We start from the raw sequence: 144,179 nt of genomic DNA on the forward strand, positions 1-144,179 counted from the left end.
TATTTTCATATTAATTTTTATTATACAATTTTCAAACATACAGAAAAGGAGAGGCTATTAATGAATAACTTTATGCTCGTCACCTAGATTTATCAGTTGTTAAAGTTTGCTATCCTTTAAAGTATCTAAAAATGACAAGGATAAGTATTGCAATATGCATCAATGATTATTTTTTAAGCACAGCCACACTGTTAACATTCTTAGTAAAATTAACAGCAATCCTAATATCATCTAATGACTGAGTACATGTTAAAATTTCAGTTGTCTCAAAATTGTGTGTTTTTTTATGGTGGCTTTCAACAAATTAGGATCCAGACAAGGTCCACACATTGCATTTGGTTATATGTCTCTTAAATCTCTGATTTTGTAGTAGTTCCTTCGCCCCTTTGTTAAATGCTGGTCACTTCTCTACACTGGACATTAAATCTAGTTTTATTAAATGTAGATTCAATTTTTAGACAAGAATCCTTTACAAGTGATGTTGTGTATTTTCTGTTGCATCGCATTAGGACTTAGATAATGTCTGGTTGTCCCAGATTTAATGGTAAGATTAATCAGTGGGTTCAGGTGGTGGCAGCCTAATTCATCTACTAAAAAGTTGCTCATCAACATTTCACCTTAATTTTGATGAGTGTTTTAATCTATTGATGAGTGTTGTCCTTTGTATTATTTCATTGGAGTAACAAACTGGTGTTTGTTCAATCATTCATTATTTATTAGATGTGATTTTCATTAGCATTTTGGTTACACTGAAATGCAATTCATACAAGAAAGGCAGGATAAATACTTTTTTCCTTTATCAAGTTTCAGGATAATGAGTTGGTGGCCTGGAAACTTTCAAATATGACTGAGTTTCAGTTTTAAGAAATCATTATGAAGCAAAAATTTTTATATATTTAATGTGTTTCAGTCAATAGCAGTTACTCATTTGAATGCTCAAAATTTCCCATTTTAGGTCCCTAAATTAACACCTGTGTCCGGTGGTCCCATTAGTGTGATAACTTCCTTCTTCTGGATGTTACCTACATTTTTTATTAACCTACCAACAAGAAGCTCTAGGAATATAGAAAAACTAGTTCTAAATAATGAGGATGTGAGACCCCCGAAGAGGGACCCTCAAGTCCCACAGATCGACGGCGACCCCAATCAACCGCAGGAGACGTCACTTGATGCAAACAGCAAGAGGCTTTATTCCAGCTCGCTGGGGCTCAACTCGTAACTCACGCAGGAGCAGAGGAGCTGGGCCCCGAGCAAAGAGTCTTTCAGATTTTTATAGGCAGAAATCACACATCAGGGAGGGGTTACATGCAGGAGGGTAAGAGGGGAACAAAGAAATTCCAAAGGGGTCTGGTTTGTGTCTTGATAGGGCGTGAGATTTACTCATCATTCCTGCCTGGTGTTTTCACAACCTGTTTATCTCAAGGTGAATGAAGCCCGGCTTCCTCAGCCTGCTCTTCGTGTTGGGGCTATTTCCTGGAACAGCCTTAGGGAGGGCGTCATTCCCTCTGTTCCTATCTCTAGTGGGGGAAGCCTGGGGAGTTGAGATAAAACAGGCAGCTAGGCCTGGCAGGTGGGCCTGTGCAGTCTGTAACATTCTTTTATTCTTTCAAGGACTTCTCCAGAATAAGCTTGTACATACACAAATTTCCTGGAAGGAAAAACAAACTGCTATAGGTCATAACCCTGAGAAATAGGAAAAAGATTTTTCATTTTTTATACTCTTCCAAAAGTCAGTTTAGAAGACAAATATATGAGGGGAGTATGTTCAGTTTTTACTATAAGCTGATAATTTTTGTAGAAATTACCATTTATTGCGTTATAGTTTCCAAAATTCACGTCAAAGTTGATTGACAGCTGGTCTTTTGGATTAATTACACTCTTCGAAGGTAGAGAGCCGGTTCCGGAACCGCGTGCGTGTCCATCCCAGACCGAACCGGGCCCACCAGCCGCGGGAGCGTGGGAGCGTGGGTGCCGCGCGTGCCCTTCAACCTCCTGAGCAACGAAAACGCAGCTGCGGGTTCCCACGCACACACCGCACCTGAGGGCACCAATCCGGTCAGGGCGTGATCCTGAAAAGTATTCGTCGTTACCTGGAACTCACATTGAACTGGCAGCCTGTGTTTTCATCTGCATCAGCGCGGCAGGTGCCTCTCCGATTCTCGGTCCGCTCCCTAAAGGCGCGGGCCGCCTCGGGCTCAGCCCTACCGGCTGCGGGGAGGGGGGGGGCGGGGGGGACGCAGTGGGGGGAGGCCCTGCAGGAGTCGCGGACGCGCCGAGGCGGGCGGGGAAGGCGGGAAGGCCTCCGACACCCACCAGCGCGCGCCCGCCGCCCCGCACTTGACGGCCCCTTTTGCAGCGGTTGCCGTGAGTGCCGTAAAGCAGTTACCGCCGCCGTCGGTGAGGTAAGAGACGGGAGGCTCTGCGGAGTCGCCGGGGATGGGCGGGTGTGTCAGGCAGGTGTCGCTTGGGGCTCGGGTGTCCTCGCAGGGCGTCCCCCGGCGGTCGGGGCGGGCCCCGGGGTGAGCGCGCTCCGGGAGGGAGCCCCTCGGGGTCGGTCCCAGAGCGCCCCGAGGCGGACGTCCCCTCGGGCGGTCCTTCCCACGCTCCGGGGCGTGTCAGCAAGTAAAATCCTCGGAGTGGGACGGGTTCCGTCGTGGGGGGCGACCCAGACCTTGGAGGACCCGGTGGGGGAGTGGTGTTGGAGCGGGTCGGGAAAGCCGCCTGGGGGTGAGCGGGAGACCTGGCGGCGGGCGGGGGAGCCGGCGGCCGTGGGCCGGCGTGTGCCCCGGCGCGGAGGTGCGGGGGCCCGGTGGGCGCCCTGCCTGCCAGGGCAGTGGCCCGGGCGTGGGCCTCAGCGGAGGGACCGCGATGCCCGGGGTGGGGGTGCCCCCGTGGGCCGCGCAGCTCCTACAGCTTTACCGGGAGGCGTCATTTGATCAACTGCCCCCTCTCTCTCCTGATGCTTCCCCCTGAGTTCAGCGTTTCGTTTCATTTGGAGGGTGTTTACGGAAGCACCCCCTTTCTGTGCTCCATACCGCGTGGACGCTGCTCGCCTTGCTACATGAAGTTTCCGGCTCGGACGTCTCGCTGTTGTGCGCGGCATCGGTCGGGGCGGAGGGAAGACCCGGCCCGTGTAGAGGTGACCGCGGGGAGCGTCGGCCGGGCGTCTGGAGAACTGGGCTCGGATGTCATCGCCATCGTCAGTTTCTCCGGGAACAGGAGAGCTCCTTGCTCGTTGAGCCTCCGTTTCCGCAGATGTAAAAAGAGAACCGAGATGACAGCAGGCTCTTCCTGCTTTCTGCAGCCTTTTTCGCGTCTTGACACAGAGTGAAATTGCCGAGGAGGGGTGTGTGTGTGTGTGTGCGTGCGTGTGTGTTCGGAGGTGGCCAGTGGGGCTGTGGCTACCGCAGGCCCGAAGGCGGAGGGGATGGGCGGCTCCGACACCCGTGGCCCATGACAGATCCCGCTGGGAAACGGACCCGCCCGTTCCTCCTCCACCGCCCAGTCCCGGTTCGTGCGCTCGGTACAGGCTGCGCCCACGTCCTCTGAGAATAGTTCTGTGCGGGCAGACACCATCTTTATCTGAGCCTCGTGTTGGCACTGGAACTCGTAGCTGCTTGGGCCACTTACGCTCATAGCCATGCTTCCTGTAGAAAACTCACGCTCACCTCTAAGCCCTTAGAAGACAGGAACTGTATGGTATTTATCATTTTACCTGCAGCGCTTAACAGTTCTTTGGCGTCTTGGCCTGTTACGATAGAGAGTAAATGTTTATTCCCTGCCAGGTGAGAGTAGGGCTTTAGAGCTAGAAGAGGTCACTCCTGATTGGGCAGAGCGTGGGAGATGTCACAAAAGAAGGGTCATTTGAAAGGAGCTCCGAGGAGAGGTGTAGAACCGGTTTTGTGGAAATGGACGGGAGCATTTCAGACAAGAGGCAATGAAAGGCAAGGAGGCTGGCAGGTGTGGGGTGTGCTCCAGGAATACATGAGCCCTACCGTGGAGAGTGTGAGGAGGGAGAAAGCCTAGAAAACTCGCCTGTGTTCAGTCAGGTTGCGAATACCCTTGGACGCCATTGTATGGAATTCGCACTTTCTTTGTAGGTAGTAGAGAACCAGCGAAAAGTTTTTGAGTATCTTATTTTTTTAAGTGTCACATTATTCATTTTAAAGGAGTAACGCCATTCCTAATGTAGAGATAGTGCTAGCAAAACGGAATGTTTTGACAGGCTAGTATGCCTTTTTTGCAATTGAATTGCCTTGGCATTTGTAGAAAATAATGAAGTGTAGTTAATTGGATATCATCTTGACAATAAAAATGCAGTTAAGTGATGATGTGTGTTGGAGGCTTATTTCATGTAAGAATTAATTTAGATTAGAGATGTGTCCAAAGAGAGAACAAGATATTAATTTGAACTTTATGTTTGTGTAGTGGTTTATATGGGCCTTTTATGCTTTCTTTCCCAGTTATTAATTCAGGTGTAGAAGAGGTTGAGCCCTGGCACAGTCTGAATGCCACTTTAGATTTCATTAGGAATTGGTATACATTGATGCACGATTTATACACGTACAAGAAGCTGAGCTGAAATCTTGAAAATGAAGGATATTATCTTGTGAGCTGCCTTTATCAGAGTTTATTGTTTTATTTTAGCAGATTTTCGCTGACAACAAAATTTAATATCATCACTTGAAAGGCGCGCCGCCCGCCTCTCCGGGCGGTGCGGGAGGAGGAGTCCGGCCGCTGGGCTCTGAAGTCCCTCCGCGCCGCCGTAGGGCCTGGCCTCCCAGGAGCGGGTCCGAGTGTCCGGACCGGCTGCGTGGTGGCCGGCTGGCCGAGGGGTGGGGCCGGGCGGCGACCAACCACCAGGGAGGTCATGGGAGCGGAGGGCCTCACCGCCTGGCTCTTTCCTCCCTTCCCCCCTGGTCGGCTCCCCGCTTGCCCGCGCTGGGGCCGGGGGTCCATGCGGCCCTTGGGGCCCGGTCGGGGGGGACGGGGCCTGCGTGGGCCGACCGCCGGGCCTCATGGGGGGGGCATTGGCTCCCCGGCCCACGGTGGGAGCCCGGCGCGGGCTGCCACCCGCCCGCTGCCCCCGGGCCGGGGCCCAGTGCAGCGGCGGCAGCGGAGTGGGGCGCGTGCCCTAGCTCGGGGAGGCCGCCATGCTGCAGTGCACCGGCCCCATGGCCGGGCCTGCTCCGGGCGGATGCCGCTCCTCCGGGGCTGGGCCACTCCACCGGCCGCACCCGTTTGCTGGGCCTCTGCCGCCCAGACGCGCTGGAGTCCCAGTCTGCCCGCGGGCCAGCTGCGGGTGCTGTGCGGGAGGGCCATCCTGCCTTGTGGCGAGTTCCAGCGGCGGTGGCAGGAGCCGGACAAGGACTGCGCCCTCCATCTTGCCTTGGGTCCTCCATCTTGGGACAGAGCCATGTGCGCCCTCCATCTTGCCTTGGGTCCTCCATCTTGGGACAGAGCCATGTGCGCCCTCCATCTTGCCTTGGGACTTCTATTTTGGGACGTGCCATGTGCTTCCTCACGGGAAGAAGCCGCTGCTAGCCACACCCAGGACTTCTCTGGACTAACCAATAATAATCAAGGGAAGTGCATGCCATCACTATGACCACATCCTGTACCGACTCGCGCCTGGCCAATCGGCGGGGCCCACAGTCCCCTCTCCTGCCCTCACTCCACCCCCCTTTAAAACCCCTTGTCCCATCAGGTCTCTCTCTCTCTCTCGGCCACTGGAGCTTACCGTTGCATCGGTGAGTGTGGCAGGGGAGCCAAACCTAGGTTTGAAATAAATGACTCTTTGCTTTTGCATCGGACTGACTGGCTCCTTGGAGTTCTTGGGAACTTTGAAATCTGGGCACAACACACTGTTATTTTATGTTGCTTGTTTTCCAAGTTTTAGGAGATAGAAAATGATCATGATATATTCAGTTATCTTTGCTTAATATACAGGGGGGAGGGCAAAAGTGAGTTTACAGTTGTTTGTGTAGAAAATAATACAGTAATTAAAACTAATAATACAAGAATAAACTCAAAGTTTTGTGTACTCACAGGAGTAAACCTACTTTTGCCCCACATGTGAATTATCTGTAGCTCTAGTGGATTATTCATGTCACTGTTGATGTAATTTCTCTCTAGTGGTTTATTGGCCTAATATAATTTCTTAGAGTATCTGCTTTATATAGGCTTCAGCTCTGGAAGCTCATTTGGCTTGTTTTAAGACCCCAAACCAATACTTCTGATTTAAGTTGGCAAAGTAAAGTCATTTGTGCCCTCTGCTATCTGAAATTACTTTGAAAAAGCAAGGCGAATAAAGATAAAGGTCACAGCTTGAATGAAACTAGGAGTCCTGTCTCCTCAAATCCAAATATTTGAGAAATGGTTGTCAGATGTAAGCAGGAAGAAATTAAAAGAGGATGTTGGTAGAAGAGTCTCAGGTAGAGCTGGCCGAACGAGGAGAGAGATCTGTTTGCAGTGGGGTCAGGATGCGTAGGAAGGCCGTGGGAGCTTCCTTGTATTGTTTGGCATCGTGAACCAGCAAGAAAGGAAGAGCCAAAGAGACAGCAAGCAGATACACTGTCTTTGAAGGTAGCGCTCTCTTGGTGAGGCAAGAAGTTATGGCTAAACACCTTTTTCATAGTTATTCTCACACATGTACTCTGTCTCTCCCACACATAAACATGCACAAAACGCTCTGTCATAAAGAGTTTTCTTGTGTTCCAGAGAGTATCCTCTGGATCAGAACACAGCTTGCTTCTTCCTTCCACTATCTTCCAAGTAACTGACCAGGAAGGAGCTCACATCACTCAAAGAGAAGTAATAATTAAAGAAATGGGCACAGTGTCTATACAAAAATATTATAAGAAGAAAGGAGAAAAGAAAAGAAAAGTGACAAAGGCCCCATGAAAAAACTGTATTGGCCTAACAAATTTAATGAAACAACTACTTTTTAAAAATAAGAAACAAAATTAATTGGCCCAAGAGCTAGGAAGAAGTAGTAAGAAAACAGTATATGGTAATTATGATCTGGTAGAGCTCACGAAAGGAAATGAAAGCCTGGCCAGTGTGGTTCAGTGGTTGTGCATTGACCCAGGCACCAGGATTCTCAGGGCACATGCCAGGGTTGCTGGCTCCATCCCTAGTAGGAGGCTTGCAGGAAGCAGCTGATCAATGTTGATGTTTCTCAACGATGTTTCTATCTTTCCCTTTTCTTTACTCTCTCTCTAAAAATCAATAAAAACATATAAAAAAGAAATGGAAATAGCAAAAGGGAAAGAAAAAGAAAATCAGAAGTAAAAGGGCACATTGGAAACAAAAAGAATTAGTAAAGGACATGATGACAGGCTTTTGAAAGTTGAACAAAGTGAAATGGGAATGAAAGATGAAACAAGTGCTTACTTGTAGTTCTGGAAATAGAGAATTAAACATTGGAACAGAAACATATTCAAACATAACTTAAAACTTTGCACAAACAAGAAATCGATTCTACAGACTATAGGGCACACAGTGAGGAAAAACTAATAGAACAGTCATCAACATCTTTACATATTAGTTTTTTAAAAATTGAATTTCAGCCCTAGCTGGTTTGGCTCACTGGATAGAGCGTCAGCCTGGGGACTGAAGGGTCCCAGGTTCGATTCCGGTCAAGGGCATGTACCTTGGTTGTAGGCACATCCCCAGTAGGAGGTGTGCAGGAGGTAGCTGATCGATGCTTCTCTCTCATCGATGTTTCTAACTCTATCCCTCTCCCTTCCTCTCTGTAAAAAATCAATAAAATATATTTTTTTAAAAAAATTGAATTTCAAAGATAAGGAATGCATTCTTTGCTCATCCTATTAAAATGATTAACTTACATATACGGGAGTGCTGGGGGAAGGCAGATATTGTCGGGAATATTTAGCATAACAGGAAAATGGTATAAAGCTTATAAGTCATCAGGGTAAAGATATTGTTACTTCAAAACAAACTGTCAATTGACAGTTGTTTTTGAACAATGCAAGAATTCAGGGTAAATAATACCCAGAAGTTCTTTTTGATGAACTGTGAGAAGATGAATATCAGCCATCCAGTAAATGAACAGAGATCGTACAGCAAAAGGGCAGGAGACATAGTAACTAACAATAAGGCCAAAATAATGGTGAAATTTGTAGTTATCCTATATAATAAAGCGGTAATATGCAAAATAACCCTCATGCCCTCACAAGATGGCTGCTACAACCAGGCTGGCGGGGTTAGTGAGGGATGACAAAATGACTGAACAAGTAGGCTGCATGGGGTGACCAGGCCGGCAGGGGGGTTAGTAAGGGACGACCAAACGACTGAACAGCAGGCTGCGTGGGGCAACCAGGCCAGAGGAGGGGCCGTGAGGGGGCGACCAGGCTGGCGGGTGGGGGGGGGCAGTTGGGGGCAACCAGACCGGCGGGGGGAGGGGGCCAGTTAGGGGCGACTAGGCAGGCAGGCAGGTGAGCGATTAGGAGCCAGAAGTCCAGGATTGTGAAAGGGATGTCCGACTGCCGGTTTAGGCCCGATCCCTGGCAGTCAGACATCTCCCAAGGGGTCCTGGATTGGAGAGGGTGCAGGCTGGGCTGAGGGGACACCCCCCACCCCCCTGCACGAATTTTGTGCACCGGGCCTCTAGTAGAATATAATAGAATTGTAACAAGGTAAAAATAACTAATAAAAGTTAGGATTGAAAGAGAAGGTAGGGGGTAGTTTAAATTTGCTGTTTCCTCTTATTTTTAGCTAGAGAACAAAAACCATAAAGTTTAGACATCAAGTAATAGAGGTGTTAGTATATTTAAAGGAATAAAGATAAACCTTTGAAGAACTAAATATATTTAACCAAAATCAAACAGTGGAGAAGTGGTAAGAAGTAGAATGATACTAAATTTCTTGTCCTAAAGAAATAATCAGATGGGTCTAAAGATGAAAGAACAAAAATTTTTCTCATGGCCTTTACACTTGCAAAAACTGAAAACATACATGGGATATTTGTAAAAACTGATCACATCCTACCTAGATGACAAAAAAACAACAAAGAACTATCCTACAGATGATGTTCCTTGACCAAAACTTCCTTGATTTCTTCTCCCTGTGGCAGTGGTTCTCAGCATGGTCAGCAGCAGCAGCAGCAGCGTCTAGAACTTGTCAGAAATGTAAATTGAGGTCCCACACCAGATCTACGGAGTCAGAAACTGTGGGGGAGAAGCTCCTAATCTCTGTTGGTCAGTTTTTATACATATCTTGTTTATGGTTTTTGTTATTTGCAGTTGTAAAGAATGTCATGATAAACATTTTTATTCTTTCATGTTTTGTTTTGTTTTTTAATAAAAAACTTTTTAAAAAAATATTTTATTGATTTTTTACAGAGAGGAAGGGAGAGAGATAGAGAGTTAGAAACACTGATGAGAGAGAAACATCGATCAGCTGCCTCCTGCACATCTCCTATTGGGGATGTGCCCGCAACCCAGGTACATGCCCATGACCGGAATTGAACCTGGGACCTTTCAGTCTGCAGGCCGACGCTCTGTCCACTGAGCCAAACTGGTTTCGGCTCTTTCATGTTTTATCTCAGAACTGATTATTTCTTCAGGATAGGAAATTACCAAATCAAAGACTGTTCTGTAGAGCTTTAGATAACTTTTTCTTAAGTTGTTGGTTATTAGAGGTGAAAAATTAAAAACAGATTTTTGTCTCCTCTTTAGAAATACCTTTTTGTTCATGAAAAACAAGATTATCTTCTCATCCAAAAAGATGAAACCAACTGGGTTACTTTCAAAAGACAACCAAGTGAGCACCACAGACTGATGAATAGAATCAATAAGAACGTGATTTTGGCGCTTTTAACTTTGACAAGTTCTGCGTTTCTGTTATTTCAGTTGTACTACTACAAGCACTATTTATCAGCAAAGGTAATTTTTTTCTCTCTTCTCATCATTAGGCGTCATTCTAGCTGTATGTTTTCCTAAATACTTCCCTTGTGCAGCACATAAATTAATCACAGTTTTTCAAATCTTTGCAGAAATATTTCTTACTGCAATTTCCATCTTTGTGGGTGTAGCAAGCAACTCAAAATTGCAATTAAATGTTATTCTAACAACACACTAAAAGTCAAAGGTGCCAGGCTTTAGTGATGTTTAATCTGTTGGAGTTTTCTGATGTAGTTATATAAAAATTCTTATTCTTTTAAACAGATTGCCTCTCATGGAAAAGAAATCAATGATAAATAAGTTTGATAGAACATCTCTGTTGAAAATAGATTGTAGAAACAGGACCCAAAACACAGAGCAGTTAGACTGCAGTGGTTCTCAACCTTCCTAATGCCGCGACCCTTTAATACAGTTCCTCATGTTGTGGTGACCCCCAATTTCATTGTTACAAATTGAACATAATTAAAGCATAGTGATTAATCACAAAAACAATATGTAATTATATATGTGTTTTCCGATGGTCTTAGGCGACCCCTATGAAAGGGTCGTTCGACCCCCCCCCCCAGGGGTCGCGACCCACAGGTTGAGAACCGCTGAGTTAGAGGGTGATTCTAGTAATTTACATGAGGTGCTGATCGCTTAGACTAGAGTGTTAGTGGTGGAGAAGTGGAAAGAAGAGCTATCAGGACTTGTTGGTGGACTAGGTGTAGGATATGAAAGGCAGAAAAGATTGGGGAACTATAGTATTTTTGGTCTAGATAATTGGAAAATAGAAGTTGTTTACTGAATGGGAAAGACTAGGAGAAACTGAGGGATAGTGATGATCAGGAGGGGTTTTTTTTTGCACATGTAAAGCTTGAGATGCCTAGTTGACATCCAAGTGAATAGACAATGGGTATATAAGTTTGGATTTCAAAGAACTAGTCTAGTTGGGAATATTAATTGGGAGATGGTATTTAAAGCCATGGGAGTAGACGGGTTACCAAGGAAGTGAACGTAGAGTGAACGAGAGAGGAAAGTTTCATGGTCTGAGCTTTGGTAGCCTCCAGCATGTCAGGAAGGTGGTAAGAACAGGAAATGAGGCTCAGAAGGAGTCGCCAGAGAGAAATAGCAGGGAGACCAAACGTATGGGGATCCTGAGGGCCACATTAATGCAATGTTTAAGAGAAGCAGAGCGAACAGCAATTCTTGATAGATCAAATCAGAAAAGTCCAGAGTGAATTTAAGCTCAAGTGAGTTCATGGAAGGAGAGCAATTAGAGGCAATGAAAACACACAGCCATTCAGAGTTTTGCTCTAATAAAGGACAGAAAATTGTTAGTTGGGAAAAGAGAAGTCAAGAGGGTTTTTAAAAAATTGTTTTAAGAAAGGGGGGATAATATCCTGTATTTACTTTTATTTATTTTTTAAAAAAATATATTTTATTGATTTTTTACAGAGAGGAAGGGAGAAGGATAGAGAGTTAGAAACATCGATGAGAGAGAAACATCGATCAGGTGCCTCCTGCACACTCCCTACTGGGTATGTGCCCGCAACCAAGGTACATGCCCTTGACTGGAATCAAACCTGAGACCCTTGAGCTCGCAGGCCGACGCTCTATCCACTGAGCCAAACCGGTTAGGGCAGTGATGGTGAACCTATGACACGCGTGTCAGAGGTGACACGCAAACTCATTTTTTTGGTTGATTTTTCTTTGTTAAATGGCATTATATATATAAAATAAATATCAAAAATGTAAGTCTTTGTTTTACTATAGTCACAAATATAAAAAAATTTCTATATGTGACATGGTACCAGAGTTAAGTTAGGGTTTTTCAAAATGCTGACACGCCGAGCTCAAAAGGTTCGCTGTCACTGGGTTAGGGAAATATTCTGTTTTTATACTGATGGGAATTACAGAGCTGCCTCTTTGTTGTTTTTTTCTCAAATATCCCTTGCTATTAAAATGTTACTGTCTGAATTGCTGAGCTTGTGAGGAGAGACCAGTTCTGACCCTGCTTTAATTACTCAGTATATCCCTCCTTCCTTTCTTCCCTCCTTCCCTCCATTTAACAAACTTTTATTGAGTGTTTACTAATTACCCCGCACCATGATAGACATGGCAATGCAAAGGTGAATTGGATTTCCTCCTTGCCCTTGAGTTAGTTTGTGGTTTAAGGTGAGATGAGCCTTTTTAGAAACTTGGAGCACATTTCATTTTTAGGGTGAGACTATTCTAATTGTTCTTCAGTATCCTCCCTTTTATACCTTGTAGAGAAAGAACCCATTCAAGACATAAGAAACCTCTTGGATCTTCTTTGAGCTTGAAACAGTTTCCCTCTTTTCTCTAGACATTAGACATTCTTTTTCCTGTTACTTTCAAAGTATTTTGGGGCTTATCTGATGAAAACTTGATTCTTTAGGCCTGAATATTTTAAAAAACATTTTTTTAAAAACCTCAACATTTGCCCAGCCAGCTTGGCTCAGTGGTTGAGCATTGACCTATGAACCAGGAGGTCATGGTTTGATTCCTGGTCAGGTCACATTCCTGGGTTGTTGACTCCATCCCCAGTAGGCGGCATGCAGGAGGCAGCCGATCAATGATTCTCTCTCATCATTGATGTTTCCCTCTCTCTCTCTCTTTCTCTCCCCCTCCCCCCCCCCTCTCTCTCTTCCTCTCTGAAATCAATAAAAAAATATTTTTAAAAAAATAAAGATGTATGTTAGGAAAAGTATGGGCATTGGAGCTGCAAAAAAGAAACAATGCCTGCTGTGCAGGGCTGTTATGTGGGATAGATGAGAGCACATTATTCATGTATGGAAGTGTCAAACACGTACACTTAGGAGCTGCTCATAAATATTATTATACTGTCTTACCATTTTGCCACGGTGCCCTAACACTAACTCATTGTGTGGAGATAAGCTGAATTTAGGGACATAGAGCTAAATGGAAAAACCCCAATCCCCCAAAAGAAATTTAGAATAGCAAAGAGTTTGCTGTTTATTGATGGAAATTAATTAGTTTGGAGATGTTGCCCATGTATATTTTATTGTTTAACAACTTAATTAGCTTATTGCAATCTGTCATTGTTTTCTATCTTAGATAGATGTATAATTGTAGAATTCTTAGCTCATAACTCTATGAAAATAGATATTTGCTGAATGCTTATTAATGACTAGAGGCCCGATGCATGAAATTCGTGCAAGAGTAGGCCTTCCTTCCCCTGACTGCCGACACCAGCTTCCCTCTGGCACCCGGGACCCAGGCTTCCCTCTGGCTGCTGGCAGGCACCCGGGACCCGAGCTTCCCTCGCAGCCCCGGCTTCGTCTGGAAGGTCCTCCGGTCTAATTAGCATATTACACTTTTATTATTATAGACTATGAACCAGTTACGCAGTTTGAATCTCATGCCTCCCCTAAATGTAATGTTTCTTGCTGGTTACTGAACTTACCAAAATGTTCTTTTGTTATCTTCCTAGAATGGAGCTGGTTTATCAAAATCCAAAGGAAGCCGAATTGGATTTGATAGCATACAGTGGGTATGTACAATAAGCAAGAAATTCCTTAACTACAATGTTCATTTTAGTTTATTCGTTTATATACTCAATAAGTATTTGCTGAATGATGACAGTGATAATAGCTACCTTGGTGAGGAGTGGGGGTAGGTGGTCAAGGGGAAGGGGCAAGGCCCTATGCCAAGTGCTTTATATGCAGTATCTCATTTAGTCCTCATGGAAACTCTAACAAGTCAGTACATTGTTATCCTTAGTTCACTGAGAGAGAGTCAGGTTAGGTTGTTAGTAAGTGACTGAGTCCAGATTTCTGTTTGCCTCCCAGACCCTCATTTACTGAGCTATAGAGCTTCCCCAAATGAATAAATATGTTATTAAGAATTGAACTATAAAAAGAAAAACATTTCCCCCACTAAATATTTGTAAATTTAAAAAAAAAAGAATTGAACTATAAAATAATGATTAGGAATAAAAACCTATTCAACATGTTTCCTTTATAAGATAAGGGAAACTAGCAATATTACAATATATCCCTGTTTTGGTTTATTAATTTCAGAGCCTACACATTTATAAAACATAGTAGCTTACCCTTTTTTTTTTTCTAAACTTAGAATGAAAAACAATGCTAGATTACTAATACAAAATTAAATTTATCCTGTGCTGGGGTCCAACCCCAGCGGGTCCAGGGGTCCCCAAAGGTGTGGACGGAGTCGGCGAAGAAGGAATGACACGGAGACAGTGTTCAGTTGATCAGCAGCCTAGCCAGGATCTCCAGCCAAGTTCTGGTCTGGATCTCCAGAGAGGTTCTGCTTAGGGTCTCCAGCCAGGTTCTGTGTCCATGGTCTCTTGCTAGGTTCTCCAGGTTCTCCAGCCAGGTTCTGTAGCCATGTTCCCTCGCTCGGTTCTCCAGCCAGGTTTTGTCCAGGTTCTCCAGCCAGGTTCAGTCACCAGGTTCTAGTCAGGTTCTCTTGCCAATTTCTGTAGTCAGGTTCAGTCCAGGATCTTTTGCTATGTTCTCTCGCTAGGTTCTGTCTCTAGGTTGTGAGGCCAGTTTCTGTCCAGGATCTTTTGCCATGTTCTCTCCAGCGAAGTTCTTCTGTCTCTAGAGAACGTTCTGTGTAGGTTCTGTGCCAATTTCTGTCTTCTTAGTTCTGTGTTCTAAGTTCTGTCTTCTAAATTCTGTGTTCTAAGTTCTGTCTGCTGTTGTCTTGTTACAACTGTATTTATACCAGTTGATTCCAATCCTATCAATCTCTATTCCAAAGGTTAGGGGTTTCTTATCTCTATTCCAGGGAGTGAAGATTATGTAGCTTAAGCATGATTGTTCATAGTTAAAGTGATTAATTACCCGCCTGGCACTTAGTTAAGAGGTTTTATTCCCTCCCTAACATCAGGGGAAAATCCCTACCTGGGGAAACAACCTTTCTCAGAGAGGAGACCTTGGTTAAAACACATAGTGCCAAGAAGGTGAGCATACATATTAAGAACAGTATGCCATATATGCCAGGTCCCTTGAAACAGCAAGCATGGACCGGCTCCCGGCAAATTTCCCCTTTTTTATTTTTTAAAAGCAGGCATTAAAAAGAAAAACCCCAAATGCTCTCTTGTATCCATTTTAAGAGTGGGATTGGCACTTTCCGCTATTACCTGAGTCCTATTACCCCAGGAAGAGCTTGCCAATCCTGCACTTTCCCGGGGTGAAAGGTTGCAGTGGAGTTAAGGATAAGGCTCCTTGGGCCTACCTCCTCCCATGCCTTTACATTTACCTTTCCTTCCTCAGAAAAGCATGGACATACTTCTTGTATAAAACGTTCTGTCTGACTAGGAGTAACCTTAATTCCTCTGCTAGCAAGCATATGTGTTAAAAGATCAATACAGAGTCTTTTTTCTTTAGACTCAGTATGGCACATCTTCTTAATCTAAAGATCAATACAGAGTCTTCTTTCTTTGGACTCAGTATGGCACATCTTCTCAATCTAAGTTCTGTACTATCCACCTTCTTACCCTACTTATCCTCTATAGGGGGGTCTGAAGTACCCTGGTGGAGTCCTATCCGTCCCGAATGTGGGGGTTCTCAATGGGGGGGGGGCTTACCTAGGGGAATCCTGTTCCAGGGGTTCCCAAAGGTGTGGACGGAGTCGGCGAAGACTATCCACCCTCTTCCTACGGTGGAGTCCTATCCATCCCGAGTGCGGGGCGCTTACCTAGGGGTCCCTGTTTGGGCGCCAGATGCTGGGGTCCAACCCCAACAGGTCCAGGGGTCCCCAAAGGTGTGGATGGAGTCGGCGAAGAAGGAATGACACGGAGACAGCGTTCAGTTGATCAGCAGCCTAGCCAGGATCTCCAGCCAAGTTCTGGTCTCGATCTCCAGAGAGGTTCTGCTTAGGATCTCCAGCCAGGTTCTGTGTCCATGGTCTCTTGCTAGGTTCTCCAGCCAGGTTCTGTCCAGGTTCTCCAGCCAGGTTCAGTAGCCATGTTCCCTCGCTAGGTTCTCCAGCCAGGTTCGGTTGCCAGGTTCTGTCCAGGTTCTTTCACCATGTTCTGTCTCTAGGTTCTTCTCTAGGTTCTGTCTTCTAAGTTCTGTCTTCTAAGTTCTGTGTGTAGGTTCTGGCTTCTCAGTTCTGTGTTGTTACATCTGTATTTATACCAGTTGATTCCAATCCTATCAATCTCTATTCCAAAGGTTAGGGCGTTTCTTATCTCCATTCCAGGGAGTAAAGATTATGTAGCTTAAGCATGATTGTTCGTAGTTAAAGTGATTAATTACCCGCCTGGCACTTAGTTAAGAGGTTTTATTCCCTCCCTAACTTCAGGGGAAAATCCCTACCTGGGGAAACAACCTTTCTCAGAGAGGAGACCTTGGTTAAAACACATAGTGCCAAGAAGGTGAGCAAACATATTAAGAACAGTATGCCATATATGCCAGGTCCCTTGAAACAGCAAGCATGGACCGGCTCCTGGCAATCCTGTTAGTATACATTTTGGATATGACCAGATATTTCTCAGTCTTTGGCTTCTGTTTAACCAGAAACATGAAAAGCTGTAGCTTAGAAGTAGGCTTTCAAGTCACCAGCAGCAGTAAAGTATTAGTGATAATTTTAGGTCATTGGTGGCACCAATTGGATTTGAACTGTTTCAAGGGTAAAGACTGAAATATTCTATTATTGGGTTCCTCAGCTATCAAGCCTAGAAGTATTAGTGTGAACTTTAAAACATTAAAAACAATATTTCAGTTACAGTTCACATTCAATATTATAGTAAACTTACAAAGTGACCCCCCTGATAAGTGTAGCACCCACCTGACACCATAGGTAGATATTTCAATGTGAACTTTTAGTTATTGAACATAGCAGATGTTTTGCTCTATGTACTTAGGCTAGTCTGAGGGAAAGGGAAGTATGGTACACTTGGAGTGCATGGTCCCCAGTCACAGTTGTAAAGACTCTAGCAGAGGAAATAAAAAGGGGCATTTTGTGCATTCCACCATTGAGAAAAACACATATATAATATACTTGGACCAGGTTTATTGTCCTGTGAGTGAAATAATGTGTTGAAATTTGGAATTCTGTATTTAGCAGCTGGGAAATATACCCATCTGAAGATAATGGGGATTCTCTATCATAAATTTTAACATTCTAAAGTATGATGATACTTTGGTTATATGTACTTTCCAGGTTTGCCATTTATTAAGAGTCCTCATATGTAAATTGAAAGAGCATGTTTAGAAAATGTTTTAAAGCTGAAATAGCATCAGTGAGATAGAAGCTTTTACTCTGTCCGGATTAACCAACATTTCCGAAACCTTTGGTATATAAAGCAGTCAGCAGAGGTGCAAATTCACTGATATATTTTTTAATGGGATTTGTGAATCATTTAAAGCTTAACATAACAGGAAAAAATAGGGCAGCCCCATCCTTTTCATTCAGGGAATTATTCTTGAGGTGGAAGAAAATAATGGATTTTTAAAAAAAGGGTTTACTTCAAGATACATGAGAGCAGCTCAGAGTACTAAAAATCACTCTTTATAATAGTTGCAAAATCACAGGGAAAGAAGTACTGAAATACTTTTATTCTAATATTTTAGAAGGAATAAAAGGTACTTATTGAAATCTGATCAATAAGTATAATACTGAGCCCTTATAAAATTCTAGAATGAATTATTAGAACCTAGCCTTTCACTAAGAACAAGTCCCACCAAACCACTCAGGTTCTGATAAAATTGTATATACTGGCAGATGAATAGGCAGGCTATCCTAGTGTCTTGTTTTCAACAAGACATTTTTCTTTCTTGTAAACAAACTGAATACTGAAGGCCAGATGATAATAGTCATGTTGATTTAGAATTAATTGGATTTAGAGTTCATTGGACATCTGTTTCCAAGGAGCATTGGTGATTTCATTGATAGCAACCTGGAAGTTGGATTTTGAAGGTGAATCTCTCTTTGAGCCTGCTCTAATCTACATTTATATTAATAATCATAATGAAGCCATATATGTGTTCATCATGTTTGTATTTAACACCAAGCTGAAAGAGATTCATTCAACAAACATTTATTAAGCACTTTATTTGTACTAGTGTCTGTCATCTCATCATCTTTCTTTCAAAACCATTTTTTTCTCTTTTATTCTCCTAGTGTAAAGCACAAAAAGCAAGAACCAAAAAGAAAAAGAAAAAATAAATCAGACTATCAACATTTAAAACTTCTTATCAAAAGACAGCATTAAGAAAATGAATAGATGTGCTAAAGGCTAGAAAATTTTTGCAAAACATATTGGACAAAAAACTAGTATCAATGATAAATAAAGAACTTCTACAACTCAATAATAGATTTTTGGTTCATACCTTTCATCAGATTAAGGAAGTGTTCTATTCCTGATTTGCTGGGAGTTCTTAATTGTTAATAGGTATTGAATTTTGTCAAATACTTTTTCTGTATTAAAATTCTTATAGATTTTTCTCCCTTTATTCTGTTGATATGATGAGTTTCATTAACTGATTTTCAAATGCTGTCTTTTTTTCCTGGTATAAATTCTACTTGGTCATGATATTTACTTTTTTTTTTTTTTTCGTCTTTTTAAAAAAAACGACTGGAATTGATTTTCAATGTCTTGTTAAGTATTTTTGTATCTATGTTCATGAAGGCTGGCGGTCTATAATTTTCTTTCTTTTTTGAAGGGCATACATTTCTTTGAGATCATAATTGCTTGCACTGAAGTAAGCTTTTAAGCTATAATGTACACACCCTTTATTCTATTTATTTTTGCTACTCTTAGGTATTATTTACTCTGAGTATTTACTGTTTGCTACTGTTTGCTCCTCTTAGGTACTCAGTGTGATTTAGTCTGTTTCTATTCTAATTTTAAAATTTATTTTTTTCAGCAGAGGACTCCTTACTACCCAGCACAAAAATGTCTAAAAATATTGCAGAATAATTAGAAAGTTGAATTGTATATGGGGATGGTCAAGTTGACAATATATTTTAATTGAGGTATTTGTTTAGAAAGATTATTAAGCAGTATGCACATACAATTGATTTTTTGTTTTTAAAAGGTTGACAGATATGGTATCTTATCTTCCACTTTTGCTTGAAAAGATTTAGCTAATAATACCAAGAGAAAAATGTGTAAGCTTGAAGTTTCATCTCTGATACCACTTTCTCTATAAAGATTTTCTTACCCTTTTGTTTACAATTAATTAGTAGCTTACTGTTCTGTACCTTATAAAATATTGCATGTATTTTATTTTGCTTTATAAATATCTGTTCATCTTCCTTAATAGACTATAGAAACTGTGTATTATTATTATTTTAATTAATAAGGATGGTGTCTACTGAGAAAACATTCTATATGTACTTTTAAAATCAATGAATACAATTTAATAAGAAATTAGATTATTTTATTGGTTTAGTAGAATTAAGGAGATTTTTTTCCTCTCAAACAGCGTGCAGTTAAAAAGTTTATTATGCTAACATCGAGCCAAAATGTACCCGTGTTCCTTATTGATCCTTTGATTCTGGAATTGATTAATAAAAACTTGGAACAAGTAAAAAATACTTCTCATGGCTCCACTTCAGAATGCAACTTTTTCTGTGTTCCAAGAGACTTTACTGCCTTTGCTCTACAGTATCACCTGTGGAAGAATGAGGTAAGATGATTTGCTTTCAGATAATGGAATGTCTTTACAAAATAATATGATAAATGTAAAACATTAAAAAAATGTTTAAAGCTTTTTATAAATTGTGTTAGGAATATTTCCAGCTGTAAGTAATAAGAGAATAACAGCTTAAGCATAGAAATATAGTCAATAATATTTTAATAACTGTGTGTGGTGTCAGGGGGGTATAGACTTATCAAGGGATCACTTCATAAGTTACATAAATGTCTAACCACTATGCTGGCCACCTGAAACTCATATAATACTGAATATCAATGGTAATTGAAATTAAAAAAATATAAAAAATAATAGCTTAAGTGAATAGGGAATTTATTTTTCTTGTATAAAGGTTGGTGGCTGTTGGTGGCCGCTGGCATCAGGCCTTGCATCACTGAAGTTCATTCTTCCTTTCTCTCACCTTCACGGGACAGCTGTCCTAGCTCTGAGGCACCAGGTTCAAGTTCAAGGCCGGAAGGTAACAGCAAGGGATGGTGATACTGTCCATCTTTAGAAGTAAAAATTTTCTCAGAAGCTTCTGGTGAACTATTTATGGCTCTCGGCCCAGAACTACTATATATTCATATGTCTCCTTGTTGTGAAGGAGGCTAAAAAGCCAGGTTTTCAGCCTTCCCATCAGTGTAAGCTGGCAAGTAGGAAGGGTTTTGGTGATGAATTGTTAGTATCTGCCACACGAGGTGTATGTGAAGGTGGTATCCCTAACCTATAGCACCATTCTTTCCACTTTGTAAATGCATAGTACTTGTTTGATACTCAAGTGGGGTGCTTCTTAGATGTGTCCAGAAATTCAAACTTACATGTAAAGTCACACAGTAAAAAGAAAAAAAATCTCAAACATGCCAAGACTTTGCTTCTTTATTTTGAATACTTCTAACTGTCTAACTTCCCAGCTTTAGTAATTTTTATTCTGAGGAGTTCTTCAAGTAAGAATGCAAAAATTAGCATCAGATTAAATGAACTCAACTAGTTAGTCAGCCACCCATGACGGCATGTGCACTAATTGTGCAGTGGAATCTGTTCCGTTGTGTGACCTGTAACAGGTGAGCTACCTCCAGGGTGGCGATGTGGTCCAGGAAAGCAGGAGAAGCCCACACTCTTACCCAGGGCCTCGAGAAAATGAACCTTGACTTATTTCCAGCTTACAGTTCTTGTTTTTCCTTTCCTCTCAACTCTATATTTTCTTTGTGTGTGTGTGCCTCACAGTGGTCTAAGAGTTTTATTTATTTTCAACTCTATATTTTGAAAATATTTAAACTTATAAAATTTAGGACATGGTATTTTAAATGTAATTTTTAGTTCTTAATCACAATTATGCTAGAGCTATGTTTAAAAAAACCAGATAGTAATGGGAAGCTCATGATAACCAAGAGTGATATCTGCCTCTTCTCTCCTCAGCCGTTATTCACACTCCTAGAACCAGGCGCTTTCACCTGTCTACTTTACCTTCTCATTTATAAATGAAATGTTTATGCTTCTGTTTTTTAATATTACATATTTAAGTTATGAGTTATTCTTGGTCAGGGAAATTCCTGGACACCTTTCCTCTGAGCAGTGACTTAGAGATCCATGCTGTTTCCTTTGTGTGGCTTTTCCACCTTGGAGTTCTCTGCTTTCCTACATGCTGTTGGAACAGGGAACACATGGAAGAACTTACGGGATATTGTAAAGCCAGGCCTGGAAGTGGTGTGTCCACATCCATCCACATTCCTTTGGCCAGAACACAAATTAGCTCTATATCTAGAAAGGAGAAGACAGTTGTTACGGTACTAGTTAGCATTCTACTAAAATTATCACTTTCATTTAATAACATAAACAACAACAAATATTTATTGAGCACCTGCTGGGTACTAGCCACTCTGTTGATTGCTATGGTTGGGGAACTTGGTCTGTTAATGGAGTTTAAACAAATAGTTTTAAAAACTATAGTTAGTACTATGATAGGGATTTGTGTGTTACAAGAGTATAGATGAGGCTACATATAATCCAAATGACAATGTGCAAAGGTGATAAGTGATGTGAATACAGTCCTCTTGAAACATGCAAACTTCCTGACACAGCTCCACCATTTAATAACTTTAATGTCTGGTATTATCACTTAGAACTCTTTTTCCTTAACTGTAGAGGAGGCAAAACATCTTCCTTGCTGACCTCACATCGTTTTGTGGGCCTCGGATGAGATAATTATTGTGAATGAGCTTTGTACACATTGTATAAATATAGACTAGCAAGGTAGTGCTACAGAGTAAATGAACCTTGGATTTGGTTGGATAATACATAAATGCTGGTATTATTAATTTTGGTGTGTTTTTTTTTTTCAGAGTTCTGTGAGTCTGCTTCTTTATAATACCTCTGCTACTTACTTTAGATGATTGATGTCATAAATAAATGCAATAATGTTTATAAAAGTTCCTTGAATATTATAAATTCTATTCAAATGTAAGGTGTTCTTCATCATTAACACTGTTTAATCATCTATAGCACTGGTATTGAGATTAGGACTAAGAATCTACCATCTCCATTAGCCTTGTCTTGTGAGATTTATGTTATCCTATATAATAAAAACCTAATATGCTAAGTGTCCAACCATTCGACCAGTCACTGTGACGCGCACTGACCATCAGGGGGAAGATGCTTAACACACAGGCATGGAAACATGGAACAGATTGATGAATCTCAGAGGGAAAGGGGGAGTGGGGAGGGCAGGAAGAGATTAACCAAAGATCTTATATGCATACTAGAGGCCTGGTGCACGGATTCATGCACCAGTGGGGTCCCTCGGCCTGGCCTGCAGGAATCGAGCCAAAACTGGCTCTCCAACATCCCCCGAGGGGTCCCAGATTGCAAGAGGGCACAGACCAGGCTAAGGGACCCCACCGGTGCACGAATTTGTGCACCGGGCCTTAGTAACTAATGACGTTGGAAAATGCACTTTGTTTTATAGTATGTCTTAGTCTATTTTCTATTAATTTGCATTATAATGGCCTTCTTTTATAGTAGCTGTGTAAGGTGTTAGGATATAAACTATGGGATGAAAGTACTACTTTTCTCAAGTATGTTTAAAGATAAAGGTTATTAGAAGTTAAATTGAGAATTACTAGTTTAAGTGCTATTCTAACATTTATTTTATAGATACTAATCAGAAACCAGTAAAATGAGCATTCTCATTTCAAGGAAAAATTTTATATTTTTTTTCATAAAGAGAGTCTTTTTTTTTAATATATTTTATTGATTTTTTTACAGAGAGGAAGGGAGAAGGATAGAGAGTTAGAAACATCGATGAGAGAGAAACATCGATCAGCTGCCTCCTGCACACCCCCAACTGGGGATGTGCCTGCAACCAAGGTACATGCCCTTGACCGGAATCGAACCGGGGACCCTTCAGTCCCCAGGCTGACACTGTATCCACTGAGCCAAACCGGTTAGGGCCATAAAGAGAGTCTTTGAACATGTCTGCCAAGCTACTTAGTTTCTCTCTTCTTACTTTTCTTTTTTCTCCCACTGTCTCCTTCCCCTCACCACCCTCATTTTCAAATCTTCTGGCAAAGAACAGATTAGCACAAAAATATGTATGGCTTAATTCAGTATAAATCATTTTAGTTTTGCTGCTAGTACTTGGTTTTAAATATTCATGCTTGATGTTTCTTTGGTTTTAGGAAGGTTGGTTTCGGATAGCTGAAAACATGGGATTTCAGTGCCTGAAGATCGAGAGCAAAGATCCCCGGCTGGATGGGATAGACTCACTTTCTGGAACTGAAATCCCCCTGCACTACATCTGTAAACTGGCCACGCACGCCATTCACGTGGTGGTCTTTCACGAGAGGAGTGGCAACTACCTCTGGCATGGCCATCTGCGCCTGAAAAGAAACATCGACAAGAAGTTTGTTCCTTTTCGGAAGTTACAGTTTGGTCGTTATCCAGGAGCTTTTGACAGGTAAATTCAGGGTCTGAAGGGGAAATGTGAAACCTATATCGTCCAGGAATGAATTATTACTTTACTTTTTTTTTTCTTTTATACATTTAGTAATTGCATCTAATAAGTGGTTCACATAAGTCAGTTTTGAAATGTTAATATTCAACAGGCAGGAAGAAGCTAACGCACAAATGCACCAGGAAATATATGTATAAATATGTTCATAGCAACATTCTTCTTAATGCCCCCAAACAAATCAATCTATATTCATACAACCAGTAGTATTATAGAGCAGAGAAACGAATGTACTAGTGCTCTGTGCAACAACATAGATGAATCCTGCATTGTTGAGTGGAAGAAGCAAGGCATAAAAGAATGCAAACCTTATGATTCTAGTTATCAAAACTTCAAACTTACATAGTAAAAGTAGTTAAAAGGAATAGACTTCCAGTTATGAGGGAAATAAGTTTTGGGAGATAATATACATACAGCAAGGTGACTATAGATAACACTGCTGCATTGAATATTTAAAAGTTGCTAAGAGAGTAGATCTTAAAAAGTGATATCTGAGGTAATTGAAGAAAATATGCTTGATTTTTAGCTATTTTGCTTACGTTGTACATTTTGAGGAGGCTACTGGTACTCACTCTGTGTTAAATCCTTATAATAAATCTTAACTTTTGTTTTTCAGGCCAGAATTACAACAGATTACTGTTGATGGACTAGAAGTTCTCATTCCAAAAGATCCAATGCACTTTCTAGAAGAAATACCACACTCTAGGTTTATTGAGTGTAGGTATAAAGAAGCCCGGGCATTCTTTCAGGTTAGAGATCACCAAGTAGTATACTTTTTAAATTAAAGGAAGTGTGCTTGTTTTTAAGAGTTCTGGGGGTGGGGATGGGAATAAAGGGACTTATGGAAAATGGGTAGAAAACATTTTTTTGATTCGTCTATTTTCTTCTAGATTATTTTCTGTTAATTTTTTTAAAAAGTAGGTTAAACATTAACCTTCAGAAAATATTTGATATGGTTTGATATGTATGGAGACCTCATTTACTTGGGTAGACGTTGGTAGGTTTAGCACTGGCCTCTGGTTTCAGTTAGGACAGCCCGTAAACTTTATGGCGTATTCTGTTCTTGAAGCACTCCAACGAGGAGGAAGCTACTGCAGAAGATGGACCATAGGGAAAAATCTTAGAGAATATTTCATGGAAAATACAGTTTTTCTCAGAGGGTTGACACTGAATATGAAACTTCTGTGTTTATGAGGGTTTTTTAAGATAAATGCTACACAAAGACCAAGTGCTTTTGAACTTTACTTTATTCTGCTGCCCTAGCTTTCAACTCAGTAAACATTTATTGAAAGACTATTTCCCAGGAACTCTGCTGACCCTGGGGATATAAAGATGATTTTGAAGGGCATGAAAGTTCAGCTCTAAGAGATGACATGAAACAGAAATAATGGGAAAACAGTGAAATTCACAGTGGGATTTTGGTACCCTACTTCTTCCACCTGCTTTTTATTTCTGGGGTTCCCTTGTGTGTACACAGACACAGGAGCAGCATGGGAAAATGTCCCAGCTACATCATCACTAGTCAAATGCCCAGCACCAGCAAATGTGAGGTTTTTCTGGTCAGCTATGCTGACCTCTAGGACCTAGGCTTAAGGGCCCAAGTGAGCCTTCCTAATCTTGTTCCTTAAAGTGCTGCCCATCATATCTGCCCAATGTAGTATCAAGAAGCAGAAGAGATGCGGTCTGATGCTTGAACTTGACCGTTCACCCTTTCTGCACTAAGGGAGTTTGTTCTGGTAGCTACCTCTGGCATACTAATTATGACAGTGAATTGTGAATGTCTGTCTTGTCCCCTACTAGATCATATGCGCTTCTCGATGGCAGACATCTTATTTTACTCACCTTCATAGCCCCAGTATCTAGTATGGTACCTGGCACACACACACAAAAAAATCGTACAATCATGGCAAAATGCCTGGAGAAGAATGTGCTCATTTGAATTAAATGATTTTTTTTTAGGGACACTTATTAGAGCTACTCCATTACCTAGCAAGCATTTGCCCAGACTCATTTGTAGATCTTTGTGGAAAGGCAGTGTAAAATGTTAAGTGTTTCAAACAATTGAGAAATCATAGGGATAGTGTCATATTTTTTAATTGCATATTTTCATTCTTTTGAGATTTTGAGGGGAAAAATCAGCATTTGAGCAAAAAGTATAGATGACCAATGTTCAGAGGGCTGATCCGTTTATCACAGCCTCATAGTTTTTATGTTTAAATACCATCACATAGCAAAACTGCAATGCTGTCTGGAGGTTGATATTTGTAACATGACCAGGTGGAACTCTGTACCCATTCTTCACCATGTTATGTGTCCTTCACTGCCTCAAAACAGACTTGTGATTCTGCTAGTCTATTGGTATTGCTAATATAGAGTGCCTGATGGGATGGATAACTTTCTAAATTTTTTACCCTCTCAGATGTTTCATTCTTCATCATTTCTTAAGTTAAAACCATAATTAAAAGACGAGGAGGGTCTGTTTTCAAATGGAAGCAAACATACATAACTTTGAGCACTTGATGGCGCCAAACAGTCTTAAATGCAATGTCTTGTGTAAAACAAGCAACTAATCTAAAAATCTCATAAAAGCAGCCTCCAAACTTTTTTTAAAAAATAATAATTCCCAAACTTTTAGGACAGTTGCAAATATAATACAGATAATTTTTTTCCTAAACCGTTTGGGAGTAAGTTGTAGACCATATCCCCCATAACTTCAAATAATTTAGTATTTCCTAAAACCAAGAATATTCTTTATAGGTATTAATATAAATGTTGGGAAATTAACATATAGATTATTATTTAATCCTCACTCAAGTTTTTCTCATTGTTCCAACCTAATAATAACCTTTATAACAAAAGGACTCAGTTTAGCATCACGTTGTGTTTAATTCCCTTGTCTCTTTAGTCTCCTCCGGTCTGGGACAGTTTCACAGTCCTTTTTTGACTTTCATGACCTTGTTACTTTTGGGTTTTAAAAATTGTCCCTTATTTGGGGTTTTGTCTGGTCCTTCCTCATGTTAGATTCAGGTTATAAGCTTTATTGGGATCACACAGATGTGATGCTATGCTCTTCTCATTATATTCTCTCACGTGCTGCACAACTTTGATATGTTCCATTGCTGTTGACATTCAAGTTGAGCACTTGGCTTCACCCCCATGAAATTTCTATTTTTTTAAAAATATATTTTATTGATTTTTTTACAGAGAGGAAGGGAGAGGGATAGAGAGTTAGAAACATCATCAGCTGCCTCCTGCACACCCCCAACTGGGGATGTGCCCACAACCAATGTACATGCCCTTGACCAGAATCGAACCTGGGACCTTTCAGTCCGCAGGCTGGCGCTCTATCCACTGAGCCAAACCTGTTAGGGCTACTTCTGTAGTGTTATTTTATAAAAGAAACGTGTGACTAACAGAGAACTCTGAAACTTCATTTTTATAATAGAAAAATATATGGGGCTAATTTTCAAATTTAACTTGGATGTCACAGAAATGTTTCTAGCAATTTAGAAATGGCAATAATAGCTGACCATTTATTATATCTGTAGCAGTACCTTGATGATAGCACTGTGGAAGCTGTGGCCTTTCGGAAGAGTGCAAAGGAATTGTTGCAACTTGCAGCCAAAACATTAAAGAAATTGGGAGTACGGTTCTGGCTGAGCAGTGGGACTTGTCTAGGTAAAATTCTTACTTTATGTTTGTCTTTGTGTCATTTTGTCCTCTTTCCCTTTAGGAATGACTGCTTGAGATGGCAAAATATCAGTGATAGTTTAAGTGTCATATTTATAGATAGAATAAAAATTTATTGATTTCTTTAAAGAAATTAATTTCAGAAGCATAAAAGTGAGTTAGGAAGGCCATATGTGTGTTTAACAAAAATTATAACTCATGTGTATAAAATTTATATCAGGACCTATAGACTATACTTGATTCTCAGGTAAGCCTTACATTAGCATTTTATTATTTCTATCCCAAAGATTATTGTTGCATTTAAACAAAAACTATTTATTTTCTTTACTTACACATCATATAAACAACTTACTTGCACCAAAAGTTGCTACTGAGAGAAAGGCTGGAGGGAGTGCCATAAGGTCTTCCACAAGCTTTTCCAGGTCATCGGTAGCATCACTGGTTGGACAGCACTGCCTTACCATGTTCTAATTATTCTGAGATGGGGAATGTGGATGCTTCTAGAGTCCTTAGGCAAGTTGCTGTTAGAATCTGAGAAAGATTCCTGGGTCTCTTTCCACTGTGCATTGGATTAAACTCCTTTGGAATTTCACATTATTAGAATTGTAAATTTTGTTGTTTTTATTCCCTCTTGTTTATAACTGTAGTTAGTTATAACTGTGTTCTTTCTTGATTATAACTATATGTGTACAAAAATTAATTTCGCTCCTGCTTCCATAGGATTTCCGTATCATTTCTTTCTAATTCAAGAGACCTTTGAGAGTGAAAGGGAGTCCCATTAATAATTATGTTGGACAACAGGCCTAGACTGGGATATTTGGTTAGCCTGTCTATTAGACTTTGTGGAAAATTCACATGGTTTTTCCCGACAAGGAGTTTACAGCTAGAGTAAGCCAAAAAGGAATACATCTCACACACTTATGTGATATATGCTTTAAAGTTTAACTTTTGAAGCAAAGTTGTTTTACTGATTGTCATAAAAAATACTCCTTAATTATTTGTCATGGTGTGTTTTGAGATTTTAGCCACATGGTGTTTTTTTATTTATGAAATGAGGGAGTTGGATTAGATTATATTTAAGAGCCTTCCATTTTTAATAGTTTATGATTCTTTTACAAATGTGGATTGTACATTTTTCTTAAACTACAGTGAGACCCCTCCCCTCATTTTAGGCTTCTGAAGATCCATCCTATATAATAAAACCCTAATATGCAAATTGACCAAACGGCGGAATGACCGGTCGCTATGACACGCACTGACCACGGTTGGGGGCAGCTCCTGCATTGATTGTCTGCCCCCTGAGAGGGAGGTGACCAGCGGCGTCGATCAGGGGGCAGGGCCAACCAGCCGGCGGTGCCAGGCTGCCAGCCAAGGCAGGTGCCAGCGGGGGCCCTCCGATTGCCCCACCTGGTGGTTGCCCCACAGATGGCCCTGATCACCGGCCAGGCCTAGGGACCCTACCTATATATTGGGAACAGTCTCTTAGATTTAAAAATTAAAACCTGGAAAGGCCACTCTAACATTGAAAAAACAGGATGATGCAGCGATGACATGCATGGACTCTGGCTTGCACATTTTTGGTCAGCCCTGATTCTGACACTTATAACTCTGTGACCAAGCCAATTACTTAACTTCTCTCTGCTTCAGTTTTTCCACCCGTAAGATGGGGGAAATGGTACTACTGCCTCAGAAGGATCATGTTATGTACTACTTTTTATAATCAGGGCAAAAATATGTAGCTGCCCATACAACAGCAAAATATGGTCACTGGTGTATGCAGTGTCCTGGATTGGGAGAGGGATGTCCAACTGCCAGTTTAGGCCCAACATCCCCCGAGGAGTCCTGGATTGCGAGAGGACGCAGGCCAGGCTGAGGGACACCGCCCGCCCGGTGCATGAATTTCATGCACTGGGCTCTAGTCTATATATCTAAAAGGCTAAATGTCCTTCTGACCAGCAGCTATGACACGCACTGACCACCAGGGGACAGACGCTCAATGTAGGAGCTGCCATGACACACACTGGCCATTTAAAAATAAATGGGCCCTAACCAGTTTGGCTCAGTGGATAGAGCGTTGACCTGAGGACTGAAAGGTCCCAGTTTCGATCCAGTCAAGGGAATATACCTTGGTTGCACGCACATCCCCTGTAGGAGGTGTGCAGGAGGCAGCTGATCGATGTTTCTCTCTCATCGATGTTTCTAACTGTCTATCCCTCTCCCTTCCTCTCTGTAAAAAATCAATAAAATATTTAAATAAATAAATAAATAATAAAAATAAACAGTACCACAGAACTGGCGCCGAGAAACCAACACTCAGCTTCCCCCAACTGGGACATAGGCCCTGCCACCACCCTGGAGCAACACCCCCCCAAATCACAGCCAATGCTGCTAAGACCCCATGGCACAAAATGCAGCCCACAGCACAGCACAGCCCAGAAACAGTTTCTGTGGGTGCCAGGTAATGACGTCACATAGCAATGCCCAGCTTCCTCTCCCTAGCAACTAGCCTCCTTGAAGTTTCTTCAGCCCAGGAACATGACTTGCTTTATAGCCAGGTGCAAACATTTTACACTTTAACCAAATGTTTGTGAAGCGTTTTCTCGTGCCTCATCTCATTTGATCCTCACAGAAGTCCTAGAGTAGATAGATAGGAGACTTGGTAGAATCCTATTTTCTTTTCATTAGCCAGAAAACAGAGATTTAGAAAGTTTAGAAACTTGGCCCGACTGAAAAGAAATAAATGGTGGACCTTGAAAATGACTTCAGGTTTTCTCATTGCACAGAGTATAGTCAAACACTGCTGCAGTTAAATATTTTACCTTTTGTTCTCCCTGCGTGATCTACAATAATAATCTGCTTCATGTTGATATATACTGCTGTGTTGCTGATAATTACCTGAAAGAGAAGTTGGGGTGCTTCACTGGGCTGGAAAAAATTTAGCTAAATCAGAAAGCAGGTCTACTTAAGGAAGTTTATTCTATATCTATAAAAGGCTAAGTTGACTCCCACATGTGCGATACATATAAAGCTCTCACTGCGCCAATCACACGTGAGTGTTTCTATCTGTCATTGTTGATTGTGAATTTGGTTGACACTTTTATTATAGAGAAAGGGCAAATAGCGATATTAAAATATTTTTTCTAATTAATTTCCTTTCAATGTGCATGAATCTGTGCATTGGAACACTGGTGTTAAAATAAAATGAAAGTTTAGAATTCCAAACAGTATTGCCCAGTGGCAATACCTACAAAGATAATCGTAGGCCTTTATATACTTTTTAAATAATTTGGATGGAAGGCTTCGAAGGATAATAGGGGAGACTGAGAAACCCTTAGCAATATAAGGTATAAATTTTGGGGTTTTTTAGAATAGTACTGTAGCATCTGATTGAGAAATAGATACATAATAAATACCTTTGGACATGCTGAAAATTGAGGTTGATACTGCTCTTCTTTTTTTATGATCCATTGGACATGAGCTGTTCAGAACTCTTAAGTTCTACGAACTGTTCAGTAAAGAGATATTTAAGCAAAAGAATTAAATTTTATGTATATATGTACATATATACATATATTTTTTTCTTTAAAATATATTTTTATTGATTTCAGAGTGGAAGGGAGAGGGAGACAGAAACATCAGTGACGAGAGAATCATTGATCAGCTGCCTCCTGCATACCCCACACTGGGGATCAACCCCAAAACCCAGGCATGTGTCTTGACTGGGAATCAAACTCTGAACTCCTAGTTTATAGGTCAACACTCAACCACTTAGCCACACCAGCTGGGCTAAATTATATTTTTTTAGCATATCTTAAAGGCAGCCTTCATCATTAGAGGTTTATGATTAAACATTATCAAAAGTAATTTAATTTTTTAAAATGGATAGCCCAGTTAAAATTATTAAAGCTAATAGTTTATTCAGAAATTAAAGTACATGTGGAATCTAATGAACAAAATAAACTGATGAATAAAATTGAACCAGAGACATAGAAGCATGGAACAGACTAATGAATTTCAGAGGGAAGGCGGTGATAGGGGTGTGGGAGGGGAGCAATTAACCGGGGAATTTATATACATACTAGAGGCCCAGTGCACAGATTTGTGCACTGGTGGGGTCCCTCAGCCTGGCCTGAGCCCTCTTGCAATCCAGGACCCCTCAGGGAATGTCGGACTGCTGGTTTTGGCCTGATCCAGGCCCTGGCCTGTGGGGATTGGGCCAAAACCAGCAGTCTGACATCCCCCAAAGGATGTAGTAGTGCGCGAAGCTGCAGGCAGCTGGGGAGGAGCCTGAGCTTGAGCCTGGCCTGGGTGCCGCGCCGCTCCCGTTCATCCCAGCCCCGCTGCTCCTGCTGCTGCTGTCACTTGGTAGTGCTGCTGCAGAGGTGGGAGAGGCTCACGTCGCCGCAGCTGTGCTTGCCAGCCATGAGCCTGGCATCTGGCACCCATTGGTCAGCTGAGCGGCACTTCTGTTGTGGGAGCACACTGACCACCAGGGGGTGCTCCTGCATTGAGCATCTGCCCCTGGTGGTCAGTGCGTGTCATAGTGATCAGTCGTTCAGTCACTTAGGCTTTTATATCTATAGGTATGCATAACCCATGGACACAGACAATAGAATGGTGAAGGCCTGGGAGGTGCGGGTACAGAGTGGAGGGGGTCAATGGGAAAAAAACACACAAAGGGGACATCTGTAATACTTTCAACAATAAAGATAATTTTAAATACATTATGAAAGTTTTTGAGGATGCTTAGTGCTCAGACTAGTAAAAGGAAAGAAGGGAGGGAGGTAGGGAGAGAAGGTAGATTCTTCAGCAGGTGGGTCCTATAACCACATACTTTATCTTAGGATTTAATTTTTAAAAATAATTTTAGTAAGCCCTGGCCAATGTGACTTAGCTGGTGGAGTGTTGTCCCATGCACCAAGAGGTCACCTGGTTCAATGACCAGTCAGGGCACATGCCTGGGTTGCAGTCTCAATACCCAATAGGGAGTGTGCAGGAGGTAGCCAATCAGTGTTTCTCTCTTATCAATGTTTCTCTTTCTCTCTCTCCCTTCATCTATATCTCTCTCTCTCTCTCCCCCTCTAAAATCAACCAAAACATATTTTTTAAAAATAATAATTTTAGTGAAGCACCGTAAGTCTACTCCTATGAAATAAAATTCCCTGTTACAAAGATCATTCATTATAATAATGACTGATTTTTTTCTAAACTCAGTTGTTTTTTTAAGTTTTCTTATTTTTCTTTTTTTATTTACTTTTAGGATGGTATCGGCAGTGCAGTATTATTCCTTATAGTAAAGATGTTGACCTAGGAATTTTTATACAAGATTACCAATCTAATATTATTTCAGCATTTCAGGATGCAGGACTTCCACTCAAACACAAATTCGGGAAGGTCAGTAATAAAAGTCTGCTTTACTTCATAAGTAACATGTCTCAAAAGTAAAACTTGAATTACCTCGGAAATGATTAAGAACGTTGCATGTGTCATTTTGTCACTCAGTATTCGCCAGGATGAGTGCAGCAGAAGCTTGTGACCACTTGTGACCTCTGCACTATCTAAGGAAAACGAGGAAATCTGGCTTTCTGTTAACAATGATGAGAGAAAGACCTTGTACAGTGGGGCCTTGAATTACAAGTGTCCCGACTAACGAGTTTTTCGAGATACGAGCCGTCTCTCGGCCAATTTTTTGCTTTGAGTTGCGAGCTAAAATTCAGGTTACGAGCCAGCTTCAGATACCCCACCGCTAGTTGGCGCAGCAAACGTCACAGTGAACGCCACAACATCAGCCCAGCATCACGTGTCTCACTCGTTCACTTTTTGATTTGACATACGAGTAATTTGAGTTACGAGCTCCGTCATGGAATGAATTAAACTCCTAAGTCAAGGCACCACTGTACTCTTGCAGATGCATGTATTCCCATTATATTAGGCAACAATATAATATATAGTTAATACAACATGTAATAAACAATTAATATAAGAAGCCCAGCCGAGGCCGGTTTGGCTCAGTGGATGGAGCGTCGGCCTGCGGACTGAGGGGTCCCAGGTTCGATTCCAGTCAGGGGCATGTGCCTGGGTTGTGGGCGCATCCCCAGTGGGGGATGTGCAGGAGGCGGCTGATCGATGTTTCTCTCTCATCGATGTTTCTGACTATCTCTCTACCTTCCTCTCTGTAAAAAATTCAATAAAATATATTTTAAAAAAAATAAAAATAAAAAAATAAGAAGCCCATCTACCCTATTAAAGTTATATTGTCTCTCATGAGTAATTTAATTTTATGTTCACTTTGGCATCATATCATTATCAACACGAAACATTTCATTGATTGCTAAGGGTTAGAAATACAGACTCATTTCAAACAGTACTTGAACTTCTTGTTTATTTCATCTGCTCTAGGTCACAGCAATTTTCTCAGGTCAGTTAGGAATAGGTCATTGCAGCTTAGATGAAATCTTCTGGACAATTTGATTTTTCTGCCCTAAGCCTATGATCCCTTGCAATCACCTTCCTATTTAGTTTTTTGTTCCCAGAATGGTGTTGTCCAGGAAATAAAGAGGACGTATTTTAGTCACTAGAAAATTACTTTCCTTATCATAAACATTCTAGTTTATTAAGAAAATTTAATACAATGTTTCCTGTGATTAAAGTCGAAGCAATAGAACTCTTGTCATTCAGCAGACATTACTCAACCCTCACTCTGTGCTTGACACTGTGGTCAGCACCTGGGACATAAGATGAGTAAGTTATAGTCCTTACCTTTGAGAAGTTCACTAATTGGAAGAAAAATTGCATAAATAATTATGTGATTGATTCTGTAACAGACAGAGGCACCAAGACCAATAGGAACATAATTATTTGTAGGATACATTTCTTAGGAAAATACTCTCAAAATTCTTTGTACCTTTAACTTTTATCTATGTTTTTCATGTACATATGGTATGTATGTGGATTTCTGTAATAGAACAAGTACTTATTTATTGATTGTAATGAAAAACTTCTTTCCTTATAGTTGATTATTAAAGGGAGTGATTTGTCTTCAGTTCTTTCTTTAGTCAGAAAGGGGCTCAGGAACAGGAAATTCTGCACAGAGATAATTTAGCTACTGTTAAGTCGTTACCCTGAGTTGTCATCAGTTGTAAGAAGCACCATTATTTTATATGCATTTAAGAAAGAAATGAAATGATGCTGTGCTACTGATGCATCCCAATTTCAGTGGTGCTCCAACTTGAAAACACATGTATCTTAAAATCAATACTCTATATAAAACATCTTTTTAATTAAAAAGATATCTATTTCCTTTGTTTCAGTCTGTGAAGGTTTTCATCTTCCCTCTAGGTAGAAGACAGCTTGGAACTATCTTTCCAGGGAAAAGATGATGTAAAACTTGACATTTTTTTCTTCTATGAAGAGACTGACCATATGTGGAATGGAGGCACTCAGGCCAAAACAGGAAAAAAATTTAAGTATGATTCAGATAAGTACTTATAAAATGGGCTATAGAAATATTCAGAGGTTGGGGGTGGGGGAGACTCTGTCAAGGGTCCGGTATTAACTAATACTTTCTCAGCTTACCCTTAGAACCCAGTTATGTTTGTGATGTGAGAACCACCTATCAGGACATCTGTGGGAGGAAGTATCCCTGGGTTTGTCAGTTCAAAGAGTCATTATGATTAGAAGCCCTTGAGTTATCAGATAAAACCAAAACAAGGAACACGGATTGACAGTTAGAGCTGTAGGAGTTTGATAATTGGTTGGGGATGGGTAAAGGTCAGTGAGGAGATCATAATGAAGTGAAGGAGAAGTGAGGAAATTGGGATTGAATGAGGCCATGAGTGCTGGGGAAGCTCTGATCTGTGCCCTTAACAGAGGCTGCGAGCTAATCCTTGAAAGATGCCCATTGGGCATAACAGCTACCATATTTTGTCAAATGTAAGATGATATACATTGTAAGATGCACTATTATTTTATGTGCTACTAAGAAAGGAAAAACTAACTATAATCGTAAGACACATGAGTCACAGATGGAAAAATTTGTGGGGGAGAGATCTCAGAACTGAAGGAATGTAGTATATTAGTTTGGCATTTTAAACATTTTTAATGCTGCCATGAAAAAAGTCCTTGATGATAAAAGACAGAAATAACTTTAGAGTAACTGTGCTCTCCTTAGTAATGCAGTTGGACGGTCATGATATTAATTAGTGGCATAAACTTACCTCACCAACTAGCTGAGATTGCGGCTTGGATCACTGAGTACATGGAACCATTGGGCACAGTGGGGAATGTTCTGTAACACAGAAGGGGAATCCACACTCAGCCTCATTTCTCCTGTGCACGGTGGCATACCCTCCTGGAATTGCTGGGTCCTTTTTGAAGGCAAGGAGTCTTCATGTAAAGTTAATCTTGGTCTGGAGGTTTGAGATAATCCAAACCTTTTTTTTCCCTCAAAGTTATAAAGCATTCTCAAGTTGACACTGACCTCAGAGCATATTCTTGAAACTTTTTCTGTATTACTAGAGGTCCAGTGCACAAAATTCGTGCACAGGTGGGGTCCCTAGGTCTGTCTGGCAATCAGGGCTGATCAGGTTCCCCACCTCCTCCTTCCCTCGCTGCCTGTGTCCACCGCCACCCACCCTGGTTCCCCGTCCCAGTCCAGGGCCTGGCCTCGATCGGGCAATTGGGGCCTGCTGGCCAGGGAGAGGGGCCAGCCACCACTGAGGTGGGTGGGCAGTGGGCCAATTGGGGCCTACCGGGCAGGGGGAAGAAATGAGGGAAGGACCCAGGAAGTTGGCCACCGGCCCCAAGGAGAGATCCAGCCCTCGGACCCCCTGGGAAAGGGGCCATGTCCACCACCACCCACCTCCAGTACTCCATCCCAGCCTGGGGGCCCAGTCCCAATCAGGCGATCAGGGCCTGCCGGGAAAGGACCAAAAGGTTGGCAGCAGGCCCCGTTGGCAATTGGGGCCTGCGGGCTGGGAGCAGCTCCTGCATTGAGCATTTGCCCCCTAGTGGTCAATGCGCGTCATAGTAATGAGTCGTTTTGTCGTAACAGTTACTTAGGCTTTTATGTCTTCTATAATAATAAAAGCGTAATATGCTAATTAGACTGCACAGCCAAACAACCTTCCAGACATCCTTCCGGACAAAGCTGCTGCGGCAGGGGCCAAGGCACAGGCAGTTAGGGGTAATGAGGCAGGTATGCAGAGGTGGTTAGGGGCAATCAGGCAGGCAGGCGAGTGGTTAGGGGCGGTCAGGCAGGCAGGCAGAGTGGTTAGGGGCGATCAGGCAGATAAGCAAGTGGTTAGGGGCGAACAGGCAGGCAGAGGCGGTTAAGGGCAATCAGGCAGGCAGATGAGCAGTTACAGGCGATCAGGCAGGCAGAGTAGTTAGAAGTGATCAGTCAGGCAGGCAGGCAGAGTGGTTAGGGTAGATTAGGCAGGCAGGCAGGCGAACAGTTAGGAGCCAGCGGTCCCAAGAGGGAGCAGGCCGGGCTGAAGGCCCCCTTGCACAAATTTCATGTACTGGGCCTCTAGTATATAGATAAAAACTTATTTTTCTTTTTGATAAGCACATTCATACTGAGTAAGTTCTTTTTTTTTTTTTTTTTTTTTTTTTAGGTTTATTTTTTATTTTTTATTTTTTTAATTAAATCTTTATTGTTCAGATTATTACATTTGTTCCTCTTTTTTCCCCCCATAACTCCCCTCCTCCCAGTTCCCGCCCCACCATCCGCAATCACTCCCCACCCACTGTCCTCATCCATAGGTGCACGATTTTTGTCCAGTCTCTTCCCGCATCTCCAACACCCCTTTCCCCCCCAAGAATAGTCAGTCCATTCCCTTTCTATGTCCCTCATTCTATTATAATCACCAGTTCATTCTGTTCATTGGATTATTTATTCACTTGATTCTTAGATTCACTTGTTGATAGATGCATATTTGTTGTTCATAATTTGTATCTTTACCTTTTTCTTCCTCTTCCTCTTCTTAAAGGATACCTTTCAGCATTTCATATAATCCTGATTTGGTGGTGATGAACTCCTTTAGCTTTTCCTTATCTGTGAAGCTCTTTATCTGACCTTCAATTCTGAATGATAGCTTTGCTGGATAAAGTAATCTTGGTTGTAGGTTCTTGGTATTCATCACTTTGAATATTTCTTGCCACTCCCTTCTGGCCTGCAAAGTTTCTGTTGAGAAATCAGCTGACAGTCGTATGGGTATTCCCTTGTAGGTAACTGAGTTTCTTTCTCTTGCTGTTTTTAAGATTCTCTCTTTATCTTTTGCTCTTGGCATTTTAATTATGATGTGTCTTGGTGTGGTCCTCTTTGGATTCCTTTTGTTTGGGGTTCTCCGCGCTTCTTGGACCTGTAAGTCCATTTCTTTCACCAGGTGAGGGAAGTTTTCTGTCATTATTTATTCAAATAGGTTTTTAATATCTTGCTCTCTCTCATCTTCTGGCACCCCTATAATTCTGATGTTGGTACGCCTGAAGCTGTCCCAGAGGCTCCTTACACTCTCCTCGCATTTTTGGATTCTTTTTTCATTTTGCTTTTCCGGTTGGGTGTTTTTTGCTTCCTCGCATTTCAAATCATTGACTTGATTCTTGCGCTCCTCTGTTCTGCTGTCGGGAGTCTGTATAATATTCTTTATTTCAGTCAGTGTATGCTTAATTTCTAGTTGATTCCCCAATATAACATCGAGGGTCTCATTAGTTTTCTTGTAGATCTCATTAAGTTTATCGGCGGCTTCTAAACAGTTCTTGAGAGACCTTAGAAGTGTGGTTCTGAACTCTAGATCTTCCATTGACAATTTTGTCCTGTTTCTTTGTCTCCGCATTTTGTTATGCTTCCTTGGTGCACCCCCTAGTGGTCTTTGTTCGTGGTTTTATAGTTAAATCTTGATTGTTGTAGCTAATTCCAGGGAGGGTTTGACCTCCAGGCCAAGTGGCTATGAGAATCAGCTGTGTCAGCAGTGAGAGAACTTCTGTCCTCTAGGGAGGTGCTAATCTAGCCTTTGCCTGAGGCTATCCGGCAAATGCCTCTGTGCAGGGCTTGGGCGGGGCGGGTCGCACAGTATCAATAGGGTGGGCCGGAGAGAGCAGTGATGGCGGCTCTCAGTCCTGTCCCCAGGGGCTCTGCCTCTCTGAGTCCCAGCACCCGCTGCAAAGCTCGGAGAGAAAGCTGCACTCGCTCTGACCGAAGCCAGGCAGTCCCGCTTCTCCCGTTTGAGTCTGGGTCCCTAAAGACTCGCCCGGATCTGGAGCTCAGAGTCTGCGACTCCCTCCCGATTGAAAACGCCAACCGCGCCCTCCGCCGCCAGCCCGCTCCGCGCACTCCGCACCTCAGAATTTGACTTCAGCACTGCGCCTCCTCTGAGTGTCCGTATGCGTTTCTCTTTCCTCCTAGTTGTAGGACTTCCATTCAGCCAGAGTTCCAGTGGTTTTGGGTGATGTCCGTTCTGTCTTTTAGTTTCACTTTTGAAGTAGTTGTTCAAAGCAGCAAACTCCGGCGTTAACCTATGCCGCCATCTTGGTTCCTCTGTCCTGAGTAAGTTCTGATAAGTTAATGAATATATAATTGACACTCTCATTGTGACTAGGTGAATGGGGGTGGTGTTTTTGACATTCAGCCACAGTTTGTTTATTCAGAATGTAATAAAGATGCCAATTGCATGTATAATTTAGAGGCTTTTTAAAAAAAATCTATAAGAAAGTATAGCATAGAAATTAAAGGCATGGTGGCAGCCCATTTGCTTTTGAATCCCAGCTCTACACATTACCTCGGGAAAGTTATTTAAGTCCTCTGTACCTAAGTTTCCTCGAGTGTGAAATGGGAATAATAATAGAAACTGCTACATGGAGTGGTTTTGAAGATTGAGTGAGTTAATAGACTGAAGGGTTTTGAAGAGAATAAGCATGTTCTGAGTGTTAAATAATTATTAGCTGCTATTATTAATATTATTATTAGTGGTGGTGGTGGTAAAGAAAACTATTCCTCTTCTTAGTCTTATGAGAAATTTAGAAATTAAATTGATATATCTATTCTTAGAGAACTCATATGAGAATATCACCTTTTTCTAAGAAAGATAATTTCTAGAGCCAGTGTGATAATCCTGTTATTCTTAAATTTTCTTCTAAGGCTTGCATGTCTTCTCACTGACATGATCTGAAACCCATAAACCTCAAAAGAACTGTTCATTTCTAAGCACTTCGTTTCTGGATAGAAAGAGCTCCGTTCATTCTGCTGTCACTGCTCTTTATGGCGGCAGTGTTTGGGAAGTGTGAAGTGTTCTGATGATTTCACAGGAGAAATGAGCAGTGGTAGAGCTGTCTGGACAGATGGTGTGAGTCCCAGATTTTCTATCATGTTACCGTGACCTTAAAAGGCAGAGAAAAGAACGGGATGGCTGTGTAGAGTAGTTTCTTTGGAAGATTCCCCCAGCCATATGCCATTTTCATTCTTTTCAGCACTATTTGCTTTAAAGAACTGCAGTATTTTCTAGATGGGGGCAGGGGAAACCTTTAGAGCTAGTCTAAAGTTCTTTATAATATTCTACCTTTTTTCAACACAGTTAATTCCGAGAAAAGCTTAACAATATCATAGAATGCTTACCATTTTTTAAAAGATTGGAGAGAAACTCAGGAAGGAATAAAAAGTTTCTGCTTTCAAAACTTTACTCTTTGCCTTCAGAATTATGTTTTTGACTCAAGATTTAATAATAATTATAATATTAACAGCATCAATAAAGATATAGTTACTGCAGTATCTGCTAGATATCAGGTACTTTGATAGGTACTTTATAATCTCAAATAATCTTTGCATTATCTCTATAGATTATATGTTCTCACTCCCAGTAGATATGAGGAAGCTGAAGCTCAGAGGAGAGAAGTAACTCACTCAAGGTCATCTTGCCATAATGGCAGGGCCAAGATTTAACTCCAGACCTAAAATCTAAATTCTACTCTGAAATTTTGGCATTTTTATATTTATTTTTGTTCTCCAGAGTCCTAATCACCAGTAAACAGTAATGAAGAAATAATTATGCCTCAAGGATTTGAATTTTAACTTCTACTGAGTATTTACTATATGCATGCTTTATTGTACCTGCTTTTTCCCCCTTATTTACATACTAGAGGCCCAGTACACGAAATTTGTGCACTGGGGAGGGGGGGGTGTCCCTCAGCCCAGCATGCACCCTCTCCAATCTGGGACCCCTTGGGGGATGTCTGACTGCCGGCAGTTGGACATCCCTCTCACAATCCAGGACTGCTGGCTCCCAACCACCCGCCTGCCTGCCTGCCTGATTGCCCCTAACTAATTCTGCCTGCCAGCCCAATCACCCCTGAACCACTCCCCTGCCAGCCTGATCAACGCCTAACTGCTCCCCTGCAGGCCTGGCCGCCCCCAACTGTCCTCCCCTGCCAGCCCAGTCTCCCCCAACTGCCCTTTCCTGCTGGCCTTGTCACCCCAACTGCCCTCCCCTGCCGGCCTGGTTGCCCCCAACTGCCCCCTCCTGCAGGCTATCGTGTGGCTGTGGGCGCTGCCATTTTTGAGGGCAGAGCAGTCAATTAGCATATTCCCTCATTGGCTGTCCAGCACCGCCATTTTGTGAGGGTGTGAGGGTCAATTAGCATATTCCCTCTTTATTAGATAGGATAGTTAAATGCACCCATTTTAAGTTTTGACAAATGCATATACTTATGTAACTACTACAATAATCAAGATAAAGAACATTTCTTTTTTTTTTTTAAGGGACACTATAGTCTAAGTGAGCACAGATAAAAATATCCTAAATGGCCGAAACCGGTTTGGCTCAGTGGATAGAGCGTCGGCCTGCGGACTGAGAGGTCCCAGGTTCGATTCCGGTCAAGGGCATGTACCTGGGTTGCGGGCATATCCCCAGTGGGAGATGTGCAGGAGGCAGCTGATCGATGTTTCTCTCTCATTGATGTTTCTAACTCTCCATCTCTCTCCCTTCCTCTCTGTAAAAAATCAATAAAAAATATATTTTAAAAAAAATATATCCTAAATGAAACACAATGAATACAATTTTGTACTGTGTGATATTAGTATAATTCTCAACATTAAAGGATTAAAAGATTAAAGGGAGGAAAAAACTATGTGATTGTTTCAGTAGATGATATTTAAACCTTTTGATAAAATTCCTGATTAAAAATAAAAAGAAGGATTCTTAGTACCCTTGGAATAAAAGAGATCTAGAATTCATTAGTAACCTGGTTAAGAAAATATACCAAAAACTTAGAGTGAGCAGTCATACTTAATGATAAAATTTTAAAAGCTTTTCTAAAATTAGAAAAGAATATAAGAATGCATGCTGTCTCTACTTCTATTAAGCTAGAGGGTTTAAGGCACTGGAATAACACAAGGAAAAGAAGTTAAGAGTTAAAAGAAGAGACAAAATTGGTGAAGAGAATAAACCATCTGTGTTGTTTCACAGGAAATTCTTGTTTAACCCATTGTACGCCATAAGCGTCTGTAGACGCAAGCGGCGGAACTTCCCCACATGCCATGCGTGTCTATTAAAAAAAAAATGTTTTCCCTAAGTGGCAGCCCTGACCAACTTTAAAATTATTTTTCATGAGAATTTTCAGCTGAAAATATTCAAGAACACCTGAATTATGAGTAATATATTTATTTTTATGATATTCGTTGGAAATTGATTTTTTAATTAAGTTCAAATTATCATGGCGTGTGGGGATGGTTTCCATTTTAGACACGTGGTTAATAAAATGGCTCTGCTGCTCCAGCTTCAGAGTTTAATGTGAACTTATGTTTCAAAAGGTCAGATTCTATTGTAATTAGTATCTCTAGCTCAGCCTTGCTAACTAGTAATAGTAAAATGTGTTTTCTTTAACAGTTATGTGTATAGGTTGTACAATTAAACTGACGAATTACTTTATCCAACCATAAACTAGTTTTACAGATTTTAAGGATGTCTGTGAGAGGGAAAATGGTCTACTCCAACAAGCTCTACTGTTTTATAAAAAAAATAAAATAAAAATGATATGAGATAGAAAATGAATGGAAGGAGTGTGTGTGTGTGTGTGTGTGTGTAAGATCCCTTGAATTTATATTCTATTTAGGGTTGCTTTGTCTGAATTTAAGTCTGTTCACATTTGGGATCCTATCAGAGTTGTAAAGTACAAACTACTTAGCTGAACTTCTTAGCTTTAAAAGCTAAGGCCACATTACAGACGTGTGGTGTGTTAGTCATTGTTTACTGGTAACCTGGACAGAGAGCATGGCAGGTGTTCTGTGTCACTCACCCCCGCCCCCCTTCCTCTCCACAGTCCCATTTTACAGTCAGTTTTATATTTTATGGTTTGTTTAACTTTTCTCTTTTCCTAGGAAATTGGAATTTTTCTTTTTGCTGAATAGGTTGAAAATTACTTAGTGAAAAGAAAACCACAAAAAGTTTAGGGATATCTCTCTATTTAGAACAAAAGTAATGTTTGAGTTAAATTGTCTTTGAATTCTTTTAACATTGTTTATACATTTAAAATGTTTTGGTTTTGTTCATAAATCTTTAATTGTTCAAAATGTTACCTTTGTAAAATTTGTGGTATTCTTATTCACCCTGTCTATCCTGGACCTATGGTTTTTCTTTCTGTCACTGTTTTGGTGAGACTGTAGGGGCTAATATTTAAGAGAGAAGTTTCTTGGCCTATCTTACTAGGTAGACCATGATTTATGCCTCATTTCAACTTCAGTGTGTCAACTTGATAGGATGGGACAGGTGGACATTCTGCTGACCAGCTTCAGATTGGGGAGGGTGGAGGCTAGTGATGGATGGATGTGTCTGATGACAAAATAAGCAACTCTGTGAAAACAAGTGTGCTGAGTATATGTAGGACCAGCAGATGGTGGGGCCATGCTGTCTTCCTTCCTCCTCAGCTATGAGATTCGCTGTGGCCGTGCTTTCTCAGAAGCCAGCTGGGACTGTCTAATCTGCCAGCACCCATGGCTTGGGTGGAAGGAACTTGTTGCTTTCTTTAGAACTTGTTCAGCCTCTCGTTCTCATGCATGGCTTTATGTTCTTCTGGTGATAAACATGATATTCAAAAGCAGAATACGTGAGAACTGACCTTTCCCTGGAGAATGTCCCAGTTAGATCTCATCTCCACCATGATTATACTTTGACATCTGGCTTTTTCCCCTGCTCCTTTTTTTTTCTTTAATCCTGTGATATTTCAGATTTCTGTGATGTGCTATTGTGACTTCAAGTCTCATTGCTGAAAGGTCTTCCCAGGTTGTGAAGAGAGGAAACATTTTCCAGAAAACACTAACGGAGAACAGAGGGCTACAGTTCACTGGTTAGGCCTGGGCCTCTTTACCTGTCTGTGGAGCCCAGGGTAGGGTGGGCCCTCCTGCGTTCCTGGGACTGGGGGTAGGGGAGGGAAATTAGGGTGCTGTTAACATGAGAAGAGGAAAGAGATGCTGGACAGTCAAAAACATCTATCCCCAAAGGTATTTAGTGGGAGAGGACTGTCCTTCAGCCAACAGTTCCTAACAGCTGGGTTCCTCAGCCAAGATGTCCAGTGTTGAGGCCTCAGCCCTCTCTCCCTTGCCTCTGTTTTGCCACAGATACCTGTTTCCCAGGTTTACACTGTGCTGGACTGAGTTTGTAGACATGAAGGTCCATGTGCCCTGTGAAACCATCGAATACATTGAAGCCAACTATGGGAAGACCTGGCAGATTCCCGTGAAGACGTGGGACTGGAAGCGCTCACCCCCCAATGTGCAGCCCAACGGCGTCTGGCCAATTTCCGAGTGGGATGAGGTTATCCAGTTATACTGAGACAGTGGGTTGAAATGGTAGAACTCCTCTCCTGAAAAACAGGCGGATAACTGTTTAAAAAGATATATACCTATTTGTCAAACAGAAGTGGGAGCCAAAGAAAAACAAGTTTGAAAACTCAAAGTTCTAACTCCTAAGCCAGTGGTTGGCAAACTGCAGCTTGCGAGCTACGTGCGGCTCTTTGGTCCCTTGAGTGTGGCTCTTCCACAAAATACCACGTGCGGGCGCGCATGTACAGTGCGATTGTAACTTCGTGGCCCATGCGCAGAAGTCGGTATTTTGTGGAAGAGCCACACTCAAGGGGCCAAAGAGCCGCAGTTTGCCAACCACTGTCCTAAGCCATTTAATTCTCTCATTTAGAGTTTATTGAGGAGTCTTCACGTGCCAGGTACAGTGCTAGGTTCCCGGGGAGAGTAGAGATGAGTGAGACAGATGCCTGCCTTTTCCCGCCTCCCTTTGGTAAGCACCCCAGTTTTCCTTTGAGTGAAACACCCTCACTCTTTGAAGAGCTCTGAGTGCTTTCAAATGTTAGGTAATGTTTGGCCTGGAAGATGGGCTTGCCACATGAGGTTAAGGAAGGAGCTAAAAAGAGTGACCCATTCCTGCTCTCAACATTTAAGCTTATATGTTAGTGCTATTTTTAAGGTGGTGGTTTCTGAGTTAATATTCAAGTGATCAGATTTCAGGTGGCATCAAGACAAGATGCCAGCAGATTCATTTGATAAGCATCCTGCTGTCGAATTGATTTAAAGCACAGGGCAGCATCCATTGAGAGGAGAGCGCATTTCTAGCCTTGTCAAAGATGCCTGCATTTCCATACACTTTCCATTTTCAAATTTGAAGTGAAGAGAAAGCTTATGTGTGTGTAATGCTTGCATTTCTAGCCATCGTGAGAATATTCACTGACTTCCGATAGCACTTGTTGACAAAGCGTGCAAGTGGGACCATGCTAGCGGACACGATGTTGAAAGGGTTGTCTTTTCACAAAACTTACTTTCCTTCTTTCATTCTAAACCATCTGTTAGGTAAAAATATGAGCTAATCATGGACATTTAGTATTTTCTGATGTACCGTCCTTGTACTCCCAATTTTAACACTAAAATATTCATAGAAATACCTCTGGTGTTTTAAATGTTCTCTTCAGTGTATTTGTTCATTAATTATAGCTCCATAGTTTTCACGTATGGCCTATAAATGGATTAAATGGTGTGTAAGCCTACCTCTCTCTCTCCCAAAACTACACCAGGTCTCCAAAATGAGGATAAGTGGAAAACCTGGTAACTGCTCCCCACTCCAGATCATAGTGTTCACAAAGTTTATATCAGGTTTAGTGGTTCTGTCTGTTGAATATCAGTGGGGTAAGAACTCAGACTTCCCTACTTGATCAAATACCTCTCACTCTGAAATCCTCGTTTTCCTGCGTGGGCTGGGATGGCTCTGCCTTCCCCATCTCTTCCTGAGTCACTTTAATTATATATTCTAAGTGAGAAGTAAAGGGATGTGTAGGCACAATAAACACCTTTACCTATCTTCCTTTTGGTCCAGGAAGGGAAGCTAAATGTTAGGGAAGCTAAAGGGAGCGATGCCTTTCCTCAGACTGCAGGCCAGGCTGTAAACCTGAAATGTGACCCAAACAAGTCAACATTCAAGTGAAAACCACCTTGCTCTTGAATCTTCAAAGCAGAGGGGGCCTCATGCCTCATTCATTCTAACCCCATTATTTTATAGCTAAATTGTAAATCCAGAAATGAGTGATTTGAGCAAGAAACAACTGAGGCTCAAACCCGAGTGCCATGACTTCGGCCCGTGCCTGTGTCATTGCTCACAGCACAGTGTGTCTAACCTGGCTCGAGATGCTTGACAGAGAACTCATCCCCAGCTGGATTCAATTCAGGGTATTTTCTCCCATTCCCCATTTACTATCTTCCTGATTAGATAGAGCGCCCAAGGTGACAAAGAGGTCAAGAAGGACTGTTTCTTGTTCAAAATTCTTAGGTTAACTTGATACCTTTATTGAAAAATATCTTAGCTTCAAAAGGTGAAATGAAATTGTTCATTGGGCACATCAGCCTCAGGTCATGATGCTTTTCACATCCAGGAGTACCTACTCTCTGGAGCTCAAGAGGTGTCCGGTTGCCACCCTCTACTTCCCAGGAAGCATCAGCACCAGTCTGCACAGTGCCAGCATCTGAAGCCTCTCCCCGTCCTCTTTATTGCTATTCTCTTATGGATGCGACTAGTTGAAACCAGACTGTGCTCATTCCTTTTATGCTTTGTGACCCCAAACCACTGTTTCTAGTCTTACAGGGCTACAAATGGCAGTACAGCGAGGTGTGGACAGCAGGTGTTACAGAAAAGCAGAGGCTTATAGATTGGGGACCAGAATAGTATCTGGGAAACACCCTTGGAATGAATTCCCACACTGGCCTGAAACCACCCAATATCACAAGCTTAAGGCTGCAAATGTTCCTTTCCTCCCCCTATTTTCACCTTCTGGGAAATGAACAGGTCTTTTATCCTCAATGTTATAAACCCCAGGGGAAATTTCCTCTCAAAACCTACTCAGAAAGTGCCACATTCCCACCTTCTAACACATAATCTCCTTTGATACGGCTTTAAAGCATAGAAAAACTCTAGTTTCTGACCCACCAAACGCCTTTCTCTGAAGAAATTTCCCGCAGCTATTTCTTTTTCCTTTTCCTATATCATTAAGGCCTGGGCTAAGTCACCTCTGACATCTCACTAAGGGAAGGCAGTATGTTGGCATAAAAAGACAATAGGTTTTCACTTAGGCCTGAGTTTGGATCCCTGCTTCATCACATGAGATTTAGGGTAGAGGACCTCTCAGCTTTAATTTTCACATGAGTGAATTAGGGAAATGATATGTATTTCTAAGGGTTTTTAGTAAGGAATAAATGAAATATAAAGTGCTTAGCATCAGGCCTAGGATTAAGTAAGTTCTCAAGAAATTTTTCATTTTCTACTTCCAAGTCCTTTTCTAATTATTCTTCGAAAGGAGTAAAAGAAACTGGGTCAGGACACAATTCTTACTCAGAAGGTTGCATGACTCAATTTGCTTTAGGAAAAGTTTTTCATCAAGGAATTAAAGAACAAATTGTATGTATGGTTTGTGAATTCAGAGACTTTACCAAGTTGCCTCCTTTTCTAAAACGAACTTGTATTTTTATTTTATTGGTCAAGCTGTTTTCTCCTAGGGTCTCTTATACTATCTCATATGCTACCTAGTTCTTTAGTTTCAAGCAATTCACTCTCTGTACCTCCCTAGATTTGGTGCCTGCTCTACCCTGGACTTTTTTGTGTGTGGTTGTTGTTGTTGTTTTCTCAGTATTTCACCTTTTCCTAGAGGTAACCCCTCACCCCCTTGTTAGTAAATCTCTGCCCAGCCAAAATCAGATAGAAGTCATGATTTGGAGAGGGAAAGAATTTAGAATACTTAGTTTCATTTAGTTGTCTATCCTGATGAATAAATGATTACATCAGTATTAATAAAAGATCATTGAAAGTACTCACGTCCACCTTCTTTCCCCAAGTTTGTGCTTCTGTCTCAACTAGACAAGAATCAACAGGGTATGTGATGCTATTTTAAGCTGCTCCCCATCAGAGAGAAATTCTCACTACAGTGCATAAGTCAAACAGACCAGTTCAATGGTGATAGCTTTTGTACAGGAACCATTGCTAAAGTAGGCAAGCATAAATTTTCCTAATGAGAAACCTCTGCTTCTATATTCTCAGAACTTGTAGCCTAGAATGCCCCTCTTGCCATCTCCCACTCCAACTCAGTGCAGAGATTATGTGAGAACACATTAGCCAGCCAAGCAGCTATATACTGTGAGCAGCTCCCACAAGGAGGTTAAAAGGGAGCATTAGGAGAAGTACTGTATTTTATTCTATAAAACAGTTATGCTGTCTCATGTACCATATTAAAAAAATTACAAGATTTTGTAGCCTTCTTATGACTCTGAGTGTGGGGAATATTTCTTGTGCCCATTAAATAAAAGTCATATGTAGCTCTTTGTCCCTTCTTCATAATCAGAAAAATATGTATGTGAATTTTCTAAACAAAGTGATGTTTTAAACATGAGTAAATTTTAGTGTATGCTTACCAGTTTACTTCAGGTATAAATAATTTGTGGTACTACTGAAAATACCTTTACTATTACTCCTTTGATCAGAATTTATAATATACAATCCAGTTTGTGATGATGAATAAAATTTTTCTAATCTCTTGAAATATTTTGTGTTTATTTTTGAAATTTACAGTAGAAATAACAGATACTCGCCCTAACCTGTTTGGCTCAGTGGATAGAGCTTCGGCCTGCGGACTGGAAGGTCCCAGGTTCGATTCCGGCCAAGGGCATGTACCTTGGTTGCGGGCACATCCCCAATGGGGGGTGTGCAGGAGGCAGCTGGTCGATGTTTCTCATCAATGTTTCTTACTCTCTATCCCTCTCCCTTCTTCTCTGTAAAGAACCAATAAAATATATTTTCAAAAAAATAAATAACAGATACTAACATAAGCAATCTGGTAAAACATACACAATGTCTGTATATGAAAATGATAAAGAAATCAAAGAAGACCTAAATACATAGAGATACATACCATGTTCATGGACTGGGAAACTCAAAATAGGTTTAATGTCACTTCTATAGGTTTTAATGCAATTCCTATAAAAATCTCAGCAATATTTTTAGTAGGCATTGGCAGTTTAGAGGTAACACAAATCTTAAAAATGAAATTAAAAAAAGAGCAAAAGACAAGAGAGGACATTTCACTGGAGAGGATATACAGATGACAAGCACATTAAAAAGATATTCAATGCCATTAATCAAATATGCAAAATCAGTCCTGAGAAAGAAGGACAAAGTGGGAGGCATCACATTTCCTGTATATAACAAAGCTACATTAATCAAACCAGTGTGGTGCTGGCGTAAAAAAAAGATACACAGACCAATGGAACGAATTGAGAGCCCGAAAACAAACCCATCCGTATATGGTCAACTAATATTTGTCAAAAGAGCCGAGAATACTTAATAGAGAAATAGCAGTCTTTTCAATAAATGGAGCTTGGGAAATCTAATATTTGCGTACAGAAAAATGAAACTAAAACCTTGCCTTATACCACTTTCCAAAATTAAAAGAATAAAAACTTAAATGTGAGACCTTAAAACCATAACACTCCTGGAAGAAAACACAGGAATTTGGGAGAATTTAGATTCACTGAGACTGATCTCGGATCCCTAAAATTACAGGGACAGGACAGAGGCTTAGCCAGGTGGGCGTTAGACCCTAGGTGGCTCAGGTAAGGTCACTCCTAGGCATTCCCAGTGTTGGGCACAGACACGGGGAGTTGAGGGACAAGAAGTATTTGAGGCTGATTGGTACTTGGTGTTGGTCTGGAACAGGGGTGAGAAACCTATTTTTCTGCCAAAGGCCATTTGGATATTTATAACATCATTCGTGGGCCATACAGAATTATCAACTTAAAAATTAGCCTGCTATATTTGGTCAAACATTTAATTAACTCACCCCTAATGCCTTGGCAGGGCCAGACTAAATAATGTCTCGGGCCTTATAGGGCCCACAGGCCTGGTGGGACGTTCCCCATCCCTGGGGCTGATCTGGAAAGTCGAGCTCAAGAGCCAGGCTGCCAGCCATAGGGAGGAAGTATGCTGGACCAAGGTAGGTCTCCCAAGCGTTCTGGGGAGTTGGAACAGGCATCTGAGGCCCAAGACCAAGTTTACGAGGTGAAGTGGTACAGGAGAGTTGGTGGTGAGATCCTAGGCCAGTGATGGCGAACCTTTTGAGCTTGGCGTGTCAGCATTTTGAAAAACCCTAACTTAACTCTGGTGCCGTGTCACATATAGAAATTTTTTGATATTTGCAACCATAGTAAAACAAAGACATATTTTTGATATTTATTTTATATATTTAAATGTCATTTAACAAAGAAAAATCAACCAAAAAAATGAGTTCGCGTGTCATAGGTTCGCCACCACTGTCCTAGGCTCTGGGAAAGGCATGAAGGCAATTTCTGGAAAGGGGTGGGGGTGGAGACACAGTGGTCAGTGTTAGGTCTAGCACCCCGAGGCAGGTAGTGTGAGAGATGTGGGGAGGAGGCTGGTGCCATTTCTGCACCTGCTGCTTCAGTTAGAAACCCGGACAGGCTCCACTGTGGGAGCTGGGAAAGCAGGAGCCAGGGAAGGAGGTGGGCTCAGTAGAGATGCTAAATCCGTCCTCCTTTCCCTGTTGACTGTTCACCTCTGCAGACTCTCATCTCCAAAGGGCAAAGAGGAGCTGTTGTAGTTGTTCTAGGAGCACAATTCATGCTGACAAGTGCCTCCTTGTCCCCAGCCTGCCTGCTACCCTCTCTGGGTCGTTCCGGACTACTAATCAGGCCTGGCCAAGTCCATCTGCTTTCCGCTTTTCCCCATGTCGGAGCTCAAGCAGGGGCCCTGGCTGGTGGGACCCGGGCCAGCCTGTAACGCCTGCCGGGATCATCGGGGTGGCAGGTGGGAGGTTGTATCTTGTCAGTGCAGTCGGCTGCAGCTACAGTGTGAGTCTTGGAATTGGGTCTGAAACCCCAGCTGGTAGCCTATTTATTTCAGACAATTTTCAGAGAAACTGAATCCCCACCAGCTGGAAAAGATGCATTGCTCTTGGCCAGTGCAGAAGTCTAAGTGCTGTGAAAAGCCAGGTGAGAAGTGGTGGGGAATCAGGGTTTCCTCCTTAGGTTTTTTATTGGTTAGACTTGAGGCAACATCCTCTAGTTTTTCTAAGAAGCCCCAGTGAAGCCTCCGGAAAACATCTGCTGGCTTGGAAGGGTAAGGGAGACCGGCCGTCATCTCCTGGGGCTGTGTGTGTTTGGTTTGGGATTTGTCAGTGTGGAAAGCTGAAGGCTCTGGGCAGCTCAGGCCTGGCAGATTTCCCCCACCTGCCTGGAATTCAGCCAGGGGGGGCAGAATCCCACCCCCCCCACCCCCCCCCCCCCCCGCCCCAAGCCCAGTCCTGCACCTCCAGTCTCCAGACCCTGGTGCTGTGGCCTTTATTTCAAGTCTGGTCCCCAGGGGGCTGAAAGCGGTATGAGGACAGCTGATAAGCCTGACAGTTATTGACTTTATGGGGCGCATTCAATGAATTTACTTTCTGCAAGGAGGCTGCTCTCTTATCTGCTGCCCACAGAGCATCTAAATCCTCATCTCAGGACCCATTGATGAGTGATGTCCTATACAAAGACCAGAGAATAAAGAGGAAAAGGGGAGTTGCACCCCACCCCTTTCTTTTCTCTAGTACCTGGTTCTGGTCCCATCCCCCTTTCTTTCCAACTGCCTTTAGATTTATTGGCTGGAAATAGAAGCGCTCACAGCTCCAGACCTGCAGAGTCAAGGCCAAGCCAGCCTGGGCCTGAGAGCCTCCGCAGCTGGGCACACCCAGGGCTGTCCGACCCTCCAATTGGTAACTATGGGAAGAAAAACTCACTCAGATCAGTTATGTGCCCCGCTTTCTGCTGCAATAGTCAGCATTTGCTCTGGACAGAAATGCTCGCCTGGCCTCAGCACCAGGTGTCTTGATGGGGAAATGTGTGTGCATGTGGGTGTGTGGGTGTTACCCAGGGGTCCTGGGTCTAGGGGGCTGGAGAGTAGAAGTTAATTGTAAAAAAGAGCCTTAAAAGGTAACCAAGAGAAGCTTTTCTTTCCCCTCTTTGACATCTCCCTCATCCAGTCCTGGGCTCTGTTTGCTTCCCATAGTGGGAAGAAATAGATGCCTCTTAGCACCACAGGGCCCAAAGCAACTGGAGGGAGAGAGGTGGGAGTCAAGATGCTGGGTTGGGCCGAAACCGGTTTGGCTCAGTGGATAGAGCGTCGGCCTGCGGACTGAAAGGTCCCAGGTTCGATTCCGGTCAAGGGCATGTGCCTGGGTTGCGGGCATATCCCCAGTGGGAGATGTGCAGGAGGAAGCTGATCGATGTTTCTCTCTCATCGATGTTTCTAACTCTCTATCTCTCTCTCCCTTCCTCTCTGTAAAAAAATCAATAAAATATATATTAAAAAAAAAAAAAAGATGCTGGGTTGGGCAAATGAAAGTACCCTTTGGAGCTAATTAGAGGCAGGTATTCAGATTCCCCATCTAGCTTTTGAATAGTTTTTCTGATAATAAAAAAGTAAAACTATTTATTGAGCAACTACATGTTTGTTAGAGGCCTGTTAATAAGATTTTTAGGCATTTGTTCCAAATAACTAACTTTACATACATTAACTCAATGTGCATATTTACCCATGAAGTTGGTATTATTTCCAGTTTACAGCTGAGAAAACTGAGACTGGGAGAGGCAACTGGCCCAGGATGACAGCTGGTGTTAGAGCAGCGATTCAAACACTGGTCAGTCTGACTCCCCAGCCAAGCCAAAGAAAGGCCGTTTCTTAGCTACTGCACTAAACCACCTCCCACTTGGTATTTCTCAATACTTAATTCCACTGAATACACAGCAAATCAATGAGTACTTACTATTCCTAATCAAATTGGCTCCTAAAAATATAGAGGATTGATTTAATGGGTGTGTATAAAAAGCATTTTATTTTCAAAACAGAGGATATACCTCTTTTTCTATTACCTATGGAATATTCATGAAAGTTGATCATGTTTTACCAAAAAGAAAATCTCAATAAATTTCCTAAAGCAAAAAAATATTCGGGGCATATTTTTTACTACAGTGCAGTACAATTAGCAAATGGTTACCAAAAAATACAACAATAAGCAAGTGTAAAAAACAAACAAACACCACTTTCTAAAAGAAAATTTAAAATAAACAATAAATGTTAGAAGCGAATGGCAAAGATAACTGCAAATGGAAACACAGACTGACATGGAAGGTATATCAGAAGAAAATTCATAGTCCAAAATGCTTTTCTTACTGAACAAGAAAGAATGCAGATTAGTAAAATAAACACTGAATCTAAGAATGGGAGGTGGAGAACAAAATAAACATAAGCAAGTGAGAAAGAGCATATTTTATAAAAACATAGTAGAAATTAATGCCTTAGAAAAATCATAAAAATGATGAATCACAGGGGTAGTTCTTAAAAGAACAACAAAATGTACCAGCTTCTGCAGAGCTAATCAAGAATAGAGAAGTCTTGAACGCAGAACATGAAGAATGAGAAATGCAGTAACAAAAATGCAGAGACTTTATTTAAATCATCAAATTACTGTATGCAACACTTTATTAATGGTTCTGAAAATATCAAAGTAGCAAAATTGCCTTAAGAGATAGGACACTTCAAGGAACAAAACCTACCTAAAAGGATTTACTAGTAAATTCTATTAATGAGCTAATTGCCCAGCCAGCATGGCTCAGTGGTTGAGCATCAGCCTGGGAACTGGGGGGGGCGGGGGGGGGGGGGCGGGGAGGGTGACACTGTTCAATTCCTGGTCAGAACATGCCCAGTGTGGGGTGTGCAGGAGGCAGCCAATCAGTGATTCTCTCTCATCGTTGATGTTTTTTTTCTCTCTCTCCCTCTCCCTTCCTCTCTGAAATAAATAAAAATATATTTTAAAAAAATAAACCAGCTAGTTCGTGTGATAAATAAATTGATGATGCAGACACAATCAGTGCAGAGAAGGAATGGATAGATGGGTGGGTGGAGAGAAGCACGGGCCTGGACAGGCAGAACTGGAGAATGTAAAGGGGCTAAGAATGAGGCGGGAGGAAGGGAGTTTTAAGACTGGATGACCTCCCGCCAAACGACCATGGCCCACAACCTTCTGGGCTGACAGAATCCCCTCTGAAAGCCTCAGGTTTGGTCCTCCCTGAAGCTGACAGGCCGTGCACACAGGACTAGAGGTCCAGTGTTCACAGGCTCCTCCAGACAGATCAATTAAGCCAGGAAAGCCAGATCCTGACAATGCCCAAGCCCTCCTAGGATCTGCCCTTCCCTCCCCAGGAGCCCGCAGGTGCAGTCTCTCCAGGGGACAGTGAGAGCCATGAATAGTAAGGGTTTTAGCTCAAGCACACTGAGGCATTTAGCTGCCCGGACCTAATCCCCAATAATCGGATTATGTAAATTCCTACTTCAACCCCATCCCTTACAGGACCCAGCCCCTGAGCTCTCCACACTGGGAGACAGGATGGAGAGGACCCGTCACTCTGAAGAGTCACTGCTAGTGGAATGGTGCATCAGAATCGTTCCCCATCTTAAAAACTGTGAAACCAGCGATCATACGAAAGACAGTGAGCAAAACAAATGTCAGCTGTGGTTCCAAGGTGCCAACATAATTGTGCTCCTGTCTCTGTAGCTCTCATCCTCTCTCTCAGTCCTTATCCAGCTGTACACAGATCTTATTTCATAGCTTATTGTTTCAGTTCACATCTGATCTTGCTACTCAGTTGCCACAATCCTTTTTTTTTTATTTTACAGCTGTAGACTATGCCATTAAAAACCTATCTTACCTCACAGGTGTTTGGCTAACATGAAAGGTAATATGGATTCTTGCTGCAAATTCTACCTAGAGCCCTGGCAGAGCTATGATACAGTAGGCAGGTGGGAAAGCATGGGCACTGCGAGGCAGCAGTGCCCTCCACAGCACAGAGAAGGCAGAGGCAGGAAGAGGACGGCTCGGCGGTGTTTACTGCACATGGTAGGTTATAAAGGGCCTTTTGTGCCGATGGACAAAGTGACCAGTTAATTCTCTCCAACCTCCCCTCCAGTCCATTCTTTGCCACCAGAATGAGCTCTGTAGCCAGTGTAAACCTAAACATACGACTCCCGTGTTCGAGGCACACGGTTGCCTCCACATGGACTGCCCTCTCCCCCACTCCTACACGTGTACTTCCTGGTTAGCCTTCCCACCCAGCCTTGGGTTCTGTGCCCATTTCCCACCTTCTCTAGACCACCCTCTGTGCATTCGGGACCTCTGAGTTTCTGCTCAAATGGCCCTAATTTTGTTTTGAGAGCCTGCACAGGGCTCTTCCTGAGATCCGTGTGAGCTGAGAGCCCGCATCACACACACAGGGCCTTTTACAGAACTGGAGGGGAGGGAAAAATGGGGCTAAGGATGGGTCAGGAATCTGCATTTGTACCCTTGTCCCGAGTCCCACAAATGTCAGGCTGCCTAGAGGCAGCCCTGCCGAAAGGCCTAGCTTAAATGCCACCCCTCCCACAAGCCATTTCTGATCCTCCAGCTATTTATCTTTTGCCATCGACACCCCTACAGTGCTAAATTCATTGCCTGCTTGTTTTCCTCATGTAATGCTTACATGCCTATCATTGTCCCCATTCTAGAGATGAGGAAACAGAGGCAGGGAGAAGTTACATAATTTGCCTGGGATCACACAAGTGGGTAGACCAGGGGTTTCAACCCGGGTATGCAACTTCAGAGTCCTGTGTTCTTATCCTACTACACTGTGGTGTATTTGTGCATTGTGTCAAATCCTATGCTGGGTCATTCAGAGAGGGTGATGGCTAGAAATTCATTACTAATCCATTTCATTAACCAACCAACATTTGATGAATGTCTTTTCACTAGGGCTGGGCAGGAGACAGCAAGACAAAGATGTATAATATTACTAAATGAAAATGAGTGACAAGGAGAAGAATATAGCAGGGCAGGAAGATGCAGAGTACTTGTGGGTGTGAAGGTGCAATTTCAGATATTGCTGTCAGAGAGGAAACCTTCCCTGAGAAGGTGGCATTGGAGCAAAGACCTGAGAAATGACAACTCCTTGAGCGCAGGAACGTGTCTGTATTGTTTGAAGCTGTGCCATGGGAGGCACTCCATAGTAATTTGTTGGGTGAATGAAGGGAAGTGATGGAGGAGGCTATGTGGATAACATGGGGGAGAATGTTGTAGGCAGAGAAAACAGTGCAAAGGCCCTGAGGCAGGGGCGTATGTGGTGTGTTCCTCAAACAACAAAGGCCAGAGTGGCTAGAGCTGAGAAAACACAGAAGAGAAGGAGCAGGTAGAAGCTGTCTTCAGAGCCACTGTGAAGACCTGAGTTTGAGTCTCAACGAAATGTAGAGACACCCAAGGGTTTGAGCAGAGAAGTGATGGAATCGGACTTGAGTTTTCACAGCATCATTCTGGGTGACGCTGGCCGGTAGACGGAAAGAAGCAAGTGCAGAAGCAGAAAGGCCACAGTGATAGCCAGGTCCTGTGCTGGGCACTGGAAACTGACGAATATACCTGGGAATCTGTCCAGTGCAGTGACTACCTTCGTTGTGCTCCTTACTCTCTTTCGGCGCTTAGTAAAAACCTCGAATTTCAGCTCCCATCCCCAGAACACCTGGTCTGGTGAGTCCGGATTGCGGTTGTTAAGATCTGCCTGCCCTCAAGCCTTGATTCCGGAGCGAGTGGTCCTCGGAGCGCAGCTGGAGGCGCGCTGGAACTTAAATAGTTCACATCTGATGCATTAACCACCGGGCACGCACTCCCGCGGCTGTGGGCGTCGGAGAGGGTGGGTAAGCTGCACGCAGGGCCTCCAGCTGCGGCCCAGGTGAGGGGCAGGACCCCTCCTGCCCTGAGCTTTCACAGAGCGGGGTTCTCCTTCCGCCTCTACCCCCTTTCCAGGGCACAGGGAGGGCTGGTCCTGGGAAGCGGGGGGCACGGGGAGTGGGGCGGGGCCGGCGCGATCCCCGGGAGGGAAGGGGCCCGTGGGCCTCGCTAACAAAGGGCGGTGTCCTATATATAAAGGCGGCGGCGGCGGCGGCGGGCGAGGGCGCGCACGGCCAGCGACGGCGCGGGCTCTGGCTCTTGGCGAGGAGGTGAGTGAACTCCGGGTGCAGGGGTGGGCGCGGGGGATGGGCGCGGGGGGCGGGGGATTCGTGGGCGCCGCTGGGGCGGGGCTCGTGGGCCAGCGGGTCTCCGCAGCCCCGGAGGCCAGTCCCGGCCGCACTCGTCCGGAGGGCAGGAGTGTGGAGGCGACTGGGTAGCAGCCACCAAGTCAACTGGGTGAGAAGACCTGGGGCTCTGGGCAGGGCCGGGCGGTGGCGCAGCTCCGGGAGCGTGCAGGCGGGGCCGCTTTGCTTGGATACGCGATGCCGGGGACAGACACTCCAGAGCACCCAGGTAGCTCATGTGCAGAGGCGAGCGGCTCCCGGACACCTGGCAGGTGCGGAACTTTAGCAGGACAGGCTTTCCTGGACGCCGGAACCACTGACTCGCGAGGCAGGGCTGCAGGCTGGGGGAGCAAAGGTTATAAATAGAAAAGGGGGAGGCTGGGAAGTGCAGCGGGCAAGGGCAGCAGTTTGGGCGGGGCGCGCATTGAGTGACGGGTGTTGAGCGCACCTTGGAACAGGTGGCTCTCCCGGTGCCCACCTGAGGCTGGCATTCACAGTAAATGAACTTATTTAGAACATCAACATGCGGAGTTGTCTAATGGGAGTAGTAACCTGCATAATCATATGTATTCTGGTTTTTATATTACGTGTAAAGGTTATAAACAGTGTATATGTGCACACCAAACTGGCTACTGCTGTGGAATGAGATTAGAGAGGTAGGTAGATAGGGAGACTGCCAATTATTTTATTTTATTTCTTTATTTTGCTTTATGAACTTGTGTACTGCTTGATCATTTTCCTTAAATGAGCATATATTACTTCTACAAACATCTCCAAAGGCAAACTTTAAATTACATAATTTTATGTCTATGCATAAATTATGCTAATAAATCTAATGTGTTATAAAGCAAAGCACGTTCGTTATTATATATGTCTGTGCCTGGTGTTGGAGGTTGGGCATCTCCCACAAAGGCAACTCTATGGACCACCCTTCATCTCTTTCACTTACTGTCAGGAGAAAGATAAAAAAAGAGGCAGATACAGGACCAAGGGCCAGGAGGAGAAGTGTTAAGTCTCAGGGAAGAAGAGCCATAAGTGTCTGAATGCCTGGACAGGCCACCGTGGGCGTGTTGGCCGGGTGCCTTGTTGCATATTTGCTGTGTGACCTGGGCTGTGTGTCCCGGAACCACCAGCATGAAAAGGAGCAGTTCCTATTTTGGACATTAGTCACCTTCTCTGGGGGCACAATTGTCGTCACTCTTTTCTCTGGTGACCTGCTACCGTCAGTGGTGACAATATAAACACAGGTTTGTTTTCTATGACCTTCCTCCTCCCAGGCATTCCTGGCGGGGTCCATTCAGGGGTGTGTAGATAGAATTCGGGGTTCTATATATTTAGTTGGGAAAAAGTTACATCTTTCTTTCCACTTACCTTTCATCTAAATGTAACCTCTCCTTTGCTGATGCATGGGGGCAGTAAACTGCAGTGGTATTAGCAGTAATCATAGATACTTTCATGTTACAGAGGTTGCACATCTTTTGAAAAACATCATTTACATATCACTATGCATAAATTATGCTAATAAATCTAATCTGTTATAAAGCAAAGCACATGCATTATTATATATAAATGTAAAATTATTTTAATAACTATTTGATGGGTCGATGTATTTTAAGTGATGCACTTAAAATCATTATTCTGAGAAGAGAACCAAAGGCTTTTTACTTTATGTATGGAAAATCGTTATTCTGAGACGGCTCCCTCAGACTGCCAGAAGTTTCCATGGCACAAAAAAAGGTTATGCACCCAGACCCAGCAGGAAGGAGTCAGTGGCGACACTAATGCATAAACACCCAGGCTTGGGACACAGCCTCTGCCACTGATTCCCTGTGTGACCTGGGACAAAATTCCCCACCCCAGTTTGATCCTGTGGCATCTGGCATATTTTTTTTAAGCTTTTAGCTTATTCTGAAATCAAGATTAGCAGCAGTCAGTCCTCACAACTAGAAAAAGACTAAATAAAATTTAAAAATTTTGAATTAACTGTATTGGGGTGGCGTTGGTTTCATGTGTACAGTTTCATGATACATTATCTGTATATTGCATTGTGTGTTTACCACCCAAATCAGGGCTTTTGTAATTTTCCAGTGACCTCTTCTTTGAGTTTTTCCAGCTTGTTAAATCGTTGATTTGTATTTCCCCCTATGGAGAAGGAGGGGGACACACTTGAGGATAAATCCACAAGTAATTATGCAGCACCTCCTGGGATGGCAAGCCTCGTTTCAGAAGCTTGTCTCCCTCTGTCTGCTTCTGGCACAATAGAATGGAGTCCTCTTAGGAGAGAACACCAGTTAGTTTATCCTGCCTAATCTTTTTCTTGCCCACTTTGAAAAGAACCCCCATGGGCCTGAGTTGACTTAGTGAATGAGCTAAACCCTCTTTTGACAAGAGAAGCTTGAAAATAACTTTGTTCCCATAGTCCTGGCTAAGCAGCCAGCCTTGCCAGGAGAAAACATGACGGGTTTCTTTCTATCTTAAAATCCTCCTGATTTAGGTTCAAGCTTTCAGTTTTAGGTACAGGTGGGCACAGTTCTGACAACACGCATATTTTCATGGTGGAACCAACGGCCAGGGTGTTTAGAAGTGGCTTAGTTAGATCATTGGCAGTACGTGGGTGTCGTGGTATTTCAGAACAGAAGGTGGGGGCCGGCTGGTCCACCCCTTTAGTTGGAAGGATACGTGGGCTGCCTGGAAGCCCCCCGAGCGCCTGGTTCAGTGCTGTTTCTCTGCTTCAGCAGTCCCTGCGCCTCCCTCTCCATGTCACTCAGGCAGTGGCTGGCTCCTCCGTGTCCAGCTGCCAGCACAGTATCTGGCACGTAGTGTCGGTGACTGCTGATGCCAAAGCTTGGAGGGCATAGGATTGTGACTGAACCATGAGTCCACATGGGAGTGTCTCTGCAGCGCGAGGACATGGACCTACGTGGCAGGTGGAGAGAGCCTGAAGCCTGCCATGCGCTGCCGGGGTTTCATTCACCACCAGGTTCCCGGCCCAGCACTGGACTCTCCAACCCGGACAGAGCAGGAACGGCAACCAGAACCTGGCTGGGACATGTCCCGGGGCGTACAGATGATTGACAATCGCCAGGCTCTGGAGGAAGGACACTTCTCATCTGTATGGGGAGGAGAGCCCTCGTGTTTCTTCAGTGCCTTGTGCTAGGCACCTGGTGTCTCACTGATATCCTTATGTACTTCATAGGGGGTCTCACTTAGTTCTCACAACAAGCTGAGTAGGGCTTTGTTTCCGTTTTCCAGAAAAGAAAACCGGGGCTTAAAGAAGCTAACGGGCTTTCTCAGAGTCATATAACTAGGGAATCGGGAGCTGAGATTCAAAGCCAGGTCTTTCTACATTAAAACCCACAAACTTCCTTAGTTTTTTTCTATTGTGAGGCAAATAATATATGAATACTTTATTATAAAAAGTGTAAAATACCAAAGTATACAGAATAAAACCCACAAGTCTCCTTTTTCTATCTCCCCCCAACCCACCCTCCTCCCCCTGAGGAAGTCCTGTTGACGATTTGGCCTGAATCCTTCCAGGTATTTAGCTCTGTATCTACACACGCTCGCGCGCACACACATATATTTATACACTCTTATACAGTGAAATAAACAAATGTATAAATAAAGCTATTGTAGCTGTTTCATTAGGAAAAAATAAATTACAATGAACATTTTCTTTTCTCTGTTTTATTGGTAGGGATCATTGTAATCGCTTAACATTTATTGAGCACTTACTGTGTGCCAGACATTGCCCTAAGGTATCATTTGATGTGGCCTCACAGTTGCCCTTCACTTCTGAGGCATTTGAAGCACAGAGAGGTTAAGCGATTGCTCAAGGTCACACAGCTAGGAGGCGTAGAGGCCGTAGCCAAGCCAGGGTCTGGCTCTGGAGCCTGTGCTTTTAACCATCACGTGGAGGCCTCCACCGCTGTCTGACTCCTACAGAGTCAGGGCTTGGTGGTATCAGAGTGCTTGTCCCAATGAGCTGGGATCATCCTCATTTGGTTCCTATGAAGCGTACTGTATAGTGGGATAACTTCTGGAACATGTCACCCTCCCTAGGCCACCCCAGCAAGGTCTACAGCACTCTTCCCGCAACCAGCGCTGTTTACATGTGAGCGTAGCATGAGTTAGAACACAGAAACAGTGCCTGGCGCAAGGCAAGTGCTCTGTTTGCTCTAATTTTTCCTTTCTGTGTAGTTCACAGGTTGCCTTCATATGTGGTATTTCATTTATTCCCTGCAACAACCCTGGGCAGAGAGAATGGTACCGTTAACCTACCTGGTAGCGGAGGAGCTGAGGCCCATGGACTGACAGGGAGTGCCTCAGGGCTGGTTAGTGTTTGGTGCTGTGACCAGAACACCGCCCGGTGAGGGAAAGAGTGGCGCTCCCCTTCCGTTTTGTCCTGCTGTGCCTTCCTCTACGATGGCAGGTGTCTGATATGTGAATACACTGCTTCCTTATTAAGCATAGTTTTGCAAGGCATCAGTGCTCCGATTCAGAGAATAGAGCATTGGCTCTCAACGTTGACCACACACTGAGTTCACATGGATGTACATGGCTTGGCTCTCACATTAAGGAAGACCTTGAGTTGTATTTGCATTGACTGCAGTTAGCGACAGCCTTCAGCTGCAGGTCCTCGTTCTGTATTTTGAATTTAATTTTAAAAGGTCAATAAAAGGGACCTCCTTATAAAAAAAAAAAAAAAAGGTCCGTCACTTGCAACTATAGATGCTTATGGCGTACAGCTGGTTAAGGATTGGACAGCAGGCTTGGTTATAGAAGAACAAGATATCACCCTCAAGAATAACTCAATACCCCACAAGTCATTTTACTGATAAATATATTATTTTGTTGTATGTGGTCATCAACACTTTTATAGTAATTACTGTGTGTCAGGCACTGTGATCAGTGATTTACAAATATTTCATTCTCCTAAGAGCCTTTGCTTACCACCACGGGCTGAAGGACTTTAGTGAGGAGAGAGTATGGGGGGCTCTGGGATGGAATGGATGGCTTCATAGAAAGGGAGGATTTGAGCTGCTTTTTAAAGAATGTGTAGAAATAGGCAAGGAGAGTGAGGAGGGAATTCAAAGCACAGAGAAAGGCAGGTGTAGAGGAGTGGAGCTGGAATATTTGTTACTCTCTGTGGGAACAGGAATGGCCAGCTGATGGCAGTGAGCCAAGAGCACCCAACTGTCGAGGTCTGAGCTTTGGCTAGTTTGCTGATGCATCAAAACGTTCCCACTGATGCATGTCAATCCAAATCACATGAAAAAAGGGGTCATGTTTCTAAGAGTTAAAAATGGCACAGTAATTTTTGGCCATATGTGAGGATAATCACTCCCCCTGGGTTGGGGAGGTCACAGAAATGGAGCCTTGGGGAGGCCTTCATACCTTCTACAGCATCCATGCCAAATCATCACCCCCATATGCTCCTGGCCTTTCTTCTTTTGTCACCCTAAATACCCCCACTTCTGTTCTTCATACAACAGGCTTTCAAGACTCTTCAGCACCCTGTTCACCCTCCTCTAAATGTGGTCCACTCTGGATATTTTAGTTCTTATGCTGTGGGGTCCAATCCTCCAGGGGAGGGCTGCCAGCTAAGAGCAGAGATGCATTCTATTTTCATCATCCCAAATATTGTATTATTCATGAAACATAGGACCACAGCTTTTTAAAAAAAGAATCCATATTTAACTTCCTATTGACTAAATATATATTTTATTATTCAGTCCTATGCATGTACTATTCAGTTCTTTGTTGTACCTGACTCCAAAAAGTTAGGAAGAGTACATTATAGAAGAAGCAATGGGGTTATTGGGATAAAATAACCTTTAAAACAGCCAGGGAGAAAAAGGCCAAAAGTGTTGTTCTTATCTTGCCTTTTCTTCTGCCACGTTTTCCTCCCTTCTCAAAAGGGGGATTAAAAAAAAAACCTGAAAATGAGGAAATGAATTTCCTAAAATCTGGGTCAAGAAGATCAAACATCTCACGTTTTTGGCAGAACGCGTGCTACCCACCAGGCCTCTTACAAGGTGTTGGCCCTCGGGGCCCTTTCTCTTTCCCTGGCCAGGACCTCAGACATGACCGGGAAGATCTTCACCAACACCAGGGAGCGGTGGAGGCAGCAGAATGTGAACAGCGCCTTCGCCAGGCTGAGGAAGCTCATCCCCACGCACCCTCCCGACAAGAAGCTGAGCAAGAATGAAACGCTTCGCCTGGCAATGAGGTATATCAACTTCTTGGTCAAGGTCTTGGGGGAGCAAAGCCTGCAGCAAACGGGAGTGGCAGCCCCGGGCAACATTCTGGGACTCTTCCCCCAAGGGCCCCCCCTGCCCGACAGGACCCTGCTCAGTGACTACCAGGTTCCTTCACCTGGCCCAAGCCACCGCGTCCCTTAGTGCGGCCATGACTCTCATCACCCAGGGAGACACTTGTTCAGAAGTCACTGGCCATCGACAGCCTTCCGCATGTTGCAGAGTCACCTTGATGAATAATTTGTGAGGCAGGAATTTAAGTGTCACAGGAGGTGGCTCAGGGACAGCTGCCAGGAGCCGACTGGAGGCCATGAGGAATGTGGCTTTGGACTGCGGCCTGTTTCTGTCTATTTCATATGTCCAACATCTATGTGAGATGTCGCCTGAAGAAAAAACAATTACTCAATATGTTTTCAGTTATAAGCAAGATGAGTCGAAACGCACACTTCAGATGAGTAAAAAATGCTTCCCTCCGAACATTTTTAAAATATATATATTTTTATTGATTTTAGAGAAGAAGCGAGAGGGAGAGATAGAAACATCAATGATGAGAGAATCATTGACTGGCTGCCTCCTGCATGCAGGATCAAGCCTGCAACCCAGGCATGTGACCTTGACTGGAATCAAACCTGGGACCCTTCAGTCCACAGGCCAATGCTCTATCCACTGAGCCAAACCAGCCAGGGCCCTCAGAACATACTTTAAAGTTTCTTTTGAAAAATGTAGCATGTTTGATCAAGGGGGAACAAAACAAGTCTTCAAGTTGGCTCTTGCAAGAAAATAATCCTAGAGGCTTGTGAGAAAATCTGAAGAGAAAAGACCCTCCTGACATGGGAGGATTACAGGAATGCAACAGACACCTATGGGAGAGCTCTGCATCCTTTATCGCTACAGAAGTGGGAGGTGTTACTGCCATGAGCCATTCCCATATATGTTATCTCCAAAGCCAAATGGTGGGCTATATTTGTGAGAGGCAAGGACTTGATCATTTATGAATTAGAATTCCTAGTTTTCTTGTGAAAAACAGCTGAAATGGGTTCTCTAACCCCTCAGTTTCACATGTCAGGTATTAATACTTCTAATTCAGCCTGAGTTCCTGCTGATTTAAGAACCGTAAAATTCAAATATAATTATGAAAATCCAAACATTACCATTTAACGACTCATTTAACAGAGAGCTTAGTTTAAACAAAAGATTAAAGCAGACAATAGGACTGTAATACCAGACTCTAATGAATTAATGAATTTGAAATTTGTCTTCCCAGCTATGGAGCATTAGCTCAGTCTTATGTTGGGAGGGGTGGTACCCACAGGCCAATGAAACAGTATGGATTTGGCATAACTCATCACCACTTGCCAACCTGATGATGCTTGGATTCAGAGATGAACCCCATAACTGAGCCCAGAATACAAATGATGTCATTTGATTGTCTCTGGGACATTTTATTTCCCCAAAGTTCTTGATGGTACATTGGTTTTAAAACCTTCTGAACCACCAGTAGGAAATTGATGGATTTGCAATTACGGCTTTCCAGTGTATACACAACAGAGGAGTTAAAATTTCCTGCCACTCTGGAAGGAAGATATTTGACTTATGAAAGGTTGAAATGAGCCCCTTTGGTTTGGTAATCAGAAGAAAATTGGATGAGGCCCCCTCAAAATCTCATTCCCCAAATGAGCAAGGCCGTTATGTCATTAAACTCCATGCAGCATTCACACTCGTAGCACGTTGTGTTTGTCAGAAGCAATGCATTTCCTTCTGAGTCCTTTCTTTAAACTGCACTCAGTGAACTTCCCCTTGGACCCAGAATAGGAGGAGACACAAATGGGCATTTCTCACAAGATTGGGGGGACTTAAGTGTGTCCCCAAACTACCAATGGTTTGCTGATAGTTGTCAATTGAGCAACATGACTTATTCTCATGTGGCATTAAATCAGAGTCACACTTTAGACAGTATTTTAATATTAGCTTCATTTTACCATGTTGCCGAGAGCTGCATGGAGGCCTGAATATGGGATTTAATGCTCTTCTCAGAGTGAGTGCACCTTTTTGCTATTGGGGCCACGTCTGTGTGTGCAGAAGGCCTTTGCTCCTAAAAAGCTTTGGGGAGATTGGATGATCATTAAACTATATGAGGAGGATCATTGTTTAATGAAACCCTGCAGGAAATCCCCTTGATAGAATGAATACACATTTAAAATATGACTTTATATAATTCACCTCTTAGATGATTTCTTTTGCAAGCTGGGATTTTGGTATATCAAGTTGTGTCACATTAAAATGACTGTCAGACCTAAACCTTGGCAAGGTAGCTGTAAGACTGGACGCTAATTCAGAGATCACTCCATAGTCTTCCTTGGTGTCCAATACTTAGGGCTTGGTGATTGCAATAGTAAGAATTTATGGTTCGAACGTATTGTAGTTCACTGGTGGTACATCTTTTTATGGATCATTTGAATCCAACAGAAGAGTTTAGACAGATTATATCATCCATGGTACTCTGTTACTTGAAAACAAGTGTTTGGTCTGCTCCAGACACTTCTGGAAACTAGGTATAAACAAGTCCATTTATTTATATGGGTCATTATGTTGGCTGATCTTACTCCTCATGTGACAGAGGAGAAAACAGGTCCAGAGCATTTCACAGTGACTTTGCAAAGGTCACTTGGACAGTTAGTGGAAACCCGGTGCGTGCCAGTCTCCTGATCCAGTGCCCAGCCTTGCTACAGCCTTGTTTGGTCACTAAGTATTTTAGGATTGAAAACGGACCAGCACCTTATGATTAGGCTCCTCTCCTCTTAATAGTGCTCTGTAGCCTTCTTCTATGCCTTTTTATTGAAATGGAATTGTTGTGCTTTGTAGAATGTGATTAGAAGTATCAGCCAAAGATTTTATCTGTTGTTTTGTGATATTTTTACCATTGATTCTAATTTACTTTTTAACTATTAATTTATTGAAAATAAATTAAGAAAAGAAAGTGTTCTCTTTTTTTTCTTTTTAAAAAGAATTTTATAATTAACTAAGCTCATCCGCCCATTCACTCCACCCACACAGCCAATCCTCTGGCTTTGAACCACCCCCCCACCCCCACTGTCTTTAGTCAAGAAAAAAATGCTGTTCTCCAGAAAACCAGGACCTCGGCAGCCTGACCCCATTGTACCTTTCCCTTTACCTTCTACAGTCCCCAAAATGTACTGTACATGCTAATGAAACCATTTCACTTGATGGTCCCCAAACATATCCCCCCCCCCCCCCCCCCCCCGCAATACCTCTGACTCTCCCTTGTGATTCCATCTGCTTGCATGAACGTCCCATTCTCACTTGTTTTACTCACCCCTCCATCTGCACCAAATTCCACTTGCTAAAATCTTTCATGGCTGATCTGAAATACCATTCCTTCAGGAAGTTTGACTCATCTTAAACATCATCTCTTACACAAAGATTTCCTCCTAGATTTCCACCACTCCGGCTAATCTCTCCTTTCTTAGAATCCCCTTATGCACTTCACGGCCCTTATTTCCTCTACCCTGTGTTTCAGATACCTGTGCATATTCTGTCCCCCTGCTCCCAGCTAAGATCTCCTCGACACTGACAGTTTCTATCTAACATCTAATCCGCAAGACAGCCCTGTAAGTGACCTCGCTTTCAAAATGTGGAAGGTATATCAGGACTGGCTGTTAAGTATCTTCCACTAGCTTCCCCTAAAAGATGACATTGATATGAAACTTGAACAGGCCGACTTTTACTGAGGAACCCAAAGTCTAAAGCTCTTCTTTAAGGTTTGTTTCCCATAATACCCATTCAGCATGGCCCTTGCAGCACCTGCCTCCTGAGGTTTCGTCACCCAAGCATGGCTTGAGATGACCAAACTATGTACAAGTTATGCACAACAGGCTTTGTCCTTAAAAAGGCCAAAGATCTTTCATCTTTTCAGGGGTCTGGGAGAATGGACAGCTTAACTGCTGACCCACAGGCCAAAGGTTAGTTGAAAGCCACATCCTTAAATTAAAAGGTCAAAGATAAGGAGGAAATCTAAACTCTCAATGGCAGTGCAAAGTGAGGATTTAAAGTGGCAGGTGCTACGAAATGCCAAGGAATGAATGCAGTTGAAGGATTACAGGAAGCCAGGCCAAGGTCTCCTGAACTGAACATGCACTTCTGTGACTCTTGGAGTTTGCTATAAGCAGGGACACTTTCCATTTTATTTTCTCGTTATTGCTAACGATTTACCACAAAGAGATTTTAATGAACACTAGATTTTTACACACACCTTGGTTAGGTTAGTAATCTGCCAAATAACATATACTCTAGGAATTTAATTTCCAGAGCTCAAGAATTCCCTGGTAGTCGAATGAAGCAAGCCATTGAATTGCCTTTTCTGGAAAACTTTAAGCACAGGATTATTCAATATGATCAGACTAGAGGCCTGTTGCACAAAAAGATTCATGCAATAGGCCTGGGTCCTGGGTGCCGGAGGAAAACCAGTGCCGCTCTGGCCCAGGCCGCCTTCACAGCCCTCCCTGCTCTGGCCGGAGCTGCCTTCAGTCTTCGCTCTGCTGCTTCGCGCCTACGTGTGCAAATTAACCGCCATCTTCGCTGATTAGCCCATGGGAGGCGTAGCAAAGGTATGGTCGATTTCAATCTTTGTCTATTATTAGATTAGATAGGATACTTGTACCCAAGTAATTATCCTTCTAGGAACCTACCATAAAGAAATAATCAGAATTATGGTCAAAGCATTATACGTATGGATATCTACTTCAGAATTATTTACATTGTAAATAAAATTCTAATAAGGGAGCCCAGATTCGCTGAGTACTTACTGTATGCCAGGCTGTGCCAATAGCTTCCTGTGTATCAGCTCGCATATAACAGTGTTCCATTGTTAAGATTATGTTGATTAGATGTATTGTTCTCATTTCACGAATGAGGAAACTGAAGTGTAGGAGATTATTTAACTTGCCCAAGTTTCCACTGCAGAGCCAGAATTTGACCCATCATTTTTACTCAAAATCACTGCTTTTCACGACAGATTTTTTTTTTTTTTTAAAAATCTAAGTTCTTAAGGTCTTTTGACCCTAACCACCTTAATGGAACCTCGTGGACCAGGCATAATACCCAGTAACACTATTGGGTAAACAAGCACAACCCAAAAAAAACCAAAGCCTCCTTTTTGGGAGCCTCGTTGCTGTTGGCACATCTTCCACTGCGCTGTGCACCCTAATTTCTGTCTGAGAGGATGGGACCCCCAGCACTTCCTTTGCATACTTTTTCCTTTATCACATCGTTCTTCAGGATAGACAACCCCGATCACCAGTCAAATTAGTCTGTGATTCTCCCCCTCGGCCCCCTATATTTCAGTCATCGCCTACCTGCAGCAAGCACTTCTTTCACCAGAGGCTTCTATTCTGGGAGGCAGAAGAACATAGCGAAAGGCAGGCATGGCTTCAGAGCCCAGCCTTGTTGCTCACTCAGTACACGACCTCAGGTGTGCCGCCCAGACTCCTTTAAGCCACAATTTCCCCACGTGTACCCTGGAGCAAATATCTCCATGAGGTGGCTGCTATAAGTATCAAAGATGGCATTTATCTAACTCCCGGCACATAACAGGCTCTCGGTGACTATGAATAACCCTTCTTTTTATGATTTCCTCCCCATCTCCAGCGTGCCATATTCAGATCGGTTATGCCGCATGTCCAAGGAGGTGCATCATACTCACACACAGGGCAAAGAGCGTACGGGTCCCCAGCGCTGCCTTTTCTCTGTGCTGTTTCCTCTGCCCTTTCACCAGTATATCTGTCCTTCCCGGTTTCTGTGATGGGGCATCTCTCCTGGAGCCTAGAGCTGTGGTAGGCAGTTAGCCAGACACAAGCAGAGCAAGGGCAATGGGCCAGGGACAGAAGGTCACCAGGGTGGAAAGTCCCAGGTACCTAGCAACAGACAATTGTAGGGTGGGACCTTACCCCCAGGGTGATCTTCCTCCCCTAGCATATCCTTGGTCATGTGGTTTGAACCCCCTGACCTTTACTCCTTAGAGATAACGTCTGAGCCTCAGTTGTATTTCAGCTCTAGGCCCAGAAAAGCAACAAAACCAGACCAGTAACCCCACAGCTGACCTCCAGATTAGTTGCATTGAATAATTGTTGTAATGTACCCCGCGAATCACACAAGGACGCCTCAAGAAGTCGAATTAAAGAGTCACATTTATTGCAAATCCGGGACTATGAGGGGGCATTGTGCTCTCCCAAATCTCATAGTGATAAGATGGCCGAAACACCAGATTTATATAGGCAAAGATCACAAATGTATTGATTACATCCCAGGGTTTGGAATGAGGAACCTGGTTCGCAAAAAAGCAGTTTACAGAAGCAGAAGCAGCATGTTGTCTAAATTATAGTTTTGGGTCTCTGGATCACTGAATTGACAGAAACACATTATCTAGAGCCCTCGGGTCTGGAATGAGGAACCTGGTCAGACTTAAGCATGTTATCTAAATGACAGTTTTTGGGTCTCCGGAACAGAGTCAACAGGGACACGTTAACTGGAGCCCTCTGACCTTGGGATAATTGTGCTGTCCTTCCCAGGTAAAGGAAAATGTGCTTTCTAAGACCAGTATGACCACAACCAATGGGATATCCACATTATAATCAATAGGGTATTTAATGGAATGGGGTGGTTTATATAATTCAGAACATTAAAATAACTTTTCTATTATTAAACAAAGCAAACAAGTACAGAAGCCAAACAGCAGGGTTAAAGTTAAACTATAGCTTCTACCTGAGATGATTGCTACCATACTTCATAATGACCCCTTTCTCTGGCACCGACCATTCAATCAGTGGAGACCTAGACTCAGAAAGGACACACCTGGAGAATTGCTGAATCTTCTATTGAGATTCCCCTGGGAACTCCCCTAACTTCTCCACCCTTAAAACCCTTAGGACAGAGGATCCAGCAAGCTTTCCCTTCCCCTTACCCCTTACCCCGCCTCCCCCACCCCCGCCGCCCCCAGGGGTGTTACCATTAGCTTCCTCATTCCCAAACTCCAGGGGCCCTTCCTTTACCTCTACAACTTGTTTCATAAGCTCATTTCTTCTACGAATTACTTCTTCTACCTCTGTGATTTTAAAAATAAATGTTCTCTTATAGTTGGAGTTTTGGCTTTGAATTCTTTCCAGAAGAACGGTATAAGAACTAGCCCAAACTCAAGTACTGAGGAGGTTGCTGAACCCAGGCTCATCCTGACCCCACTGGTCTAACATCTGCCATCTTCAACAGAGCCATTCAGCCTCTCCGAGAGGGACGAAGGAGACATTGCTGCTTGGCTGCAGATCTCTGGAGCCTAGGGAAGAAATTGAGTCTGAGGAGGCAGGTAGGAAAATAATTCCTATCTGCTCGAAGCTGAAGTAAGCACATAGAAACCTTAAGAATGAGAAGGGATCTGGAGGCCTGATGTTCAGAAAAAAGGATAAGAAGCAGATCAGAATGGACATAAGACACTGGGGGATAGGGGAGGCTAGGGGACTGTCTAGGGCGGGGGGATAAAATGGACACATATGTAATACCCTTTGTAATACTTTAAGCAATAAAAAAAAAATTAAAAAAAAAAAAAGAAGCAGATCAGGAAAGGGCTGAAAAAGCTCATTAGCTCTGAGAGACCTTGGGCTATGGGTAAAACAGTTGTATTTTTATACCCCTTACGTATATATCATCTTACGTAGACACAGTGGTTAAATGGCATAAGGAAGTGATTCAAGGTGTCCTCAGTCAGACAAGATGCTCTGCTTATTTTAGTAAAGGTTCCTTCTGAAAAAGTCTGACACTTTCAAGGGTATTTTACATCACAGTCAAGATATGGATGGAGAACATAACTTCGCAGTATATGAAAAGACAATTACACCACGACCAAGTAAAGATTTACCCAAACAATGCAAGAAAATGTCTTCATAGTATATATCCCATATCAATTTTTATATTGAAAAACCTTTCATTAAAATATATTACCAGGTCCTTATTTGAGGGAGGGAACAGGGAAACACCAGCCCTGTACACACCTCAGCCTCCATCACTCTGGTCTTTCCTCTCGGGCTTCTGGCTGGCAGAGGCAGGACAGAGGGTGGAGGAGGAAAGAGGACGAGGTATTTCTTCTCCCCTCCCCTTCCTCTGCAGCCAAAGCTCTTCTCAGGCAGCCCCTCTTCATGGCCACACCTTGCTGGGTTCCAGCAACACTGGGGATACCAGAGGACAGCAGGAGACTGAACCCGCCTTTGCCAGCTATCTCTTTCTGGGGACCCAACTTTTGAGATAAGTTGTTCTGAATTTTTGTTTCTTGGTGTTGATTTTTCCTTCCTGTTTTTGGACCTTTCTTCCACATAAGAAGGGCAAAATAAATCCATTGCTTGAAACTCAACATTTACTACACACATGGATTGACATTCCATTCTTAGTTTTCAAAATAATGAGTTTCAGTTATACCCATAAATTGTGCACAACAGAGAAAGGTGCACTCCGTCAAAAATGTCCCTGCTTCACCTACTACAGGCTGATTGTTGAGTTTTCCTTCCGTGGTTTCCAAGGAAGCACACATTACCCAAAGGCCTACTAGTAACACAATGGCCACCACCTAGCTTTCTTTTCCTCTCTTTCCAGAAATAAAGGAAAGATACAGACATCCCATTCAGAAAGTACTGAAATCAAACATCCAATGAACTTTGTTTTCCGCACAAGTAAACCCCTTATCAGTCTCTTGCAGAGATTCTGAAACGCTTATCTCGATAGACCAGATTATGGGGCTGACCCACACTCAATGCTGAGTAGGAATCAAACGGGCATTCTCTTCCGTCAGCCACCCCCGCTTTGCCAATCCAATAAATCAATTAATGGGATGCAGAGCTGCTGTCTTGCCTTTCTCTTCCCCACGCTTACCACCCTGAGCCTCCCCCCAAATCCTCAGCGCCCTGTTTAATACCATCTGAGAGTCCTTATTTACAAGAGGCTTGTGCAGGTGCAAGCTTTCAGGCCAGCAGCACAGGCGCGATTGTGCCCTCTCCCTCCCAGCTCCAGGCTCCCCTCTTTGTGAGACACTTTTCTTTTCTCTGCTTTTCAGACCAAAGACGCCCCTCAGCAGCTAATCTAATCGGATTATGCTAATTTCTACTTCATGAACCCAAACAGCAGAACTAGATCTGCAGTGGGCTCAGGCCAGGAGGAGAGGCGCAAAGACTTTGCCGACTTAGTTGGTAAACCGAGCCCAGAAAAATGCAAAATGAAGGTCCGCCCTGTGGTTAGCCACACAAAGCCGCTGCTCGGGGCTCTTGACAGTTTAGAACAGAGAAAAGGCAGCAAGTGAGGGCACAAAGAGGGCCACAGTGGCAAGGCTGTTCTTCCCTCTCATAAAGTAAGGTTCCTCTTCTTCCTTCTTCCCAATTCACTCCCATCTCCTCTCTTGGCTGACCAATGTATGACTACATTTGGAAGCTGAAGCCTGTTGGTACAATTCCAGACATTTATTGGCACCTCCTACCCTTTAAGGATGATGCTTGGTGCTATGGGCTGCACAAACGTGGCTAAGACTGCGTGTTGCCTGCAGAATTTCTACTCTGGTGGGGAAAGACAGTTCGGGTACAGCCATCCGAAAACACCCGCGTCAGGCGATCGCGGTTTCCCTACTTGTTCTCTTTGCCTCATGCTCGTCATCTTTCACATGTGATTTTAAAAGCAACTTATGTTCACATGAAGCTTTATGCTTATTCAAAATGTATTACATAAATATGGAACTTAATCCTCATAACGACTGTGAGATAAATAAAACTGATATTTCCAAGTGTTGAAATTGAGACTTAGAGACCTTTAATGGCTCATTCAAAAAGAATCATCCAGTTAATAATTGGGCTTCTGATTCCAAATCAAGTGTTTCCTGACACCCACCCCCAGCATGCTGCCTCACATAAGGCTGGAGGGGTCCTTAGGAGGCCCACTACTCCATTCTAAGACTGTACCCAAATGTTAACATTTTACAGTAATAGCTTTAAAAAAAAACAAACACCTTCATGCATTGTGAAACTGGAAAAACTAGTTCGAATTTTCAAATGGGTGAGTGGAATTGTTCATCTGGAATAATCCAGACAAGTGCTTTTTATAACCCCCAGCTCATTTTCAGCCCTTGACTTTCCTGTCGCTGCTCTTGTGTATTTCTACCATTCAGCTTCTTCCTTTCTTGGTCAGGACATCCACAAATGCTCCCTGAACTGGTCTCTCCCACCCATTCTGGAGTCAGACCCTTTCACGCATCAGGTTCTTGCTGCCCTGGGTGGTTAGCACTCAGCACTTTAGCTAATTAGTTTCTAAGCTGTTCATACCTTTGGGTGACGAAGCCCCAGCAGTTGCAAAATTTTTCCGTGGAGATTGCCACATGCGCGGCTCTGTCACAATTTGCAGAGGAATTTGCCTTTCTCTTATTCCAAAGTCCTCATTCCCTCTGGGAGCTCACACTGAGTTCTTGTATCTGATCTGTAATTCACAGCTGATTTACAGGCTGAAAGGATTGACTGTCCTGAAATTAAAGAATGAGTGAGAGCTTCTCAGTTCACAGGTTCATTTCACCACCTCTCCCTCACCCGCACCCCTAAATTAGCCCAAATATGCAGCAAAAGTCAGTTTCCCTCAAGAGAAGAACACAAAAGCATATTTCTGTGCTGCCTATTCCCTCCTCACTTAAACAAACAAATTAAAAAAAAACCTAAAAAATTAATCGTATAATCTCAGCCTGTTTAGGGTGGAGACTGGAAGGGCAGAGGGTTAGAGGTGGAAGACTTCAAATGTGTTTAAATAAGTAATTTCTTAACAGAAAAACATTATTACTCAGTTTACAATTGATTCAAGATAGGTTTTTGTCTGAAGAGCTTCCAGCAGTAGTTTTAAATTAGTTTCCTTAAATGGTTGAATATTATAGGCCAAGCAAGTTCAGACTTCCTTTTGCTAATAAGTTTAATATGGAGCAATCTAAACAATAATGAATATTTAAATATCTTAACCTTGGTGTTAATTTTGCTGCAAATGACCTTTTCTTTTTTTTTTTTTTTTGGTCATTGTAATTATTCCCTATTGGATTTTTAGTGCTCCATCCACATTCTTCTGTCAAATTCTCATAATGAACTAAGGGCTATGGGTTAGGGTAAATGTGGGCTGAAGTCTTAAGACTAGGCTAAGCTAACTGCCTTGACCTCATTCAAGCCAAGTATCACAGATATAATTCTGCGAAAAAGATGAGTTCTTTATGAAAATTGTAGTGATATAGATTTTTTAAAAACTAGAAGATAAAAAAATTTGGCTATCAAAAACACTGATGAATAGAAAATGTTTATATGTTATAAAGTAAAATATTTCATAAGTTATACTAATATATCTTATTAGACTAGAAAAAATTTTACTGAATTCCTTCTGGCATTTCCCCCTTGTGTATTGTGTAGACCTCATGATTTCCTAAAGCCAGAACCCAGCAAATTTTTGCGTGTGGAATACCATGTGATGATCCTGCCCGCTACAGTTATGTAGTACAGTACAGCCTCAAAGAGATGCTGCTGTTGAGCCAAGCACACGCAAGACAAGACAAAGACCGGGAAAGGAGTTACATGTCAGGTTAGAATATACAGGAGACCAAAACAAAGTCCTCATACCTTTTTGCTTTGACTAGGATCAGTTTCTAGGGTAGCACAATGGAAATTATAAATGCAACATATGGAATAAAAAAATGCAAATGCAACGTAAGTATCCTACTACATTGCCACACTTTGGTGTAAAGCCAGAAAAAGGTAATAGGAAAAAAAATCAAAGAAAAAAGATCAGTTAGATGGCAGAAGAAGAGGCTCTAGCCTTTACTTCTCCTACCCCAAAACCAACTTAACAACTATCCATCAATGAAATTACCTTCATTAGAGCTCTGGAATCCAGGTGAGAGGTTACAGCACCCCAGTGGAACACAGAAAGGAGAAAAGATGCAATGAAGGGGTAAGAAGAACACTCACTTTGCACACGTCACACCTCCCCCAAGCTAGCACAGCGAAATGCTGAAAGAGATCCCCTTGGCTCATGAGTCCTCCATGAGGGAAGAGAGAGCAAAGCGAGTGCTTGACTTCTCCAGCCTTTCAGGGTGCTGTCCCCTTCTGTTGAATCTTGCCCAGAACACTGAAAGAATCTAGATAATTGGAGTAGCTGAGAATAAGGAAAGCGGTGGAGGCCCTCATCAACCAGTGCTCAGATTTCAACAGCTGGCCTGCAAACCTCAGTAACAGTCTGTCCTTGATGCTGGTGGACTCTGGCAGCAGGCACACCTGTAGGTCCTGCCATCTGGTCCACATAGAATCTCTAGCTGGGCTGACTGGTGGAGGGCTTTCCCTGACAAAACCAATCTATAAAGACTGGGAAAGATGACTGCTTTCTTCAAATGTGAAAACACCAATGTGAAGATCAAGGAAACAAATACCACCAAAGAAACAAAATAAAGCTCCAGTAACTGACCCTCCGCCAAAAATGGAGATCTATGACTTGCCTGACAAAGAATCCAAAATAATCATCTTACAGGAGCTCAGCCAGCACAAGAGTACACAGATAGACAACTAAATGAAACCTGGAAAACAATACATGAACAAAATGAGAAGTTCAACGAAGAGATAGAACTTCATAAAAAAAGAACTGAACGCATTCTAGAGCTGAAGAATACCAGCGACTGAACTGGAATTTTCAATAAAGAACTTTAATATCAGACTCAATCAAGCAGAAGAAAGAATCAGCAAACTCAAGAACATGGCATTTGAAATTATCCAGTTGGAGAAACATAAAAACAAAAAAAGAATGGAAAAGAATGAAGAAATCTTATAGGACTCATGGCATATCTTTAAGAGAACCAATATACACAATGTTGGAAGTCTCAGAAGCAAAATAAAAAGAAAGGGGCAGGAAGCTTATTTAAAAAATAATGGCTGAAAACTCCCCATTCATCAAGAGATGAATGAATAAAGAATGTGATACAATGGAGTATTGTTTAACTTAAAAAAGAAAGAAAGAAAGAAAGAAAGAAAGAAAGAAAGAAAGAAAGAAAGAAAGAAAGAAAGAAGAAAGAAAGAAAGAAAGAAAGAAAGAAAGGAAAGAAAGAAAGAAAGAAAGAAAGAAAGAAAGAAAGAAAGAAAGAAAGAAACCCTGCCATTTGCAACACCATGGATAAGTCTTGAGGGTGCTATCCTAAGGACAATAAATAGAGGACAATTACTCAATGATATTGTCAACATAAGGAATCTAAAATAGTCACTCACAGAAACAGAGAGTAGAATGAATGGTGGCTGCCAGGGGCTGGAGGGAGGGGGAAACAGGGAGTTATGAGTCAAAGGGTACAAAGTTTTACTTATAAAAGATAAATAAGTCCTAGAGATCTACACAACAATTTAGAGCCTATTGTTAACAATATTGTGTTACATACTTAACATGTTGCTAAGAGGGTAGATCTTATATTAAGGGTTCTTATCGCATACACAAACAATAATAAAGAGGATGGGAGGCCCCGCCAGCATGCTTAGTGGATTGAGCATTGTCCCATGCACCATGAGGTTGCTGGTTCGATTCTTGGTCAGGGCACATGCCCAGGTTGTGAGCTTGATCCCCAGTGGGGGGTGTGCAGGAAGCAGCCAATCAATGTTTCTCTATCATCGATGTTTCTATCTTCTATTCCTCTTCCTTCCTCTCTCTCTTAAAAAATCAATAAAAACATTTTTAAAAAAAGAGGATGGGAGAATTTTTAGAGGTGGTGGGTATGTTTGTGGCATAGTTAGTGGTGATAATTTCATGGGTGTATACTTATTCCTAAATGCATCAAGCAGTATACATTAAATATATATAGCTTCTTGTATGTTGATCATACCTCAATAAAATGTTTTGGGTTTTATTTTATTTTATTTTATTAAAATATATTTTATTGATTTTTTACAGAGAGGAAGGGAGGGGGATAGAGGGTTAGAAACATCGATAAGAGAGAAACATTGATCAGCTGCCTCCTGCACACCTCCTACTGGGGATGTGCCTGCAACCAAGGTACATGTCCTTGGCCAGAATTGAACCTGGGACCTTTCAGTCCGCAGACCGACACTCTATCCACTGAGCCAAACTGGTTAGGGCTGGTTTTTTTTCAAATAGGAAAGATCAAATAGTTATCATATTTAGTGGTTTGGTGTATTGGGACTTCTTAGAAAGATACAGAGGTATTTATTGTCTCTCTTTCACTGATCATAAAGACTCAACTCTCCGGACTAGTAGGTGATACTACTTTCCACTATGGTGTTCTTTCCCGCAACTCTGTGCCAGCTCTCCAGGCCAAGTAGTGGCTAGTGTTTGGACCTTCTGGGAAGGGGGAGTGGAAGGATGCCAGATGTTTGAGGTATTGCAGAAGTTGGCAGCAAGTTTTCAGTTTCACTCTTTGTCCACTTTCCCAGCTCCCTATCCCCGTCAGCTAAATGCTACAATCGCCTTGGCACCAGTGGGAATCTTTGAGCTTTTTGCCATTCTGAAGGATATAAAAGGTGATCTGTTTTCTAGACTAGTTTTTGGTAGATGAATATGTCATGGAACAGGGGTCATATGAGGTACCAATAGACATAGCAGTGAACCTTAAAATGATGCTGGGGTGAATCATGTATGGAATGCTTGGCCCATGCTTCTGTGGGGGGATATATAAACAGGAGCATGAGAAGTAGGTGTTGTAATGTACCCCGCGAATCACACAAGGACGCCTCAAGAAGTCGAATTAAAGAGTCACATTTATTGCAAATCTGGGACTATGAGGGGGCATTTTGCTCTCCCAGATCTCATAGTGCCCGCCCCAACCCCAACACCAGATTTATATAGGCAAAGATCACAAAGGTATTGATTACATCCCAAGGCTTGGAATGAGGAACCTGGTTTGCAAAAAAGCTGTTTACAGAAGCAGAAGCAGCAGGTTATCTAAATTATTGTTTTGGGTCTCTGGATCACTGAATTGACAGAAACACATTATCTAGAGCCCTCGGGTATGGAATGAGGAACCTGGTTTGCAAAAAAGCAGTTTACTTAAGCATGTTATCTAAATGACAGTTTTTGGGTCTCCGGAACAGAGTCAACAGGGACACATTAACTGGAGCCCTCTGACCTTGGGATGATTGTGCTGTCCTTCCCAGGTAAAGGAAAATGTGCTTCTAAGACCAGTATGACCACAGCCAATGGGATGATCTCTATAATTCAGAAGATCAAAATAACTTTTCTACTATTTTAGCAAGCAAATCAGTACAGAAGCCAAACAGCAGGGTTAAAGTTAAACTATAGTTTCTACCTGAGATGATTGCTACCATGCCTCATAGGGTGTTCTAAAAATAGTTCATCAAATAGTAACTGACTTGCCTAAAGGACAGCTGTCCTTCCACCTACTTTACACAGCAACTGTTATATCCGTTCACGGACGTGAACTTGGCCTTCTAGGAGACGGCTGTTATAATTTCTAGACTTGAAGACTAGAGACCTGGTCAAGTTCCACATCTCTTATTTTAGTTGGAAGCTGGACACACTGTGAATTAAGATCTGGGAGAATGTCCACTACTCAGTGGCCTAATTTGCTGCTGTGTGATTGGCTAGTAGCCTCCCGAAAGAGATCCTTGCTTCATAGCCAGCGAAGGTGGGCAAAACACTGCAGTGTACAAAATGTGGCTATGACTCTAGAGCGCGGTTCTCAACCTGTGGGTCGCGACCCCTTTGGCAGTCGAATGACCCTTCCACAGGGGTCGCCTAAGACCATCCTGCATATCAGATATTTACATGACGATTCATAACAGTAGCAACATTACAGTTATGAAGTAGCAACGAAAATAATTTTATGGTTGGGTCACAACATGAGGAACTATACTTAAAGCGCCAGAAGGTTGAGAACCACTGCTCTAGAGCATTTGCTAAACAGTTACGTTGAAAAAAAAACCCCACAAAACCAAACCAATGTTAAGTCATGCTTGCAGTGCATACTCCCATGCAGCTCATACCTATCTAGCAGCTCATTATGCATTTCCAATTTCCTGGGCCAGCATAATCTGTTGACATATCAAATAAAAATATGTACCAAATGAAATTTGTGTTTTTCCTCCTTCTTGTTTCCAGTTCTCTGAATGTAACCATAATCCTACTCACCCATCCCCCATATCCATATCCTTGACAAGTTGAGTTGACATCCTGCTTATTCTGTTTCTACTGATTTTTCCCCCCCACTCGGGTCCTATTGTCCTCAGTCTCCACTCCCTTCCCTTTTGCTTGGGCCTGTGAATACCCTCCATTTTCCCTGTCTCTTCTTAACAATCTATTCCTAATTTTGTTGCTTAATTGCACCTCCCACTCCTAAAACCCAGTTTAGCATAATGGTTGAGTTTGAATTCTGGCTCTGATTTGTACTGTTAACCTTTAGTGATCAAGGACTTAAGACTCTGGAGCCAAACCTCTTGATTTATGGTCTGCCTTTTAAGGACTCCTTTTCCTACCTCATTCTCACTTTGTGGTCTAGCCAAATACCTCCCACCATCTCTACCCCAGCTTTTAAAGGTCAGTTCACCTAACCACTTCCCTGAAATAATCTTCCTCTTCTAGGAACTGCCTTCGCATGGCTCCTATACGTCTCACTACTTACTTTGTACAAATTAAATAAATAATTAAAAAAAAGAATTTCTCTTGGGAGAATACAAGTTTCTTGAGGGCAGGATATTAATTATATTCTTTTTTATGTCTCCAGTAAGTCATGGTGTGATTTACTGAAGATATAAAACTGTAGTTGATCAAGAAATATAGGCGAATGACATCAATTTACAAAAATAAATCCAACTCCGAGGGTCTTCCCTTTAGACTGCACGTGTCCAACATCATCTGAAGCAATAGATGAAAATGGGTGAATATAGTGTATGTAAATTAAATCTTTTAAAAAGCTGACTTAAAAATATTTCTGGAGGTTCCCACAAAGTTTTTGTGTATGTGGATTACATATCAATATTTAGCATATTAGAAATTATAACAGGAAAATGTTAAATAGTTCTTGATTCATTTAAAAAATAATAAATGCACTAAATATTAACATTAACAATGTTAAAATAAATTCACTATTTATGTCTTATTCATCTGCCCGTTCTCCTTGGCCTGGCACAGCTCCCAGCACGGAGGAGATGATGGACCCTTATTAGGAGAATTAATAGCTCAGGCCCCGCGGAAACAGCGGGAACCCCCTCACCCCGCCCACCCGCCGACCGCCCGCGAATGCGGTGGCTCTCGCCCCTCGGCCCCGCCCCTCCAGACCCTCGGCCCCGCCCCTCCGCGCCCGGACGCGGGTGCCAGGGCGCAGGCGCAGGCGCAGGGGGCCCGGAGGCCGCGCTGAAGAGCGCGCCTGAGGCTGCCCCGCCCCCAGCTCTCACCGCGTGAGCCGGGAACCCGTCACCCCGGCTGCTTGGGTCGCCGTGGTCGGTCGTCGTCATGGCCTCTTCGTGGGATGAGCTGACTATTTCCTTTTCTCGCATGTCTATGTTCCCCTTTTTTGACATCGCCCACTACCTGGTATCCGTGATGGCGCTGAAGCGTCAGCCGGGTGAGTGTGGGGCGCCGCGGACCGGCCCCCTCGGGTGAGGACGGCCGAGCCGTCTCCGAGCCAGAGTCCTGTGGTCGAGCTGGAGGGGGGCCAGGGCCGGCTCCACCGGCCCCTCCGGTACAGGCGGGGAAACTGAGGCCGGAGGCGCGAGCTGGGGTCCGCAGCCCGGGAAGGGCTCCCGGAACGGGTGCCTGGGATGGGGGCGCTGCGGCTCCCAGGGTTCGCGCGGTCTCCTGCTGGTGCCACCGCTTCTTGCAAAGTGTTTAAAAAGTCACCCGGGGGCCCAGCTCCGCAGAGCGCGCCTGACCGAGTGGCTTGGAGGAGGGGCCGTTTCGGATCGCTTTCCTTTTAGGAAGGTGTATAAACACTTACCCCAAAAGCTCCAGTCGGCACACCAGGCAGGCATGCCTCGCTTTATTGCGCTTTGCTTGTTGGGGCGTGTTTTGTTTTGTTTCGTTTTACAGATCGAAGGCAGGACCCCCCCCCCCCCCCCCCCCCCAGCAAAAGCATTGCCACCAGCTTTATTGCTTTACTTGCCTTATTGTGCTGGAGGTCTGGAACTTGGGCTTGAGGATGATGCTGTACCTCTTATAGACGACTTGTTTTTCAAACTCTTGTACCTCACAAATATTTCTCATTTACACTGAAGTTTATAGCCCAGTCTAAATCATTGTCCGGTAGGAGTTTTGACCTGGAAAAGGGGAATCTTATTTGTATTAAGTAAGGACAGATAATCTGCATAAGATACTGCTTCCTTGATTTGAAAAGAAATACAATTTTCTCATGCCATGTTCAGTAGTTGGTATTTTCTTGTGTGGGCTGAATCAGAGGTTCTCAAAGTGTGGTCCAGGAACCCCAGGGGTTCCTCGCACTTGCAGGTCAAAATTATTTTCCTCATATGCAGATGTCCTTTTCACACTCATTTTCTCACACGTGTACCGTGGAGTTGTCCAGAGGCTACATAACCAGTGATACTGTAACATTGAATGCAGATACAAGACTCCAGCTGTTATCTATTTGAAGGTAGATCTTAGAGATTGGTAACATATAAAAGTGTGGCTTTTCTCTCTAAATGGTTTTTACTTTGGAAAATAGCTATTTTTCATGAAAAATACATTATTTATGTTAACATTTAGTGCATTTATTATTTTTAAAATGAATACATAAAGACCTATTTTAAATTATCCTATATAATAAAGAGCAAATATGCAAATGGTGGTCATGCCCTTGTGCCCTCACGCAGGGGCCAGGGGACCTGAGGCCGCACCCCTGCCCCAGTGCCGGGGCCGGGGGAACCTGAGGCCGTGCCCCCCATCCCGGTGCGGGGGCTGGGGGACCTGAGGTTGGGCCTCCCTGCCCTGTGGGGCTTGACGGGGGTGGGGCTGGCCGGGTCTGGGTCTTGTGTGATTTCAAGGTGCATGTGGGTGGGTGGGGACTTGACTCTGGGTCCCGCGATGCGCCCCAAACTCTGACAGGAGGGAGATTTTCATATACATTTTACTAATTTTTCATCTCTGACACTTCTATTATAGAGAAAAGGCAAATAGCAATATTAAAATATTTCCTCTAATTAATTCCCTTTTAATGTGCACAAATTTCATGCACTGGGCCACTAGTTTTATTATAATTTCTAATATTCTAAATGTTGATACATGAGCCCACATAAGCAAAAGATCTTTGAGGTTTTAAATAATTTTTTTTCTTCTTAAGGGTAAAAATTTTAGTTTTAAGGAATTTCATGCAGCACATTTTCTGTGAGTTACATAAGAAAGCAAAAATGTGCCTGGCTGGCGTTGCTCAGTGGTTGAGCATCGACCTATGAACCAGGTCACAGTTCGGATTCCCAGTCAGGGCACATGCCCAGGTTGCTGGCTCCATCCCCAGTAGGGGGCGTGCAGGAGGCAGCAGATCAATGATTCTCTCTCACTGATGTTTCTGTCTCCCCCTCTTCTTTCCTCTTTAAAATCAATAAAAATATCTTAAAAAAAAAGAAAGCAAAAATGTTATCCTCCCCTCATCCTAGAAATAAATAGGAAGGGCATAAAATTTCTTTTAAAATCACATTGGAAGTTTAGCACCAGCATCCAAAATGAACAGAAAAGGGGGGGGGGGGCGCATTTACTATATATTTCAGATTTCTTTGGTTGGGGTTCTCTCCGTATGGTATTAATATTTCCTCTTTCAAATCGTATTACTGAAACAGTAAAAACCATGAAAAAAATATAAACCTAGTAATTGCTGAAACTGGGGGGGCTGCTTTCTTGTCTTCTGTGCAGGCATTCCCTGAAAAATAGCTGGAAACATTGGCTGACATTCTCCGTTTTGTGTTGGTTTCGTGAACAGTAATCATAAACATTCTAAAGTCCACATCTTGGATTTTAGTCTTCCTCTTTATTGCTTGTGTATTTCTTTCTTTTTTTTTTTTTTAAGTATATCTTACTGATTTTTTTACAGAGAGGAAGGGAGAGGGATAGAGAGTTAGAAACATTGATGAGAGAGAAACATCGATCAGCTGCCTCCTGCACACTCCCCACGGGGGATGTGCCTGCAACCAAGGTACATGCCCTTGACCGGAATCTAACCTGGGACCCCTGAGTCCGCAGGCTGACGCTCTATCCACTGAGCCAAACTGGTTAGGGCACTTGTGTATTTCTTCGGTGTTGGTAAGGTCATGGTCTGCTTTTTGTTTTACTGTTTGAATGGTCATTATTTGTTTAGGTCACTTGCTGATGGTGAAGGTGTCTAGGAAGCCTGGTGTTAAGAAGCACTGCTCTGCTAGGTGGCTGGAGCAGGGCTCTCAGAGGGCACTTCACCTGCCTTGGTCCTTTGCTATCTGGTGAAGGAGCGTTAGCAGGATCGGGGCAATGCCGATACTTTTATGGGCACCAGTATCCGCGGAGAAAAGATGGCTGGTGTGTACCATTAGCCACTTGTTGATTCTCTTTATCTTCAGCCTCTTCAGTGGGACAGCTGGGGTAGGTCATGGGTGAGGAGGTCCCTTACGTTACCTTGGACAGTAAGTTGGATTTTGATGAACAGGTCCCTGAAGTTGCACCCCCTTTGGGACTCCATCTTTCATCTCTCCACTAGCATCACATCCAAGGAGATATGGTGGTTTCCCCCTTTTCTTTTTCCATGTGACTTGTGCTTCTTAAGCAGATATCATGGTGTTTAATAAATTTGTTTGTGTTTTTGTTTCTTTTTGATTTGCATTCTGTTGGGATGGGAAAAGACCCACGAGCGATGGTCAGAGGTCTGTCCCACGTGGTCAGGCAGGAACCACCACCGGTACTGAGGGCTGAGGGCTGTACTGGGGGCCGTGCAGCTGACTTGGGGCCCTAGAGAACTGCCAGTCAGTGGCAGGGGCGGTCAACCCTTTCACTGCTGCCACAAGAATTTTTTCCAAGTCAGGCTTTTTCAAGGTTTATCTTACATTATAGTCACCCTTTTGTTTTTTTTGTTTTTATTTTTTTTAAAAAATATATATTTTATTGATTTTTTACAGAGAGGAAGGGAGAGGGATAGAGAGTTAGAAACATCAGTGAGAGAGAAACATCGATCAACTGCCTCCTGCACACTCCCCACTGGGGATGTGCCCGCAACCAAGGTACATGCCCTTGACCGGAATTGAACCTGGGACCCTTGAGTCCGCAGGCCGACTCTATCCACTTAGGGCTATAGTCACCCTTTTAAATGTAAAGTTCTACGATTTTGGAAAGGCAGCAGCATAGTTTTGCAATCTTTATGAATCCCCATGTAAAAACATACAGAAAAGTGTAAAAATCATAAATGCACAGCTCAATGAATTTTCATAGTGACTATGTATGTAATCAACATCTATAAAAATAGAACATTCATAATGCCCCCCAAGGCCCCTTTGTTATATGATGTTGTAAAGGGATTCTGCCCAGTGTGGGGTGGGAAAGGATGTCTCACAATTTACTTCTGGTGTTTAGAGAATCTTAGATTGTCTTTTATGTTTTAATTGAAAGGAAAGTTAGAATATTTGAGCGACCTGACATAAGATATTGGTCAGGGAGTGTACTATGGTAGAAAGAGCTCTTAAGGTCAGGAGACCAGTGTTTAGTTCAAACATTGACTGGGTAGCTGGGGATATTTACTAGTACTAGTATTTGTGCAGTGAGTGAGCTGAACTAGAACACCAGCTGGGCAGTAGCCCCTTCTTAGGAACCTCAGTTGTGACTCTAAGGTTCTAACTTCTGTTGGAGGGCAGGAGAGTTGACATAGACCTGAAGCAAGACTGTGGTAGTGTACTCTTCATCTTGCCAGGTAAAAGCAAAGTGTTTCTGGGATTCTTTGCACGTTAATATGGAGGAAAAAACATTTGCTTACTAGGTTACAGGGGTTATTTTGTTTTGTTCCAGTAACAATGTGGCATCTGGAATACCGGCTGCAATTGGAGTCACTGCCTGTCTACATTATGATTATGGTAATCACAGTCCTTCTCCAAATTCATCCGTCTTCTCTATAGACCAAACAGGCAAGTTGAATGGCACATGATAGCTATCACCATCTTTTCATTTTTCATGTTTTTGATTATGGCACCCATCTTTGTGGTATTGCTTTTTAAAAATATCTCGAAGGATTTCTACATGACCATTCCTACCATAATGATCTTTGGATCTGAGGATCAATTTAGGTATTGTGCCAGTTGCCAAATATATCTATTCTTGTTATATATTAAGGAACTGGAGAAATAACCACAGGTGAGTGGGTGGTGGTTTTATTTGGCCCACTATGATTCAAACCTGATCCAAAACTCCTGGAATCTACTGTGTTATAGACAATCTATAAGCATCTGTTGTGTACATGACTATTTTTAGTAATTTTGATGAAAAGCATACTTGAAGCATATGAGGTAGATTATGTTGTTAATTTTTCTCCTTTTAAGGAGATAAATCTATAGGCAAAAACTAGGGCAAAAGTTCACTAATATACAGTTTAAAAATACTTAACACCTGGAGCTGAGACTTTAAGAAAGCTAGAACTGCTTCTTTCTGGAAGTCATCAGTCACCAGCAAGCTAAATGTTAACTGTTTGGAAAATAGCTACAGTGCAACTAGTTCTTCAAAAGAGGCACACACTGTAGAACTAAAACAGATTGAGTACATAAAATAAAAAAGTCATGTATGCAATATATCGAAAAATATTTTCCCAAGCTTTGTTATACCTAAGTCAATGAAACATTTTCATACATAGTCTAATGATTCATTTTGGGCAGAGCCTGGGATTATTTTGTAGATGTGATTTTAAGTGAATTTATAGGAATAGAATGTGACTTAATTTTTTTTAGCTTTCATTTAATAATGAAAATATTTTAAAAATTATTATTTTTCAATTGCAGTTGACATACAATATTATATTAGTTTCAGGTATGCACCCCAGTGATTAGACATTAAATAACTTACTAAGTGATCATCCCAATAAATCTACCCACCTGACACCATATATAGTTAGAATATTGATTATATCCCCTATGCTGTATTTTTATATTTACATCCCATGATTATTCTGTTACTACCAATTTGTACGTGTTAATCCCTTCACCTTTTACACGCAATCCCCAAGCCTCCATTCCATCGGGCAACCATCAAAATGTTCTCTGTATATATAAGTCTGTTTCTGTGCTGTTTTGTTTGTTTATTTTGTTTTTTAGATTCGACTGTTTTATGTATTTGTTGCCATTTTATTGTTCATATTTTTGCTCTTTTTATTTTCTTTTTTTTTTCTTCAACATCTTTTTAAAGAAGACCCTTTAATATTTCATGTAATACTGGTTTGGTGATGAACTCCTTTAGCTTTTACTTCTCTGGGAAGCTCTTTATATGTCCTTTGATTCTAAATGATACCGTTGCTGGGTAGAGTAATCTTAATTATAGGTCCTTGCTTTTCATAACTTTGAATATTTCTTGCCAATCCCTTTTGGCCTGCAAAGTTTCTGTTGAGATATCAGCTGACATTCTTATGGCTCTTGTAGGTAATTGACTGATTTTCTTTTGCTGCTTTTAAGATTCTTTGTTTTTAACCTTTTACATTTTATTTTATTTTTTAATATATATATTTTATTGATTTTTTACAGAGAGGAAGGGAGAGATAGAGAGTTAGAAACATCGATGAGAGAGAAACATCGATCAGCTGCCTCCTGGACATCTCCTACTGGGGATGTGCCCGCAACCCTGGTACATGCCCCTTGACCGGAATCGAACCTGGGACCTTTCAGTCCGCAGGCCGACGCTCTATCCACTGAGCCAAACCGGTTTCAGCTAACCTTTTACATTTTAATTATGATATGTCTTGGTGTGGGCCTCTTTGGGTTCATCTTGGTTGGGACTCTGTGCTTCCTGGATTTCTATGTCTATTTCCTTCACCAAGTTAGGGAAGTTTTCTGTCATTTTTTTCAAAGACTAGGTTTTAATTTTCTTCCTCTCTTTCTTCTCCTTCTGGCACCCCATGCTGCAAATGTTGGTATACTTGAAGTTGTCCCAGAGGCTCCTTACACTATTTTCATGTTTTTGGGTTTGTTTTTCTTTTTGCTGTTCTGATTGGGTGTTTGTTTCCTTGTATTCCAAATTGCTAATTTGATTCTCAGCTTCATCCATTCTACTGTTTATTCCCTGTAAATCATTCTTCACTTCAGTTAGTGTATCCTTCATTTCTGACTGGTTCTTTTTTATGGTTTCCATGTCCTTTTTTTTAATTAATATTATTAATATATTTTATTGATTTTTTTCACAGAGAGGAAGGGGGAGGGATAGAGAGTTAGAAACATCGATGAGAGAGAAACATCGATCAGCTGCCTCCAGCACATCTCCCACTGGGGATGTGCCCGCAACCAAGGTACATGCCCTTGACTGGAATCGAACCTGGGAACTTTCAGTCTGCAGGCTGACGCTCTATCCACTGAGTCAAACTGGTCAGGGCTCCATGTCCTTTTTTATGCTGTTGAACTTCTTTCCAAGTTCATCTACTTTTCCCCTAAGTTCATTGAGCATCCTTATAACCAGAGTTTTGAACTCTGCATTTAGTAGATTGCTTGTCTCCATTTTTTTCTCCTGGAGATTTGTTCTGTTCTTCCATTTGGGACATGTTTATTTTTCTCCTCATTTTGACAGCCGCCTTATGTTTGTTTCTATGTATCAAATAGAGCTGCTGTGTCTCCTGGACTTGATAGAGTGGCCTAATATAGTAGGTGTCCTATAGGGTCCATTGGGACTGGCTCCATGTTTACCCCATCTGGGCATTCCAGGTGCGCCCTCTTGTGTAGGCTGTGTACACCCACTTGTTGTGGTTGAGCCCTGATTGCTGTTGGCACATCAGTGGGAGGGATTTATCCCCAGGTCGATTGGCTACAAGGACTGGCTGCCACCACTGTGGAGGATCAGTTGTGCTGGGGCCCACCCCACAGAGCAGGACTTACTTCAGCAGTGCTCTGGTGCCCGCTAAGTCCACCCCTTGAGTGGGTTCCTTGTGGAGGTGGTTGCATAGTGCCTTGAAAAGAAGCTGTCCACTGGGTACGCTGTCTCTGGGGCCTCCCAGGTGGTATAGGCCAAGGTCAGCTACTGCCTGTGTTTAGCCTAGGGCCACCGGCATAAGCTACAAAGCGATCTGCAGATGGTTGCTATTTGTGCTGGACTTGGAGGTGCCCAGGCGAGGTCAATCTGTGAACCAAGGTTGGCTGCCTGTAGCGCCAGGCCTGTAACCACTTAGCCAGAGGTATGGGCATGCCAAGGCCAAGTGCTACTTGTTTGAGAGATTTCAGGAAAGTCTGAAGCATGAGCCAAGACATGCCTTTTGTATGGAAAAGCCACTGAAAAATAGCTTGGGTGAGCCCCCAAGTTGGGTGGGATGGGTTCTCAGGAAATCAACAGGGCAGGGTGAACAATGTTAGCCAGGTTGATGGAGACTCAGATATGGCGCCCTTCTGTCAGCTCTGTGGGGGAAGGGTTCATAAAAGGAACAGTGGCCTCTGTTAGCACTTCTGTCTGGGAGAAAACTGCCTCTCCAGCTCTTGCCTTGATGGCAGATACTTTATTTCTTCCCTCTGTGTCCCTGGTGTCTTTTCAAGCTGCTGCCCCGTGCTAGAACTCAGAGGGAGTAGATCCGATTAGTTTATTTAAGAGAAACTGCCTGGGACTCAGCCCTCCCTGTCACTCAGCCACAATCCCCGCTGGTTTTTTACAGCCATAAGTTATGGAGACTTATCTTCCTGGCACTGGAACACTGGCCTGGGGTGCCTGGTGTGGGGCTGGGACCCCTTGCTCTTCCGGGGGCATCTTGGCAGCAGAGATAATCCTCCCAATTTTTACCTACCACATGTGGATGTGGGACCAGCCCATTTCTCTCTCTGACACTCATACTAGTCTCAGTGTGTCTTCTTCTGTATAACCTTAGTTGTAGGACTTCTGTTCATCCAGATTTCAGGTGGTTCTGAATGGTGGCAGTTCTGTAGTTTAGTTGTATTTTTTATGTGGTTGTGGGAGGATGGGAGTACTGCATTTATCTATGCTACCATTTTGACCGAAAGCCTCTCATAATGAAAATATTTTGATGTTAAAGTTCATAGGTGATTATATGTATGTACTTTAAACATCTTATACTTTGAATTAGATTCATATGCCAATGTGACAAATTTTGCTGAGAGTTTTGGGGAAAATAATTATATTGAATTATTGTCACAAACATTTACATTCCAGATAGGACAGAATTTTCTCTTTAATTTTTATTTATTAATAAAAAATGTTTTGGATCTTTACCTGAGGATATATTTTTATTTTTAGAGAGAGAGGAAGAGAGAAAGAAAGAAAGAGGGAGAGGTGAGAGAAACATTAATCAGTTGCCTCCTGTAAGTGTCACAACCATGGATCAAAGCTGCAACCTAGGTATGTGCCCTGACTGGGAATTGAACCTGCAGCCTTTTTGTATACGTGACAATGCTCCAATTAACTTATCCACTCAACCAGGGCAAGAATTTTCTCTTTTAAATATCAGTATGTTAAAAATTAATGGCCGAGACCGGTTTGGCTCAGTGGATAGAGCATCGGCCTGGGGACTGAAAGGTCCCAGGTTCGATTCCGGTCAAGGGCATGTACCTGGGTTGCGGGCATATCCCCAGTGGGGGATGTGCAGGAGGCAGCTGGTCGATGTTTCTCTCTCATCGATGTTTCTAACTCTCTATCTCTCTTCCTTCCTCTCTGTAAAAAATCAATAAAATATATTTAAAAAAAAAAATAATGTATTCTAATTAACATGCTTGTTCCTTAGCTAAGAAGTACATATTTGTTTTAAAAATGAGAAGAAATTAAAAATATCACATAAACTATTTTTTGTTATCAAATATTTTTTTGTATGCTCTAAAGATATGCAAGCTATCTCTGTTTAACTTTCTATATTTTCATAGTTTAACTTCACATTAAACTAATTTTGATATCAGTATGGTATATACAAAGAAACATAGCATCCAAAGAACTTCATCATAAATTCCTCTTAATGTAAAATGTGTTACCATAGTGTGTGTACTGAAAAGAGTGTTATAGAAAGGCCAGTTTGAGTTAGAGAAATTTTTCTAGGTGACATAATTTTGAAAATTAGGACTGATGTGAGGGAGACCCTCCCTTCAACTCTGTTCTTTTCTTTTTTCCCTAATAAGATCTTAGTTTCAATGATTTAAGACTGGTTGGTGTTATGAATACTTTTTCAGTGCCATGATGTGCCTTTCTCATCCCTACTTTGCAATAAGAGCTCAAAAGAATTATAGCTTGGGCTCAGAGAACTGAGTCAGAAGCAGCCCAAGGGTTGCATTTTGCATACCTCTTTTTTTGTGCTGTCAATGATCAATCCACTCAGCAGATAAATCAATAGAGTCTATGCCATGTACTAGGTAATAAATACATGTTTTTATGTATATTCACTCATCTTAAATCCTTATAAGTTATGCATTTTTCCCATTTTATGAAAGTTGAAATTTAAGCTTGGAGGTTAGAGGGTGTATAAAAAGATCACAAAACTGGTGTGCAATCATAGCAGCCTTTCTCACTTGTGATACAATTACGGGAAATTAATTGTAATATGATATAAATAAATAAATCGGAAAGCAAACAAATTGTTGTGTTCACTACAAAGGGTAAGTGCTGGAACCAGGATTTATTTGTGGGCAATTAAGCTCTAGATGACATACTTTTAAAAAAAATTATGTTTTTATTGATTTTTAGAGAGAGAGGAAGAGAGAGTGATAGAGAGATAGAAACATTGATGGAAGAGAAACATTGATTGGCCACCTCCTACACACCACCGACTGGGGATTGAGCCTACAACCAGGCATGTGCCCTGACCGGGAATTGAACCATTGATCTCTTGGTTCATGGGTTGACACTCAACCACTTAGCCCCACTGGCTGGGCATAGACTCCATACTATTAAGCAGTCTCTATTGCCTTTCAACATGAGGATTGCTCAGTATGGCAGCTAGTGTCCATTGACCAGAAGATCACACTGTGCTGACTAACCAATGTAATCAGTCGTCACTGTATGCGGCAATACTGAACAGTGCCTAGACACATATTTAGATAGATAGCTACATACATGTATTTAGGGAAATAGTGGTATTAGCTTTAAAGACAAGCATGATCATGTATCATCAAAATAACTCTAAAAATTCTTTGGTTTATTGCTACACTGGAGATTGACATCCTGTCTTTTAGTAAGTTTCTTGTAACTAATTTTTCTTCCAGATTGGAACAGGTCACCATTTCTTGAGTTGTCACCAGATGGGTATCATTAAACCTTGACATCACTTCTCTTGACAGGATGTGTACACCACAGAAAATTCACATCTGCCAACTCATGTTCATTCCCGGGCACATTTTGTTGTATGGAATGGTGGGTTGCACTATTTAAATATTTATATCTCTTTTGTTTTTTTCTCCTGAGTATATATGAATGCATTCCCATGTTAATACAAGTATGATGATGTTATTGTACTGAATTTGCATATACATTTTCATAGTTACTTTTTCATTTTTGCATAAGTGAGCTTCCCCCTAAGACAGTGGTTCTCAACCTTCTGGCCCTTTAAATACAGTTCCTCATGTTGTTACCCAACCATAAAATTATTTTTGTTGCTACTTCATAGCTGTAATGTTGCTACTGTTATGAATCATAATGTAAATATCTGATATGCCGGATGGTCTTAGGCTACCCCTGTGAAAGGGTCGTTCAACTGCCAAAGGGGTTGCGACCCACAGGTTGAGAACCGCTGCCCTAAGAGGTAACAGTAGTTAATAGTTTGGTTGCATATTATTGCAGACCTAATTTTATGTATTACTTACATGTGTATGTACCTATAGAAATATTTGGTTTTCTGTTTTTCCCCCCCATTAATGATTTCTTCCTGTACATATTATTTATGTACATATGCTTTCTTTTTGTCATGTAAAGTTGCTACATTCTTTTGAATAGATGCATTGCGTTCCTCAGATAGGATATGACGTAATGTGTTAGAATCTTGTTTAAATATACAGATAATAAATGAACACTTTATTTTAAATAATTCAAATACAATTAAATAATATAATAAAAATAAATTTAAAGCCACTTTGATCATCTTCCCAAATCCCAAGCTTTTCTCAAGAGATAAGAGTTAACATTTGATGCCCTAACCGGTTTGGCTCAGTGGATAGAGCGTTGGCCTGCGGACTCAAGGGTCCCAGGTTTGATTCCGGTCAAGGGCATATATATGCCTTGGTTGTGGACACATACCCAGTGGGGGGTGTGCAGGAGGCAGCTGAATTGATGTTTCTCTCTCATCGATGTTTCTAGCTCTCTATCCATCTCCCCTCCTCTCTGTAAAAAATCAATAAAATACATTTAAACAAAAAAAGAAAGAGTTAACATTTGATTTATTGCACATCTGTTCTGGGTATTCTGTGTATCTGTATGTTCCTAGAAATTAAGTACAGGAAAAAAACTGAAAAACACATTCACATGGAGACTAAATAACATGTTACTGAACCATGAATTGGTTGTCAATGAGATCAAGGAAGACATTAAAAGACACCTTGAGAAAAAACAAAAAAGATACCTTGAGAGATATGAAAATGAAAACACAACAACCAAAAATCTATGGGGCACAGTGAAAGCAGTCCTAAGAGGGGAATTTGTAGCAATATTAGCCTTCCTCAAGAAATAATAAAAATATCAAATGAACTATTTGACCTTATAACTAAAGGAACAGGAAAAAGCCCAAAGTGAAGAGAAGGAAGGATATAATAAAGATTAGAATAGAAATAAACAAAATAGAGTCTAAAAAAACAGTACAAAAGATCAGTGAAACCAAGAGCTGATTCTTTGAAAACAAACAAGATTGACAAACCTTTAATCATATTCATCAAGAAAAAAAGAGAGAGGACCCAAATAACTAAAAAAAATTAAAGAGAAGTAACAGCTGACACCAGAGAAATACAAAGGATTATAAGAAAATATGAGCAACTGTATGCCAACAAATCAGACAATCTGAAAGAAATGGATTTATTCCTAGTTACATACATTCTTCCGAAACAAAATCTGAACAGACTACAACTAATGAAACCAAAGCAGTGATCAGAAAAACTCCCAGCAAACAAATGTCCTGGACTAGATGGCTTCACAGGTGAATTTTGCCAAAAATTTAAAGAAAAACTAACACCTATCCTTCTCTAGCTATCCCAAAAAATTCAAGAGGAGGGAGGACTTCCAAGGTCATTTTATAAGGCCAACATTATTCTAATTCCAAAACGAGATAAGGACACTACAAAGAAAGAAAATATAGACCAATATCCCTGATAAACATAGATGCAAAAATCCTTAGCAAAATATTAGCAAATTGAATTCATCAATACTTAAAAAGATCATACACCATGATCAAGTGGAATTTATTCTGGGGATGCAAGGTTGATACAATATCCACAAAACAGTTATTATGATGCATCACAAACAAAATTAGGATAAAGATCATATGGCCAGTTTGCTCAATGTTTGGAGCATTGGCCCATGGACCAAAGGGCCTTGGGTTCGATTCCTGGTCGGGGTGCGTGCTGGAGGCAGCCAAACAATGTGTCTTACGTTGATGTTTCTCGCCCCTCTCCCTTGTCCCTCCCTCCACTCTGTCTGAAAAATCAATGGAAAAAAATCCTTGGTTGAGGATTAAAAAAGAAAAGATCATATGGTCATATCAATAGATGCAGAAAAAGTATTTGACAAAATGCAGCACCCATCTGTAATAATAAAAGTGTAATATGCTAATTAGACCGGATGTCCTTCTGGACAAAGCCGCGGTGGGCGGGGGCCGAGGCAAAGGTGGCTGCCGCGGCTAGAGTGGCCAAGCCCCTTGCACGAATTTCGTGCATCAGGCTTCTAGTTTATGATAAAAAAACTCAGCAAAGTGGGAATAGAGAGGAACATATCTTAACATAATAAAGGCTATTATATAAGACAAATGCACAGTCAACTTCATACTCAGTGGGGGAAAACCAAAAGTGTTTCCCTTCAGATCAAGAAGAGCAAGACAAGGTTGTTCACTTTCACCACTCTTATTCAACACTAGATGCCTGGTGCACAAAATTCGTGCAAGAGTAGGCCTTCCTTCCCCCAGCTGCTGGCACTGGCTTCCCTCTAGCATCTGGGACCCGGGCTGGCTTCCCGATGGCTGACCACAGGCACCCGGGACCCAGGCAGGCTTCCCTCTGGCCGCCCGCAGGCACCTGGGACCTAGGCTTCGCTCCTGCTCTGGCTTTGTCCAGAATGACGTCCGGAAGGACGTCTAGTCTAATTAGCATCTTACCCTTTTATTATTATAGATAGTGCTGGAAGTCCTAGCTGCAGCATTCAGAGACATTTTGTGATGATGTAAATATCTGTTCCTCATCAACTTTTTGCCTTTGGGTTTATTTTATTCTATGTCTAGCCTGTCATGTTGAAAGCTTAGTTTATTTAGACTTTCATTTTTTTTTAAAGTACTTAAGATTACACATTTTTCTTAATACAGTAGGTCCTTAGGTTACATCGGAGATCCGTTCCTAGGCGTGACGTAATGTGATTTTCGCCGTAAGTTGGAACCCACCTACATAAGCACCTACGTCACTCACATGGAGCACTTACACAGCAGTAATAAAGTGAACAGTAAAAACAATTTTAAAAAAAGGTAACAATTCCTGACCTTTACTTGTGGTAAATAAATAATAAGAAACATAAAGCACATGTGTACATACGTCAAAATGATGGAACTTTTTTTTTTTTTAATAAATGGAGATGGCGACGTAACCACGAAACGACATATGTCTAGTCCGATGTAGCTCGAGGACTGCCTGTATATCTTTTTGACATATCAACTGGGAGTACTTACAGTAGGGTTGGGAATGAAAGGAAATAGTAGGTGTGGATATTGTTTATACTACTAGGAAACTGGCGATAAGAGCCTGACAGAGTATTTTTTTTTAATATATTTTATTGATTTTTAATAGAGAGGAAGGGAGAGGGATAGAGAGTTAGAAACATCGATGAGAGAGAAACATCAATCAGCTGCCTCCTGCACACCCCCTACTGGGGATGTGCCCGCAACCAAGGTACATGCCCTTGACTGGAATCGAACCTGGGACCTTTCAGTCCGCAGGCCGATGCTCTATCCACTGAGCCAAACCGGTTCCAGCTGAACAGAGTATTTTAATGTTGCCCAAACCATCCATGTCTTAACAAATGTTTTTCGTCTTGATTTAAAGAACAAAAGATATTCATGATGATTGTGATTGTCACACCCATGAGTAGTGATACATTTTGAAAATTATGAAATTAAAAAGTTGCTGTTTCTTTAGCGCTACTGGTATTTTGGGAGTTATTTAATATACAACTCTCTCATATCATTTTTACTTTACCATTTCAGGAGCAGTGGCGGTGGCATGGAAGAATCCGATTTCAAGTTGGTTTACTGCTATGCTCCACTGTTTTGGTGGAGGAATTTTATCCTGTTTACTGCTTGCAGAGCCTCCATTGAGGTTTCTTACAAACACCACTAATATATTACTGGCATCTTCAATCTGGTAAGTTGCCTTTTGGTGAACTATTAGTTATTTAAAACCTTGTTTTGTAAATTATTCGTAAATGGAATTTTTTTCTTTAAAAATATTTTATGTTATTGAAAAGTTAATGCACATGCAAAGGAAGGAGCTCAAATAATCCCAAAGGTTTTATGTGCAAAGTGTGTTTCTTTCTTACCCTTCTTCTCTCTTATTCTCTCTCTCTCTCCCAGAGGCAGTATTGTTACCATTGTCTTAATGTATCTTTAGTGGAAGCATTTCAAATATGAAAGACCATCAAATATTTGGCCCCAAATAATTTATCTTATGAACGTAACCCATACACATAGACATACCACAGGAGAAAATCAAGAATGCGACCAACTATACCAACGTCATACTCTGTTGGATTTTTGGGAGCCTTATCTGATTTAACATTGATTTGTTTTGAATTTAGTTTTGAAGTGAAGAAAAATATGAGTAGAAATTGTTTTGGATTCTTACAAATCAGATTCAGTGCCTTTGTGCAGCACGTGCTGTTTTCTCTCTTGCTAACATTCCCCAGAAGCTTCATATTTTCTTTTTTTCAGACAGAATGAAATAGCACCTCCTCTTTCATGACTATCGCATCATCCTTTATTTTTCTTCTTAGACTGATTACTACCCGACATATTATCTGTTCATTTCTCTTTATGTTGGTTTGTCTTACTCCACTAGAATAATAGCCTACCAGAGCAGGGACTTTATTTTATTAACTAGAGGCCTGATGCACAAAATTTGTGCAAGAGTAGGCCTTCCTTCCCCCTGACCCCCGCTGCCGGCACCGGCTTCTCTCTGGTACCCGGGACCCGGGCTTCCCTTGCAGAGGGAGGCCCCACCCACCAGCCACAGCCCGCCAGCCGGTGGCCTGGGCCTCCCTCTGTGACATGATCATGGGGCGATGGCTGGGCCCCCGACCAATTGCATCGCACCCACTTTGGCTGGCCTGGCACCAGTGTGTGTCTTAGCGTTGTCCCAAATGGTCATCCAGATGGTTGTTCCACTGTGACTGTTTGGTCTATTTGCATATTACACTTTTATTAAATAGGACTAGAGGCCCGGTGCACGAAATTCATGCAGGGAGGCAGGGGGTCCCCTCAGCCCAGCCTGCACCCTCTCCAATCCGGGACTCCTCGGACATCCCTCTCACAATCTGGGACCACTGGCTCCTAACTGTTCACGTGCCTGCCTGCCTAATTGCCCCTAACTCCCCCCTGCCGGCCTAGTCGCCCCAACTGCTCCCCCCTCCACCCCCTGCCGGCCAGGTCGCCCCTGACTGCCCACCCTGCTGGCTTGGTCACCCTTTACTGCCCCCTCTGCCGGCCTGGTCACTCCCAACTGCCCCCCCGCCAACCTAGTTGCCCCTAACTGCCCCCCCCCCCGCCGGCTTGATCACCCCTTACTGCCCCCCCTGCCAGCCTGTTCTCCCCCAACTGCCCCCCTCCCACACCGGCCTGGTTGCCCCTAGCTGCCCCCCCGCCAGCCTGGTCGCCCCTTACTGCCCCCCATGCTGACCTGGTCACCCCTCACTGCCCCCTCTGCCAGCCTGGTCGCCCCTCACTGGCCCCCCTCCCTCGTGGGCCTGGTCGTCCCACGCAGCCTGCTGCTTGGTCGTTTGGTCACCCCTCACTGACCCCCTGTGGGCCTGGTTGCCCCACGCAGCCTGCTGCTCAGTTGTTTGGTCGCCCCTCACTGACTCCTCTGCTGGCCTGGTTGCCCCACGCAGCCTGCTGCTTGGTCATTTGGTCGTCCCTCACTGATCCCCCTGCTGGCCTGGTCGCCCCACGCAGCCTGTTGGGTTGTCCATTTGGTTGTGATGGTTGCTTAGGCTTTTATATATATAGATAGTGTAGCAGGTACAGTTGTAGGTTCAGTAACTACATTGCTAAAGGAATGGATTTTTGTATGTTGTTAGTTAAGGGATTTCTGTATTTGAGTAGCAAGGAATTTTAGATCTTGGCTAGTTGATTGCTTAAATAAACTTGTTTTTCTAAAAATAATATTCTTTCTTGGCTTAAACTAAAAGGTACGTTACACATAGAAAATAAGAAATGCATTTAAAAAATATATGTTTTATATTGATTTCAGAAAGGAAGGGAGAGGGAGAGAGAGAAAGAAACTCAATGGTGAGAGAGAATCATTGATTGGCTGCCTCCTGTACATCCCACACTGGGGATCAAGCCCGCAACCCTGGGCATGTGCCCCAACCGGGAATAGAACTGTGACCTCCTGGTTCATAGGTCAATGCTCAACCACTTAGCCATGCCAGCTGGGCAGAAATGCATTTTTATATAGTGAATTAATAGTATAGTGTTTAATTATTTGTTAATCTCAGATCTTTTATTATCCCCTTTAACATAAGAGAAAATTTAGACTTAGAGAGTTGGAATATGGCAGGATCTGGACTTCAACTCAGCATTTAGACTATGATTTTTTTTTTGTTTTTAATGACAGAGAGGGGGCAGAGGGAGAGAAGGGAGAGAAGCATTGATGTGAGACAGAAACATCAATCGGCTGCCTCCTGCATGCCCTCTACTGGGGATCAAGCCTGCAACCCGGGCATGTGCCCTGACTGGTAATTGAACCAGCAACCATACTATAGTTTTTCATACTATATACTCTTTTTTTTTTTTTTTTTTTTAAACATAAACTTCAGGTATTCAATTCTGTCATCGCCATTTTTTTTTTAATATATTTTATTGATTTTTTACAGAGAGGAAGGGAGAGAGATAGAGAGTTAGAAACATCGATGAGAGAGAAACATCGATCAGCTGCCTCTTGCACATCTCCTACTGGGGATGTGCCCGCAACCCAGGTACATGCCCTTGACCGGAATCGAACCCGGGACCTTTCAGTCCGCAGGCCGACGCTCTATCCACTGAGCCAAACCGGTTTCGGCTATATACTCTTCTTAATCCTTATTTAGTCTTAGTTTCATAGCTAACTGTGTATTTAATGCTTATCACCAATCCTTACTAGGTGTACCGGTTAATAATGGTGGATTTTGTAATCAAAGAAAACATGCTAATTTCAAGAGAAACATCAAAAGTGCTTTACTCAAAGTAATGTCCATCGCTAGCTACACATTTCCCCCATCCTTCAGGTAATTTGTGGATACCATACCAATAGAACTTTCCTTGTTTTGAGGCAAACCATTCAGAGACCCAATTTTCCACTTCTTTGTACATTTTTGAAGTGCCGCTCAGAAAGTGAGTGTGCCATCCATCGGAACAAGTGGTAATCTGAAGGAACAAGGTCTGGTGAATACGGTGGGTGGGTTAATACTTCCCAGGCAAGGTCTGTCAACATGTCTTTAACTGGTTTTGAAGTGTGAGATGGTGCGTCATCATGAAGCAAAATTACTTTGCTGTGTCTTCTGGCACATTCTGGTCGTTTCACGATCAAAGCGTGTTTCAAATTGATTATTTGTTGTTGGTAGTGATCAGTATTAATGGTTTCACCTGGTTTTAGAAGCTCATAATACACCACACCTTCTTGATCCCACCAAATGCAGAGCATTGTCTTCTTTCCAAAGTGATTTGGCCTTGCAGTCGATGTTGATGGTTGACCTGGATCAACCCATGATTTTGTGCATTTGGGATTCTCAAAATAAATCCACTTTTTATCGTCAGTCACAATGTGATGCAAAAAAGACTTTCTTTTGTTCCTTTGAAGCAACATTTTACTGATGACTTTTCGGTTTTCCATTTGTCTTTCATTCAGTTGATGTGGCACCCATTTTCCTTCCTTTAAAATCTTTCCCATTGCTTGTAAATGAATGGAAATTGTTTGCTGAGCAATGCTTAATCTTTCTGCAAGTTGTTTTTGAGTTTGACACCCATCTTCATCCAATAATGCTTGTAATTGTTGGTCTCCAAACTTTTTCGGTTGACCTGGACGTTCATTGTCTTTCACATCGAAATCATCACTTTTAAAGCCTTTAAACCAGCGTTCACAAGTGTCTTGAGATGGAGCATGTTCACCATAACCTTCCCGAAGTATTCAGCCGCACTTTTCTTCAAAATAAAGTGATGAATTAAAACTTCCCACAAATGCTCTTTTTTTGGCACGAAATTTGCCATTTTTAAGCATAAAAATACCTATGATGTTAACACCTTCAGCAAATTTGACATATGAAGTTTTGAAGCTGTCAATACAACAAAATAGCATACATATCAAATCGCATATATATCAACATTTGTGTAACTCCATCTATTGAAAAAAATCTGCATTATTAACTGGTACACCTAGTATGTCTTTGTCTCTCTAGTAACTTTGGTTGTCTAAAGGTTATTCTCTAGTTAATTCGTCAAGAACAGTAGTCCCTGAATTCTGACCTATTCATAAGTTAGTGTCTTTTGTACTTGAAAGTGAATTTTACTGGATAAAAGTAATTGGACCACACTTTCTATCTTTGAATACTTTAAATGTTACTCTGTTTTCTTGAAAAATCTGATGATCATTTAATTTTCTTTCCCTCATAAGTCACATGCTTTTTTTTCTAGATGCCCAAAAGATCCCCCCTCAGTAAAGTCTAATAATATTTTAATTAAATTTATTAGGGTGACATCAGTTAATAAAATTATATATCATATTCACCACCCCAAGTCATTTCCTTCCATTACCATTTATTCCCCCTTTACCCTCATCTTCTTCTGCCCCCTTGCCCTCTGGTAATCATCATATTGTTGTCTGTCTATGAGGTTTTTTTGTGTTTTTTTCTTAATTCCTTCACTTTTTTCACCCAATCCCCCTTTCTTCTCCCCTCTGACAGCTACAAGTCTGTTCTCTGTATCTATGAGTCTGTTTCTGTTTTGCTTTTTATTTTGTTCATTAAGGCCACATGTAAATAAAATCATATGGTATTTGTCTTTCTCTGACTGGCTTATTTCCTTTAGCATAATATACTCCAGGTCATCTATGCTGTTGCAAAAGGTAAGATTGCCTCTTTTTTAATGGGTGAGTAGTATTCCAATGTGTAAATGTACCACAGCTTTTTTACCCACTCACTTATTGATGGGTACTTGGGCTGTTTCCAGATCTTGGCTATTGTAAATAATGCTGCAGTGAACATAGGAGTGCATATATTCAAAGCCTAAAAATTTAAACAAAATACATCTTAGCATTGTTTATTATGGGTTAGTATTCTTAGGTATGTGATATGTCTTTTTAGTAGCTACACATTTGTTTTTTAATTGAGAAAGTTATTTTAGTATTTGTGCTCTTCCCTTTTCTTCAGGAACTCCTATTATTGGTATATTGTCTCTCCTTTGCTTTTCTTTAGTGAACCTTTTTTCTTAAAATTTAAAATGTTGCCCCAGCTGGTTTGGCTCAGTGGATAGAGTGTCGGCTTGTGGACTGACGGGTCCAGGTTCAATTCCAGTCAAGGGCACATGCTCGGGTTGCAGACTCAATCCCCAGTAGGAGGCGTGCAGGAGGCAGCCGATCAATGATTCTCTCTCATCATTGATGTTTCTATCTCTCTCTCCCTCTCCCTTCCTCTCTGAAATCAATAAAAACATATTTTGAAAAAAATTTTTTTTAAATGTTTCCCTTTTTGTATTTTGTGTTTTGAAGACACTGTTATATTTTTCTTTTTATTTTTCTTCCAGTTTAGTCTTCATTTGTGAAATGATTTTGTTTCTTACTTCATGAGTATTTTATCTTCAGTTCTCAGTTTTTCTAATTGTGATGTATGTTGTTTTTCTATGTATTGTTACCACTTTCATAATGTCTTTAGCTTGTTTTAAAATAGTAGGTTGCAGTTTTGATATGTTTTATGGACATATTTTCCTGAGTGATTTCTGTAGGGATTTATTGTCTGTAGGGATTTATTTTGCTTTTTTTCGTATAGTACAATTGTATGGGATTTTACCTTGATCCTTTTCTGTTGGTCACTTCTATGGGTAATTAGGTTTATTTAACTTTTAGCATGAGGTGGAATTCAGGAAGGTTTTTCTGACTTCGTAGAGCTCTGCCTCTGTTGCTTTTATCCAGTGTTCTAAAGAGGTTGGCCTGAATTCTGAGATTTCCTAGGTCTTTTCTCCTTCCCCATTTGGTCTGGGTCTCCTCTTTCTTCTGTTGTTCTACTCTACTCAGTTTTGATTTTACACCAGTAGTTTCTTCTCAGTGTGGGACTTGTTCTAGAATATAGTCTGGGTGGATCAGTTTTGAAAGTTCATGGTGACTAAATTGATTAAACCTCTTTTCAGACCTTATCATGGACCTTTTGTCTCACGCAGTATTAGAGGTGCCAGAATCCCTTCTCATTTCAGCTACTGTCAATGTTTTCCTCATTGGCCTGATATGCTTTGCAGTGACTACATATTAGGTATTTTGGAGTTGTTAGGTTCATTAGTTGCCACCCTATTGTTTTGTTTTTCCTGTCAAGCAGTGCAGGTCTTGTGGGTGTTGGTGAATTGTCTCTGCATTTTGGGATTTGAAGGGGTACCTTGTCTCATAGTTTGTTTTAGGTGTTGTGGATGGGATTTTGGCTTTGTTGTCTAGATACCTTGTCTGTTTTCATGTGGAGAGTTGAAGAGATCAAAATCTATGCTGCTACCGCTGCTACCATCTTCCCAGAACCTTGCCATTAGTTTTGATGTCCCCTGTAAGTGCACTCTATGATGTTCGCACAACAGAATTGCCTAACGACACATTTCTCAGAACATATTCCCACTGTTAAGTGACACATGACTGTATATAGTTCTCTGGGATTGTTTTCTTCACTGAACATTATGCTACTTAGATTAATCTGTAGTTTGAATGGAGCTATAGTACATTCCCTCTCACTGCTACATAATTTATTATATTAATATCTATATTTTATTTATTCTGCTGGTGAGCATTTTAGCAATTCTAGTTTTGTTGGTCATTACAAAACAACAATAGCAACCATTGATGTATATTTACTATGTCACAGACAGTTTTTTATGTGTTTTACATATATTATCTCTCGTAAACCTCATAAGAACCCTGTAAGATAGGTACTATTTTATTCTCATTTAAGGCTAAGGTGAAGCAAAAAGGGTTAAATAACTTGCCCAAGGAGGCAGGATTCAAAACGTAGGGTATCTAGTCCTTTCGTCTGTGCTTATGTAGTAGATTGTTTTGGATTCTGGAAATACAAGTATTATCTCTGTTCTCACAGACCCTTAATTATAAAACATGATACATGCATAAAGATACATTATATTTCACTATTTTGTAAGGTTTTCATGTTGAGAACATATAATCTTTGTTCATTTGATTTTAATTTGAGAGAGAGAGTGATGTTTGGAATGTACTTGAAACTCTAGCATAAGGGATTCTGTGAATGCACTTATTGGAAAGGTCATCTTTTTTTAGTGAAATAGCTCATGGTGCTCACATCTGGAGCTTAGCACCATCTACTGGCAAAGGGAAACAACTGTTGGGAGGACAGTATACACTTTCATAGGATTTTTCCTTTTGAAACTGTTTCTGCGGGGAATAAACATGTTGTAATTTTTCTGTGTATTGATTTTTGTATCCCTGTGTGTTTCCTTTAAACTTCAGATATCTATTATATATTGCATATTTGCATAACTGCATGTTTATGAGGAAAAATACAAGAAAATATATAGTTTTATAGGTCTGTCATTCTGCAATAGTCTTTTTCAAATCATATAAGCCTATTATTTTTTTAGAGTAATAAGAGGAGAAACAAAGGTGCCCAATTGTGCTAATATGAACTGTATTTAGTTTATAGCTCTGTTTTGGCTTGGTTAAGTAATACTATATATATATATATATATATATTTTTTTAAATATATTTTATTGATTTTTTACAGAGAGGAAGGGAGAGAGATAGTTAGAAACATCGATGAGAGAGAAACATCGATCAGCTGCCTCCTGCACATCTCCTACTGGGGATATGCCCGCAACCCAGGTACATGCCCTTGACCGGAATCGAACCTGGGACCTTTCAGTCCGCAGGCTGACGCTCTATCCACTGAGCCAAACCGGTTTCGGCAGTAATACTATATATTTTTTAAAATATATTTTATTGATTTTTTTACAGAGAGGAAGGGAGAGGGATAGAGAGTTAGAAACATCGATGAGAGAGAAACATCGATCAGCTGCCTCCTGCACACTCCCTACTGGGGATGTGCCCGCAACCAAGGTACATGCCCTTGACCGGAATTGAACCTGGGACCCTTGAGTCCGCAGGCTGACGCTCTATCCACTGAGCCAAACCGGTTAGGGCTAAGTAATACTATCTTTATAGAGGAATGGAATTAATAGTAGAATGAAAAAAGAGTTCTTAGTGGCTAACCATGGGAAGCTTCTCTCTGCTCAGCTGTTGGTATTAACCTAATTTCTATTTTAATCTTTACTTAAATTGGTTTAGCTTTCATTTGTCAGTGGCTTAGCATTCTGTTTGTATCCTGTTTTAGATTAACTTCTATTGCTTAGCACTATTCTTGGTCATTTTTTCCTCATCATTAATTGAAATGATTTAAAAGTGGGTGAGAAAAAAAGGATGAGAAATCAGTTGCCCTTTTTTTCCATTTCTTATTCAATATGTTCCATTTCTTCTTTTCTGATATGTTTTCTATAGGCACTTTACAAGTTAAAAGTTTTTTAGATGTGACAATTTTAGTTAAAGGTGAAATGATCATTTTTACAGAAGGAGGGACATAATGATTGCTTAATGAGTATTGGTTGAGTGTTTCGTTAAAGAAATTTTAAAAAGCTAACTTGTGTTTTAGAGCAGGAATGGTTGTTTAATGAATCATTAGTCTGATATGTTTACTTCTAAGTGTACTGAGCACAATAAACAATTGTTCTTTTGCCCTGTGACTACTTAACACTTGAAATAAGAGCTATTTTTTGTTTTAAATGTTAGCTTATTATAGGTATACTTTAGAGATACATGATTAAATGGAATACTTATTTGTTAAAAATAGCAATAATTACAAATTTTGGATTGTATGTCATAATGTTACATAGTTGAATATAAAAAGTCCAAGATTGCTCTTGTAATAAGGTTTCTAATTTGTTGAATATAGTCTCAGTGTAGAGAATGAAAGTGGGGTCATTTGTATTTTTGTTTTTGTTGTTTGTTTGAATGTTTTACTTTAGAAACCAAATCCCCCTTTCTTAATCTGGTCTACAGTGGATACCAAAATATTTTAATTTTATTTAAAAGTACATTTTAAAATTGCTTATTTAAGTATAACTCATCCCCCCCCCCCATATCTAACTTCTTAGAAATGTGTTCTATATTTAAAGAGAGAAGTGTATAGAGACTTTCAAAATATTATATGAACATGTAAAATTTTTAAAACATACCAGTTATTTTCAAAAAGATTTTTACTATCTCAGGTAGTTATTCCTTTCTCTCAAACTTTTTAATTATCAACTTACTCTTTGATTTATTTTGTATTTTGCCTGAAGATTAACTGCTAATAAGTGATTTAATTCAGGACTACTTTTCATTGTGCTGAATTTTAGGTGAGGGGATAGCAAGATGAATTATTCCTGCCATCTAAAGTCTGTTATAACGAGAATTGCAGCCTTATACAGGGTATAGCAAAAGGAGGTTTACAGCTGTGAGTACACAAAACGCAGAGTTTATTCTTGTATTATTATTTAATAGCTAGAGGCCCAGTGCATGGATTTGTGCACTGGTGGGGTCCCTCGGCCTGGCTTGCGCCCTCTCGCAATTTGGGACCCCTAGGGGGATGCCAGATAGCCGGTTTCGGCCTGATCCAGACAGGAGGGAGCCCAGTCCTGTGCGTTGAGCGTCTGCCCCTGGTGGTCAGAGTGGTCGTTCAGTCGCTTAGGCTTTATATATATAGATTATTGTATCATTTTCTATACGAACAACTGTAAACCTACATTTGCCCCACCCTGTGTATTATAAAGGAAAATGTATTAAGAGGGATCTATGTTTAGGTATAGGAACCAATTGTTTTAGTTGTTCAGAGCCATTAGAATTTAGTTTGAACTAAGAATAAAACAAAACTCCCAGAGTCAGTGTATATGGTACTACTAGTATTTGAGTGGGACCTTGAAGAATTAGAAGAAATTGATAGGTGGAGATAAAGAAGAAAGAATGCCTCAGGCTGAACAAACCATAGCATCTTGTATAGGGTCTCTGAAGCAGTATTTTGGCAAATGGATTTCATATTCCATGCATAGTTTTGGGAATTCTTACTTTATGAATCATGAATTGCAATAATATTATCAACTTCTTTTTTAAGAAATATAATATTTCTTTCATACAGTGTATTCCATACCACTCTGTTAGAAAGAAGATACGTTCTGCTTTAAGCACAAAATTGTCAGCTAGAGAGTATTTTTAGGAATGGGGGGAGAAATGTAGAGTTTTCCAATTTAACACTACTGCTAAACTGTTTGAACAGATAGATGCTTAGAACAAATGAAGCTTCAAAAAATAATTCACCTGAGGAGGAGTGAATTATCTTAAACTAGTATCACAATTTAATTGGTTAAAACTTAATCTTACTCAACTGAATTGAACAAGCTTCATATTCTTTCAGCTCTATGAAAACATGTTTTTCCTTAATACACATCTGTCTCCTTGAGAGCTATGACCTTTCTTTGTATAGGATGCAGTTTATGTACTGTACAAAGGGGCACAGGTGAAGATGTTAGGGCGTTGAAATGCAGTCCTTGCTCAGCTTTTCTAGAGAAAAAGGCACTCTACCTAGAGGAGCCCTTACCCTAAAGTGATTATAAATTTACTTTATTTTTTTAGTGGATTTAGTACTTAGCTTCTAGAAGAGTACAGGCACAAATTAGGAACTCAGTAAATACTTTTTCCATATATAGAGTATTCAGAAGTTTAAACAAGATGAAATTTCCCTCAGACCATGGCTTTTTGGCAGATTATTATATGTATTTCATGGGATTTTAAAAAAATTTATTCTACTCAATCTGTAGTCTTCTTGAAGTAAAATTCCATGTTTATATGGAATTTATATTTATGTTTGTTGTGTTTTGCCAAATTGTTATTGCTGACAAGCTGTATTGTTATTTCTGTTCTGATTCCATTTATAAAAATATTTAAATTTTAATTTCAGGTATATTGTTTTTTTTTGCCCATGTGACCTAGTTTCCCAGGGCTATTCTTTCCTACCTGTTCAACTCTTGGCTGCAGGAATGAAGGAAGTGACCAGAACTTGGAAAATAGTAGGTGGAGTCACACATGCTAATAGCCATTACAAAAATGGCTGGATAGTCATGATAGCTATTGGATGGGCCCGAGGTAATATTAACAGTATATGTTCATAAATGTTATTGGTGTACTACAACTACTGAACAGTTCTCTAGTTATATTAATGGGGACCATATACTAGTACTTTAATAATGTCTTTTTGGAGGATGGAAGACTCGTTCCTGTTGGCTACTAAAGTTAATTCAAAACTAGCACTTTTCACTAGTATAGCCATCAGCCATTATTTTGAGCCCAACTGTCTTACAATATAAAATTTTTATGATTGGTTTCATTAGCAGCCCCAGAACTTGAGGGATTCATAATTAATTAAGGTGTAGTGCCATCATACATAAACCAAGTTTACATAAGAAATGATGTGCTGCATGTAAAAAAAAATTGTGTGTTTTTTAAAATTCTGAATAACTGGAAATGGGAAATATGATTGATTATGGGTTCATGTTTACTTTGCATTATTTACCTTTATTGTTGAGTTTTTTTGTATGTAGGAATTGAACAAATTTCTCCAATCTCCTATTATAGTGTATTTCACCTAAAACTAATATCAGGGAAGGAAATAGTAAAACAGAGGATTTTATTTTTCAGGTCTGAAACAAACCTCTAGCCACATCTCTGTGCATAAGGACCCAATTTTAATTTAATTATTGGACAGTAGACAGTTGCCATATGCTGAAAGGGAAGAAGAATTGCAATAGTGTCAGTACCATTAATGTACAAGGCAACTTTTTTCTTCCCCAAAATTATATTTTGGGGATCCTCTCGGGATTTTAAGTCAGGAAGTAAAATTATGGCTTTGTTTTAAATATTCCTTTAGAAAATTTGGCTAAATATTCTTGTTTTATTTTCTTATTTTTAGGTGCAGGTGGTAGCATTATCACAAATTTTGAGCTATTGGTAAAAGGAGATTGGAAACCACAAGCGGATGAATGGATGAAGATGTCCTAGTGAGTTGGTATAAACTATACTGAGAATCTGGCTTTTTAACCTTAGATCCCACCAAATTTATTTTTAAAAACATTTTATGGATTCTAGATATGGATGAAATATAGGTGAAAAAAATAAATAGTGATGATAATGGGAAGAAAACCAGGAAACTTTATTCTTTCAAAAATACTGCTCTCTCAAATGTAGTTTTAACAGTATATATTGATTCATTTATTTGTGGGTTCCTTTCTTTAGGAAATAAAATAAAACAAAATTTCTAGATTGTTAGAATTGTGAGAGGAGTATGAATTTATGGAGAGAGAATTACATAGGCACAGACTTCTCTAAATGGAAATGAATCAGTTGCAGGCTCTTGGTATTTTCATTAATGAAATCACCCAGATTTCAAATTTACATAGTTCTGTTAGTAAAATGTCAAATTTAAGAGAACAAATCAAAGCGTTGTCATAAAGCCCTGGTAGTTGCTTTAAAAATGAAAGTTGAGTTTAATTGTACATAACAATAAGAAAAAGATTAGAGGAAATAACCTACTCTATACTTGGAAGCATACTACCTTTTGTGTCCACTTAAGAAAATCTAATTGTTAGATATTCTTTAATGACACTGACCCAGTATTAAATAAGTCAAAAATGTATCCCTGATGTACCTGAAAATGAAACAGAAGTAGTTTCCGTTCCCGCAATTCAGGAAGGAAAAGGTTTAGGGAATAGTGGCCATAATAAGCAAGGCAAGGCAAGACTTCGTATGAAAATAAGCTCATTAGAATGGATTAAAAATGAAAGTGGAGAAGCAGTATGGGTGGTGAGGTATGTTTGAGAACCAACAAATTCCAGGATCTTTAACTTGGAAAGTCCTCCTTAAAGCTTGAATTGAGGCAGTTCAGAAATAGAACAAAGAAGGTTTTGGATGATGATAAGTTATAAATAAGGCATTAGTGTAATTAAGGGGAAATTTTTCTCATTTTGAGTGCATGCCTTGAAATACTTTTATAAGCCATTTCTTGGGGCTTTAAAACCAAAATCAAATTATGTTTCTCCTCTGTTCAAAACCTTGCAGTGACTCCCTGAAATGGCCTATAAGGCCCTCTAAGATCTGTCTGTCCCCCACACCCAATTTGCTTTGACTTCATCTCTTATTCTTCTCTCCCTTGTTCAGTACACTCTGTTCTTGAAAAAGCCTGGTGTGGTCTGGTTTACACTAGCTTTTCTCTTTGCCTAGAATTTTTTTCTCAGGTTGCTATCTCCCTGTCTACTTTGTTCAAAGTATTTTCTCAAAGCTCACCTCAGTGAGGACTACCCTGCTTAAAATGGGAGCATATTCCTCTATTATTCTTTTTTTCCCACACAGCATTTATCATATTCTACCACTTACTTACTGTGTTTATTCTTCTCTCCCCTTGACTTCACCTCCCCACCCCACTTCCTTCAAAGAATACAAGATGCCAAGGACAGGGATTTTTTTTTCTTTTGTATCCCAAGCATCTACCATATAGTAGACAATAAATATTAGATGAATGAAATGATTGACAATTTGTCAGGCAATTATGATATTTTTGTCCATTATGATATTTTGTGATTGTGTGCATATACTTAAGTTTTCATATATATATTACCAAATACTTTTGCATAGCAGAGAAAATCTATTTGGTCTTAGAGAATACATACATTGTCATAAACAGAACGTTGGTAGAAATATGAATGTTAGAGGTGCTGGTGAGGGCTCTGAAGGAAATGGGGAACATGATATTAGAAACTGGAGAAATGATACAGTTACCATATACAGTGGCAGAAAGCTTAGCTGAATTGTGGAAAGCATAACATGTAAGCAGTGAACTTGGTTAGTTAGCTGAGGACATGTAGAAGCAAATTGTTGAAGTTCTGGACTAGGTTTTCCTTGCTGCTTATAATGAAGTGTGAGAGGAAAGATTTGACTTGAGGGAATAACTGCTAAATAAAGAAACCAAGACTTGATGATTTAGGAAATTCTCAGCCAATCCAGACTGGAAAAGATGATAAAATTAGTAGACTTGTTCTTAGGAAAGCCTGCTGAGGAGAGAAAGTCAAGGGTGTTGCTGGACAATTTTTGCTAGTGTTAAAAGAGATTAGGCATGGGACACATGGATCCATTGAGCTATCACAAGAGAAACCAGGGCCAGAGATGGGATTTGTGAAGGACCATTTTGACTAATGGCATGGATTCCTGTGTCGGACACAGGAGACCCATAAGGTCTTTGAAAATGTTATTTCAGCAGAAACATTGCCAGCTTGGACTGAAAGGGACAGAAATAAGATGAAATAAAAGAAGGCTGTCAGACTCCTAAAATTCTACAGGCAGAAAACAAACTGATAAAACTGCTCAGCTTCAAACATGTGCTACCCTTCAAGGAAAAGGATGAATTATTTTAAGGTGAGAGCTGTGAGCCTAGAGGTCTGAGGCCAGGCACACAGGCTGGAGTCACAGGTGTGAAGGCCAGAGCCCTGAGTGCAGAGGTTGGAACTGCAGACTCAGAGGACGCATCTTCAAGCCACATAGAGGGTTGTTCTCAGGCCTCAAAACCTAATGGAATTTGCCCTCTGGATTTTGAACTTGTGTAGGACCAGTGACCACTTTATTCTTCTGTTTTTTGTTCACTTTTGGAATGAGAATGCCTGTAACTGTTATTCTATGCCTATTCCACCGCTGTATTTTGGAAGCGGATAGCTTATTTACTAGTTTCACAGGAAACTACTATAAGAATTTCATAAATGTTTCCTGACTTTCCTAACCACCCTCATTGACTTTTTCCTAAATCCCAGCCCTTTTCCAATTTCCTGCTCCAATTTATTGTCTACAATAATTTTTCCTCAGATTCATTGCTTCTGGATATACGCTCTTAAGAGAACTCAATCCAGAATGGAATTTGTGTGCTCTAGAGGATGCCCGTGATGAGGCACTGTGGTACAGACACCAAATTATTAGAAACAAAGGGTAGCAAATGACATGAAGACAAACCTACTTTCATTTGTTTTTTATCTCCACTTGTTAAAATGTCAGTTTGTTGTACATTTTATAACAACAGTTGTACATGTATATAATTTACAAATTAATTGATAAATATATTTAGGGAGTGTCTTAGTGTCTTAAATACTTTCTTTACCAATAGGGCTGGGTACACATTTAAAAGTTTAGAGACTACTTTTCCAAAACAGGAATGCTGCCGGATCATTGTTAAGCAAAGTCCAAACCCCTGTTGCCCAAACCGAACTCTGCTTTGAACTCAATTCTTAGCTTGTAATAATGAAATCAATAACTAATTTTTCATAAAATGGCTGATAGGGGCTTTTACATTCTAAGTTTATTATTTATATTTTTCTAGTTGTCACCATAAAGGGCTAGATAATGATCTGTTACTGAGATATGCTTTAAATATGTGGCAAACATATACATTAAAGTAGTGCTTCTTACTTGTAGCTTAACATCTTGCAGACTTGAACTAGTCAGCATTAATTTATTAAGATATTAGCTAATGCAAATATTCTGTGCTGGAGTTAGCTAAGTAATGTGCTGGAGCAAGCTCATACTGTTTTATGAGAGCCAATTGTGTATATCTCTTCTCTTTACACAGCAGCCTGAAGTTGGTTGTGATGGGAATATTTACACACTGGAAACGAGAAATTGGGGCTTTCTTTTCCTAACCCCATTCCATCCAAGCAGCCTGTTTAGCATTGTAAGGTTTTTTCAGGACTAATCTACTTGTCCCAAATTATGCTGACAAACATGGGATTTCCAGATCCTTCGTGAGAAAGTGTTATGTGGTCAAATATGTTCCAGAAATATTGCATAAAGCATTGTACTCTATCAGAGAGTGATAATATATATGAACATTCTAAAATCTCTGATACTTTATGCTGTGAAGAAAGGTATTTAATTTTATATAACAACATTTCACAGAGCTCATTTTGTGTTATATCTATTAGTAACTCGTTAAATTAGTATTTTGTAGGGTACTCTTTGAGAAATATAGAGATAGATTTATATTTAGTTAATGACTTACTGACTTAAAGTGTGTTTTATTTTCAGCCCTGCCAAGGTAACCCTACTGGGGTCAATTATCTTCACATTCCAGCACACTGAGCACCTGCAAATATCAAGGCATGATCTTGTGTTCCTCTACACTATGTTTCTTGTGGTCACAAAGGTAAGAGTTCAGAGTATCAATAAATCACTGTTACAGATTCTGTGTAATCAGAATTCTGCATATGAGGCAAGTAACAGGAATATTTATTTTTTATTGTTATTACAGTCTAAAATGATGAACTTTGGGGAATTTATTCAGCAAATCCATGACTTTCTGAAACTTATCTCTCCTGATTTCTCATTTGATTTATGCTGAGGCTACCAGGAAAGACTTGCAGATAGCCTCAGAGTATATTGGAGGCCAGAGAGTAGTGAAAATAGCCAAGGCTGATCAGAGACTGCAGAGACAGTGTCATCTCATTTGGAAAATGAGGTACTTGGGTAGATGTTCTCTGAGGTTCTTTTGAACTTTAAAATTTAGAAATTTTATATTAGGACATTTGTGGTCAATCTCTTTTATTGTTATTGTCTGGTTCAAAGCTTTATTCATACTTGAAGATAGGAGATAGTATGATATAGGATCACAGTTTTTTGAGACAGATTGTCTTAAGTTCACACCTAACTTTACTCTCTAATCCCTGAATAGGCAAGTCACTTAATGTCTCTAATCCTGATTTCCTCATTTTCATTGTATCATTGTTGAGAGGATTGGAGGTGACATATGCCATTCTATTACTGCATCTGACATATCCTATGAATTCTATTTGTAGCTATATTGTGAGGCTAATTCTGATTATTGGTATTCTTACCATTATTAGATACTAGAGGCCTGGTGCACGAAATTCATGCACTAGGGGAGGGGGGTGTTGGGGGGTCCCCTCAGCCTGGCCTGCACCCTCTCGCAGTCTGGGAGCCCTCGGGGGATGTCCAACTGCTGCAGAAGCAGGGGAGGCTCCTACCACCGCCGCTGTGCTTGCCAGCCATGAGCCCGGCTTCTGGCTAGTGACACTCCCCCTGTGGGAGCACACTGACCACTAGGGGGCAGGTCCTGCGTTGAGCATCTGCCTCCTGGTGGTCAGTGTGTGTCACAGCGACTGCTCGTTCCGCTGTTTGGTCGATTTGCATAATAGCCTTTTATTATATAGGATTGTTTCCTATTCAAAGCTAGGCAATTGATTTTAAAATAACTTTACTATCTAGGCCTAGAAAAATTTTACAGCTGTTTCTCAGCCTAGATATTTTTGGCTAAAACTTATGTACAGGATTCTTAAAAGGAAGCAGTATATGTTACATACATTTATGTCTTAGAAAGAACCAAGCCACTATATGGATCATTTATTCCTGCTTCAGTGGTCTCTGCAATGGAGGTTATCTGTGGTGGTAATTCAAGTAATGCATTACTTGATATCTGAAGCAACATCTCTTTACATGTGCCTTCCTCTTCCAGTCCTCAAATTTGTATTGCTTTGTAACAGCTCTACTGAGATATATTTTACATACCATACAATTAATCCATTTAAAGTATACAATTCAGTGGTTTTTAGTATAGTCACAGAGTTGTACAGCCATCACCACAATCGTTATTAGAACATTTTCATCACTCCCAAAAGAAACCTCATACTCATTAGCAGTCACTTCACATTTTCCTTTAATCCCCCAGCTGTAGGCAACTACTAATCTACTTTCTGTTTATAAATTTACCTATTCGGATATTTTATGTAAATAGGATACTATAATATGTGGTCTTGTGACTGATTTTTTCCCCTTAACATAAGGATTTTGAGGTTCATCAGTGTTGTATGTATCAGTACGTTATTCCTTTTTATTGCCAAATGATATTCCAGTCTGTGGATATACAGTAAAATCTCGATATAATGGACTGATTCAGGTAAGGGGTTGTCCTTTAAAGCCGAAAAAGTCCGTTATATAATAACAAATGCATATGTTAAAAAATTGAAAAATTAGTTTACCTGTTTTTACTTATGTAGACATGTTTGTGTAATTAAAATTAAGTATGTATGAAAAGTTTCATTTCACAGAAAAGTTTTCTGTTTGTATTACAATAATTTTAAATTTATACCGAATAGGTCTAGTAAATGCATGTATTCACAAATCACTGTGAGTAACACAGCTGGGGCTTGGCTTAGCGTACATGGGGACATTAGCCTGCTGGCACGAGTTAAAACTGCTGCAGAAACTCATGCCACGCAACAACAGAACCGATTATAGTATGCGTGATGTGGTGTGATCATATGCTAATCATTTATCAAACATTGTTTACCAGAGGTGACTCTTGGATTTAAATATGTAGACTATGGTTGTAGATATGTAATATTTATGTCGGTGAAATTACTACAGTGTTTTTTCAAACATATGGCCTATACGCTAAAATTTGTTAAAAATAACAGTGAATCACCTGGCCAGTGTTGCTCAGTGGTTGAGTGTCAATCTATGAACCAGGAGGTCACGATTCGATTCCTGGTCAGGGGATATGCCTGTGTTGCAGGCTCAATCCCCAGGGTGGGGCATACAGGAGGCAGCCAATCAATGATTCTCTCTCATTATTGATGCTTCTGTTTCTCCCTCTCCCTTCCTCTCTGAAACCAATAAAAATATATTTTAAAAAATAACCGTGAATTAATAACAAAAATATAACCTATTAATTTAATTATAAGCAAATCTTGGTTAAAAGCGTTTTCACCTATGACATTTGGACTAGAAATTTTGTCTGTTAAATCTGAAGTCCGTTAAATTGAGATCTGCAAAATCAAGGGTTTATTATACTACATTTTATTTATCCATCATTTGATAGCTATTTGGGTTCTTTTGCTTTTTGGCCAATATGAAAATGAGCTATGAACATTCATGTTCAAGTTTTTACGTGGACATGTGTTACATTTCTCTTGGGTATATCATATAGAAATGGAATTACTAGATCATATAGTAATTGTACGTTTAATCTCAAAGTTCTGAGGAACTTTGAGGAATTAACCGAAGTGGCTTTATCATTTTACATTTCTACCAGCAATATATGAGAGTTCTAATTCACCACATCTTTGCCAGTGCTTGTCTTTTTCATTAAAGCCATCTTAGTGGGTATGTGGCAGCTCATTGATTTACATTTTTTTTAATATATATATTTTATTGGTTTTTTACAGAGAGGAAGGGAGAGAGATAGAGAGTTAGAAACATCGATGAGAGAGAAACATCGATCAGCCGCCTCCTGCACACCCCCTACTGGGGATGTGCCCGCAACCCAGGTACATGCCCTTGACCGGAATCGAACCTGGGACCTTTCAGTCCCCAGGCCGATGCTCTATCCACTGAGCCAAACCGGTTTCGGCTGATTTACATTTTCCTGATGACTAATAATGTTGAGCATCTTTTCATGTGCATACTGACCATTTATCTATCATCTTTGGGGCAGTGTCTGTTCAAATCTTTTGCCCACTTAAAAAAATTGGATTATCTTATTATTGAGTTGTAATAGTTTTCTATATATTCAGGATACCAGACCTTTGTGAGATACATATATATATAGCCATTATTTTTCTCCCAGTTTGTGGGTTTCTTTTTTTATTTCCTTAGAATTGTTATTAGAAGAGCTGAAGTTTTTTGTTTTTTTTTAAATATATTTTATTGATTTTTTACAGAGAGGAAGGGAGAGAGATAGAGAGTTAGAAACATCGATGAGAGAGAAACATCGATCAGCTGCCTCCTGCACATCTCCCACTGGGGATGTGCCCGCAACCCAGGTACATGCCCTTGACCGGAATCGAACTGGGACCTTTCAGTCCGCAGGCCGACGCTCTATCCACTGAGCCAAACCGGTTTCAGCTGAAGTTTTTAATTTTGATGAAGTTCAGTTTATCATTTTCCTTTTATGGTTCTGCTTTCTTGTGTTCTAGCTAAAATATTCTACCATATCTCAAGGTTGTAAAGATTTTTCACCTGCATTTTTTTCTTACAGTTTTATTGTTTTTGTTTTTACATTTAGGTTTATGATCCATTTCTTTAAAAATATTTTTACTAAATTTATTGGGTGACATTTATTAATAGGATCATAGAGGGTTTCAAGTATACATTTCTATGATACATGATCTGTATATTGCATTGTGTGCCATCTCAAATTAAGTTTTACAATTGGCAGGAGGTAAGGGTCAGGTTATTTTTTTCATATGAATATAAAGTTGTTTTAGCACTATCGGTTGAAAAGACTATCCTTTCTCTCATTGAGTTATCTTGGCACCTTTGTTGAAAGTCAATTGTTCTTACAATTGGTGTGGGTCTCTTTCTGGACTCTGCGCTGTTCCATTGCTTTATATGTCTATCCTTAGCCAATACCAAACTTTCTTAACAACTATGACTATATTAAGTCTTGACCTTAAGTGATATAAGTACTCCCAACTTTGTTTTTTTTCAGGGTTTCTTTATATATTCTAAGTCTTTTACATTTCCATATATAAGTATTATAAGGCTGTCACTTGAAGTCAGATGTTATTCAATTTAGGTAATAGGCTTTTTCTTTTAATAGTTTGCTAAATAAGTAGATTGTTTTATATTTTATTTGTAAAAGAGTAAGGGGTCATTCCATTTTTCACTGTTATATTTGTATCACCTTGCTGAATCAAGGCCTAATAAGAGTCTAAATTCACAGAAGCCCGTCCTTGAACCTCCTGAGTCTGTTTCAGCAATAACTCCTGATGTTGGCAATACTTCTTGGCTGAGTGATGACTCTACTGGGAGTAGAGCTTCTATTAAAACACTCGATTTGAAAAATACTTGCTATAGTTCACGTTCTCAGGAAATACTTTAGATCCTGGCCCTCTTCTCTTGTGTATATTGTTTAAAAAAAAATGCTGTTTTTCTGACAGTTGGCCAATGTTTTTATCTGAATTCTTTTATATTTTTTTGTTAATCCTTACCTGAGGATATTTTTCCATTGATTTTTAGAGAGAGAGGAAGGGAGCAGGATAGACAGAGAAAAACATCGATGTGAGACTTATTAATTAGTTGCCTCCCACACACTCCTCGACCATGGCCAAGGATTAAGCCTACAACCAAGGTCTGTACCCTTAACCAGAATAGAACCCAGGCCTCTTCAGTCCACAGCCAATACTGTATCCACTGAGCCAAACTGGCTAGAGCTGAATTCTTTATCTTTTATTTGCAGTCCATGAAGTCAATAATTTTGCTAGCTCTTACTGTAAGTATTTAATCCAAAGAATAGTTTAATATAAGGAAATTTTTATTAGATATTACCCAATAAACTTGGAGGTGAGCATTATATTTGGATTTTTTTTCACTGTATTCTCCCCATGTGAGCACATTCATATTCATGTCTTTACCTTCTACTTGTATGGTAATGACTTCCAAATCTATATCTTGTACTTAAATGTTTCTGGACAAACCTCTGTTACTGCACTTCTCTTTACTGTTCTATAATTACTGATTTACTTGCTTGTCTCTGACTAGTCTGTAAGGTCCTTGAAGGCAGGGACTACATTCAACATTTTTCTAGCAGCCATGTGTAAGGCACAAACAGATTATTTGAATCAGAAACATCGATGAGAGAGAAACATTGATCAGCTGCCTCCTGCACATCTACTGGGGATGTGCCCGCAACCCAGGTACATGCCCTTGACCGGAATCGAACCTGGGACCTTTCAGTCCGCAGGCTGACGCTCTATCCACTGAGCCAAACCGGTTTCGGCTATTTGAATCCTCTTGATGGCTACGTTTAGTCCTTGTTAGTGCTGTTCTGTTCAGGTTTGCCTTCTGGAATGTGACCCTGTTGGGGTCTCAATGTAAACCTGAAGTGCATCTCCAGGCAGTTTCACCTTGCCCAGCCTGGACCTTCAACCGGCCTGCTGGAGTCTCTGCTCCGCTCTTTAGCATTCCAGCTGTTGCTGTTTGCTAGGCAAAGGACCTAAATAGATAGTTTTCTTTACAAAGAAGACATACACATGGCCGACAGGTACATGAAAAGATGCTCAACATCATACCAGGGAAATGCAAATCAAAATCACAACGAGATCTCACCCCACACCTGTTAGAATGGCTATTATAAAAAAGACAAGAAATAACAAGTCTTGGTGAGGATATGGAGAAAAGGGAACCTTGTTCACTGTTGGTGGGAATGTAAATTGGTTACTATGCATAACAGTGTGGAAGTTCCTCAGAAAATTAAAAATAAAACTTTTATATGATTTAACATTTTACTTCTGGTATTTATCAGAAGAAAACGAAAATGCTAAGTCAAAAATGCCAGGAGGTCAGGACGGTTTGATTCCCGGTTAGGGCACATGCCCAGGTTTCAGGCTGGATCCCAGTAGAGGGTGTGTAAGAGATAGCTGATCAATGATTTTCTCTCATCATTGATGTTTCTGTTTCTCTTTCCCTCTCCCTTCTTCTCTGAAATCAATAAAAATATATTTTAACAACAACAACAAAAAAGTATATGCCACCCCCATGTTCATTGCAGCATTGTTTACAATAGCCAAAATATGACAACAACCTAAGTGGCCATCGAAAGATGAATGAAGGCTATATGATGAATATGTATACAATGAAATATTCAACCATAAAAAGGAATGAAATCTTGCCATTTATGACAACATGCATGGACCTTGAGGGCATTATGCTAGGTGAAATAAGACAGAGAAAGATAAATACAGTTTAATCTCATTTACATATAGAATCTAAAAACTAAGAAAACACACCAAATTCATAGATAGAGAGAAGAGAGATTAGTGGTTGCCAGAGGCAGGGTGTGGTGGTGGGCCAAATAGTTGAAGGGGGTCAAAAGGTACAAACTTCGAGCTATAAATTAAGTAAGTTATGGGGCATGGTGACTATAGTTAATAAAACTATATTGCATATTTGAAAGTTGCTAAGAGAGTAGATCTTAAAAATTTTCATCACAAGAAATAATGTTTTTGTAACTATGATGATGGATGTTAACTCGACTAATTGTTATTTCCAGTATGTACATAAATGGAATCATATGTTGTATACCTGAAACTAGCATCTTATATGTTGATTACATCTCAATAAAAAAAGAACACATTTTGAATTTTTTCTCTATTTTTTTTTATTACTTAACCCTTTTAGTTTGAGAATAAACATTTATATTTAAATTCAAAATTGAACTTTTTTTCCAGATAATCATGATGACTACAGAGACTCCTATTGTGCCTTTTGCTCCTTTTGAGGCTACAGTAAGTCGAATATTGTTTGGCTGGCAGCAGCAGTTCTTACCATGTGAAAAGAAAAGTGAAATAAGCACATCGACCACAAAGTCTACAGCTGTTATTTCAGATAAAGTTAAAAAGAAGGGCACTAAGAAGACTGAGTAAATTCACTTGATGAGTTTTAGAAGGCAAAAAAATTTCTTATCTATCCGATTGTGATAAATATTTCTATTGTAAATGATGTGAAATAAAGATTACACATAAGGAATGGAGGTGACAAGAAGAAAGAACTTCTTTCTATTTCAGGGAGACTGTCTCTTTCTGGATTGTAATTCTCCAGTGTTATGAGTGTATCATGTGAAATTGTTCTTCTAAATTATATAAAAATATTGTGGTTATTTTATAGTTTTATATTGATAAAAGCAGGCTAGATTTTTTCAGTGTTAGAGAAAGTGAACCTGTTATCATTGCAAAATTACAAAAATTAAATCCTTTTTGTTTTCTTTAGATATTTTAAAATCTATTTGAGCTTTGGTTTAGCAAAATTAAACTTCTATTTCACATTATCATTATAATTTCTAGATGCGGAAAACAATTCCTGTTTAATTTTGAACACTGGGAAAAGTAAACTTCACCTAAATCACTTTATATTGCAAAGAAAGTAAATTACTAGTTTATATCTCAGATACAAACATTGTATATTTCGCCCACCTTATGTGGAAAGATCTGAAATTTTATTAGTTTTTTCCTAGTAGTTTTTTTTCAGTGAGAACAGAGTATTAGCATGAGTTTCGAAGTTTATTTCATGCCCTTGTTTATACTGTTGCTTTCTTCTCAAAAGAAAATCAGGGGTATGATTTTTAATAAATTACTAATCCTATGTTTTGCTTTGTAAGTTTCAGTTGAGAAGCTAATATTTTTTTTCTCTCCTTAAAACTCATTTGTTTTTTACTATAGGAGAAATTATTCTCAGCATTTCACATATTCTATCTGATCTGAGTTAGTTTGAATACACTGATGGTAGTATCATCTTAATGATTCAACAAAAAGTATTATTTTAATTTAAAAATTTTCCTTTTATGTCTCTTTTGTAATGGGAACTTTTTAGTTTTCTAGTTGAAATGTCTCTGACTAGTTTGTATGTGTTTATGTTGTATTTTAATATGTATGTACATATGTTATTTTATTTTAAATTAAAAATAATTACCCTTATGCGAAAATGCTCAGCTCTTATGAGAATTGCCCTTGTGCCTTTGGCAGTAACCAGCTAACCAAGAAACAGAAACTAAAATCTCATATGGTAGTCCACTTGAGTGAAAACTGATGACATTATGTCTGGTTCCTTCTAGATTTTCTTGCTTTATTTTATAGTTTAAAAGTCCAGTTATGACTTTAAAATTCTGTGACTGACATTTCTTCTATCCAGACTATGAACCTGCCTATCTGCAAAGAATTAGTATGTATCCAACATTTTTGGATGGCTAAGTACTCAAATCACATTCAAATTAAAAGTTTAAAAACATTTTAAACAAATACAAACACCAGCAGGGACTATACTTTTACTTGCTAAAAAAAGTTTCTGGGGTGTGGGGTAGGACCTTTGATAGCTTTTGTATACTAAGAAGTTTATTTTTAATATTGTGACAAAAGGCATTAAAAATATGAGTTCTTTGTTACATTGATACTCTTGTACTTTTCAAAATTAACATGTTACTAATTGTTGACTTAGTTTTAAAGTTTGGGTTTGTAGTTGAAATGACAGGAATCTTGTTATACACTGTGTTAAAGACAAAGCTATTAAAATAAGTTATTTAGCACCAATAAAGTTTACATTATTTTTATGATTTAAAATATGTAGTTTTTTTGAGTTACCCATTCAGAACTCATCAGGTGTTTTGACTGATAGAGTGTGAACTAAATAATTACTGTCCAAATGGGACTTTGGTACAAACTTTAAAAATCTATGCAAGCTTCCTAAAACCTTCAGTTCAAGGATCTTAGGAGAAAGCTATATTGGAGAACATAGCTTAACCCTGAAACTCCCATCCTGAATCTACCTTGCTGCCCAGAGACTTGACGAGATTTGCAAAGCAGATTGTTAGACTCCTTACCCAACACGTAGCATAAATGAGACCTTTTGACCGGCTTAACAGCCTATTATTGGTAGCCCTGAGAAAGTCAAGACCTGGTAGGTCTCCTTACCTAAAAGGAGATAAAAAGCTGACAAGAACATTGGCTGGCTTAACTCCGTGATTTCACATTCTAATAAAATGTGGCCAAATTAATACCAAATTCTGACTTTTTAGATTAGTCATTCTTCCTTGCTGAGGGTAAAGGCTGCAGGAGCCAAATATGTGGAATGGGTGTATTTTTTGTTTGAATGTATTTTTTGTTTACTCCTTTAAGGCCCAACACCATTTCATTAAAATCTACCTCAAATCACAAATTGATTACAATTGAGTTTTACATTTGTGAAAGACTCCAAGAGAGTAGTGGGGGAAGGTTGTCAAACATTTTAATTTTTGTCCATTTTCAGTGGGTAATTGTGATTTTTATGGTTTTTGACTTGGATTTTCCTGATGATTAATGATGTAGAGTACTTTTTTTGTGTGTGCACAATGGCCATTTGTTTATCGCCCTCTGTAAAGTGTCTCTTCGGATCTTTTGCCCATATTTTATTGGATTTGTCTTTTTATTATTAAGTTGTAGGAGTTCTTTATTTATCTTGGATATTGATCCTTTGTAAAACAGGTATTTTGCACTTATTTTCTTTCTGGTCTGTGGCTTACCTATTCATTTTTATAATGATGCCTTTTAATGACCATGGATTTTTAATTTTGAAGCAATCTAATTTCCCAGTATTTTACTCATAGTTATTATTTTCTGTCTTAAGAAACTTTTGCCTACCTCCAAGTCATGACATTGTTTGCCCATCTGCGGAATCTGAAACAAAGGAGAAACACTTAAAAGAGAACACTGTACTGTTATGTAAATTAATAATTTTGTCACTCAGCAAGTCACTTAGCTCTAATTTTTGACTCTGATTTTTGAAAATCATTGTACAGCTTATATATTGATAACTTTTTCTGAGCTTGTGATACATATTATTATCCATTAAAGGAATTTAGGACTTTTCTGTATGTGTCTATTTAGGGACTTTTTGTAGGCAGGTTTGACCTTGGTTTGCCACAATTCTGATATTTAAGTTAAGAGATGGTGAATAAGAATGTGGTAACAGAAATTTTTTTTAAAATGAAGTAAATTCTCTAAGCTCAGAGTAAGTACAGAACTGGTTGGAAAGGTAGTGGTCGAAATATATATCCCATTAGTGCATATGTGTGGTGACAGAGTGTGGAGCAGAGGTCTGATAGGAAAATCAATAGACCTTAGATTAATTCACATGCAGGCTGTCTGGTAATTCATGACACTTAATAACGAGAATTAAGATTTCATTGGGATCAAGAAAAATTAAGCAATTTGTATGTTGGGATTATTATCAGCAAACAATGGTTTAGTGAAGGAGAGAGAAAAGAAGGGACTTCTGTCAGACAAATTTATTTTTACTTATGTATTTTTTAAAGAGAATAAAGTTGATTTTTATAAATATGTATTTTTATAAATATTTTGTGTAATCCTGCAGTTTGACTTAAAAATTCAGCCCAATCTCAATAAAAATAGATTGTCAACTGAACCTTCCTTGAGAATAATCTACACTAATAAAAGAGAAACATGCAAATTGACCATCCCTCCGCTATGTCCACCAGCCAATCAGAGTGATATGCAAATTAACCCAACAAAGATGGCAGTTAATTTGCATACACAGGCACGGAGCAAAGACCGAAGACTGAAGACAGCACAGAAGGAAGCCAAGCACTGCAGAAGGGAGCGAAGCTGCGGAGAAGGGAATGGAGCTGAGGCAGCGGAGATGGGAGCAGAGCTGAGGCAGCGGACACGGGAGGGAAACGGCGGAGAAGGGAGCAAGCAAAGGCAGCAGAGAAGGGAGGGAGCGAGGCAGCGGAGAAGGGAGGGAGTGAGGGGGAGGGAGTGAGGCGGCGGAGACAGGAGCGAAGGCTGCCTCGGTGGGCTTCGCTCCCTTCTCTGCTTTGCTCCGGCCTCAGGAAGCCCTATTCTTGCAGGAATCTTCCTGCAACGGGCCTCTAGTATGAAATAAAAGGAATCTGCTACAGGGGCTGATAAGCAGCATGGTTATGTTGACATCTTAATGAGCTGTGAGAGGATGTACATAGCATCTTGATTAAATTTTCAAAAGACGCTAGGTGTTATGAAAGCCTGTGATGATAGGAAAGATGTAAAGAATTAATAATATGCTTGGAAAACGATTCAGCTTAAAAAATGTAAGTATCCATCTGGGAAGAATTATATAAGGCTCAAGCCTAAGGAAATATAAATGCCTTTTGTGGTAAACTTTGAATAACAAAAATTCATGAAACATTAGCAGGTTATAGTCTTTATTTTGAGCAGCCTGACATTTTTGAGTTATGTGACTGAGGAAGAGAGAGTAATTCATGTTAGAGGACAAATAGCAGTCTTTGCCATGACTGCTAATCTGAAAGGACTGTTTTGAAGATAATGTATGTTAAAAAAATTTTTTTTTAAATATATTTTATTGGCTTTTTACAGAGAGGAAGGGAGAGGGATAGAGAGTTAGAAACATCGATGAGAGAGAAACATCAATTAGCTGCCTCCTGCACACCCCCCACTGGGGATGTGCCTACAACCAAGGTACATGCTCTTGACTGGAATCGAACCTGGGACCCTTCAGTTCGCAGGCTGATGCTCTATCCACTGAGCAAAATCGGTTAGGGCGTTAAAAATGTTTTTAAAACATTATTTCATTGAGAAGAATAGTCAATTTATGGGTGAAACCAGAGGTCTATACAGGTTGGAGCACAAATAATGTGTGCCAGTTATTTACCATGTGTAATACTTGAACCCCACAAGCCAGTAAGACAGGAAGTTCAGAAGTCCATTCTCCTCCAGACACAGTTGCTATGTTTTATTATTGTTGTTACAATGGTGTGATGATGGGATGGTATTATTACAGAGAAGCCCAGTCACTGTGTGTGGCCTCTTGATTGGTGTATTTAAATAATTCTATCATTTCTATCTGCACTCCTATGCCAGTGATCGATCATTCACAGTCCTGCCTTTCATGTTCTCAGTTGGCTCCAGGTCCTCCGAAGCTCCCATGATTCTTGTGATTGCAGACTATGTGTTATGACAGCTTTTGTGGTAATTAAATCCAGGTGAAGTTCTTTCACACCTGTTTGAAGGACAGTCATCCTGGGCCATATACCATTGAGATGTTTTAATTTTCTAATAGACCTCTTAGCAATGCACTCTCTTTGTTTCACTTAGCACTACCTTCCAGCACACAGATCTGGAGCCCTTATTTCTGCCTCCTGCTTGGTGACTCTGCACAAGGGATCCTACTGAAAGCCATTCAAGATACTGTTAAGTTTGCTAATGCTTAGTTTTGCTCATAAGTCCCTGAGGACAGGAATTCAAGAGATTCTCTGCAGAAGAAGAAAGATCTGCTTCAAGGTCATTTTTAGTCCTTGACTATTCAAAATGCAGCTGACAACTCACCGTAGAAGAGAAATTAAAATATACATGTAAAATGACAAGGCATCCCATGACCTAAAGGAAACATAAGTTCAGTTCAGGCAAGGATGTGAGGAAACTGGTAAGGCAAGTAACCTCTATTAGAAACAGTAACATTTCTTCAAGACAGCATTTATCAGATTTGCATTGAAAACTTTTAATTGATGTATAGCATTCTGAAAATTGCACAAAATTTGTTTGTCAATTGATCACAAAGAGAACATACCCATGTGTTTATCCTGGTGTGTCTGATTTATTTTGTGTGTATTATGTTCATGATGTTCATAGATGTTACTTTATGTAGCTTGTAGTTCACTCCTTTTCGTTGCTAGTATTGTATGACTACACCTTAATTTTTAAAAAAATGTTTTTGATTTTCAAGAGAAAGGAAGGGAGGGGAATAGAGAGAAAGAAAAACTTGATCAGCTGCCTCCTGCACGCCCCCTACTGGGGATTGAACCTGCATGTACCCTGACTGGGAACCCATCTGGTGACCTCGTGGATCATGGGTCAATGCTCAACCACTGAGCCACATTGGCCGGGCTACATCTGAATTTGTGTATCTGATCCGTTAGGTTGATGGAAATTTTAGATTGTTTTTCATTTTGGGCTATTACAAAATATTGCTGCTGTAAATATTCTTTTGCATATCTTTTGGTGCATATGTGTTGTTTTGTTTGTATATTCTTAGGAGTGAAAGTGACAGTGCTGGGTCATGAGGGTATGAACATACTCAGCTTTTGTAAATAGTTTCAAAAAATTTTCCAAAATAGTTGGCATCTGTCCTGTTTGGTATTCTGAGTTTCTTGGATCTGTGGTTTGGTGTCTGACATTAATTTGGGGAAATTCTCAGTCATTATTACCTCATATGCTTTTCAGTTTTCTTCTTTTTTTTTTTTTTTTCTTCTCCTGGTATTTCCATTACATGTATTTTATACTTTTTGTGGTTTTCCCATAGTCCTTGGATATTGTTTCTTTTTTTTTTTCAGTCTTTACTGTCTTTGCTTTTTGGTTTTTGGGGATTCTGTTTATGTGTTCTCTAGCTCAGATTTTCTTTCTTCAGCCAATCTCATCTACTAAATAAACTCATCAAAGGCATTCTTCATTTCTATTAACAGTTTTCATCTCTAGCATTTCTTTTTGGTTCTTTCTTGGGATTTCCATTTTTCTGCTTACACTGCTTGCCCATCTGTTTTTGCATATTTTCTACTTTATCCATTACAGCCCTTAACATAGTAATTATTGTTATTTAAATTCCTGGCCTTATAATTGCAGCATCCTTGCCATATCTGGTTCTGATGCTCTATCCCTTCAAATTGTTGTGCTTTTTATTTTTAAATATTCTTTTATTGATTTTAGAGAAGAAGAAGGGAGAGGGAGAGGGAGGTGGAAACATGAGTGAGAGAGAGTTGTCTACGGTGAGTTGTCAGCTGCATTTTGAATAGTCAAGGACTAAAAATGACCTTGAAGCAGATCTTTCTTCTCTGCAGAGAATCTCTTGAATCCCTGTCCTTAGGAACTTATGAGCAAAACTAAGCATTAGCAAACTTAAACAGTATCTTGAATGGCTTTCAGTATGATGAGAGAGAATCATCGATTGGCTGCCTCTTGCACCCTCCCCTCCCACTACTGGGGATCGAGCCTGTAACTAGGAATCAAACCGGTGATCTCTTGGTACATGGGTTGACACTTGACCACTGAGCCACACCAGCCAGACCAAATTGTGTTTTTTGACTTTTGGTGTGCCTTCTAATTTTTTCTTGATACCTAGACATAATGGGCTATATAAAATGTGGATAGAGTTTCAGTTTTACAAGAAGGAAACAATTATGGAAATGGATGGTGGTGATAGCTGCACAACATTAGGAGTGTATTTAAAACCATGAATTATACAATTAAAAATGGCTATATACACTGTTTTTGACAATAAAAAAAGAGGGAGTTCCAATTTCCAGTTCAACACATAGAGAGCTTGGAAGTCACCATTGGGTCCTAAGAGATTGAAATTTCAACAACTCCTCTTGGATCCATAAGAAAGGGAGGACATGACAAACCACCCCCAAGACTGTGGAGACAGGCAGACAGAGGGAACTCCCTCTTTTTTTATTTTTTATTGTCAAAAACAGTGTATATAGCCATTTTTAATTGTATAATTCATGGTTTTAAATTCCCTCCTAATGTTGTGCAGCTATCACCACCATCCATTCCCATAATTGTTTTCTTCTTGTAAAACTGAAACTCTATCCATTAAACAATAGCCCTTATTCTCCCACCCCCCCGCCCTCCTCCATTCCCTAGCCCCTGGCAACCACCCTTCTATTTTTTGTGTATGGCTTATTTTTCTTAGCATAATATCAAGGTATTTTTCTTAGCATAATATCAAGGCTTTAGCAGGAGCTAAAGCCCAGGTTTTGCTGGGGTGCAGACAGGAGGCAGCATTCAGTTTGAACGGTCCTGCCCAGGAGGGAGTGAGGCGTTAGCCAGCTGCGGATATGGAGATGGTGTTGGTGGTGAGAGTGTTATCAATGCCTGGGCCCAGGCCCTGAGCTCTAAGAAACAAGTAGGTTAGGATTCTGGGACACAGGTCCAGGCTCCAGTGGTGAGACCGAAGGCTAGTAATATGGACAGAGACTTGGGGAAGGCTCACATGTCAGGGCTTGCCTTGGGGATTTTCTGCCTGTGACAAGACTTAATTCCAGATTCCCCTGTTGGGGGACCAGGCTTGGCTCTGTGATAGTTTGGGGGTTGTCCTGAGAATTTCTTTAGCAGTCTTTTCTAGAAGGGTACTCACCTATGCCCATCAAAGAGCGTAATCTCCTCAGGAGAGAGGTATCTTGGTACCTGTGGCTTTCTCAAGCAGCCCTACTCACAACTCCCAGCTTGTAGGATTGTGTATTAAAATAATGCTACCTTCATCGTCCCATGCACAAAGAGGTCACCAGTTTGATTCCCGGTCAGGGCACATGCCCAGTTGCAGGCTTGATCCCCACCAGAGGGTGTGTAAGAGGCAGCCAATCGATGGTTCTTTCTCAGCGATGTCTCTCCCTCTCTTCCTCTTTCTCGCTAAAATAAATAAAAACATTAAAAAAATAATGCTGCTTTTGTTCAGGCTCCCACTGGATTTGGGATGACAGACAGGGCCACACTTTTTTTCTGAACTTTTCATCTTTAGTTTCCCCCTCTTCTCTCCACACTGCCCCAGAGTGACTTTGCCAGTCACTGATGGCTAGATCAGTTATTCTGCTTAAAAACCTTCAAATGTACTGACAAATTCCTTACCGTAAAATAACTCTAGGACACAGGTCGCAAATTTCTGATGTCCTCTTATCTTACAGCCTAGGCATGTAACGTAGGGGCTCAATAACTACTAGGTTCTAAATAACCAAGAAATTCTATAGAGAGAGTCGGAGCATGAATTGCTTGCTTTGTCTGCCTTCCTCTTTGGAGGTGGCCAGAAACATCTTAACAATTGTTTAGGGCTTTCTGAAAATTGTTTTCTAAGGATGATACTGCATGTACTGTCTAGAGATGTTGTTGGAACAGATGTTGTGAGAGGCTCTTACACGCTACTGTGCTGAGGATGCCCATGTATCCCCCAGGCATTAGTGCAGAAAATCCTCAAACACATTCACAGCACTACAGGGCGTTGCCTTCCACTTGACCCTTCTGTTCTCTCGATTGTTCAATGCACGGGGGTTATTAAGACGCTGAGAGATGATTATTACGCTGCATTGTAGTTGCCAGCGATGTGCTGGCAGGTTTTTTGAAAACAGATTCAGGAAACCACTGTAGGTTAATGGCATGATAAGTTGTGGAAGATTCCTGTCTTGGAGTAAGCTAGCCTATTTCATAGAACGAAATATGGGATGGTGAAGGAAGCAGTTTATTATAGTATTTGAACATAGGCTGTCGTAAATCTATCATTTAACAGCAGCTCTGCCTTGGGCTAATTTTCACCGTTTCAGTGCCTCACCTGAGAAATGGGGGTTATAATACTATTCTCTTTTATAGGGTTATTAATAGAACTCAAGGAGCAAGATGTCTGGCATACAGTAGGTCCTCAAAAAATGTCATTTTTATGGGCTAAGATTTTTTTTCCAAAAAATATCTCATTTGAATAAGAAAAAGTGGGAGATTGGCCATCAAATCCTCTTAACTAGAGGCCTGATGCACGAAATTTGTGCAAGGGGCTTGGTCCCCGCTGCTGCAGCGGCTGCTTCTGCTTTGGCCCCCGCCCACCATGGGGGCCACCTTGGCCCTCGCAGCCCCAGCTTCGTCTGGAAGGTCACCCGGAAGGATGTCCGGTCTAATTAACATATTATGCTTTTATTACTATAGATTATTGTAGGTGGTTAGAAATAATCCTTGAAATCATGCTGGTAAATGGGAATATTTGTGATCACCTTCACCTGTATTAGCCCTTTAGTTACCCACCCAGAGGAACTCACAGATCAAGGGGAGAGGGAGGGACATAGCCCAAACAAAGGTTTAGAGCCAAGGTTTCCATCGTGTGGGCTCCAGGTCAGCCGCATCAGTGTCCCAGGGAACTGGCTAGACATACAAATTTTGGGGCTGGGTATCCCGGACCTCCTACCTCTGAAACTCCGGGGGTGGGGTGCTGCAATCTGTATTTAACAAGCCCTTTAGGTGATTCTTAAGCTCAGATTTGAGGGCCAGTGACAGAGAGTCCCCAGGGATAAATTTGTTGATAAATGCAGCCTCCTGTCACTACAGGGACCCTTTGGGAGTTAGTGAGCCCAGACCCACACTTCCACCCGCGCCCTGCATGGCCCTCCTCTGCCGCCTCCTGCGGCATCCTGCTTAATAGTGTCACCGTCCGCCCAGTTGCCCACTCTTCTAGGTTCTTCTGTTTCTCTTTTCATCCAACCAGACGCCCAGAACCTGTGGATTTCCCTTCCGGATGCTGTTGTCTCTGCTCCTCTCTCCCGCTGCGTCCACCTCCTTTCAGGCTCCCACTGCCTCCCCCTGGGTTTCGGGTGACAGTGAGGGCCACACTGTTGTTTCTGATCCTTTCCTCACTCTTCTCTCCACACTGCCGCAGCGACTTTGCCAAAACATGGCTAGATGAGCTGTTCCACTGCTGAAAAGTCTCCAAACGCACCGACAAATTCCTCACCGTGAAATTCCAGGCTCCTCACCACCCACGCAGGGACTTCCCTGCCTTCTCCCTACCGCCCCTCTCACACCGGGCACACCTGCCATCTCCCTTTGATTCTTTTCACTCTGAGCTGCTTGCCCCCTCGCCTGCATTTGTGTCTCTTCCCTTCCTTGCAGTTTCTCCTTCATCAGCTGCTAATTGAGGTTCCAGTTCACAGCGCAGTTCACTCCGGGGACCTTCCTTGGCTTTTCTAAGGAGATTTAGAATCTTTCTTTGTGGTTCTCCAGCCATGTTCCACTTTTAATGGCGTTTACTACTTGTATCGATGGATTTCAAACAAGCTTCTGAAGGGCCCCAAAAATGTATTGCTTCGTTCATGCCCCGCCCCGACCTCCCAGTGCCCGGCACAGTGCGGAGCACTTATTAAGTAGTTGCTTAATAAATGTTTGCTGAAGAAACGAAGGGATGAGAGGAAGTGTATGGTTGCAAGAAGATTTCCTTTTAAGGAACAAAACCTCAGCTGCCCGGGCATGGAATACCGCCTTCAAGAGAGTATTTACGTTCCGGATCGAGGCAGCCCTGGAAGAGAAATGCGGCTCCCAGGGGGAACGGCGGGGAGTCAGGCAGGTGAAATGCAATTATCGCAGCTGGCCCTGCGCCAAGGACCCTCCGCGCGGCAGCCGGGCCAGGGCTAAACACGAATGGGTCCGACCTTCATCTCGCATCGCTTCTGAAGAGCTGCTCCTGCAGCGGCCCCGAGCCCCCGAACAGCTTGTGGGGCCCGGGGTCGGTCTCACTCGCGGGGAAGGGGCCGCGGAGCCCGGTGACCCAGCTCAGCTGAGCCGGCTGCTTGGCTCTCGGCAGCCTTTCGTCTAAACACACAGCCGGCGATCTGCCGCTCTTTTCGGCCGCAGGCTGCGTTCCTTCCAGCCAAGTTAGCAACATGTCAGCCTGTGAGGCCACAAGACCCGGCCTGTAACGGTAGCTGCACCTCAAGTTACTGGCAGTGTGTGTGTGTTCCTAAAAAACAACCCCCCCCCCCCTCTAACTACCAGGTAACACACGCACAAATGCACAACATCGAAAAGCCTTTTTGCAGCTGATCCTAAATCCTTTCTGGAGAAAGGGGCAGGTTACACAAAAAGTGGCTGAGCTGGGATTTAAACTGCAGGGTCTGAGCTCTGAGACCCCACCCAGCCTTTGGGGCAGAGGGTCCATCTGGGAGGGGAAGTAGCCGAGGCCCCCAAGCGCAGCCGGGACTCCCGGCCCAGGTTTTAATATAAAACCCCAGCGCCTTGGCACGTCCACAAGGAAACGACCTCGGGGGTGGCCACAGGAGGCAGGCGGGAGAATGGAACGAGGGTAAAGAATGAGGCGCGTCCTTGATACAAAGCAATCTCACGTGGAGCCCCTATTGCGCCTCTCGACCATTCTCCAGACAAGATTTTATGCCCAGGGCAGAGACTTTCCCCTGAACAGCAATATTCCTGTATGTTCTACTTTTCATTTCCTCGAGCCTCCCTCCAAAGGTCTCCAAGCAATTTACAAACTCTGGGTTGTGTTTGCAATTCGGACTCTTAAAGTTTATCTGTCTCCCTCTCCCCTCTCAGTTTGCCTTTGTCTTTTATGATTGTGATTGAGAGAGGAAGAGTTGGGAGACCCAGGCTCATGAATGTATATGAAGCCATTACCGCTGCTGGGTGGGATGCATGCGCAGGCACTCTTTTTAAAATGGTTATCTCTGCATCACCAGGGCTGCTTGGGAGCTTTTCCCTCCAATTGCACAGATTCATTATTTACTCTTTTACTGCATCTATTTACAAGTCTGCGTGGACCCTCTGGGAGGCCCTGGCTGGGCCTGGGAGCTCTGGTAATGAAGCCTGGCTCACTCCACTGGATAGATCTCGTACTGCTGCTGCTGGGGAGTGGGGAGGGGTTTGGGGGGGGAGGGCGTGCCCACTTCTCTCCCCGAAGGTCGCCTGACAACGGAGGATGTTAAATTGCGCTCTGTGGACTCCTGGAATCCCGAGGAGGCTGCCAAGAGTTCTAGGAAACAGCAATAATAAAATCGGCCATGGGCATTTTTTTATTTTTCAAGGCACTATGATTTTGATTTGGTTGGTAAACTTTTTCTAGGGTTAAAATGTGTATCTAGTACAAGTGGACTGAACTCCCCGCAGCTTGTTTTAAGAGTTAACCACAGCGCAGCCGGTGTGACCCAGTGGTTGAGTGTCAACCCATGAACCAAGAGGCCACCTGCTTGATTCCCGGTCAGGGCACATGCTGGGGTTGCAGGCTTGATTCCTAGGAGGGGGTATGCAGGAGGCGGCTAATCGATGATGTTTCTTTCTCACAGATGTTTCTCTCTATCCCTTTCCCTTCCCCTCTCCCTAAAAACCAGTAAGAACATACAGTGGGGCCTTGACTTACGAGTTTAATTCGTTCCGAGACCGAGCTCATTAAGGAGCTCGTTAACTCAAATTACTCTATCAACTCAATGCAAAAAATCAGCCGAGAGACAGCTGGTATCTCAAAAAACTCGTTAGTCAGGACACTGGTAAGTCAAGGCCCCACTGTATTTTAAAAAAAGAGTTAACCACAGGTGTGGATCCAGCGTGTATGGGGGAGCTGGGGATGTTCTGTGGTGGTGATGTGTCCTCAGTGGATGTGTCATGTGACTAGGATGTCGGCTCCAGGACGAAGAGCCCCTGACAATAGACGGCACCTCAGTCAGTGTCTGTTGAGTGAACGAACGGAGTGTTCTGGCTGCTCTGTCTCCTGATGGGCCTACCTGCAGGCTTCACCCTGCTCCAGGTCTTGTGCCCATTTTGAACAGGGGAGATCTTTCATCAGCGGCTCTGCTGCAGGTGCCTCACATGATTAGAATCAGGACCCTCAGGCCTGACTGGGACCAGGTGACCCCACCGTGTCCATTGGCCGACACCATCATTGCTTCCCAAGTTTCCTTTGCTGCGAAGACTTGCTCTTGGAGGAATTCCTGGGTGCTCGGCTCAGCTATGACCCTACGTCTTCCTCCTCCCCTCGTGGTGGCCCAGGTCCCTGCTCGCTAGTCCTCCTGGTTCAAGGGCAGAAATGTCCAGGTCCTGTCCACCCTTGAGTTTTCTGCAGGTAAAGGCCTATTCTCCTAACCCCAGAGTCCTGGCTGCCAGCAGAGATGACAAGTTCTCTGGAACCAAAAGCTTTGTAGCTTCTCTAGCCAGACCAGCTCCCAGCGAGCTGAGCACCTCAGTATGGGGGTGAGGCTGTCAGGGTTTGACTCAGTTTCTCTTCTCGGGTAACCCATAATGCTCGAGTCCCCCAACCTCCAATCTCCCCAGAAAGGTCAAGGTTCTCAAATTAGAGTTTAGAGGGAAGTCTTTACCCTCCACCCAACTGGTCAGAGAGAAGTTAACAAGAATAGCACAAGTGCCTCAACTAAGCAACCTGGTGACTCCTTGGAAAAATATTGGGACCCTTGGCCTGTTGCTGTCTGAGGTTGCATTTGTAACAATAGACAAAAGTTTTACTAAAAAAACGTCTTTATTACAGTCTGTGGGGAGCAGCTACAGTGTTTGGACAGGTTCAAGCCTTGGACCGATGAGAGGGCACAGTCCTCTCATTGCCACATGCAAGTCCCAGCTTGGAGGGCAGGGCCCTCCCAGCACAATTATAGCCAACAGCTGTAGTTGTGAGCGTGAACCTGTGGTCTGAACACGCAGCCCCACGTGCCTGAGTGATGTGGGCTTGATAGAGCTCAGGTGCATGTAGTTGAGTAGGATTGAAACCCACGAGAATGTTGTCAACATCTTGACCTCGCCCTTACTTTGTCTCTCAGAGAAGCAGCGTCCCACCGAGACCCAGCTTTCATTCTCTTGTCTGTCTTTTCTAAGCCTTTCAGCCGCCCCCACTCGGGTTCACCCTTGGCCGTGATGGCGTGGCACAACAATCACTTTGGGAAAAGCACCAGAGAGAGAGAGAGAGAGAGAGAGAGAGAGAGAGAGAGAGAGAGAGAGAGAGAGAGAGAACCTTTCTTCTTAGAGGACTTGGCCCACTTGCTTCCATCAAGAGAGACTGGGCCCCAGCCATCCTGCTAGCTCTGTGGTGGTGGAATCAGAGCCCTGACTTCTGGTAAGGATGTGGGGGGAGTGGACCATGAGGGAGGAAACTGAGGAACCTACATGGACAGGGAACCTGGGGACGTTTCAGGGGGAGATGTGGAAGTGAACGTTAGAGGAAGCAGCTTCTGGAATCTAAACATAAAGGGTGGAAAGGAAAATGTTAAGAGGTTGCACTTGGGTTGTGATTGATGAGAGTTTCAGATTATCTGTGGCTGCTGGATTAGTTTAGTTCAGTGCTTCTCAACCTTGGCTGCACATTAGAATCACCTGGGAATCTTTTTAAAATCCTGATTTCTGGGCTCCATCCTCCGGAAATTCTGTTTCTTTGTTATGGGGTGGGGCCACAACATTAGTAACAAAGAAACAGAATTTCCGGAGGGTGAGGCCCAGAAATCAGGATTTTAAAAAGATTCCCAGGTGATTCTAATGTGCAGCCAAGGTTGAGAACCACTGGTTTGGTTGAATGAGACACTGTGCTAGAATCAAATTACTTGAGAACCAAGGATTTCATTCCACAAATACTGAGTGCCAGCTACGGGGAAACAGCAATAAACAAAAGACCAAAACCCCTTTCTCATATTGGGAGAGATAGAAAGTAAGCAAGATAAGTGAACCGTGTCATCTGTTGTGAAGTCGTGAGTATGATAGGAACCATAAGGCAGGAGAGGGAAGTAGGGAATTCTGAAGGCGGAACATGTTCAAAGCGTTGGATTTGGTGAATCGGGGAGTCCTCCATGAGGAAGTGTCATGGGAGCAAAGATTTGACGGCTGGGAGGGGTGAGCAGGCAGGCGTCTGGGACAAGGTCCCGCAGGAGCTGGCGGAGGGCATGCTGTGCAACACCAGGGAGGCAGTGCGGTTGGAGTGCGTGAGCGACGCCGTGCGTGGTGGAGCTGAGATCAGAGGCCCCGTCATGCAGGAGTTTGTAAGCCATGATGAAGGCGTTGGCGTTTCCTCTGGAGAGCTCTGGGCAGAGCAGCGGGAAGTGTGCCTTGTGGTAAAATGGAAGGGGAGACAGATATAAGGAGAACAGTGAAGAGCTACTACAAAAATCCAGGTGACCAATAAAGATGATGGCAGTGAACACAGTGGGACGGGTATGCCTTGGTTAGCGTCACACACCCATTTGTTAATTATTTAATTGAATAAATAATTTAATGAATGGGTTAATAACTATTGAGTCTTCACAGAGATTACAATCTTAAATGGAAGTAATTATCATAAACACATCCAGCTCCAGAATGCTAGGCATCTAAGGAACCAGTGAATATAGCATTGGGAAGGGAGAAATGCCTTATAACTTGTAATGGATGTTAAAAAACAAAGTCCTCTACCAATCTTCATCGCTTTGTGAGTTATATATGCGACTGCAGCTGGTACCAGCTAAATTTAGCAATTGCCCCTGCAATGCACATATGTTGCCACCAGGTGGCAGGAGAAAACTGATGCATTCAAGAAGAAGAAAAAAAAAATGTTTTGGGAGATAGTAATACATTCTGGTTGTTAAAAGCCGCCAACTCTTTAGTGATTATTAAATAAACAACAAAGCCTACTTATAAATCACAGCAGCCTTGAGTAAACCGTAAACCAAGTATAAATGCTCTAATACACTGTGTTTCAGTTTTATTAGGTATGGTGATCATTTTCCAGAGAGTCTTACCCCAAACCCCAAATATATATAATAGGTAAAAGTGGCAATACTTCTTCTGAAGGAGGGCAGGGACACTGGGCGTCTTTTCCTTCCTCCTCCTCTATTTTTGAATCACCCCTTCTGAACCTCAGGTCTCCGTGGGACAGAATGTTAAGCCACTATTCTAACTATATTTTCTCAACATCCTCTTCAAATATTCTTTTATCATTATGAAAAATATCTATTACTTTAAAAAATATTGCATTTTAAAGTTTATGGAAAATATTAATATAGCCCTGGCTGGTGTTGCGCAGTGGTTGGAGCATTGTCCCATACACAGAAGTCATGGGTTTGATTCCCAGTCAGGGTGGGTACAGGAGGCAACCAGTTGATATTTTTCTCTCACATCAATGTTTCTCTCTCTCCCTCTCCTTTCCTCTCTCTAAAATCAATGAGAAAGCATGTCCCTGGTGAGGATTAAAAAACCAAACAGCCCTAGCTGGTTTGGCTCAGTGGATAGAGCATTGGCCTGTGGACTGAAGAGTCCCGGGTTTGATTCCAGTCAAGGGCACATGCCAGGTGGTGGGTTCGATCCCTTTAGGGGACGTGCAGGAGGCAACTGATCAATGATTCTCTCTCATCATTGATGTTTCTATCTCTCTTTCCCCTCTCCCTTCCTCTCTGAAATCAATTAAAAATATGTATTAAAAAAAGCCCAAACAAAATATTAATATATTTATAGAAAATGTATATAATTATAAAATATAAATGACAAAATTTATATAATTTATAGAATATATAAGTATATGTAATTTTATAGACTCCATATAGAATATATGCTATCTAAGTAAGCATTTTTAAAATTTAGAATAAAAACATATTATTTTAAGGCACTTAAGAAAAGTTCCTTAAAAGAATATTTGTAACATTCTCAGCTGCTCTCCACTTCTTAACTCTTGGAAATCCTCTACCAGCTTTCCGTTCAGGTGGCAGACTGAGGAACACCGTCAACCTCTGTCACTCTTAAAAGTATCAACAAGCATAAGTTAATTAAATGTAAAGAAGTATTACAATAAATCAGTGCATTAAGAAGAATTCAGTGTCACACATTAGAGAATCAAGTACGAAGGCAGATTGGGCTTAAACTCTGGACAAGCCAGAGTGCAGAGGGCAGGGGCGGGGGCGGGGGCGGGTCTGCCCTGGCAGAAATCAGCAGATGGAGGGGAAGCGGGCTTTCCTGGGAGGGAGGGCGCCTCCTCGCCTCCCAAACTCACCCGCAGGGAGAATCGCAGAGTGGGAGCCGGAGGCGTGGCCAACTCCAGGAGTGACCTGGAGACAATGACCGAAAGGCCTGTAGGGTGGCTGCCCTGTTTAACTTCTCAAACTTCTCTCCTTATTCTTCCCCTCCAATCTTCCTGAACAATAAGTGTGCTTTCCATCGGCTGCAGGAAGAAAAATATTTTCTCAAGAAATCTGTATGCAAAAAAGAAAAAAAAAAAGAAAAAGAAAAAAAGAAATCTGTATGCAAGAAGCTAGTCCCCATAAAAGGGGCTGTTGTAATCCAGAATACAGTCTTCTTTTTTTAAAAAATATATTTTATTGATTTTTTACAGAGAGGAAGGGAGAGGGATAGAGAGTTAGAAACATCGATGAGAGAGAAACATCGATCAGCCGCCTCCTGCACACTCCCCACTGGGGATGTGCCCGCAACATGCCCTTGACTGGAATCGAACCCAGGACCCTTCAGTCCTCAGGCTGACATGCTATCCACTGAGCCAAACCGGTCAGAGCAAGAATACAGTCTTCTTTATTCAGGCCCTGGGGGCGGCGGGCACTGGGGCTGGGGCCGCCTGCGGCTCCCTGTCTCACCCCCTGAGAGATGCTGCCCAGTCAGGGCACCCACGCCTCTCACCCTGCGAGATGCTGGGAATGGCTGAGCAATACAACCCCCCTCTCCATTCATCAACCTGGACCTTCCTTCAAAAATGTGGGTGGCTAAGCAACCATCACCAGACTCATGAAGAGAATGAGAAGCAGAAAATGAGCGTGAACTGTCAGAACTGACCCCGGAGAACACAGGGTACTTCAGGGGAAAGAGAGCTCGCGAAGGGTTATTGAAGATGTGAGTTAGTCACCAGGACCGTGTTCTCATCAAATGACGGGAGTGTGTTAGGATAAAGAGGCACTCGGCGAATAAAGAAAATCCCAAGATTTACCGATACGATTCTCCAGTGGAGGCGGCCAGGGTGCGCAGCTGTGGGGGCGTAGCTGTGTGAATGGAGCTCTCGGACGGTGTGGTGGTAGCTGTGTGACCTCATGGGACAGCTGGAGTTTGGAGGTCAGGCACCTGGGTTCCAGGCAGATGAGGCCACAGCTGGGGAGATGGTTTGACCCATCTGGGCCTTAGTATCCTCCGGCCCTAAAATATCGTGGGTCCAGGAATGTATTCATGAAGCGCAGCCAGAGGCCTTTTCCTGTCTTTGGTTCCTATAGGCGGTAAGAGACCCTCGCGCCGCCCCCCCCCCCCCCCAGGTCCTGCCCCTCTAGGTTGCTTCATCTCTGCATGTTTCTATACCTGTTGCAACTTTTTTCTCCTGTGAGTCTGAGCCTGGGAATGTGAGGAATTGGGAGGGACCCTCTTTCCCTTCCCCTCTGCCTAGTCCGAAATTCTTTCTTGTTAATGCTACACTCCTGCATGAGTATATGTCTCCCTCATAAAGATGAGAACAGAGAAAAAGATTTATAGAATAATTCTGTAGCACCAGAGAAGCATGGTAATGTACTGTGACTACGCAAATCCACATTCCTCTAAAATAGTTTTACGAGAAACTGAAAAAACATAAAAAAATAGAAGACTAATTTCTAATAAGATACATGTGGATATTTGCTTCTAGTAAACTGACCAGGCTGTTATGGGGAGAGACGGGAGTAAGAAAATAAACGGATACATAGGAGTGGAAAAAAAATAATAGCAAAAATGAAATCCACACAGTAATCAAGAAAATGGAGACAGGGTACTATTAAAAAAGCAATTAACTGAGGTAGAACACAAAACTTTAGATGTTCTCAGTCTGCAGAGGAAAGGGGCAAAGATATTAAAGCAATATCAAAGGAGATGGCAGCTATAAGCAATGGAAAGCAGAAATCCCCTTCAGGATTAATAGGCATAATAGGAAATAAAATAATCCAGAACACACTGAGTATAGGCCAAAAAAAAGGGGGGGGGGAGTGAAAAAAGGACATTTGGATTAAAATTTAAAAACCCCCAAAAGATTGCAAAGAAAAAGAAATATCCATGCAAGCATCCTGACAAGAAAGGAAAAAACCCGTTTTTGACAAATGAGCAAAAAGCAGATGATGTTAGAAGTCACAGCAACAATAATTGCCAGTAAACAATGTAGAGCTGTGGTAGAACTTGCTGGAGAAGGTTGTGGATTCTATGTGAAAGGTATAGGAAGACATTGAGATATGTCAGTTTCTGGGGAAATATACCACCCACATGATACAGCTTCACAAATTAGTCACAAGGTGTACCAGATCACCGAGACATGAATTACACTGCAGTGAGCATTGAATAATTAAACTCACCGATATAATTTAAGTAATAGTGATATAAGTACATAATTTTAAAAAGGAGAAATTATCTAAATAATTTACATAATTCTATTGAAACTATACAAATAAATATCATATCCTTTCAAGTGCCCATGGAATGCTTACATTCAATCAAAAATTAGTATAACTTTATAGACTTTTATAAATATCCATTATAAAGCTCATGGTAGAAAAAATATATGATTAAAGTTTTTGAGAAAAATTATTCTTTTATACCAAGGAACTAGAGAAAGAGTAAAATACTAACTTTAAAAAAGTACAAATATGGTGAATTATAAAGGAATACGTAGACTAAAAATCATTGAACTACACAATTTCATGGATTAATTATATGGTATGTGCATGATATCTCGATAAAACTGTTATAAAGGCTAGAATATTGTGGACATTGGGGTCATACATAGACTGAATCTCCTCAATATATCCTTCATATTTTCTTACATTTAAAAATGTTTATTTTTATACTTAGAGTTTTAAATTTCTCATTTCTCTTTTACTTGGTAATTTGATATTTTGCAGTATCTATTGCTTTATTTACAGATTTAATTCAACAGTTTTTCTCTATCCAATATTTCTTGATATCAAATTATTATTTCTACTTTGCTGTAGTTTCATAGATGCAATATATTCTTGAATCTTGCTGAGAAAATGACTCATAAATGCCTCAAAATTTCTCCTGCTTCTTGGAGTAAATCTATTTTATAAAAGCATTTTTTAAAAAAAGATTTCTTCTTCTTACTCTGACCTGTATTTCATGGAAATTTGGAAGTGAAGACATCAAATGTTTGCTATAGTCACTACCTTCACCAGTCTGCTTTCTGGTCAAATTTATTTGCTAAAAAGTTTAATGTTGAATTACCTATACATAGTTGAGGAAGATTGAGACTCATAGATGTATTGGCAGGAATTCAAATTATTGCAAAAGTACTTGGAAAACTTCCGTTTTGAGAGAAAAATGCCTTATCTTGTGGTGGTAATTGCAGGAAGAGGCAAAAAGGAGGCTTTTGTCAGAAATAGTGTTAGCTAGACCCGTGGATCTAAAATGTGATTACTACCATACATCACAATGAATTCCAGATGGATTCAAGAGTTAAGAGAATGTACAGCCAGAAAGAAGACCAAAGTAGAATAGAGTTGCTATTATTTCCCCTCCCTATAGTATAATACCTTACCAAGCATTGAAGTCACAGAAAAATAATCTTAAGAAAAGGGTTCCAAGTGTAAACCCATAAAATGAAAAACTTCTGTCCAAAACCAAAGATAATCAACACTTAAAAGGAAAACATATTTTGAATGCATTTGAAATGATAACAGCAATTCATGGTCATAGCCCTTCATATCTGCTTGTAACCTTAGGAATTACTTTGGTCAAATTCCTCCTGACAGGCATTGCGGGGTTTTAGATCCACGCTGGCCTTGCGGCTATGTTGCTATTGGAAGGCCCTCAAGCATACTGGCCTTTGGAGGCTCTAGACCTGAATTTGGGTTTTAGCTTTATCACCTACCAGCTATGTTACTCGGGGAACTCATTCCCCTCTGAGGCTGTTTCTTGATCTGCTACATGGAGGGTGATGATAATTTCTACCTCACAGGGTTATAGTGAGAATAAGATGAGATAAAGTATTTAAAGTACCTAAAGTTGCCTGCCACATAGAAAGAGCTCAGTAGATGCTTTATTTATCCTCCTCCTCCTCCTCCTCATCGATCGTTACCTTCATCATCATACTCATCATCCATCTTCATCTTCATCCATCATAATCTTCTTTTTCTTCCTCCTCCTCCCCCTCCATCGTCATCACCACCACCACTATCATCATCATCATCATCATCACTACGTGTGACTGAATCCTGAATCAGCTTTCCTGAGTGTCCTAAGCTTTTTGGAATATTCAAGGTGCCTTAGAGGAAGCCAACAGGTGGGTGAAGTGAAAAGGAGGCCATCTTGGGCAGAACATCACATGTCCCTGCTGTTGACGTGCCCTGGCTCCTTTCTCCCCTCTGTCAGTTTCCTAGCTCGGTGCCACTCTCCCAACCCAGGCACTCCATCCCCTGGCCAATCCTGACGTGCTGGGACACTGTATGACACCCGGAAGGTACATAACTTTTCTTTCATCCAGTTTCCTTATTTGGGAATTGGGAATACTAACTCCTATGTCCTCATAGTTGTTATGAGGATTTTAAAAAGTGCAGGATGCCCTGACCGGTTTGGCTCAGTGGATAGAGCGTCGGCCTGCGGACTGAAGGGTCCCGGGTTCGATTCCGGTCAGGGGCATGTACCTTGGTTGCGGGCACATCCCCAGTGGGGGGTGTGCAGGAGGCAGCTGATCGATGTTTCTCACTCATCGATGTTTCTAACTCTCTATTCCTCTCCCTTCCTCTCTGTAGAAAATCAATAAAATATATATTTAAAAAAGTGCATGATTATGAAATCTAGCATAGCAGCAGACACATTGTCGGTCCTCCAAAACTCTTAATTGTCATAATGTCACATGTCTTATTGAGCCCAGGAATGCCCTTGGGCACAGTGTCTCACTGTTGTAACATCCAGGGCCTGGTCTCCCATTAAATGCAGAAGGACAGGCTGTTGCTTGGATATGGTATGCTTGACCCAGTTCTCTGAGCACCGTGTTTGTCTATTTCTGAAATTCCTAGAGTGGTTTTTCCTCACCCGGTGGTAATAGCCTTTTGGCTTCCTGCGATAGCTTTCTTTTCCTTCTTTCTTTTCAGATGACGTATGACCACTTGTTTTTTTTTTTATACATAATTTAAAGAACCAGAGCCGACACCCCTCCCCCATGTAACAGTTGGCAAAAACACTAAAAATATGCCCAAACTTAATTTTATGTGTGTACTTTTTTTTCCTTACCCTCTAAGAAATAATAAAAAAATTATACTTGCAAAACATGTAGTGTGGGTCTTGAATCAAGTAATCAAGTGACTTCTGCCAGATGCCGCTGACAGCCGCCAAGAAGGTCTAGATTCCTGGGAATTACATCCCCCGTGCGGACCCCTCCAGGTGTCTGCACTTGGTGTGCCAACTGTGGGCTGGACGCAGCCCACCTTCCAGGACACAGTTCCTGGGATTAGAAGGCAACGCTAGGACATTTTCTTTTTGTTTGTTTCAAGCAGCATATTTTATTCTCCACAGTCTGATGCTGAAGCAGACCTCTTCTGGAAAAGCAGGCCTGTTTCTAGTGCAGCCCCTCCCACCCTCGCCATATGCTTTTCCTCTCCAACTCCCATCTCTTGGGTGCCATACGGTTTGGCAGAATCTTGGCATGGGGCTCAGAGATCTGTAATTCTGTTGGGTGTGATGTCTGACCGTCCTCCCCTTGTCTGTCCAGCTCTACCCTCTGTGGCAGTTGGAGGCACACGGTGTTTCGGGTTTGATGTGTCCCTCCGGTAGTCGGAATTAATCGCCTCTCATTGATATTGACCTGCTCGCTCTGGTTTAAACACCGCCTTTTCATGTCAGGATTCTTATTGGGAAGGTGTCCTAGCATCTGCTCCCAAACGACAGTATTCCTTTGTCGCTGTAACGCAGTGGGAACTGGATTCGGGAGGAGCTGGATCCCTGCCCCCCGATGGGATGCTCGGCCTGCAAGTGGCAGTGCCTCCGTGCCGGGCACCACTGAGGAAGGGCTGCCCTTGGCTTACGTAGCACAGATGTCCTTGCATGGTCCCGGCCCTCCAGGGTCGGCTGTGAGACGGCGGAAAGACCAAGGATCAGCTGGCATCATGCTTCCCGGAGCTCTGCCTTCCTCAGCACTTCCCACTGCGTTCCTCGACAGCTTCTACCCACGGGCCCTCTCCTTCCTTAGTCCTGAATATTATGCTTGAGAACGCTCCTGTGCTCCTTCCCCTATAAAAGGAATCCTGTATCTACAGACCCAGGTTCCGCCAGCTAGCCACCACTCATGGGCTCTTGACTCACCCCCTAACCCACTTGTTAAAGTCTGTTTGGGGCTAACCAAATTCTGGACCTGTGTACCACCAGGAGCGAGTTCAAGGAACCTATGTAGCCAGTCCCTTCCTTCCTTCCTTCCTTCCTTCCTTCCTTCCTTCCTTCCTTCCTTCCTTCCTTCCTTTATTCCTTCTTTCCCCCCTGAAACATTTACTAAACCCCTGTTCCCAGATAGGCTCTCCCCAGGCCCTGTGTGGGAGATAGAAAAGTAATGGGACAGTTACACTACAGTATGATGAGGACTGAATTGTAGGAAAGCATAGAATGCTATGAAAACAAAGAGGAGATGAAAACCCATTCAGGAGCTGAGCAGAGAGGAAGGGTGGCTGGGAAGCAAACTCAGGGAACGGAGTCGCTGCTATGAGGAGCCCTCTGACTCCACCCATGGACTCGTTTCTGCCTTAACTAAAGGGCTTTACTAGTGGTGCTTTCTAGTCTTCAGTCCCACCTCTGGCTGGAAGCCCCTCTCGGAACTGCAGTGAATGTGGTTGGAACCCAGGTACTCTGCCTCCTCCCTCTGGCCCCCACTCTCCTCCGGGTGATGGAATGTGCCTGGTCCCTTGCCCACTGTCTGAGACCTCCAGCTCCAGGTCCACCTCCTCTTGGCTCCCGAGTGTTTCACCTCTGAGCCTTGGCCCCCACTGCTGCATCAGTCTCCCGAGTAGCCAGACTGCCCAACCCAGGTATGTGGGGAGCCAGACCTCGGGAGCCGGGCTGGGGCCCCCATACTGGCCCACGCCGGCTCGACCTGAGCCAGCTTAGCCTCCCTGGACCCTT

At 41.7% G+C, this 144,179-nt stretch overlaps 3 protein-coding genes and 1 long non-coding RNA gene across 5 annotated transcripts; 3 read left to right on the plus strand and 1 right to left on the minus strand.

Moving 5' to 3' along the window:
* Positions 1-1,168: 1,168 nt before the first annotated feature.
* LOC308528092 lies at positions 1,169-2,958 on the minus strand. The gene is made up of 3 exons (XR_013996671.1): positions 2,091-2,958; positions 1,806-1,992; positions 1,169-1,648 (listed from the first exon to the last, which is right to left on the minus strand). It is a non-coding gene; the product is annotated as an uncharacterized lncRNA (long non-coding RNA).
* Positions 2,290-45,191, plus strand: FKTN (fukutin). Of its 2 annotated transcripts, XM_081103600.1 has the most exons (10): positions 2,290-2,402; positions 9,702-9,908; positions 13,384-13,443; positions 19,358-19,561; positions 23,242-23,519; positions 24,190-24,322; positions 27,122-27,251; positions 32,524-32,657; positions 34,602-34,729; positions 43,867-45,191. In XM_081103600.1, exons 2-10 carry the CDS (start codon positions 9,804-9,806, stop codon positions 44,078-44,080), a joined length of 1,386 nt encoding a protein of 461 aa, XP_080959726.1. In that variant the 5' UTR covers positions 2,290-2,402; positions 9,702-9,803; the 3' UTR covers positions 44,081-45,191. The 2 variants fall into 2 exon arrangements, with proteins under 2 accessions (XP_080959726.1, XP_080959727.1); XM_081103601.1 differs by lacking the exon at positions 43,867-45,191 and having other exon boundaries at positions 32,614-32,657; positions 34,602-35,390.
* A 17,827-nt stretch (positions 45,192-63,018) lies between these two features.
* Positions 63,019-63,336, plus strand: TAL2 (TAL bHLH transcription factor 2; the record flags this gene model as incomplete). The annotated part of the gene is made up of 1 exon (XM_081103808.1): positions 63,019-63,336. The coding sequence occupies one exon, from the start codon at positions 63,019-63,021 to the stop codon at positions 63,334-63,336; it is 318 nt and encodes a 105-aa protein (XP_080959934.1).
* Positions 63,337-80,703: 17,367 nt separating this feature from the next.
* Positions 80,704-119,518, plus strand: TMEM38B (transmembrane protein 38B; the record flags this gene model as incomplete). The annotated part of the gene is made up of 6 exons (XM_081104174.1): positions 80,704-80,815; positions 95,744-95,900; positions 106,988-107,172; positions 107,996-108,083; positions 112,144-112,261; positions 119,304-119,518. The coding sequence occupies 6 exons, from the start codon at positions 80,704-80,706 to the stop codon at positions 119,496-119,498; spliced, it is 855 nt and encodes a 284-aa protein (XP_080960300.1). The 3' UTR covers positions 119,499-119,518.
* Positions 119,519-144,179: the final 24,661 nt, after the last annotated feature.

Source organism: Myotis nattereri, assembly GCF_964212035.1.
Source record: "Myotis nattereri genome assembly, chromosome: 12".
Lineage (NCBI taxonomy): Eukaryota > Metazoa > Chordata > Mammalia > Chiroptera > Vespertilionidae > Myotis > Myotis nattereri.

Excerpts from the sequence above, each read along its gene's own strand:
- FKTN (XM_081103600.1), top strand. The coding sequence starts at position 9,804 with ATGAATAGAATCAATAAGAACGTGATTTTGGCGCTTTTAACTTTGACA. Across the intron at positions 13,444-19,357 it reads GATTTGATAGCATACAGTGG|CGTGCAGTTAAAAAGTTTAT; the intron begins GTATGTACAATA and ends CCTCTCAAACAG. Across the intron at positions 34,730-43,866 it reads AAAACAGGAAAAAAATTTAA|ATACCTGTTTCCCAGGTTTA; the intron begins GTATGATTCAGA and ends GTTTTGCCACAG.